This window comes from Mesocricetus auratus, unplaced genomic scaffold (genome assembly GCF_017639785.1).
Source record: "Mesocricetus auratus isolate SY011 unplaced genomic scaffold, BCM_Maur_2.0 Super-Scaffold_100691, whole genome shotgun sequence".
Lineage (NCBI taxonomy): Eukaryota > Metazoa > Chordata > Mammalia > Rodentia > Cricetidae > Mesocricetus > Mesocricetus auratus.
In genome coordinates, this window is record NW_024429267.1 from 5,137,512 (window position 1) to 5,250,161 (window position 112,650).

A 112,650-nucleotide genomic window follows, 5' to 3' on the forward strand; every position below is an offset into this window, starting at 1 on the left:
CTCCCTAAAGTACAGTCCAAAAGTACTCCCAAAATACAGTTGTAGTAAAGGCTAATCAGCAAGCATGAGCCAGAAACTAAATGATTCTAAGTCATGAACACCAATAAACACAAGAAATGGGAGACTGTAGCGTCTTTTATGTATATGTGTGTGTTTCCATGAATTTATATGCACCTTGTGTGTGCCAGCTCCCTCAGAGATCAGAAGAGGGCAGCAGGTCCATTGGAAGGGGAGTTACAGAAGGTCGTGAGCTGCCGTGTGGGTGCTGGGACCACAACCCAGGTCCTCTGGAAGAGCAATCAGCACTTCAACCACTGAGCCATCGCTCCAGCCTCGAATGTAGTGGGGTTTTGTTTGTTTGTCTGTTTTTCTTTGTTTTGTTTTTTCAAGACAGGGTTTCTCTGTATAAGAGTCCTGGCTGTCCTGAAACTTACCTTGTAAACCAGAATGGCCTACAAAGAGATCTGCCTGCCCCTACCTGTGTGGTGCTGGGATTAAAGGCGTGAACTACCACCACTCATGGGTTTTTTTGTTTTGTTTTGGTTTTTGGTTTTATGAGACAGGGTTTCTCTGTATTGTTTTCGAGGCTGTCGGTCCAGCCTGGCCTCGAACTCACAGAGATCCGCCTGCCTCTGCCTCCCGAGTGCTGGGATTAAAGGCGTGCGCCACCACCGCCCGGCTTTTTGTTTTGTTTTTTAAGGTTCATTTTTATTATTTCAAGTTGTATGTGATGTAATTGTGTATTTGCTAGCAGGTGCACATGCCACAGAAGCCAGGTATCTGACTCCCTCCCGAAGCTAGAGTTACAGGCTGAAGTGAGCTGCCTGAGTGTTTGCTGGAACCCAAACCTAGGTCCTCTGCAAAGGCAATAAACACTAGCCAGTGAGCCATCTCTGCAGTCTCAAATGTGGCATTTTAAGTAGCCATTTTGTGTTCATTCCTCTCCCCAGCCCAACCTGACGATTGATGTCCCAGCTTTAGACACTGAGGCAACCGACCTGGCAAACGTCGAGAAGAAGCAGTCCTGAAAATGAGAATCACACAATCAGGGAAAAGGTGGAGAGGACCCAACGCCACAGGCAGACCCTGCACCTGCTGCCCTAAACCTCTTGTCCTCGGAAAGCCCCTCCCGGTCCTAGTAGTAGGCAGGTGTGTGTAAAATGAGAGCAAGCAAGTCTTCATTGTCTCTCACAGAGACAAACACAGTACAGACTGGATTGGCAACTCAGGAGGAAGGAAGGAAGCCAAGAGAATCCCTCAGCTCGGGATGTCAGAGGTAGAGGGGACAAGGGACTGTGGTGTCCTCAGTGGGTCTGCTGGTATAGCCTGTGGAGAAGCGAAGCAGGATTCAGGTCAAGATGTGAGGTGGAAAAAGACAGGGTGCTCAATGAATTGGCTTCCACTGAGCCTGGGGCAGAGATGGAGGAGACCCTGAGTTAGGGTCATGACAAGGACAAGACCCAGGGGCTCAGGTAAAAGATGAACAGAAAGGAACCTGAGGTGACCAGGAGGGAGAGTGAAAGGCGCCGCAGGCAGAGTGAGGCGCAGGAGCAGATCCGTGGTGCCCAGGAGCAGGGTTCCCTGTGGGGCAGGGTGGCTACACTGGCGGGGCGCCCCCGCGTGGGCCGCTCGCCCAAGATGGCGATGGAGGGGCGGGCGAGCTGGCCGCGGCCCCGGCCCCCGCGCCGGCCCCTGCTCGGGCCCGGGCCCCGGAGGCCGCGCCCCCGCCCGCGGCGCCGCGCCTCCCGGAGCCACTGACGCCCGGCGCGCCCTCCCCCGGCGGCGGCCCAGGCGCCCGGACGCGGCGGCGGCGGCGGCGGCCCGAGCCCGGCCCCATGGCGCGGGCGGACACGGGCCGCGGGCTCCTGGCGCTGACCTTCTGCCTGCTGTCCGCGCGCGGTAAGGGCCCGGGTGGCCGCAGTCACGGGTGGGCGTCCCTAGCGCCCGCGATGTTTGCACGCCCGGGGTCTGCGGGGACTTGCCCTCAGGGGGTGTGTGTCCTTGCTGTGTCCGTGCGTGTCCCCCTGCGCGTGGACCTTGTGCGTGCGAGGTGTGCATTCGTGTGTGTCGGGGTGGGGGTGTCCTGCGGGAGAATGTGTCCACAGCGCGTGCCTAAGGTGCCGGGTGGCATCGCCAGCGCGCCAGTGGCTGCGGCGCTGGTAGCTCTAAGCGGGGCAGGCTTCTGCCCTGCCCGCACGCGTCTCGCGGTCGCGAGTGTTCCTGAGAGAGCAGGCGGGGCCGGAGTGTGCTCCTACACCTCCATTTGTGTCGGGTGCGATGTGGAACTGGATGGAGCTGAGCTAATATTTGGCCCTGGCTTTTGGGGAGTGTCCTTGCTCGTGGTGGGGGCGGCGGTGAGAAAAACCACACTCAACTTTGCCCAGTGGGTGTGGCCCCTGGGGCCAGCTAGGGCGGTAAGGGAATGTGGGGGTTTTGTGGACGCAAACCCGGGGTTCGGAGGGGGCTGGGGGAAGGGCAGGGAACCAGTTGCTTCAGTGAACGGACCCAACACTCGATCTCTGGATGGGACGCGTGTCACTCTTGCCCCACCCCAAAGGGCGGACCGGGCAAGCGTGGACGAGGTCAGCAAGGCCCCCTCCAGTCCCCCAGTCCTAGTGTGGGGCAGGGTCGGGGTAAGGATCGCAATTGTACACACCGGAAAAAGGGCAGGGAGGGGGTAGCGAAGTGTCCAAGTGTGTGTGCCAGAGCTGCTTGTGGCACCCCCGGGGCCCTCTGACTCTCACTGGGGTATGCGTTTGCGGGGCGGCCCAAGGGTGGTTAGGTGGTAGGGCCGCGAGGGGGATGGGCTGCCCGCTTTGTTCGATTACTTCTTGCCTTCCCTGCCGAGGGGGGAGTTGAGGATGTGTCCGGGGCGAGCCGGGGAGGGACTTGGCAGTGGGGGTGGGGAGGGGGATTTTTCTCCAGCTGCTGCGGCTTTCCAGAGAGACTGGGCCAGGCCACGTGGGAGGGAAGCAGGGAGGGGAGGGCGGCGGGGGGGGCGGGGGGGAAGGAGCCTCTGCCGGGCCAACCCCAGGCCCATCTCCAGGAAAACAGCGGGTGGGAGAGTGCTGAAAACAGCTCGGACCCTAGCTCGCCCGGCAAGACACGCCCCTTTCCCTGTGACCCAGCTGGAAGACAGTGGCAGCTCGGTGCGTGGGGCTGGGCCGCAGAACCTGGGGGCCCCCGGAGTTGTCAGGTGAATGCAGCGCCGGGAAATGTCAAAGAGGTGTCTTCCGGGAGCCCAAAGGATTAAGGAATAGTTGCTCCTCCCCTCCTCCTGTTCTTCCCAAAGCTCCAGGAACGCTGGCAACCGCACTCGCGCTTTATTAAATACTTCTGAGGCCTCTGGCCGGAGCACCGGGGAGAGAGCTGGGAGACCGGCTTCTCCCTGCTTCCCAGTGCACAGGCAGAGAGGAGCATGCATCGAGATTCTTCCTGGCTGCCACCTGAATGGCTACAGCAACTACTACTCTTGCCCTGGCTTAACCTCCTTTGAGTGTGTAACCCTCTGAAGTCTGCAGACACCCCAATGGAGTGGAGGTCATCCATTCTTTCACAGTATTTGTTGAAGCACTCTCTATAGGTTAACGTGTGCCTGGTGCCCAGAATGTTGCAAATAAGGTCCTAGCCCCAGACTGGCGTTTTAGGGTCAGGGTCTGAGGCCAGGACTAGCAAGGTACTGCAGAAGAGAGGCTCCTGAGCCTTACTGGGAAGCCCAAGAAAGGTTCTGAGGAAAATGATGGAGAGAGGAAGAGCCAGCCCTGCAGAGGGAGGAGTCTTCCAGATCAAGCAGGGGGTGCCAATACTGGGAGGTGATTTAGTTCCCATCATTGCATCAAGCTAAGTAAGTCTGGCTGCCGTTTAGAATATGGGTGGGAGTTGGGCAGGTGGGGGAGGGGTAGGCCGCAAGAGCTTCAAGAGAGGACGCTAAGATGGCAGCTAGTCCCAGCTGGCAAAGAGCAGTGTCAGTGCCACCAAGGTTTCTGGCCTGAGACCTTCCCACCCCACCATGGGCAGGTTTTCAGACTAGCTTTGCATCGGCTCATTGCAGCCAGCGTGGAGAATGGATGGTGCAGGGCCAGGCAAGAAGCTCCAACTCCTGGAGAGGAGGCGGTGATACTGGAGACACAGTGTTGGCAGCTAGTGGAACAGCATGGCCAGAGCGGCTGATTCTAGAGATATTAAGGAAACAGAACCAGAAGGGTGTGAGCATAGATCAGTGGGTTTATCTTTGTCTTCAGTTTTATTATATGCGTATGGGTGTTTTGCCTGCAAATATGTCAGGTGTGAAGCTTCTTTTAATAGTGACTGATGCAGGGAATTTACCTAGACCTTCAGGTGAGCCTGTATGTATTTTCATGGCCTCATTAATCACATATTTACATATGAATATTTTCCTGACTGTATCTCGTTCAAGCTAAGAGATCTCATGATCAGAGCATCATGTAGTATCAGCACTCAAAGAAATATAGAAAGCAGCCAGGCACCTTTAATCCTAGCACTCAGGAGGCAGAGGCAGGCAGATCTCTGTGAGTTCGAGACCAGCCTGGTCTACAAGAGCTAGTTCCAGGACAGCCTCCAAAGCCACAGAGAAACCCTGTCTCGAAAAACCAAAAAGAAAGAAAGATAGGAAGCTAGGCCTTGTGGTGCCTATCTGTAACTCCAGGGCTTGAAAGACTGACACAGAAGGAGGGAGAGGGAACTGGGACTGATATGTAAAATAATCTTGTTTCTAATTTAAATTTAAAAAATAGATGGAAAAAAAAAAAAGACTGAGACAGGAGGATTGCTGTGAAGTCAGTGCCAGCCTGGGCTACACAGTGACTCGACTTACTCCAGTCAAAAAGGAGAAAATAATAGAAACAATTTATTGAAAAAGAGCCTATTTTGCAGATGGGAAGCCTGAGTGTTATTCAATTAGGAACTGATCTGGGGCCAGACCAGTCTTCTGGCTCTTCCTTGTAAGGTGGCCCGGTCCCTCTTCCCAGGGAACTGGTATACACATAACAAGTTCACCCTCGCTACACTTCTTCCATAGAGAAGTTCACAGCTTTAGACCAGACTCTTCTCTCTGGTTGGTCCAAGGATATGGATTCCTTTCACCCACCTCCTGCTCACTCCAATGTCTCTGAGGTACAGCAACCAGACTTGGAATTCTAGATGCAGAACATATATGGCTGCCAGATAGACCTGGAGGTCCCAGGAAGGCAGGGGGAAGAAGAAGGGGATCTATGGAGAAATCAAGGGGAATGGAAAGTGGGGTTCAGGGAAGGAAAACCAGAAAGGATGTCCTGGGGTCCTGCATTCTCTCCTCTGGGCCAGGCTAGCTGTAGGATTCCTGTAGATGTAGAGGGACCATGGGGTCATTGGGGTTCAGGAAGCCAGGGGCCAATAAGCTTTCTCCCAGCTGCAGGTCAGGGTTCCTAATCACTTAATGAGGGGCCTCTTTCTTTACATGACCTTATTGTGTAGTTTTGAGGACAGAGCTCTGGCACCCATCAGCAGAATAAATGCAGAGACACAGGTGGGCGCAGAAGAAATTCCTTTAATCATATGAGCTGTATAGCAGAAACAGCAAGATAAAGGGCTCTCACCCTAATGATGTTCAGACAAAGTTTTACTATGAATTTGCTGTTCTGTTTCTGTGTGGTTTTTGTTAGCTTGTTTCAGACAGGTCCAATGTAGCCCAGGATGGCCTTGAATTTACTATGAAGCTTTGAGCTTCTGATTTTTCTGCCTCTACCCTCTGAGTGTTGGGATTACAGGCTCACTACCACATGCGGTTTATACAGTTCTGGAAACTAAACCCAGGGTTTCATGCATGCTAGGTATGCACTCTACCAACTGAGCATATCCCCAGCTCCCAGTCCAGGTGGTTATAAAGCATTTTATTAGTAGAGGCCACATAATATACCAGACAGTTTCTGTCTGTTTATTCAGATCGTCCCTAGCTCTGAAGGGAGTTACTATATTTTCACAGATTACAAAGCCAAGTCTTGGAAAGGCATAAGGGATTCTATGATATTATTTGAGAGGGCCCTGCATGTCTACACAGCCACTTGAGGAATATGTATTGAGTATCTACTCTACACAAGAAACTTGTTTTAGATGCTAAAGCCTAAAGGACAACTAGGATATAATCCTAAAAGATAATTAAGGACAAGTCAAAAACATGGCCAGGGATGTAGCTCAGTTGGTAGAGTGCTTTGCCCAGCATGCTGGTGGCCCTGACAGAGCCTAGCCTGTAATCCCAGCACTTGGGAGGTAGAGGCAAAGGGATCAGAAGTTCAAGGTCATCCTCAGCTGCATATAGATGGCCTGAGCTACATGAGATGGGTCTCAAAAAACAGCCTGGAGTGGTAAATGCAGCAATTCAGACTCCCCATTTCCTAGAGGCAGGAAGCAGTGTACTGTTCAAAGCCTTTCCAGGAAGAAGTAGCAAGGCAACCCACAAAGGCAACTCCCGGAGGCTTGGGGGTAGCTTATTCTGTATGACTTGGTGAGCAAGGATATCAGGGGGACCAGGTGGAGGAGGCCATGTTGAACGTGGCTTTGCTGTCACCCTAGATGACAGTGAGTCTCCCTCTCTGGACTGTAGACAGAGGGAGGCTGAGGCCTTCCTTGTGTCCTTGGCACCCATTCAGACTCTCCCTCCAGCTGTTGGAGGGAGGGGCTTAGTATGTGGTGAGGAAAGTGGCCAAGGTTCTGGAAGAAGCTGACTTGTGTCTCTTGGGAAAGAAGAGTGGCCTATGGTGTAGGGGGGATTGTCCTACATGTGAGAACAAGCTGTAAATCTGTGGAGGACAGCAAGGAAGCTCTGATGTTTGTGGCAAGTCATTGGCTTTACTCCCCTCCCCCACCTACATGCCCTGTCCTTCCAGAACATTCCCTGAAGAATGGAACTCAACTCAGGCTTCTGAGGACCTTGACAAATAGCTCCAATCAGACCCTGGAACTCTTGGCAAATTGCCTTTCTGATTAGGTTCTTACTGGCCTCATAAAACCTAATTTATCCTTTTAGGTGGCCAAAAGAGCTTCTCAGAGCCTAGCATGGTGGTGCAAACTTGTGTAAGAAGCATTTGGGAGGCAGAGGCAGACAGATCTCTGTGAGTTTGAGGCCAACCTGATCTACAAAGTGAGTTCCAGAATAGCTAGGGCTACACAGAGAAACCCTGTCTCAAAAAACCAGGGGTCCCAAGCTGGGGATGGGGTGGGGTGGGGAGGGGTGGGGGGTGGCAAAGAAGAAAAAGAAGCAGAGGCAGGAGGGACAGCCTGGGCTACATAGTGAGATCATGTTTGAAAAAAGAAACAAAAGGAGAGAGAGAGAGAGATCTGATTGAGGACAAGCTTTTAATCCTAGCACTCAGGAGGCACAGGCAGGGAGATCTCTGAGTTTGAGTCCAGCATGGTCTATATAATGAGTTCCAGGATAGACAGGGCTATTTTGAAAGACCCTGTCTCAAAAAGAAAAAACAGTAAGATTGAGAAATGGCTGGGGGAATCCCAAAAGCAGTCCTGTATCTTTGATAAGGTCTCACCAAAAGGGCTGATGAGGACTGAGGGGAACCCCTGAGGATGAAAGCCTGGTCCCAGCAAGTGTCTTCTGGTCCTGTGGCATGTAGAGAAGAGCAGAAGACGCTTGTGTGAAAGACTTAGGGAGTCAGCCATGCAGTGGTTTCGGGGAACAAGGTCCCTTGGACAAGTAAGTAAGGTCTACCCACTTTCCGTCATCACTATTATGAGCGTGGTGGCAGAGGAATCAGACTTCTTTTTTTTTTTTGTTTTTCAAGACAGGATTTCTCTGTGTATCCCTGACTGTCCTGGAACTAGCTCTGTAGACCAGGCTGGCCTCAAACTCACAGAGATCCACTGCCTCTGGTTTTGTTTTCTTGAAACAGGATTTTATGTAGCCCAGGCTGGACTTGAACTCCCTATATCATTGCGGATGACCTTGAACTTTATGTGTGTAGTGTTAGGAATTGAACTCGGGCTCAAACATACTAGGCAAGCAGTCTTATCGATGATCTATATTCCTAGCTGGCTCTTGAACTTCTGATCCTCCTGCCCCCACCTCCCTAGTGTTGACATTTCCTATTTCAGGTGTGTGCCACTAAGCCCTAATTATCCAGAGCTAGGGATCAAACCCAGGGCCTCCAGCATGCTAGGCCTGAGCCACTGCCACAGCTCAAGTTTGTTGCAAATGTTTGAGTTTGGAGATTGCCCTTAGACAAGGCTGGGAAACGGAGAAAAGGAACTAACCCAAGATTGTGCAAGAAATGACTGGACTTAGAGTCCTGGAGGAGGAGACCAGACCATGGGGATGAAGCACTAAGCTTGTTTCACCTCTAATAGAAACGAAAAATGCTCAGGAGACTTGCAAATGACATTTGAAAAACTTCCCTAGAGGAAGGCAAAGAAGTCTCCTGGGGGGAGGCTGGCATCTGGGCAGAGCTCCCTGGGAAACCTCTTTTTCAGGAGTGTCCTTCCTAGTTGCAGATTCATCTCCTAAAAGTCCAAGGACAGATTGCTCAGATCTCCCCACCGCACCCCTGTCTCTGGTCCTTAGTTTCCTCACCCGTGGAATGGACCTTGGACTTCGGGAAGCTGCCACTGAAATGGGTCCGCTAAGGCTTGTGGTACAGGCCTGCTGCTCTCTAAGGCGGACTCCTCTTTCTGTGTCTTCATCCCTGTGGGTTTCCTTGATTCCGCCTTGCTGGGCTCCTCTGAGGTAGCAAAGCTAGACATCTGCTGATCCATGAATATTCAGGAAGGGAACTGGAGCTCCTGGGGGCCCCCTGCCAGCCACCAGCCCCTCTGGCGGCTGTCCTGCCCGCCAGAGCCCGGGCTGCTGACATACTCAGCAGCTGCTCGGGCCCCAACTGTTCACATTGTTTGTTCAGCACGGCAGGGGATTTTCCAAGCCCCGGACATGCTTTAGGGGGTGGGGAGGCTGCCAGAGGGCTCGAGGATTCGTGTTTGTGGGGGCTTTTTCTCCTCTGAAACCCAAGCCTACAGTTCTGCCACTGGACCAGAGCATTTGAAGCTGCTGGGCTGAGAGCCCATGCTTGCCTTCCACAACTCCAAGTTTGAATCATGGAATCTAGGGCTTTAGAAGAAAAGAAAGGGCTGGATGCGAAGAGGAGCAAAGAGCGTTTGTGTAGCTCCTTGACCGGTGCCCCGGGTCCTAAAGAATGCGGGTCTGGGGCTCCGAGTGCAGCTGTGTGGTGAGCTTTTGCCTAACTTCAGAAAACCATTGGTTCTATCCCCAGCACCCACCAAAAAAAGAATGAGCTCCCCTGCTTCTTGAGCGATGTCCATCAGGCTCTGGAGTGAACCCCTGACACGCAGCACTTGGTTGATTCCCACAGGCTCAGTAGCATCTGCATTTTAACTGTGTGGAAACTGAGACCCAGAGAGGACACAAAATGTCAAAGCTGGTAGAGGAAGCAGCAAGACTGGGACCTTGATCTTTTTGTCTCTGGCTGTCTGCGCGCGCGCGCGCGCGCGCGCGTGTGTGTGTGTGTGTGTGTGTGTGTGTGTGTGTGTGTGAATGCAGAGGACATCGTCTTTTTTAAGTGAGGGCATGGATGAGATGGGGTTCACTGAGGATAACAGCAGCATGAACCACCTAGTGTCCTGAAGTACCGAGATGCTACAGTTGAGGAGGGAGAGTTCGAGAAGGAAGTGGCCTAGAGCTGTCTCAGCAGTTAAAGCGTGTGGGATCAAAGTGAACCTTCTATTCACTCACAAGCCTGTTTGCTAGTCGTGTCCTGACATCACTTGTACAGATACCACCATTAAAGCAATTTCATAGTGAGAATTAATTAATTAATTAAAGTTTAGATGTATTTATTTTATTTGATATATATGAGTGTTTTGCGTGTGTATGTGTGTGTTCAGGTACATGAACCTCAGGTCCCTTAGAACTGGAGTTACAAATGGCTGTGAGCCACCATGTGGATACTGGCCATTGAACCCTGGTCCTCTGCAAGAGTAACAAATGACATTAATGGCTGAACCATCTATCCAGTCCCTACCTTACTTTTTTGAGACAGGGCTCTCACTGAACTTGGAGCTCATTGGCTAAACTGGCTTCAGGAATCCACCACTGGGATTACAGATGTAAGTGCTAGGGATCCAAATTCAGATCCCCACAACTGTGTGGAAAACACTTTTCCAACTGGGCCGTCTCCCCAGCCTGGGGAAGCTGGATTGTATGCCCAGAGTGGGACTGCCTTCTCCCCTAACACCTGCTGTATCTATCACTCGGTCCAGCCTTGCAGCCAGATCTGTCTCGTAGAGCCTTGCTGATGGAGTGGGAGGGCAGTGGTCTGGTGAAGTTCTTTCTGGTCCTCAATCCTTCACATTTCTTCCCTGTCCCCTTGCCTCAGCCAGTTAGGACTGTCTCTCACCCTTTATTATTGTTACTACTATCATCATCAGTTTTATGTGTATAGGCATTTTGCCTGCATATGTGCCTTGTGTCTGCCTGCTGTTTGCAGAAGAGGGAATCCGAGTCCCTAGAACTGGAGTTACAAATGGTTGTGAGTTGACGGGGGTACTGAGCCTAAATCCCAGTCCTCTGAACAAATAGCCAGTGCTCTTAACTACTGAACCATCTCTCCAGTCCCTGGACTATCTCCCCATCTCCCAAGACAGGGTTTTTCTGTGTAGCCCTGGATATCTTGGAACTTGCTCTGTAAACCAGACTGGCCTCCCCGGGCTGTGGTGGCGCATGCCTGTAATCCCAGCACTCGGGAGGCAGAGGCAGGCGGATCTCTGTGAGTTCGAGGCCGGGCTGGACCGATAGCCTCCGAAACAATACAGAGAAACCCTGTCTCGTAAAACCAAAAAAAACAAAAAACAAAAAACAAAAAAAACCAGACAGGCCTGCCTCAGACTCACACAGATCTGCCTGCCTCTGTCTCCCAAGTGTAATGAGCATTCTTCCCACCAGCCTGGTCCCAGAGTCATGTCAGTCCCAAATGAACACACAGGACACTATATTAATTATGAAGCTGTTGGCCATTTTCTTGGTTTCTTATTGCCTAGCTCTGACTTAATTGTTAACCCATAACTGCTAATCTGAGTATTTCCACGTGGTCTTCTCTTACCAGAGAAAAGGGTCCAGATCTCTTCTCCCACATCCTATATCATGACTGACTGTGCCTCTGTTTCCCAGAATCCTTCTTGACTCCTAGTCCCACCTATCTTGCTTCCCTATTGGCCTACAGTGCTTTATTTGATCAACCAATAAGACAACATATACACAGAAGGACTTTCCCTATCACCTAAGTGCAGGGATTAAGGGTGTGCGCTACCACCACCCAGCCCCTGGACTATCTTATTCTTCTTTGAATGCTATGGGGAGAAAACATGAGGACACAGAGGAATTGTCGACTGCTGTGGCAGACAGAGGAACATGTATGTAGGGAAACACAGATGGAACAGTGTGGGGTGTTCGTGGGATGGTGCTGTGTTTGCTCCGTAACAGATAATCTCTGTGTCAATGAATAAACTGAGACCGGAAGAAGTGTTTAGCCCAATCCATACATCTTCTTTTTTTTTGTTGTTTTTTGTTTTTTGTTTTTTGTTTTTCCAGACAGGGTTTCTCTGTATTGTTTTGGAGACTGTCCTGGAACTAGCTCTGTAGACCAGGCTGGCCTCGAACTCACAGAGATCCGCCTGCCATACATCTTCTTGATTGCCTTCCTGCTTTGTGTGGCTCTGACGCTCCAGACTTACCTGATGATGAGGATGTCACTTCCATCCTTGGTCTGCTTTCAGATGTGTCATTCTGCCTTGCAGTGAGGAGTCAGGCCAGAGACTAAGAGGAGACCTTGGGCTACTGAGTTTTTATGGGACAGGGAGACAGCAGTTCAGCTGTGAGGAAGGACTCACATGGGGAACCAAAGATCCATGATAATGATGGGCAGGCCCTGTTGAAGCATTAATTATGATAAGAAATATTTCCCTCTGTGATTTTGTCTTGATTCGGGATAGAATGCATTCTATTATAATCCTTCTCCTCTTCCCTTTGTGGCAGGGCCAGTGTTAGGATCTACAGGCAGCATGTACACACACACACACACACACACACACACACTCATACTTGCTTTACACTCATAGTACATTTCTCAGAGTTTTCCACCTACAACATTTTTCTGGCTGTGGTGTGTATTTAGATGGGTAATAGTTGTGGAGCTATCCATCGGATTCCAGAGGGAATAAAACCACTGAGCCACCACACAGTGCCAGGCAATGCTACATCTTCTGTATATCATCCCAGTGGGCACTCATGACAGCCCTAAAAGGAATGCTATGTATTTTTTTTCGATGCAAAAGCAAAAAGTCTTTTATTGTAGTTGCTTAACAAGCTAACCCCATCAGCTGGGGCCCTATCATCCATACACCATGGTGGATGATTGGAGGAAAGAACTTGCTATGTGTTTTTGTTTGTTTGTTTGTTTTTGTTTTTTGAGACAGGGTTTCTCTGTATTGTTTTGGAGGATGTCCTGGAACTCACTCTGTAGACCAGGCTGGCCTCAAACTCACAGATATCTGCCTGCCTCTGCCTCCTGAGTGCTGGGATTAAAGGCATGTGTCACCAACGTCTGGCCTGCTATGTGTTTTTTAAACCAAGATACAACTCACAATTTACATAGAATTTACCACACCACATGTACAAGTATGCTTTTTTGAGACAGAATTTCCTGTAGCCCAAGCTGGCATCCAAGTTGCTACTTAGCTGCAGATGGGGATGACCCTGAAATATTGATCCTCCCTGTCTCCGTCCCTGGAATTTGGGGGCTATAGGTGTGACCCCCCAAGTGCTGGGGGTCAAACACAGGCCTCTTGCATGCTATGCAAGCAGTCCACCAGCTGAGCTACATCCCCTGCCCTGCACCCTCCACCCTGTGGTTTTTAATATACTGATAAAGTGGTGTCCCTCAACCACTGTCTAATTCTAGAACATTTTTATCATAAAGAAACCTCATGCTCCTTAGCAGTCGCTCTCCATTCCTCTCTCCTCAAAATTCTTGGTAGCCATTAATCCACTTCTCTGTCTGTGGACATCTCACGGAAATGAGACCACCGAGTTTGTGGCATCTGGTGACTGGTGTCTCTCGCTTGGCGTGAAGTTCCCAGGGCTCCTCCATGTGCTCTCATGCTGAGTACTTCATCCCTTCTGCTGACTGAGCAAAAATATTCATCACTAGTGAAAAGCAAACACTTGGGTCGGTTCTGCTTTCTGGCTGTTGTGATAAACTGCTGTGAGCTGGGTTTTTTGGATGGGTACAGAAGTCAAACTATGGGAAGATGGGACCCAAGAAGAAAGGAGCTTCTGGCAAATGGAGAACTGGGTCTTTCCACATGGCACTGGGTGATGAGCCAGTGACCGGGAGGCCACACAACCACAGCCCTGGTGCCTCTTTGTCCTCACAGGAGAGCTGCTGTTACCCCAGGAGACAACTGTCAAGCTGAGCTGTGACGTGGGACCACTGCAAGTGGTCCTAGGCCCCAAGCAGGCTGCAGTTCTGGACTGTAGTTTAGGAACTACTGCTGCTGGACCACCGGCCAGGGTGACATGGAGCAAGGATGGGGACACTGTGCTGGAGCATGACCACCTGCACCTGCTACCCAATGGCTCCCTGTGGCTGTCCTCACCTCTAGAACCAGAAGACAGTGCTGATGAGGAAGATTTTAGGACGTGGAAGGTCATCGAGGGCAGCTATTCCTGTCTGGCCCATGGCCCACTGGGAGTAGTGGCCAGTCAGGTTGCTGTGGTCAAGCTTGCCAGTAAGTGCTTGCATCTGGGGTGAGGGTTGGGATTTGGAGACCAAAGGGAAGGGATGGAGGGCGGGGAGTAGGAACTACAGTTAGTTGTCTGCACCAGAACCAGGAGCCCAGCACAGGTTCCCTGCCTCCTCTCCTGTCTTGCCCACTGGATACCCTCCTGCTCTTATCTGCCCTTACTGCTCAGTAAGCTCCTTCAACTGTGTCTTCACCTCTTACTGTCCTTCCCCGCCCTAGTGTATAGGGGTGGCTTGTCCACCAGGAAGGGATCAAGGCCCCAAAGCTGTTTCTTCGTGTTCCCCACCTAAATAGTACCATGCACAGAGATATAACCAACTCCATCCCCCTGACACTGGCCCCTCAGGGCTCTCTAGAACATAGGCTACCAAGAAAAGAACCTGTCCTATAGTGTGACCATGATGAGACCTTGAATTCATTCAGCAACATCTAAGCAGTAATCTTTTTTTTTTTGCGTCCTCTCTCTGCTCCCCAACTGTGTCTCCCTTGGCCACCTGTCTCCCCTCCCCAACTGTGTCTCCCTTGTTCTGGATTGTTTGGCTCTGTGCTTCCGTGACTCTGTGTTCTGTGTCACCATGCACACTGCGTTCCCTCTCTCACACGCTCTCTCCTCACTGTGCTTCTCCCCAGCACTGGCAGACTTCTCTCTGCACCCAGAGTCCCAGACGGTGGAGGAGAATGGGACAGCACGCTTTGAATGCCACACTGAGGGACTACCAGCCCCCATCATTACTTGGGAAAAAAACCAGGTGACAGTTCCTGAGGAGCCTCGGTGAGTGATCTGTAAGGGAGTCTGCCACGCTGTGCAGGGCAGAGGGTTCTGGACACGCTTAGAAATGTAGAGCCAGGATTCTTAGATTTGAAGTGGCTCCAATCACCTAAAATCACCCAGGAACCAACTGCTAGCCTGACTTCTACCCTGGTTAGAAGGTTTCCTCTCTGGACAAAAAGCCACCCACCAGGTTGGGGTACGTAGAACTGGAGGACAGTCTAGAGCCCTTCAAGCCCTCGTAGTCCACCACTTGCTTTATTGGGGACACTAAGAGCCAGAGAGTGGCTGTGATCTATTTACAACCACACCAGGAGCCACTGGCAGAAAGCTGGCTTCTGCCCAGATTGCTCTCTCCAAGGTTCCTCTGGAGTTTCTCCCTGAACTTCTGTACCCTGACGGTCAGGCACAGGCATCTGATCCGCATCCACAGGGTCTGTCTTGTTTCATTCTTCTCTCTTCCTATGAAGATAGTGGCTTGGTGGGACAATCCAGGGGAAGTTCCAGGTTGGAAGCAAAGTAGAGGACAACCAGGACGTTTGCCCTGCTGTGGCCTCCTGGCAAGTCCATATGCACACACAGCAGGTCAGAACCTAAAGGCTTCCTGCCTCTGCGGTCTCTGGGTTGGCTTCAAGTCTTGGTCCTCACCCCTTGAATCCTTACACATCTTTGGGGGAATGTGGCTCCAAAGGTCCGTGTCAGCCATTCCACAGCCCTCTCCTGTATCTGTCAGCTGCCTCTTTCGCCTCTGCTACATGGAAGTGGGATCCCCACCCCTGACTTCCAAATCACTCCCAAGCACCACCCCCAACTCACTGACTGCTGGGCTGCCCTGCCCCTAGTCTTGTTGAGTCATGGGAGTGAGGGGCGTAGAAAACTCACAGGGCACCTGTGACCAGATAAAGTCAACAGATGGGACCCTTGTTGACCTAGTGTAGCTTGGCCTCCAGGACTTCTTATTCAGCTCTACCTGTATTTGTGAAATGAAATGGGAAGGACATTCAATCAAGTTGGGATTTCTCAAATGTGGTCCTTTAATTTTATTTCATTTTTGAGACAGGGTTTCTCTGTGTAAAACAGTCTTGGCTGTCCTGGAACTTGCTTTGTAGACCAAGGTGGCCTCAGACTCACAGAGATCTGTCTGCCTCTGCCTTCTGAGTGCAGGAATTAAAGGTGTGTGCCACCCACTGTCCGACAATCCAAATGTAGTCTTTATAGTATGTTAATTTTTTCAGGCTTTTTTTTTTTGAGACCTGGGTTCATTGTAGTTCAGGCTTACCTCAAACTCAACATTAGCCAAGGATGACACTGAACTCTTGATCTTCCTCTATGCTGAGTTTTGGAATAACAGTTTATGTGGTACTGGGGATGGAACCCAGGGCTTTGGGCATGCTAGGCAAGTACTCTTAGCAACTGAGCTACACCCCCAGCCCGAAGATACATTTTTTTAAGTTCATATAAACAAAACAGAAAGAAAAATTATCTCATTGCCCAACTACTGTTATTTAGGGGGAGGTCAGTTGTGTTTTTTTTTTTTCCAACATAGGATCTTGCTAGGTAGCCCAGGCTAGCCTCAGACTTAGGACCTTTCTGCCTCAGCTTCTGCAATCTTGGAGTTATAGTCCACCATGCTTGGCCCCATTTTTTAATTTAATTTTATTTTATTTTTTTTGGTTTTTGGAGACAGGGTTTCTCTGTGGCTTGGAGGCTGTCCTGGAACTCGCTTGGTAGTTCAGGCTGGTCTCGAACTCACAGAGATCCGCCTGCCTCTGCCTCCCGAGTGCTGGGATTAAAGGCATGCGCCACCAACGCCCGGCTATTTTTTTTTAATTTTTGTTTTTTTCTGATTGTTTGGTTTCTGTTTTGCTTTAAACGGGGTCTCGCTGTGTATCCCAGACTTGTCTAGATCTCACTGTGTAGACCAGGCTGGCCTCACTAGAAGAGTGGGGGTCAGACTTTCCCTCCCAGCATCTAATTCAGGCACCATCCCATGGAGCTACAGGCGTCACCCACGAGGTGAGGCTGCCAGCTCCTGGCTCCAGCAGTGCTCGCCACCAAGTCCTCTGAAAACTGATCCTGGTCTATAAATAGCCAAGGCTCACATGCCCCAGCACATTGTGTCAGGGAATAAAGAAATGTCTAAAACAGCAACTTGACTTTGGTCAAGGTATGTATTTCTACATGTGTCCAGATATACAAAATGATAGTTGTAAACTCAGCCCAGTGGTTATAGGAGATCTGTGAGCATTTATAGTACAACTACTCTGTCAGGGGAAAGGCACATATTTTCTAACTAATGATAACAGCTAAACCCAAGGCAATTCCCTGGTATTTACTCTTATTTGGTTGTTTATTTCAAGGCAATCCCATGTAGCCTAGGTTGGTCTTGAGCTCCCAGTTCTACTGCTTCTACTTCCCCAGTGCTGGGATTGCAGGCGTGACCCAGCATAGCCTGTTCATGAGGTGTCGAGGATAAAACCCAGGATTTTGTGTATGTCTACTCTACCAACTGATCTATACCCCAGCCCCTCTCACACTAATTTCTACTAATCGGGTGGTATACTTTGTCTTCCACAGGCGCCAGTCATGAATGAGACTAGAAATTGAATTTATGTTAAGATTTATGCCAAAAATGCCGGTGGTGGTGGCTCACACCTTTAATCCCAGCACTGGGGAGGCAGAGGCAGGAGGATCTCTGTGAGTTCGAGGCTGGGCTGGACCGATAGCCCCCAAGACAATACAGAGAAACCCTGTAAAAACCAAAAAAAAAAAAAAAAGATTTATGCCAAAAATACAACTTTATAGAATGAGAAGGTAGATCACCTACCAACTAAACGCAGTTACTAACATTTTGAGTATTCCACCCAGCCCCTTTGAAATACTCGTGAGGTTCATATCTGTATAGATGTGTTTGGAGCTTGTAACTTACAATGTTTATGTCTCCTATGGAACATGAGGTCATGGGAAGAGTCAGGGCTGTGAAGCTTGCAGGACAGGATCACTGTACTCTTTTCTGGATGAAAAAACTGTTGCCCAGACACGTCATGTCACTTGCCACAGCCACACACGTGAGAAATGGTTCTCTTGCCCCCTCTGCGTTGCTGTTTCTTCTGTGTTGAAGCCCACCATTACAAAACAAGATGGGGAAAGGCATCCTTTTTGTTTGTTTCTTTTTCGAGACAGGATTTTGTAGGCTGCCCTGGAACTCGCTCTGTACACCAGACTGGTCTCGAACTCACAGAGATCTGCCTGCCTCTGTGAATGTTGGGATTAAAGGCAACACCCTTCTGGAAAGGCATACTTTTAAGTTTCACATTTGAAAATGCCCTATCCTGGGTCTGGAAAGATGGCTCAGAGGCTAAGAACATTGTCTGCTCTTCCAGAGGTCCTGAGTTCAATTCCCAGCAACAACACGGTGGCTTACAACCGTCTATAATGAGATGTGGTGCCCTCTTCTGGTGTGCAGGCATTCAGCAGGCAGAACACTGTATATATAATAAATAAACAATAAACAAATAATCTTAACGAAAGGGCTGGAGAGATTGCTCAGAGGTTAAGTGTACTGACTGTTGTTCCAGAGGTCCTGATTCAATTCCCAGCAACCAAATGATGGTTCACAACCATCTACAATTCAGTCTGGTGCCCTCTTCTGGTATGTAGGCAGAACATTATATATGTAGTAAAAAATAAATCTTTTTTTTTCTTTTGGTTTTTCGAGACAGGGTTTCTCTGTATTGTTTTGGAGGCTGTCCTGGAACTCACTCTGTAGACCAGGCTGGCCTCCAACTCACAGAGACCCACCTGCCTCTGCCTCCCAAGTGCTGGGATTAAAGGCGTGCGCCACCAACACCCAACATAAATAATAAATCTTAAAAAAAAAACTTAAAGAAAAGAAAATGAGTCGGGTGTTGGTGGTGCATGCCTTTAATCCCAGCACTTGAGAGGCAGAGGCAGGCGGATCTTTATGAGTTCAAGGCCAGCCTAGTCTACAGAACAAGTTCCAGGACAGGTTCTCAAACAATACAGAGAAACCATGTCTCAAAAAACAAAACAAACAAACAAATAAATAAAAAGAAAAGAAAATGTCCTATCCCAGTATTCAGAAGGGTTGAAGCAGGAGGATCTGAAGTTCAGACTCATCCTCAACTGTATAGAGTGAGTTCCAGGCCACCTTGTGGTAACCTATCTCAAATAATTATTTGTTTCATTTTGTAAGGCTCAGCAAATAAGAGTCCCCAGTAATCCCCATGCAGAGAAAACCCCATGTACTACCCAAGCTTTGCTAGCCTTGGCTTTTTCTGCGTGTATCCCAACCTATCATATATCTGTTTTCCAAAACCAGAATTTCTTCCTCAGCAATATTTTGTGACTTCTCCCCTACTAACCAAGACATCCCAGATCTCTTCCCAAAATCAGAGCTTCCAAAACCACATTGTAACAAAAGCAGAAGTGGTTTAGGCAGCCCTGAGCAGACAGGGTCCCACCTTGTCTCTGGCTGCAGCTACAGCTCTGTGCCCAAGGAAGGAGCCTGTCCATGCACACACACAAGTTAAGTTACACTCAAGGAATGGGTTTGCTCTTGGCACTTGGTGCATCATTGTCCTGGCAAGACTAGAGACCCTTGGGGTTAGAAAGCGGAGGCAGTTAGCTGAGACACTGTCTGGCTGGAGGATGGAGGGAAGAGGAAAAGCTTCAGAGTGCGGCTTGTTAGGTAGACTCTGGCATGAGGGGGTCTCGGGAGGGCCCGCTTGTTCTTTCTCAATTAATTTCTCATGGCAGTGGTTTGGGTGCTGGCCCAGATATTTATTTCCTTGCATCCCCTCCTGTTCCAACACCTCCACCTCTGTATCTTAGCACATGTGTGAGTGGGTCTGGAGCTGAGGTCAAAGGTCGCCTGGGGCTTCCAAGCACCTGTCTAGAATGTCTCCCAAGACCCTTTCTTAGTCCCTTGTCCGTTCCACCTCTCCAACAGTCAGGTTTTCTCAGCCCTTACTTCTCCAGGAGCAAACGGTCCTCCTCCAACACACCTGCCCTGTCCCCCTCTGGCTTTGGCCCAGTTTGTACACCTAAGATTTTCACCGCTTGGAGCTGACCTCATCACCTCCTGCTTGGTTGAGAATACTCAGTGCCCATCATCCCAATCTTCCTGCCCCCAAATTTCTCAAGCAAGGTCTCCTGGCCTCCTCAACCTTCTACCCAGGAAACCAGGTGACAATGCCCTCATCCCACCTGGCCCTCTAAACTGCTGTGTAGATTGCTGGGGGGACCTACTAGAAACCACACCCATTCCTTCCCACAAGCCTTCTTGGCTCTGTGAATAGTGGGCTGAACATAGCATTGAGGGCCAGGAGACCTGGGTTCAAGATGTTTTATTTTGTAGCACGGTGGCCTCAAACTCACTATGTAGCACAGGACGACCTTGAACTTCCGATCCTCCTGCCTCTACCTCCCTAGTGCTGTAACTGCAGGCGTGGAGCATCACTGGTTTATGCAATGCTGAAGATGGAAGCTAGGGCCTGGTGTACACTAGATAAACACTCTTCTAATGGAGCCACAGCCCAAGACCCTAGTTTCAGGTCTCAACTGCTCCAGCTTAAAGACCCTAAGAGAACACCCTCCTCTGAGATGTGTCACCATAAAATGCAGGTTGTGATTCTCCTCTGTCTCTTGGGAGTCTTTTGAGGGTCAAATGAGATAAGGGAATTTTTCTTAAGAAGAAAAGGAAACACTGGTAAGAGGTTAATGGAGCAGGGGGCAGAGAGATGGCTCGGGAAGCAGTTAGACGTGTACTGCTACTCCAGAGGACTTGGCTGTAGCTTCCAGCATCCATATCCGGCCGCACATCTGTCATTCCAGCCCTCCTCTGGTCTCAGCAGACACCTGCACTAACACTGCACGCACCTACACATCGTTTTTTTTTTTTAATCCTCAGAAGGAAAAAAAAGAGGTTAAAAAAGCCAAATTGTTAAAAGGGTATGTATGCATAATAAAAAGTAAGTTTCTACCAGGCTGTGGTGGCACACGGCACATACCTCTCATCCCAGCACTCAGGAGGCAGAGGCAGGAGGATCTCTGTGAGTCTGAGGCCAGCCTGGTCTACAGAGTGAGTTCCAGGACAGCCAGGGCTATCCAGTGAAACCCTGTCTTGAAAAACAAACAAACAAAAAAAATAAGTTCCTTTATACCCCAGCTTCAGGCTTCCAGGACCCCTCCTCAGAGACAACCCCATTTATGGGGACATTCTGTACATATACAAACTTGTAAGAATTTTAGTCTCCGCTCATGTTATTCTGTGGCACCAAGCACACTGTGCAGACGGCTCCTGAAACTACAGCATTCCATTTCAGGAAGTTCCCAAACCTGTGAACTCAGGCCAGACCCAACTGTTTCCAGCCTCTGGCTTTGCGGACAGGGCTGCAGTAAAGTTTGCTGCACATGTCTGAGATTCACTGGGTTAGAGTCCAAGAAGTGCCAGATCCAAACCTCCTTGATGTTGAACTGTGTGAGCTTGCCCAGGAAACAGGATATGTTAGGTGACAGCTGTAAGACAATTGTGCCTTCCTCAGTTCCCTCGCTGACCTAAGCTGTTACTAAATCTTTTGGTTTTTGCCAGTCTGTTAGGTGAGGTTGGATCTTCTAGTTTGGATTTGCATTTCTGTCACTGTGGGTTGCTACCTCCTATATGTCCTTCCCCCACCTCACAGGCTCCCTCTGCTCCTTCTCAAGGCTCATCACTCTTCCCAATGGCGTCCTCCAGATCCTGGATGTCCAGGACAGTGACACAGGATCCTACCGCTGCGTGGCCACCAATGCAGCTCGCCAACGCTTCAGCCACGAGGCTTCACTCAGTGTGGCCCTCAGAGGTAAGGGGACAGGCAAACTGGAAACCTGGTGATTTCCGGGGACAGCCATCTTGGAAATGAAAGGAACCAGGCCAGATCTTCAGACAAATGATTGGGTAGTAGTTCTACATGAGTCTAGAACTGGGGTTGGGGACCCGAGATCCCAACTTCCTGTGGAGGGTGTCTTCCTTCTTATGGGGTATCTATATCTACTAGGATTGGGCAGGGACTGGTGAGCAGGCAAGGTTATCAAAAGAGGGTTGTCAATGCCCTCCAGCCTACGGAGCCTTCTGCCCCTCAGGGCCCTAAGGGCTCTGGGCAGCTGGGGGCCCCATCCCACTCTCCATTTCATACACTGCCCGTCTGGCTCAGTGCCACCTGTGTGCTGGTCCTTTTCGGCCTTTCTTCTTCTTCTTCTTCTTCTTCTTCTTCTTCTTCTTCTTCTTCTTCTTCTTCTTCTTCTTCTTCTCCTCCTCCTCCTCCTCCTCCTCCTCCTTCTTCATTTTTTTTTACATCTGTTTTTGTGTGTTTGTGCACACGTCCATGACACTCACTGACAGAACAATTTGTTTAAGTCGTTTGTCTCCTTCCACTAAGTGGGTTCCTGGGATCCCACTTGTGTCTTGGCGGCAAACATCGTGAACTGTTGAGCCATTTTGTAAGTCCCTTTTCTGCCTTTATTTGAAAAGCTCCTACCAGAATAAGCTAGTGGCAAGGGCACTGGTTTTGGGGGTCACAAAGACCTGATTTGTCTCTCCTCACCCATCTGTGTGGCCTTGGTCTGGCGATGGAATGTCCAGCTCAGAGAGGTTAGAATAATGGCCGAGATGGAAATGGAAACTGGCACTCCGCAGATCCACTTCGAGCCTCCCCCGAGGTCCCTCCCTTTGCTGGTCCCATCCTCTTGTCCTCCGGCTTCTCTGGGCTGCGGCTCTGGGAAGACTTTGCGCTCTCTTCTGCACTGGGTCTCTGCCTCCCCCTGCTGGGCAAACAAAGTGTTCACCATTCTGCGGGCACGGAGAGAGTACTGGATACAGAAAACACAGCGCGAAGCTTCCGGGCTAAAAACTGGAGCTCACCCCTTGCTTTTGCACTTAGGACCCCCAGGCCTAAGTCACACAACGCCTTATAGTTATATAGATCTGCCTATAAAGATCTAGGCAGTGCTAGACCTGGAACTGAGTGCTGCGTCCAAAGTAGAGTCCGGGTGTGATGGATGTGGGAGGGTGGGGTTCATTTGTGTCGGAGAGCGTTCTTCTGGCTCCAAGAGACAGAGCCCTGCGGCCCAGGCTAGCCCTATTGAACTTGGTAGCTGCTTTCCCCTTCTGACAGAAGGAATCCCGATGCCCCCTGCTCCCCTGCCTCAGTCATTACAGGAGCAGCAGGTGTAGGCAGACCCTGTCCTTGTCTCTCTAGGGTCCTTGGAGGCTACCAGGGGCCAGGATGTGGTCATTGTGGCGGCCCCAGAGAACACCACAGTAGTGTCTGGACAGAGTGTAGTGATGGAGTGTGTGGCCTCGGCTGACCCCACACCTTTTGTGTCCTGGGTTCGACAGGGTGAGTGCAGAGGGAAGAGGAGGAGGAGGAGACTGGGGGAGTGGGTACTGTGTCTCAGGGGCTCCAAGTCAGTAGCTTTGGGAAGATGGAAGGAGAGAACTGACCCACAAAGTTGCTCTCTACCTCCATAAGCACTTTCTAGCATGCTCAACATGTACACGCATTCATGCAGCAATAAAGTGTAAAGAACGTTGTATTAAAGTCCAGCAATGGTGGCACATGTCTTTAATCCCAGCCCAGAGGCAGACAGATCTCTGAGTTCAAGGACAGCTTGGTCTACAGAGTGAGTGCCAGAACAGCCAGGGCTACACGAAGAAACCCTGTCTCAAAAACAAAAAATAAAAACAGCAAAAAAGGTTGTATTCAATGTCTGCCCCACTCTCCAGAGGCCATCTAACCAGACACACTGCCCATCTCTCATCTCCCATCTACCTAGGGGCCAGAGGAACTGGGATCAAGTCAGCCGCTGTGATGCTGCTCTTCGGGGTGGGGGGTATAGAGGGAGCCCCTTAGTTGGAGAGGGAGTGGAGGGACAGCCCCAGCGTCTCCATCCAGCCTGCTCCTTCTCTGTCCCCAGATGGGAAACCTATCTCCACGGATGTCATCGTTCTGGGCCGCACCAACCTGCTCATTGCCAGTGCACAGCCCAGGCACTCTGGTGTTTATGTCTGCCGGGCCAACAAGCCCCGCACCCGCGACTTCGCCACGGCCGCGGCTGAGCTCCGAGTGCTGGGTGAGGGCTGGAGCTGTGGGTCACTAGTGGACGGGTGGGTGGGAGGAGAGGGGTTCCTAGAAGATGGAACGTGGAAAGGGGTAACATGGAAGGGGTCTTTATTTACTAATGGTGACTGTTGGAGGACTGGACTCTAGCTGGAGGATAGAGTAGCGAGAGAGTTGAGACAGGGATGGAGAGAGGTATGTCAGGCCTGGCTTGGGTGATGGAGATTGAAGAGAGTGGGTGAGCTGGAGTGGAGTGAGGTTATGGGAAAAGACAGTGGAATGGTCTGGATGGTGTGAAGCCTAGGAGCCAGAATCGGGACATGATAGCACTTACCTGTTGTCCCATCACTTGGAAGGCTACAGCAGGAGTCTGAGTTCGATGCAGGACGCTCATAGAGAGGAGGGCTAGCCCAGGAAGGGCCAGGGCGAGTGGGCAGGCCAGTGGAGTCGAGCTTGGTTTAGATGATTAGGGGAGAGGACCTCAGGGAGAGGCTGGGGGAGCGGTGTTAGGACCTCTTGTCAGAGTCTCCCTCCTGCCACCAGGGGCTCCTGCAATTTCTCAAGCTCCGGAGGCGTTGTCACGGACGCGGGCTAGCACCGCGCGTTTTGTGTGCCGCGCATCGGGGGAGCCACGGCCCGCGCTACGCTGGCTGCACGACGGGGTGCCACTGCGACCCAACGGGCGCGTCAAGGTGCAGGGCGGTGGCGGTAGCTTGGTCATCACGCAGATTGGCCTGCAGGACGCCGGCTACTACCAGTGCTTAGCGGAGAACAGCGCGGGAACCGCGTGTGCCGCTGCGCCCCTGGCGGTGGTGGTGCGCGAGGGACTGCCCAGCGCCCCCACTCGGGTCACGGCCACACCGCTGAGCAGCTCTGCTGTGCTGGTGGCCTGGGAGCGGCCTGAGCTGCACAGCGAGCAAATCATTGGCTTCTCCCTTCACTACCAAAAGGCAAGGGGTATGTTTACTCAAGACCAAGTGGTCCTACTTAGGGCATCCAAGGATTAGATGTGGGTGGGGTGAGGGGATGGGAGGCAGTGACCTTCAGTCTAGTATTAGAGTTCAGAGTGTGCACACGCTCCTTCCCCAGAGAGGATACCTGTCTTTACAGGGTTAATGGAGTCATCTTCTACCCCTGCTAATTAACTGCAGTACTGTGGTAGCTTCTTTAATTAGACAGCACAAGGAACTTCCTAACCCGTTCTGGAATTAATACGATGGCAAGAGCATTTATGCCCTTCAGCCTAGATTGCCTTTGACGATTTAGCTATATAGGCTATTAGGATCCCCAAACCAACTCCAGCTGGTCAAATGTGGAATGGGCTGTGACAGTCCCCTTGTCCCCTGTGCCACTACCTCAGGAGTGGACAACGTGGAGTACCAGTTTGCAGTGAACAATGACACCACAGAGCTGCAGGTTCGCGACCTAGAACCCAACACGGATTATGAATTCTACGTGGTGGCCTACTCTCAGCTAGGGGCCAGCCGCACCTCCAGCCCAGCCCTGGTGCATACACTGGATGATGGTAGGACCTCTGAACCTGCAGTGGCCTGGAACCCAGAGACATCCCCACTCAGAGACAGTGTACCCTAAGGACCTCGTCCTTGCCTTGGGATGTCTTTTGTGCCCTGCGAAGGAATGGGCAGGGTTTCTTCTTCCCAGTGTAAAATGGGGAAACTGAGGATCAGAACATGAAAGTGACTTGCCCAAGGTCAGTAGGACAGCTGGGACTTGAGCCCAGCTCTTGTGAGTCCTTGTATCATGCAGCCCTCCTTCCTTACACCCATGTCCCATCCAACCATTGGATATAAGAGCTTCTGGCCCACTCTGCCGTTAGCCTTGGGGTAGGAAGGACGTCTCCTCATTCTCCAGCGTGGGGCCACCCTGAGAGGCTCCATTCCCTCCCTCAGATCCCGGGCCTGGGCCTGCTTCTGACTTGCCGTGTGACCTGGGCAAGTCTCTGACCACTTCTGACCTCGCCCTCCCCATCCTCGGAGCGGAGCTCACACCATTGTTCTTCTGTCCTCAGTCCCCAGCGCGGCACCCCAGCTCGCCCTGTCCAGCCCCAACCCCTCAGACATCAGGGTGGCGTGGCTGCCCCTGCCCTCTGGCCTGAGCAACGGACAGGTGCTGAAGTACAAGATAGAGTACGGCTTGGGAAAGGAAGGTGAGCGGGGCTAGGGTGATGGGAAGTTGTCGGTGGGAATGGGGGTTCTCCACCAGATGTGGGAGTGGGTCCAGCAGGGGCTGGAGGAAGCTCTGGGAAAGAGCAATGGGTAGGCTAGAGAGATGACTCGATGCATAAAGTACTTGTGCAAGCCCAAGGACCTGAGTTCAATCCCAGCCTGGCATGGTAGTGATGCCTGCTTGTAATCCCAGTGCATGGAAGATGGAGACAGGAGGGTCCCTAGCACTCACTGGGCTAAACCGGTGAGTTCCAGGCCAGTGAGAGACCCTGTTGCAAAAGGTGGACAACACCAGAGAAATGGCAGCAGATGTCGTCATGACGTGTGCCGGCATACATGTGAGCACACACACTCACGTTGGGGGCAGTGGAGGAAAAGGGAAGGCAAAGAGGGCCATAGCTCAGGCAAGGTAAGGAGGTGCCATGTGTGTAGTTAGTGCACCTTCTGACTCAGTTTCCTTGCTGTGAAGTGTGCAGTCCACCTAGCTGACCTTTGGAGCCCCTCTAGCTAAAGCACCAGAGGAGAGATGGGATCCTACAGCTGTGCATGTGGGGCATGGGATGGCCCTGCTTGGGAGATGGTAGTGGTCCGGGGGAGGTGATGTGGTTCTAAAGGGAATGGAGAATGTGGAGAGAAAACTGGCTGCAGTGAGGTAAAGCTAAAGAGAGAAACAGGAGGCTGACCCAGGCAGCCATCAGGGCTCAGGTATTGTCGAGCACCCTTAGCTGGTCCTCAAGCCCGTACAAGGGTGTGTACTGGTCCTCAAGCTTACTTACAGTAAGTAAGTACTGCTTACTGTGGCGGTGCACAGGGAGATCGTGCCTTGGTCTTTCTATGCTGAACCATGCTAAACCAGGGGCTTCAGCAGTTGGGGCTAGAGGTCCCGGGGTAACCTGGAGGCATGGAGGGGTCAAACCTGCCTCCATGCTGAGGGGTCAGTGCCCAGAGATCCTCAGGACCTGAAGTGAAAGTCGGTGTGGTAAGTTTAGAGATCATGGTCCCCAGAAGAAGGACACCGGGCAGCCCATCTCTTTTGTCCTAGAAGATCAAGTTTTCTCCACGGAGGTCCCCGGAAATGAGACACAACTTACGTTAAACTCACTTCAGCCGAACAAGGTGTACCGAGTCCGGATTTCAGCTGGCACGGGGGCCGGCTACGGAGTCCCTTCCCAGTGGATGCAGCACCGGACACCCAGTGTGCACAACCAGAGCCATGGTACGGAGCTGCGGGGGCAGACTGGACAGTGGGTATGAGTGTCCTGAGCCTTGGAACCCCAGACCACCCCCAACACAGACCTGTCACTGCCCCACCCCCTCCCCACCCCCACCCCACCTGCTGCACACACACTCGATGCAACAGGGAGACCTGGGTGTGGGAGAGCAGGGTTCAAGTATCTCTCCGTTCACTTTGTGACCTTTGACACGTCACTCAGGCTGAGGATATGGCTCTCTTGGTAGAGTGCTTGCCTAGCATGCACAAAGCCCTAGGTTCCATCCCGAGCACTGCATAAGCCCAGCGTGGTGGCACATGCCTGTGATCCCAGCAGAAGGATCCGAAGTTCAAGATCTGCCTCACCTACCAGCCTGGGATGCACGAAACTCTGTTTCAAAGGAAGGAACCCATTACACAGTAGCTAGTTTTGCCGAGAGGCCCAGTAGTAGACTGATTAAATGCCTACAAAGTCTGCCACCATTTTTAGACTACTGGCAAGTAACTTGAGTTTCTGAGCTCAGTTTCTATCTATAAGATATAGATAATAGCTTTTTTAAAAACTAGGTTATAGAGTTACAAGAATGAACTAAAATAAATATACAAAGAATACCATGATGGCCCAGCTAGCAAAGGGGCTTGCTGCTTTTTTTCTGGGGATCAGACTCCCATTGTCTCCCCAGAATCTATACGGTGGCAGGAAAGAAATGAGTCCACGACTTGTCCTCAGACCTCCACATGTACACACAGACAGACAGACAGACAAACAGATGCTTAAAATTTAAAAATACATATACAGTGTCTTTTTGGTTTTGTTTTGTTTTTGTTTTCGAGACAGGGTTTCTCTGTGGCTTTGGAGGCTGTCCTGGAACTTGCTCTGTAGACCAGGCTGGTCTCGAACTCACAGAGATCCACCTGCCTCTGCCTACCGAGTGCTGGGATTAGGACCCCTCACTCTAGTGGTTCCAGATCCCGTTTCTTACCTCAGCAGTCCCTTGTCTGTATTTATCCCTTCAAGAGACTAGCAGAAGCCTCTGTTTCCCACATGGGGCCTTCACAGCTAGCATGCAGTGCTCCAGGCCACCGGGAGGTGGCAGAGTGGAGCAGTAGAGAAAGGCCTGGGACAACTCGCTATGCCGTGCCCCGCCTCTGCCCTGCATCTGCTCAGGTCCCTGACCTCACTCATTCTCTTCCCTTTGTCCCCATCATCTTCCTCTGCCCCCAGTCCCTTTTGCCCCTGCAGAATTGAAGGTGAGGGCAAAGATGGAATCCCTGGTGGTGTCATGGCAGCCGCCTCCTCACCCCACCCAGATTTCCGGATACAAACTCTACTGGCGTGAGGTGGGGGCCGAGGAAGAGGCAGACGGTGACCGCCCCGCAGGGGGCCGTGAAGACCAGGTTTGGGACGTGGGGCCTGTGAGGCTCAAGAAGAAAGTGAAGCAGTATGAGCTGACCCAGCTAGGTGAGCAGGCCTGGCCTCGGGAGGGTCACGTAAGCCGGGCAAACTGGGTGCGGAGAGCGTGACCCCAGTGGCCTTCCCCAGTCCCTGGCAGGCTGTACGAGGTGAAGCTCGTAGCTTTCAACAAACACGAGGACGGCTATGCAGCTGTATGGAAAGGCAAGACGGAGAAAGCGCCCACGCCAGGTGAGGGGCGGGGGGGGGGGTCTGAGAGCCCTTTTCTTTTTTCCCGGACCAGCCAGCAGGCAGTGTGCACGCCACGCCCACCCCAGCCCACGCTCCTGGGCAGGAGTCCTGGTGCTGTCAGGCATGCCCCTCGTTCTCAAGCTAAGCAGAACAAATGGGGGAGAGTTGGAAGAGGCTGAGGGACCCCATGCTTGATGCGTGACTCCTGGCTCCAGCATTCAATCTTTAGCTGTTTCAGACGCATCCACCTACACCGCATGATCCGTCGGATCATCCCATAATTCTTTTTTTTAAAGATTTATTTATTACTGTGTATACAGCTTTTCTGCCTGCATGTATTCATGTAAGCCAGGAGAGGGCACCAGATCTCATTACAGATGGTTGTGAGCCACCATGTGGTTGCTGGGAATTGAACTCAGGACCTCTGGAAGAGCAACCAGTGCTCTTAACCTCTGAGCCATCTCTCCAGCCCCCCATCCCATAATTGTTAAGCGGGAGAACATCTTTATGGTTTACCTAAGAAGAAATGAGTTTTGTGGTTATGGGTGTTTTGCTTGCGTGTGTCTGTGCACCACCTGAGTTCTTGGTGTCCCTCGAAGCCAAAAAAGGGTTCCAAATCTCCTGGGACTGGAATTACAGACCCATGGGAGCCACCATGTGGGTGCTGGGAATCGAACCCAGATTCTTTGGGAGAGCAGTACGTGCTCTTAACTGCTGAGCCGTCTCCCGTTCTTGGTGTATTGCTTCTGCCCAGCCCTCTGCTCAGCGCAAACCATAAACTTAAAACATTTTAAGATTTGCTTGAGTATAATCTTAAATTTTTAAATTATTTTTACATTTTTATTACATTGTTAAAAATTTGCATGTGTTAGTGCACTTGCAGGGGTGAGAGGAATCTGATTCTCTTCCATTACTGGGTCCCGGGGATCAAACTCAAGTCCTCAGGGCTGGCAATAGGTGCCATCTCACTGCTCAGTGTTGGCAAGTGGGGGGTGTGGTCTGATTTGGTTTTGTTGTTGTTGCTGTCTTTTCTTAATGCAGGGTCTCACTATGTACCTCTGACTGTCCTGAAACTATATAGACCTTGAACTCACAGAAACCCACCTGCCTCTGCCTCCCTAGTGCTGGGACTAAAGGCGTGTGCTACTATGCCTAGCAATTTCACAGCTCTTTGCTTTGCTTTTGTTTTTTTGAGACAGGGTTTCTCTGTGTATCCCCGATTGTCCTGGAACTCACTTTGTACCCCAGGCTGTCCTTGAACTCACATCCGCCTATGTTTGCCTCTCAAGTGCTGATATTCAAGGCACGCACCCCCCACACCAGGATAATTTCAGTTTTTGAGAGTGAACTTTACAAGTGATGGTATCCTGTCACAGTGTCACAAGGGTCAAAGAAGCCAAGGGATTCACCTAAGGCCACTCAAAGCCTAGACTAACTAGGACCAAGACCCCTGGCTCCCAAGCTGTGCTGCCCTTTGGCCCTGCTTTGTCACCTTGAAGAGCCATCCTGACACTCAGTCAAAAGCAAAGAAACCTGGGTTCTAATTCCAGATAGCTCTTTTTTTTTATTCAACAACTATTTGACTAAGTATCTACCACGTGCCAGCTCTGTTCTGGATGTTTAGTGTTGAATAAGGTATCTGCTCTCTTGGAGTTTCTTTTATGCTATCTAATAAACATTTGTCGGCAAATAGTATGCATTATATCAGACAGTTTCCTACCTGCATTGTAAGTATTAACGAATTGAACTTCAAAAGAACCCCCATGAGGGAGCCAGTGTGATGATTCATCAGGTGAAGGGCTTGCTGCAAGCCAGAGGACCTGAGTTTGGTTCCCAGGCTCCCCCAGGTTGTCCTCTGACCTCCGCAGGCACAGTGCGGTATGCTCACCCCCTTTCCTCCACACAGCAAACACATGTGTGCCTGAGATGGCTCAGTGGTCAAGAATATTTACTGCTTTTCCAGAGGACCCGAGTTTGGTTCTCAGCAACTATTTCTGTTGTCTCACAACCACCTGTGACTTCAGCTTCAGCGGATCTGAAGTCCTCTTCTGGCTGCAGGCACCCACACATAATCATTAATAAAAAATAAAATGAACACATTTAAAGAAAAAAACTCAAGGCCTAGATATTGTCATAGGTATATGAATAGGAAACAGAGACACAGAGAGGTTATGCAACGTCTCTAAAGTCACACAGCTAGTAAGTGGTAGAAATGGAATCTCATTTTGTTTTTGTTTTTTTGGGGGGGCAAGATAGTGTTTGGAGGCTGTCCTGGAACTCACTCTGTAGACCAAGCTGGCCTCAAACTCACAGAGATCCGCCTGCCTCTGCCGCCCAAGTACTGGGATTAAAGGCGTGCGCCATCACTGCCTGCAGAAATGGACTTTCAACCGAGCCTGGCTCCAGAGACAAGGCATGCCTTCTTTGTCACATTCTCACTGGGGATGATTCATAGTCGCTCTGTGTGTGACCTTAGCAAAAGTCACTTCAATTCTTGGGAGGTTCATCTGCAGTGGGGATAATGCCACCCAACTCACGGGATCAAAAGCGAGGGCCAGTGTCAGTCCTGGTAGCACACAGCTATAACCCCTGCACTAGAGAGGCAGAGGCAGGAGGATGGAGAGTTAGAGGCCAGCCTGGGTTACTATGTAATGAGACCCTGTCTCAAAAATAAAGAGGGGGGAAAGGCCAAATAAGCCTAGTGGGACTATGAGTGCCCGTCCCCTCCCCTACACTTGGCCTTTCCATTCTAGACCTGCCTGTCCAGAGGGGGCCGCCCTTGCCTCCTGCCCATGTCCACGCAGAGTCAAACAGCTCCACTTCCATCTGGCTCCGGTGGAAGAAGCCAGACTTCACCACCGTCAAGATTGTCAACTACACTGTGCGCTTCGGTCCCTGGGGGCTCAGGAATGCCTCCCTGGTCACCTACTATACCAGGTATCAGCAAGGGGAGGCAGCGGGAGAGCTAGGAGAGACACTTCAGGGCTCAGCTGTGGCAAGGGCACACCCAGGATCTACACAGGTGTCTCTTCCCTGGGGTGCAGCAGTGAGACAGAGCTCTCTGGTCCCATCCCCTGCTGGCAGAGCCTGTGGTCACCGGTCGGTGAGAGTGAGGCTTCCATTTACTGAGGCCCTGCCCTCCCGTCATGCAGAAGATAGCTCTAGGAGCTGCTAATTGGTTGAGAAAATACCCTGTGAACAGCAACAGAGGCATAAACTAAGACAAGAAAAGATGCCTCAGAAGTGACAGGCCCCCAAGTGAAGAATAACTTAATTCAGGAAGGCTTCCTGCAGGCCAGGAAGGTCTGGTTTGGAGGTTAAACATGAAGTAGCATACATCCAATTATCTGTGGGTCACCTGGGTGTGTTGGGGGGAGAGGTTAGTGGTCCCAAGGAGCAGCTCCCTCCAGGGTAGGGCCTGGCTGGAGACAGGGGCTTACGTTTGGGGTTCTACGTGGCTTGAAGCCTGTCTGAGGACACTAGCCGTATCTATCCCTTCCTCCACTCCCAAGCTCTGGAGAAGACATCCTCATTGGCGGACTGAAGCCATTCACCAAGTATGAGTTTGCGGTACAGTCCCATGGTGTGGATATGGATGGGCCTTTTGGCTCCGTAGTAGAGCGCTCCACCCTGCCTGACCGTAAGTATCCACCACCCTCTCCCCATACGTGCCACCATTTGCTGGGTCCAGCGAAGGAGAAAGACGGGGAGACTGTGCCCTCTCCCCCTCACCTCCCGCCATCCTTAGCTGGGGCTGTGTCTCTGACCCTTCACTCCCTCGCTGCGCTGCGCTGCAGGGCCTTCCACACCCCCGTCTGACCTGCGCCTGAGCCCTCTGACGCCATCCACTGTTCGGCTACACTGGTGCCCCCCCACAGAGCCCAACGGCGAGATCGTGGAGTATCTAATTCTCTACAGCAACAACCACTCCCAGCCTGAGCACCAGTGGACACTGCTCACCACAGAGGGTAAGGGTGCCCTGCCACCCTCTCGGGGGACCAAGTTAGTCGTGAGAACGTCTGGAAGCTTCTGGGGCTGGGGCAGCTTCCTGCCCACCCCCTTCTAACTGCCCCCCACTTAAACCACAGGAAACATCTTCAGTGCAGAGGTACATGGCCTGGAGAGTGACACTCGGTACTTCTTCAAGATGGGGGCCCGCACAGAGGTGGGGCCTGGGCCTTTCTCCCGATTGCAGGATGTGATCACTCTCCAGGAGACATTCTCAGGTACCAGGGAGGAGGGAGGAGGCCTTTGGGGCAACCTGGGCCCCAAGACCCCTGGATTGGTTCCCAAGATCCTGCTTTTGGAAACTGCTCTCTCTTGACTTTGGGGGAGGGTGACAGCTTGTTCAAGGGACTGTCCTAGCTTTGAGATGTTCTTTTATTATTTTATAGTGGAGTGTGTGTGTGTGTGTGTGTGTGTGTGTGTGTGTGAGTGTGTGTGTAGCACAGTGCGCATGTGAAGGTCAGAGGTCATCAGAGAGCTGGTTTCTTGGGGAGCTTGCTTTGCTTAGAGGATTGGCTTGGTGAGCTCGTGAGCTCTGTAAAGGGGAAGTGGACAGCAGGCTGGATAGACACCCTCAGGGTTCAATTAAGATAAAAATGAGAACCCAGGGCCCTTATTGAAAATTATTACAGACGCAAAGATGGGGCCAACAGAGCATTAAGCATACATAGGACTGAGGAGATGTCTGTTTGGTATAATGCTGCCATACAAGCATCAGGACCTGAGTTCAAACACCCAGCACCCACGTAAAAGCCTGATGTGGCAGCTTACACTGTGATCCCGGTGCTGAGGAAGCAGAGACTTGATGACCTCTGGGGCTGAGAGTGATGGAGGAGATCATGTGATGTGGACCTCTGACCTCCACGGGTCACACGCATGCGGCTGTGCCCCTCCCCTACATGAGCGTGTGCATACATCACAGGAACACGGGTGTACACACCATGAAAGCAGGCGGGAGAAGGCCTCACTGGAAAGTCGACTCTGTGAAGTCTGATGTGGGGAGGGACAGGTGGTGTAGAGCAGGGAAGACCATGGTGGGCTCAGTTCGGGGCCAGTGAGGTCCTGTGGCCTTCTACACTCCAGTCAGAAGAATGGGGACTTCCAGGCTTGGTGTGGTGGCACATGCCTTGATCCCAGGAGGCAGAGGCAGGCGGATCTCTGAGTTCAAGACCAGCCTGGTCTACACAGTGAGTTCCAGGACAGCCAGAGCTACGCAGAGAAACCCTGTCTCAGGAAAACAAAACAAAAAACAAAAGAGAAGAGAGGTGGCATCTCCAAAGCGAGAGACTGAGGCTAGCAGTCCTCTGCAGAAGGCCCCGCCCCTCTGGATCTGTGATCGCTGCACCCTTCTGTTCCTGAACCGTTCTGTCCTCCCCCCCACAGACTCCTTGGATGTGCACTCTGTCACAGGCATCATCGTGGGCGTCTGCCTGGGCCTTCTCTGCCTCCTGGCCTGCATGTGTGCCGGCCTACGACGGAGCTCCCGCAGGTGAACCAGGGAACGGTGGGGACCGAGGGCTTCCAGGAAGGCTGCAAAGTGGACCCAGGAGCGTACACATCCCTGCTGCACGTGGAGTTCTGTTAAAGTTAGGGCTGTGGAGGTGGGGTGGGTCCAGAGCTACATTCGCCCAGCCTATGTGAAGCCCTGGGCTCCACCCTCAGCAGAACAAAAACAGGTCCATAATTTATTAGCATTCTGAGATGAAGGATTGGGGCGTTGTTCTCGTGAGAATGTAGGATGAGCTTAGGGGAGCCCCAGTCTCCCCACCTCAGCCAGAGCAGGCAGTCACCCTGTGTGCTGTCTTCACAGCTTCCAGCAACGTGGATGGAGAAGCCCCGCCTCTCCACACGAGGAAGGGTGTCATTTGAGGGTCAGGCTGTGCGGACAGTAGTCCTCCCTTTCTTGTTGCACATGCCACACCAGGAAACCAAGTCCACTCTTGCCTGACCCATTGCTTTGCTCCTGTTGCAGGGAAGCCCTCCCAGGGCTGTCCTCCACAGCCACCTCTGGGAACCCAGCCCTGTACTCCAGAGCTCGGCTTGGGCCCCCCACTATCCCTGCTGCCCATGAATTGGAGTCCCTCGTGCACCCCCGCCCCCAAGACTGGTCCCCACCGCCCTCGGATGTGGAAGACAAGGCTGAAGTGCACAGCCTTATGGGTGGCAGTGTTTCGGATTGCCGGGGCCACTCCAAGAGAAAGGTGAGGGACCGTCTCAGTAGGTCAGAGGCACACGCGGACTCATTCCCAAACTAAACACCAGGGGGCGACAGAGCACAACTTTTGACCGTAAGACAGACACCAGGCCCAGAGCCAAGTAGAGAAGCCTATGTCCCTTTCCTTAAGGATCCTTTGGGAGTAGCCAGCCTTGTCTGCACCTGGGAGGGCCTCAGAGCTGTATTTGCTGAGAGCACCCAGATCTCCCCTCACTTCCCTGATCACTTTGACTGTGGCAGAGTAGGGCTGGGCCCAGGATAAGGTAAGACCCCGTAGGCGTGGTCCCCCTGGGGCTGAAGTGGTGGCACACCCTGACCAAGAGTCTTTTTTTTTTTTTTTTTTTTTTTTTTTTGGTTTTTCGAGACAGGGTTTCTCTGTGGCTTTGGAGGCTGTCCTGGAACTCACTTTGTAGACCAGGCTGGCCTCGAACTCACAGAGATTCACCTGCCTCTGCCTCCTGAGTGTTGGGATTAAAGGCATGCACCACCAACGCCCGGCCCTGACCAAGAGTCTTGATGGTCACTTCTCCCGTCCCGCCCCCTTCCTCTGCGATGAGGAAGAGCCCACCAGACTTGGGAGCCCCGGGCTGTATGTGTCAAGTGTTGTTGGGGTTATGACTGCCTGCCTCGGTTCCCACCCCTGCCTAGGGAAGGTGCTTCAGTGTGGAACCTGTCTGCCACAGGCCTGGACCCTGCATACATCTTCTTCCTTTGCAGATCTCCTGGGCACAACCAAGTGGGCTAAGCTGGACAGGCTCCTGGGCAGGCTGTGAGCTGCCCCAGGGTGGTGGTCCTAGGCCCGCTCTGACCCGTGCCCTGCTGCCTCCAGCCGGAACTGGGCAGACACTGTTGCTGCAGGCTCTGGTGTATGATGCCATAAAGGTCTGTGTCCTGATCGGAAGGGCAGGCAGGAGGGAAGGGCCCCCTAAGCTTTCCAGGGATAGAAGTATATTCAGCAGGCCTTGTAGCTTCCAAAGGGGAGTGGGTGACAGGAAGTCCAGTTTGGGAACAATTCCTTCTTTACCTGAAACTAAGTGGCCCACAGTAGAATTACAGAGTAACTGAGGGTAGCCTAACCCCTGATATACTGGGTCCTTCCTGCTCTTCATGGAGGTCCTGTGTCTAGTACTTTCTGGAAGCCTGAGTCTGGGCAAGCAGGTGACATTCTCTACTAGCTGCCTTTGCCGGTCTGAGCACCCCCTCCGGCGAGACAGTGCTCGGTACATCCTCTAGTGGAGGGGCCTCCTTTCTCCACCCCACATCTGCTGATCGTTCTTCTGATACCCACACTCAGTGGTGCTCACCTGGCCTTTTGTTCTCTGCTCTGCCAGAGCAATGGGAGAAAGAAGCCGCCCCCAGCCTGCAGGAATCAGGTAGAGGCCGAGGTCATTGTCCACTCCGACTTCGGTGCATCCAAAGGAAGTCCTGACTTCCACCTCCAAGACCTGGAGCCGGAGGAATCCCTGCCGACAGAGGCTCCGCCTTCCACCTCAGGGGTTGTGGATCTGTCTCAAGGAGCAGACTGGCTGGGCAGGGAGCTGGAAGAGTGCGAAGAGGCAACCACAGGGCCAGAGAGGCTCACCTGCTTACCAGAGGCAGCCAGTGCCTCCTGCTCCTGTCCAGACCTCCAGCCCAGCACTGCTCCAGAGGGAGCCCCTGCGGAAAGCGGCCAGCCCAAAGCCCTGTGCCCTTTAGCCGTCAGCCCAAGCCTCCCCAGGCCTCCTGTCTCCTCTGCTCAGCTTCCCTGAGCAAAAGGCTGATATGGCTCAGGAACATGTCAGGCATGGCCACACACGTGTGTGCTAGAGATGTCAACAAGCCTTTTGGAGCCTCCTAGGACCCTTTGGCTGGGATGGGGGAGTCCCCATACTCTGCACCACGGCTGTGATACTGGAGGGACTTGAGACCCAGCTCCATGTGATGGACATATGTGAAGTCATGTGTGTGTGCTGGTTGAGCTGGGAAACCTCACCGTATGTAGCAGTCACTGCGGCCTGACGGATCCTCCGTGGCAGGATGGTGTAACAGTGATCAGTGCCAGCTCTTTGAGCCGTAGCTTTGTCACCCAGCCTTTTATTACACTCTGAGAGTGTCTTCAATGCCGTGTCTACGAAGACGGCCCCAGCCCCTCTGCTGTCAGCTGGGCTGAGTTGAGTGCCAGTCAACTCTGCAGGCCTACGTCGCAGCCTGCCTGCCTGAGGCTGCAGTTGTCAGCCTCGTGGCCTCCTAAGGCCTGGAAGGCTGGGTGAGCCCAGCTTAGCTCCCCTGTCCTTTGAGCGACTCTGCACCTGATTTTGTAACGTGGGAAGTGCCTGGCTTGGGGAATCTTCTTTCTCTCCCTGTCCCCTCTTCTGTGCCCCTTCTTTGTTCTCGGGGTCTGTGTCGTGCTGCCCTGCTCCCCTACCCTGGGGCCCTTCTCTTTCCTGTGATGCCTCCCACTGACTCACCGCTGTTTCCCTTCCTCCGTGTCTCCCATGCTCGCCATTGTGTCCTGTGTTTCTTGTCCCTAGGTTCAACCTATGCACCCTTCCCTAACAACATGACTACCTCATGTCTGCTTCAGACCATAGTGTGACCCCTGGGTCCCCATGAGCCCCTGCGAGCCCCGCTGTGAGCCCCCTTTCTGGGCAAACGACCCACTCCAGGTAGATTTGGGAAAGACCTTTTGGCTTCCTGGCCTCCTTCTCCTTGAGATTGAGAAGGATAGGTTTTCTACGGAAGACATGAACCTAGGCTGCACCAGGGAAGCCATGAGAAGGGGTAGGGACTGAAACCAGAGGCTGAATAAAACGGCTGCCACCCATCTGCACAGAAAAATGGGTTCGTGCTTTTGCCTTGCAGTCTTCAGTCCCTGCTGAAGCTGAAGGGATGTGGGGGGCGGGGCAAGAGAGCTACAGTGGCTCAGCTCCCTAACCTGCCTGGATTGAGGGTGGGAAAGGAGTTCCCTCCAAGATGCTAGAAGGGAAGTCTGTGCACAGGAAGGGGTGGCTAGCTCTTTTTTTTTAAATTTTTTTTAATTTTTTTTATTTTTCCTTAAATTGAATCCTGAGGTCATCTTATCACGCAGGGACAAGCCTGACTTGTACTTCCTGTATCGTGAAAGCCATGCTATCTTTTGATGTCTTACCTTAGTCATCTTCCAGCAGTGTAGAATTGGGGGGGGTTGCTCTCTGACTGCACATCTTTTTATTTTAACTGGCCAGCATATCAAGTGTTAACTCTGGCTTCTGGGCCAAATTAGAAATAACCAGTGTATCTTTCCTTTTTTTTTATTCTTTCAGCAGAGTTGCAGCCCCTGAGAGCGTCTGTGTCACTCACATTTGACACCTCACCTACATTTCCTCCTCCTCCCCTCTTCAGCCTATGATAACACTAAAGATTATTAATGTTGCTTTCGTGTCTGGTTAAAGACAGGATTGTCACTTGAACTACTTCTACAGCATTCAGAGTGGCCACAGCCAACACCACAGTGTGTTTCTTCATTGCTTTGAAGGTCAAAAGCCTCATTTTATTTTGCTGGTTAGATTTTTTTACTTGCCTTGAATGAAATAGCCTTTTTAACAGTGGGCTCTTAGCATTACACCACACAGTCATTGCTCATGTTCTTGTTTAACAGGCACTGAGGCTCTGGTTTAAATTAAATGGCTGCAAATGAGACAATTTATAACCCATTAGGCTGGGTGGAAGATTGTTTCTCAAAAGCAAATAAGTAATAAATCTGGTATCTGCCTATAACTCACAGTTGATAAGAAAGTAGCCGTTACTCACAAGCATTATATATGATTTGGGTTCTGAGTAACTGGGGAGTGTTCGATTTGTGTCTTTGTAGCAGCAGGTTTTATTAGAAAAGAGTCTATTGGCCTTTTACAGGGTATTAATTCCTTTGTCGCTTGCCATGGATGCCTTAAATTCTTTTGAGTCTCATTTACAAATCTTCCTTTTCTTGAAGCATGACAAGTGTACTCGATACTTACATGCTCACTTATTTACTCATCCTTAGTTTATGCTGTATCATTTAATTACATTTCCCAGCATCATGTTTCCTCCTTACAAATATGATACTCTTTAGTGTTACCCTAAGGCATTGATCATGTATCTGTCCCTATAATGAATTAATAAACTATTTTCCAGACAGGTTGCTCTTTTTTTTTAACTTTCTCTTAAAGATTGTGTGTTTGCGTGCACTCAGGACACACATGCATAATTTTATGTGTACCACACATATGCAGGTGCTCACAGAGGCCGGAGCACTTCAGATCCCTTGGAATTGGACTTGCCAGTCATTGTCATCCAGTATGGAGGCTGAGAACCTAGCAAGGTTCCTTTGCAAGAGCAGTGAGTGAGCACTCTTAACCACTGAGCCATCCCTCAGCCTCGGGATGTCTTCTGTTTGTTTGTTTGAGATAGGGTTTCTCTGTGTAGCTTTAGGCCTGTCTGGCCTAGAATTCACTGAGATCCACCTGCCTCAGCCTTCCGAGTGCTGGGATTAAAGGCTTGTGCCACCACTGCCTGGCAGAATATGTTCTTTATGGAACCAAATGGCTACATGCTCCTCAGTCTTCCTGGCCTAGGAAGTTTATTTCCTGCCAGGATGGGAAATTCCCCTCCACCCCCACAGGGGGCAGGGTTTGAGACAGGGTTTCTCTATGGAGCTTTGGAACCTGTCCTGGAACTTTTTTGTAGACCAAGTTGTTCTCAAACTCACAGAGATCCTCCTGCCTCTGCCTCCTGAGTGCTTGGATTAAAGGCATGGGCCACCACCACCCAGGGGAAATGGTAAATTTTAAGAGGAAAGATGGGCCCAAGAAAAAAAACTAGAGCCTCTTTCCCACTCAGTAGACGCTTAGGAAACATACACACACATACACACTCTTTCATAGACATATACATACATGATTTTTTCAAACTTCAAGACAAGGGGGCTGAAAATGTCATTGTGTGGTTGAAAAAGCACACCTAGCATGTGCCAAGCATGTTGGCCTGCATGTACACGTGTGTACCTCATGCGTGCCTGTGCAGAGAGAGTTTGGAAGAGTGTATCTGATTCCTTGCCAACTTTTTGAAATGGTGACATACATTGTGGCCCACAGATGTGTTGAGCCGTATTCCCAACTCCTGGATGCACCTGCTCTCGATGCAGTCTTAGATCAATGCACTCATAGGGTCACACCTTAGATCAATGCACTCTTACTTAGAATCACACCTTAGATCAATGCACTCTTAGAGTCACACCTTAGATCAATGCACTCTTAGGGTCACACCTTAGATCAATGCACTCTTACTTAGGGTCACACCTTAGATCAATGCACTCTTACTTAGGGTCACACCTTAGATCAATGCACTCTTAGGGTCACACCTTAGATCAATGAATGCACTCTTACTTAGGGTCACACCTTAGATCAATGCACTCTTACTTAGAGTCACACCTTAGATCAATGCACTCTTAGGGTCACACCTTAGATCAATGCACTCTTAGAGTCACACCTTAGATCAATGCACTCTTACTTAGGGTCACACCTTAGATCAATGCACTCATAGAGTCACACCTTAGATCAATGCACTCTTAGAGTCACACCTTAGATCAATGCACTCTTAGAGTCACACCTTAGATCAATGCACTCTTACTTAGGGTCACACCTAGATCAATGCAATCTTAGGGTCACACCTTAGATCAATGCACTCTTAGGGTCACACCTTAGATCAATGCACTCTTTTTTTTTGTTTTGTTTTTACGAGACAGGGTTTCTCTGTATTGTTTTGGAGGCTATCGGTCCAGCCCGGCCTCGAACTCACAGAGATCCGCCTGCCTCTGCCTCCCGAGTGCTGGGATTAAAGGCGTGCGCCACCACCGCCCGGCTCAGATCAATGCACTCTTAGGGTCACACCTTAGATCAATGCACTCTCATAGGGTCACACCTTAGATCAATGCACTCTCATAGGGTCACACCTTAGATCAATGCACTCATAGGGTCACACCTTAGATCAATGCACTCTTAGGGTCACACCTTAGATCAATGCACTCTCATAGGGTCACACCTTAGATCAATGCACTCTTAGGGTCACACCTACATGCTCGTCTTCCCAAATGTCTTGCTTTGTATGCAAGAACTCAAATGTATACAAGGTCACCAATGGTACTTCACACATCACAGGATCACTGTGCCTTTTACCGGAAGGAATCACGAGCCAGCAGAGGCTGTCATGTCCAGGACCACCCCAAAGTGGCTGGTGGGCCAGGCTCGGAATTAACTGGCAGATCACACAGAGAGGCTGCAATTTTGCATGCAGCAGAATAGCCATTATTTGCGTATCCCTCTCAGACCAGGGGTTGTAATAAAGAAAAATTAAACACTTGTCAAGATGAATTTAAAATGACAGCAATTCAGGACACCAATTTGACCTCTCTGGAGTTCCGAACATGCCAAGAAGGGGTGGTTGATGATTCAAGGCCTGCAGGAGGGCATTCCAGGACTTCAGGCCCCAAAGAGGCCCCTCTGTCAGTGCTACCTTCTCTGTTGTCTGTAGAGGCCTCACTCCAGCCCTTCCTCAATGAATCCTTTTGAGGCAATGGCAGACCCGGGTCCATGCTCTTGAATCTCTCCATTGCTCACATGACTTCAGACTATCCTCTTTGGCTTATATTAATGCAGATCTGTCTGTGTACAAGCACCTGATTCCTAGAGGCCTGAAGGGGTTTTTATTTATTTAGGTTGATTTTTAAATTTTTGTTTGTTTATTTGTTTAGCCAGGGTTTCACTATGTAGCTCTGGCTGTCTTGGAAACCATTATGTAGACCAGACTGACCTCAAACTCACAGAAATCCAACTGCCTCTGCCGCCAAGTTCTGGGATTAAAGATGTATACCACTATGCCTGGCCCTTCTGAAAAGAGCATTTTTGTTTGTTTGGTTGGTTGGTTTGGTTTTTTGAGACAGGGTTTCTCTGTGTAGCCCTGGCTGTCCTGGAACTCACTCTGTAGATCAGGATGGCTTTGAACTCACTGAGAAAAATGCCTGCCTCTGCCCCCCCGAGTGCTGGGATTAAAGGTGTGCACCACCATCACTCAGCCTTTTAGTACATTTTATTTATGGTGTGTGTGTGAGTGTGAGTGTGTGTGTGTGAGTGTGTGTGTGTGTGTGTATGTGTGTGTGTGCGCGCGCGCGCGCGCGCGCGCGCGCCATGGAGCAAGTGCAGCTGGCTGTCAGAGGACAATTTGCTGTGGATGTCATTTTCTCCATGCCTCATGTAGGTCCCAGGGATGAAACTCAGCCGGTCAGTCAGGTTGGCCACTGGTGTCTTTCCTCTAGAGTTGTCTTCCCGTGTGTGAAACATCAGACACAGCAGAGACGATCCCTGGCGAGTGGAACTTCCAGTGTGCTTACCCAGCTACCAGGTCATTTGCCCGGACCTTTGCTTTTAGCGATCTGCAAAGTTGAGGGGAGAAACTATTGTCTTCAGGTTTTAGACCAACTCAGTGAGCATGACTGGGCTGGACAGTAGGCAGAACCGGGTGGGGTCTCGGGTTTCTATTGGGGCTCTTAATGTAGTGTTAGGGCTACTCTTCCCAGAGGGAGGGAGTGCCCTAACTCCTCAGTCTACAGAGTAGCGACATGACCCATTCCTTGAACAGAAGGGCCGGGAACCTAGGGAATACTGAATTTCTAGCAACTTTGAGCAGTTTTAAGGGAATTGTCTTTAAAACAGAGATTTGCACATTGTGGAAGAGGGCACCGTAGAGAAAGTGGGGAAGAGCAAACCCCTCAGGTTTGCTTTTTTTTTTTTTTCCGCAGCCGGGACCCTCTTTCACAGTCTTCACTTTCCCAGATCCTGAAGTCCGGACGGACCACGAGGAGCGGATACCCGGCTGCAGCCCGGGTCGGCGCCGGCTACTCCCGCTGCAGTTCAAAGCGCAGGGGGCGCGTCCGCCGCGCAGCCGGGAATGTCCGGCAGCTTAAAGCGCTCGCCGGCTCTTTTGTTCCCCAGACCCGGCCTCCGGGGAGAGGGGGCTGGGGGGAGGGGAGAAGAGGGGGGGCGGCGGGCAGAGGAGGAGGGCGGTGCGGGCGCGGGCGGAGAGCGGAGCGCGCACCCCGGGCGCGGCTGACAGATCGCCGCGGTGGGTGCAAGATGGCGCAAGCGGCGCTCTCCCTAATCCCCGCTCCCCGCTAAGGCCAGCATGCGGCCCCAGCCTCCCGCCGCCCGGGCTCGGCCCCGGCCCGAGCCCCGGCCCCGGCCCCGGCGCCGGCCCCGCGGGACGCTGTGAGCCCGCGAGAGGCCCCCACCCCGGGTAGCGCCGCGCGTCGCCGAGCCCAGCGGACCGAGAGCCCCATGGCTGCGCCGCGCACCGCGTCCCCGCGCCGCCCGCCCGAGCTGCGCCGGCCCCGGCTCCTGCCGCCACTGCTGCCGCTGCTGCTGCTGCTGTTGCCGCTGTCCGCGCCAAGCCGGGGTGAGCCGGGGCTCAGAAGCCAGGCGAGAGGGGCGGACCCCGGGACACCGCGCGGACCTGCGCTAGGAGCGCGTGCTGGAGAGACCAGGCGGGACAGCGCTCTGCGGGCACAGGGAGAGCCACTCTGGCAAGGCTACCTGTGGTTGGAAGGACTGCGGGGGGACAGAATCTCGGGAGAGGGGTCTAGGGGACTAGGGTTAAGTTCAGGCTGGACCCTGATTTTGGACGGAGGAGCTAGGAGCGCGGCAAAGCGGGAGTTGGGGAGGCAGGCTTGCGTTGGGGACCAAAAGAAACAAGCCATAGGAAAACGAGCGGACGAGTCCCAACCGACGAGGGCGAGCTAGGGTGCTCAGAGCTGGGCTGGGGGACCCTGAGTAGCCCAAGGCGACTGAAGCCGGAAGCGGCCGATCGGGGTCCCGGGATGGGGGCGCGCCAGCACGGAACTGAGAAGGCATCATTCCCACCCCACACACCCCAGCAGTGTTTAGAGCTAGGACTGCGTCCGGAGGTTTACGAGGAAGAGGGAAGAAAGACTCCCGGTGGGCTGAGAGGGCGACCCTGCCAAGAACTGGGAGAGCCGGAGGAGAGACGATGTCTCCCAGGGCCAGTGCCTGCCAGCCGCACTGCCCAGGGCCCCGCCCTTCCCCGAGGGAGCTCTCTAGGAGTCTCTGCCCTGGGTTTGTGGGGCCATCCGTAGTTTCCTCGGTGGCTGTAAAAGACTCATTTCACCCAAAAAGGGTGTGGATCTAGGTCGTCCTCTTTCTCAAATCATTTGCAGACACACGTTTGAACTACTCTCTTTCCTTTCCTTCTCAAAAATCAAAATACTGCATCTGCACCCAGGAGAAACTTCATCCCTGTGGCTTCAGCGGGGGGTTGACTCAAACTTAGGGTGTGTGGAGGATTCGAGGGATCTGACCGAGTGTGAGCGTCAAATGTCTTAAACTGTCCTTATCCTAGAGTGGAGGCAATGCCTAGACAACCCCCCCCCCGCAACTAGGGCCCCCGCTCAGCAGGGAAGGCCTTGGGTCTATGAGGAAGAACCCAAGGTCCAGGACCTCAAGGCCCCGAAAATGTGAGGAGGGGGCTCTATGCCCAGCCTTTTAGACGAGGAGGGCTCATTGCTCTTGGAGGGAAGTCATAACTGATCTGATAAATTGCTTGAGGGAGAGAGACTGGCTGTCACCCGTGGGATATGAGTGCTTATTTCTCTTGCCTGGTCCCTGATTCCTGGGCACCATCACACACACACAGCACACACACACAGCACACATACACACTCACGCTCATTTTTATCCTGCTGGAGCAATGAAGTTACCTGAGAGTGAAGGTTATAGACACAGCGCGCGCGCGCGCACACACACACACACACACACACACACACACACACACACACACACACACACTTTCTGCTAAATTTAGGAAATCTAAATTGATATTTACTATTTCCGATCTCTCCATATAACAAAGGTCAAAGGACCAACACCCAGAGCCTGGGGTAAGAGGTACAGCGTAGGCCATACACAGCCTTGTCTGTACCCTGAGTGCTGGGCTCATACCTGCTGCTCCCAATTGTGCATTGGACCAGGTCTCTGACGGTTTGCCAGCAAATGGAAACCTGATTTATTACTATCTCACACCACTTTTGTTTTGTTTTGTTTTTCTTGAGACAGGGTTTCTCTGTATTGTTATGGAGTCTGTCCTGGAACTCGCTCTGTAGACCAGGCTGGCCTCGAACTCACAGAGATCTGCCTGCCTCTGCCTCCCGAGTGCTGGGATTAAAGGCGTGTGCTACCAATGCCCAGCTCACACCACTTTTTTGGTTTGGTTTTTTGAGGTAGGGCTTCTCTGTGTAGCCCTGGCTGACATAGAAATCACTTTGTAGACCAGGCTGGCCTCGAACTCAGAGACCCACTGGCTTCTGCCTCCCAAGTGCTGCGCCACCACACCAGGCTTAATTCTATTTCCTTCCTTCCTTCCTTCCTTTTATCCTTCCTTTCTTTCTTTCCTCCTCTTCCTCTTCCTCCTTCTCCTCCTCTTCCCCTTCCTTCCTTTTTTATTCACAGTGAGGAGCATCTCTGTCACTCTTGTATGGGGATGACCAAAATGCCTCCCTGCATAATTGATTCTAATGCCTCCACCTCACTAGTGCTGGGATCACAGGCAACCACGTTGGGTTTTAGTGCTGGCAAACAGCACTTTATGCATGCTAAGCAAACACTCTACCAACTGAGCTACATCCCTAGCCCTTTGCATTGCTCTAGCAACTTTAGTTTTCCACAGCACTCTCTTGTAAATCATGTTACAAGCCACATTTAAATAGCTGGTGGCGGGCACCCTGAGATTTTTAAGGTTACACCCTGAAAGTCTGTGAGGCTTCAGTGCTTGTCAGGGTGATGGCCGAAGTGGCAGCAGAGTACTGGGATCAGCCTTGCTTTTGAGACTCTAATCTGGGCTGGGAGAGGGGGGCAGGGCTTCTCTGTGTAGCCCTGGCTGTCCTGGAACTCACTCTGTAGACCAGGCTGGCCTCAAACTCAGAGATCCCCCTGCCTCTGCCTCCCGAGTGCTGGGATTAAAGACATGAGCTACCACCACCGCCCAGCTGAGACTCTGGTGTTTTATTTTTCATTTAGCTTTAGTTTTAGTTTATTTTATGTGTGTGGGTGTTTTGCTCACTGTGCATCTCTTCCATGCCTGGTTCACATGGAGGCCAGAAGAGGGCATTAGATCCCTAGGTCTGGATACAGGTGCTTTTTGTGTCCTCATGTGGGTGAAGGAAATCGAACCTAAGTCCTCTGGAAGAGAAGCCAGTGCCTTTAGTCACTGAGCCATCTCTCCAGCCCTCCAAGACTCAGATTTGTAACGACCAATTGTGAGGCCCTGACATCTCGAGGTTTCAGTTTTCTTATCTACGAAAGGAGTGGTACAAATGGCATTCATTTTTCTGCTGTGGTTGGAGTTAAGTAAAATAATGCATAGGATGGCATTCTGTAATACATAATAGTTCTGTGTTTAATAGGGATTCCTATGAAGTCTACAGACTTAGGGTTGTGATGGGTACATAGAACCATGGAACTTGAAATCTCTGTGTATGGAATCCTTTCTGGCTGTATGTAAATTCTATGCTAACATCTCCTTTCCTTCCTGATGCAGGTCTGGGCCACTCTGCTGAACTAGCATTTGCTGTGGAGCCAAATGACGATATTGCTGTCCCTGGACAACCCATAGTGCTGGGCTGCAAAGTGGAGGGGACCCCTCCAGTGCAAGTCTCCTGGAGGAAGAATGGAGCAGAGCTTCCTGAGGGCACCCGCTCCACCCTGCTGGCCAATGGGTCCTTGCTGATCCACCACTTCAGGCTGGAGCAGGGAGTTGGCCCTTCAGACGAGGGTGACTACGAATGTGTGGCTCAGAACCGCTTTGGGCTGCTGGTCAGTCGGAAGGCTCGTATCCAGGCTGCAAGTAAGTAGATGTCCCTTTTTTCCTTTTACATTAACCAGACTGGTGACCGGGGTCAGTCTATATCATGAGAACGGGGAAGAGGCCCATTTCGTGAAGCTCAGAAGAACAAAGTTTCTAGCTTGGATCAGTGACAGGTGGCACAGTGGTGACTTTGCATGGCAAAGTTATGTCATGTGCTCTTTTTAGTGACTGGGGTGTGAACTGACAAGTAGCCAAAGACTCATAGGCTGGAGGAACGGCCTCATCCATGTCTTCATTCTGCTTATCAAGGTTTTACCTGCAATGCCATACCACGAGCATCCTGGTCCACTGAATGTGCTCTGGTGTCTAAACATAGAAAAACTTGCCTTATTTTGTGTGGGCACTTTACATTTTTGAAGATTTATTTTAACAACATGAACTTTTTGATTATAGGTTAATTTTTGGAAACATTTTGAGTAGGATAAGATTTCACGATGTCAGTAATAGAGATCTCAAAGCTGTCAACAATCCTTTGAAAACAAAACAACAACAGCCACATATGGTAGGTGGTGCTGGGCAAACAGCTGAGTTGACGAAGTTCTTGCTGCATTAGCATGAGGGCCTGAGTTTGGTCCCCAGAGACCTGGTAAAAAGCTGGGTGTGGTAGCAGCAGCCTGCATCCTAGTATTGGGCAGTGGAGACAGGAGGATCCCTGAAGCTCACTGTCCAGCCACCTCCGTTGAATTGGCAAGCCCTAGGGACCATTGAGAGACCTTGTCTCAAAATACAAAGTGGACAGTGTTGCTGAGGAAGATACTTGAGGTTGACCTCTGCCCTACCCCCTATGCATGCCCCACTTGAGCACAAACACAAACAAACAAACAATAAATAAACAAACAGATGTTAGAAAGAGAAGAGTTTGCCAGGTAGTGGTGGAGCATGCCTTTAATACCAGCACTCTGAAGGCAGAGGCATGTGGATCTCTGAGTTCAAGGCTAGCCTGGTCTACAAATTGAGTTCCAGGATGGCCAGGGCTCTTACACAGAGAAACACTGTCACAAAAAACCCAAAAAAATAAAGAGAGGAGGCTTATTGGAGGAGGAGGAGGAAAAGGAAGGAAGGAAGGAAGGAAGGAAGGAAGGAAGGAAGGAAGGACACTCCTCTTGAGAAATGGCAAGAGTTGAGAGGTCAGTGAACAGAGCTCTACATCCTAAATCTCTGTACTTCAGGGAAGCAGCTGTTCCTTAAAACTGCTGCTTTAACTTGGCGCCAATGCTAGCCGGCATTTATTTAGTGCTTGCTGCATGCTGAGCATCCAAAATACTTCATGAAACTTACTCCACTGAACTGTCACAACAACTGAGGGAGACATTCACTAACATTCCCCTTTTGAAGATGAGAAATCTGGCCTGGAGGAGGGTGGGATTCAGTAGTGACATTCTGGGAGGCAGAAGAGCCAGGCTGCAGCCTGGGCAACCTGAACTCTGTACCCTCCCACTTAACTCCTATGGCATGCTGCCTCCTTCCCTGTGAAGGCTGACAAGTTCCTTCCTGGCTCAAAGGACATTTGCGCTGTGCCTGTGAACGGGCTGGTGAGTGATGAGTTGTTCCAGGCAGGAGCCCTCGTGCTGGGCTGAAGATGCCCCTTTGTTCTGAGGAAGGCTGATCCAGGCCCCCATATGGAGCTTGCTGGGAAGCAGCCCTGGACTTTGAGATGGGAATCACTTCTGGCTCAGCTACCCCTGGCCCTGGCCCTCTCCACCAGGCAAGAGAGACTGGTACAGCCTCTGAGCAGATGGCCGGGTGTGTGAGTGGAGGGTGGGAACCAGACCTGGAGTCTGGGGATGGAGAAAGAAGGGTTGGAGGTACTTCCCAGGAATACACTGCCTACCTCCATGGTCTGTTTTATTTTACTTTATTGATTCTGGTAGGTGCAGTGAACTTTATTGGTGGTGTTGAAGAGAGTAGTGCTCCCTAAGCCCCTCCCCTTCTTCTGTGGTGCTGGGATGGAAATTATGAAGGGAGATACAAGTGTTTCAGGGCTGAGTTGGAACAGGGACTCCTCAGTGGCTGAGGGCCTCTCTCTTCCTCTCTGTTCTTTTCAGGGTAGATGGTCCAAGGCTTCTTACTCCTTGGAGGCCACGTAAGCCACTAACCACCCTGTTGCTGTAGCCATATTCATTGTCAGAGCAGGAAATGAGCTTTACAGAGTTGCCATTGAGAGCAGTGCCAGCCCCAGCATCAAAGGTGGAAGGGTTGGCATCACTTTTAAAAACTTAAGAGACAACTTGGTCCTCAGTGTAGCCCAGAATGCCCTTGAGTGAGCTCTCCAAAGCCTGTTTCACCACCTTCTGGATGTCGTTGTACCTGGCAGCTTCCTCCACGTGCCCCGTCAGAGCCGCAACAGACACCCTGGGGGCAGGAACATGGAAGGCCATGGCAGTGAGCATCTCCTTCAGCTCTTGGATGACCTTGCCCACATCCTTGGCAGTGCCAGTGGGTACAGGGATAATGTTCTGGGAAGTTCCACAGCCAGGACGTCACGGCTTCCCAGGGGGACCACCCACAGTCATCTGGGTGGCAGTGATAGCAAGGCCTATGGACATGAGTCCTTCAGCAAAACCATGGCCCGTCATAGCGCAGAGAGACAGAGGCCTGCTGGGTCTTTGCATAACCAGCAAAGGATCCTGGGAGGTAAAATCCCAGAAGGGGAGAGAGGAGCTGTGAGAGGGGAAAAATGGTAGATGTGTTTTTCTTTTCTTTTTTTCATGCTGAAAACCAAACCCAGGAACTTAAACATACTAAGCATTCTATCTCTCAGTCCCATTGTATGTGTGTTCACGTGTGTGCACATACGGGGGATGCACATCCATGTGTGGAGGACAGAAGTTGACATCCTTAATCACTGTCGACCTAATTTTTTAAATAGTGTTTCTCATTGAACTCAGAGCTCACTCATTTAAGCTAGACCAGCTGGGCAGCAAGCCCCTGGGATCCTGCTGTTCCTACCTCCCCAGCCCTGGGATCATATGCCCAGCTTTTTACATTGGTCCCGGAGATCTGAACCCGGGTCTTCAGAGGTGTGCTGCTGGTTACCAAACAAACATAGCATATCAAGTTGCAGTGAGACTAGGCACCTCTCCTTGTATTAAGGTTGGATGGAGCAGCCCAGTATGAGGAGTAGAGTCCCAAAAGCCAGCAAAAGAGTCAGAGACAGCACCTGCTCCCCTATTATGAGTCCCATAAGAAGATGAAGCTACACAACTGTAACATATATGCAGATGACCTAGGTCAGTCCCATGAAGGCTTCCTGGTTGTCAGTGTAATCTCTGTGAGTCCCTATGAGCCCATGTTAGTTGATTCTGTGGGTTTCCTTGTGGAAAACTGGCTCCTACAATCTTTCCTCTCCTTCTTCCACACAATTCTCTGAGCTCCTCCTAATGCTACTAAATGTGTTTTTCTGTATGTGATGATAATATCAGGATATTTGGGTTGAACTGGGTGTGGTGCTCGCATCTTCCAGGCAGACTTTTGTGAGTTCAAGACCAGACCGATCTATATAGTAAGACCAGACTGGTTTATATAGTGGATTCAAGAACTGCCAAGGCTATATAGAGAAAACATGTCTCCAAAAACAAACAAAACAACTCATGCCTTTAATCCCAGAACAGAGGAAGGAGGATCTCTGTGAGTTTGAGGTCAGCCTGGTCTACAGAGTGAGTTCCAGGACAGCCAGGATTGTTATATAGAGAAACTTTGTGTGTGTGTGGGGGGTTGTTACTTTCAACTCCAGCAATATGATGAATTGAGCTGTGGGTGGAGTTGGCCTGGTTGATTCTTTGGGGTTCCAGGAACAGCTAAGGGAGTTGTCTCTGCGTGGTACTCTGATATAAACTTCCCCTCCCCTCCTTAAAGCTGTGCCCCATGGGGACTTGCTTTGGCCCCAAGCAACTGTGATTTCATCCTTTTATTTCACGGGCTAACATCCCTGGAAAGCCTCAAAGCTAATGATCAGCCTTGGGTCCCTCCTTGGGTAGTCACCCCCTGGCCTTGCCTGCTGGCCCTGCAGATGTTGTGGGACATGGGAGGGTCGCCTTATGAAAAGGTGTAGGAGCTACCGGGCCCTGCTTCTCCTGTGAGATTCACGGGGACAGTGAGCTTGGCCCTGCTCACAGGACAGAGGCCACTCGTCCATGCCAGATCTTGTCCTTGAACCACATTCTTCCCAAGGTGGGCTGTGCTGCAGACTGACCTGTCCTTGGAACTTCAGTTGGGGATACAGCAACTTGGGGTTTTAAGATCTAGTCATGGCCTCAGGATCCTTGGCCTCTGCGTTGCCGTCTCCCAGGCTAATGGTGTGAGGGTTGGAAACTGAGACTCGCTGACTTGGTGTGTTCCTGCTCGCTTGGTGAGTCTCCTGGCCCATGGCACAGGACCAGTGCATGCTCAGCTGCCTGACAAACAGGGATCACTCAGGCACACATGTCTGTTTAAAGTCAGCTTGGCAGACAAAAGACTGTAAACATGATCTCCGGCTGAAGCCTGACTCTTGCCCAGCCTGGGCTTTCTCACTTGTTGGACTTCATCTAGAGAAAGCTCCATGGAAATCTACCAGGACAAGATCTGTGGGCTCCATGCTGTGTTATAGCCCTTCCTGGTGGCCTAACTACCGTTGACTCCCTGCTATCCCTCTGGAGGGATGGAGGCATTCATGGCTCCCTCTCCCTCTTGCTGAGTGAGATTTTTGTGCCTGGTTTATTTCAAGAAGGGATGGTTTTAGGGCTAGAGAGATGGCTCAGTGGTTAAGACTACCTGCTGCTCTTTCAGAGGACCCAGGTTTAATTCTCAGCACTCACGTGGCACCTTACAACTGTCAGTAACTCCAGTCCTAGAGTCTAATGCTCTCTTCTGGCTTTCTTGGGCACCAGGCACAGATGTGATATGCACAGACATACATGCAGGCAAAACACCCATGCACATAAAATAAAAGGTTTTTGTTTTTATTTTTTTCAAGGAGGGAATGGCTTAGGCTCAAGTAGTAGAGATGCATAAGGGACCCGCTCCTAGTTCTCTGTTCTCTGGTAGACGCTCTCCATCCTGCCTCTTGATTCTTCTTGGTCCCGTGCTTCTTGGGGGAATGGAAGAGAAACACCCTATGATCAAGTACAGGATTCCCCAACTTGAACCCATCCTGACAACCCCCCAGGGTGGGGGATCTTCATAAGATACAATGTTGAATCTAAACATCTAGACAAGGCCCAGATTTCTGCATCAAATGAGAGCCCAGGTAAAGTCAATGCTGCCGAACCACAGCTGACTCTGAGTGGCCACCCACTGTCATAATCTAATATCATAACCCATAGTTCGGGAAACTGTGGGTGGCCTAGTGAAGTCCATGGAGCAAAGGGGCAGCTCCGGATCCCCTTTCCCAGGACTGGTGGTCATGTGGGGCTAGGAGAACCCGATTTGGGTGGGGCCAGGACAAGTAGAGCTGCTGGGAGCTGCACTTGGTGGCAGGCCCAGAGTCTCTACAAGACCCTGAGCAAGGGGATGGGTGGTGGGGAGGTGGGTCCTGGCATTGTGGCCTCTGTCACCTGAGAGTTGATTGTTCAGGCTAAGTGTGTAGAACTAAGGCTTTCCTCCTGTCCTCAAAGGGCAGCCAAGGAAATGTCCCCCGCTGCTACTTTTCAAACACATATCTGGTTACTGTCAGGGCAGGAAGCAGGCATGGCAGCTAAAGTGACAGCTGGTGGGTGAGTGTCCACACACAGACATACTTCCTGCTGGAAGTTCTCCTGTCACGATGTGATAAATGGGTGAGGGTCAGCCCCTTTTACCTGCCAGTCATGCCTCACAAGTGACGTGCGTGTCTGTTCATGTGTGTGCATGTGAGCGTGGAAGCCAAAGGACAGTCCTGGGTGTCATCTGTAGATGCCATCCCCTTGGGTCTTTTGTTTTGCTTTTGTTTTTTAAGACAGAGTCTCATTGTGTGTCCTTGACTGGTCTGGAACTCACTGTATAAATCAGACTAGACTTGAACTCATAGAAATCCACCTGCCTCTGTTTCCCTAGTGTTGGGATTAAAGGCATGGCCCAACATACCCAGTGCAGTTTATTTTAGTAAGACAGTCTCTCCACAGCCTGGAGCTCTCAGAATAGACTTGGATGGTGAGGGAGCTCCAGGGATATGCCTGTATCTACTTCCCTAGCACTAGAACTGATGCCTCTTTTTTGTTTGTTTATTTGTTTGTTTGTTTTTCTGGGACAGGGTTTCTCTGTTGTAGCTTTGTAGCCTTTTCTGGAACTCTCTCTGTAGACCACGCTGGCCTGGAACTCACAGAGATCCGACTGCCTCTGCCTCCAGGGTGCTGGGATTAAAGGCGTGCACCACCACCTGGCCAATGGCTCTTTTTTGTTTTGTTTTTCTATAAGCAGGTTCTGGAGAGTGAACTCATGTTCTCACGCTTGCAAAGCAAGCACTTTACTGACTAGACTGTCTCCTAAACCCACGTGTAGACTGTCATCTGGCACTCTTGAGACCCTTTGAAGGGTGATAAAAAGGGAAGGAGGGGCTGGAGAGATGGCTCAGAGGTTAAGAGCACTGCATGTTCTTCCAAAGGTCCTGAGTTCAATTCTCAGCAACCACATGGTGGCTTACAACCATCTGTAATGAGATCTGGCACCTCCTTCAGGCCTGCAGGTATATATGAAGACAGAATAGTATATACATATAAATAAATCTTTAAAAAAGAAAGGGAAGGGAAGGGCAATGGAAAGGCCCTTTTGGGACCCAGGAGTCCTATGTGCCTGAACAAACAAGTCACTGAGATGTGGTCCAGGCCTATCTCTGCTGTAAGGTCCCCAGGACAGATCTGCCTTTGCTGGAACTTTACCCAGACCATTCTTGCTCCTCTTCCATTATCCAGTTCTTCCCTAGTCATCTAACTTACAGTCATTTCTTTTTCTTCTCCTATGGTGGGAACAATTGTGGTTTGTGGCATTCAGATTAGAGCCCTTCCCCTGGGTGATGGCTGCTTGCATTGTTAAGTAACTGGTTTATAGCTACACACTCCATCTGTCTCTTCAGCTAGATTTTAAGCTCCTGGGGGCCTTCTCATTTTTTTGTATTTCTCACACTCCCTGCCTGAGGAGCTTAGTAAAAACTAAATGAACATGTGGCCTTCTCGGCCCAAAGTACATGTCTCTCCTCTTCTCTCTCTCAATCTCTCTCTCTCTCCCCTCCATTTCCTAAATTGACAGATATGCTGATAACGTAATTCCAAGGAACAGAGACCAGGAGCATGGAGATTGGGCCAGGATGTACACTGTGTTCACATGGGCAGGATCGCGGGTGTCTGCTCTTCCCTCGAGGAGTGAAGCTCTGACTGCCCCACCAGATGGGGTGTGACTTGTACTCAATTGCCTGATTCTCCCTGTAGGGCCTTGGATCTCCTGCCTTGAACCTTCCTCTATGGCAGGATGGGTCCTGCAGCCCCAGGCACTTTGGCCTGAAGGGAGGGAGGCCTCCAGCTCTGTGCAGGGCTCAGGGCGGCCCCTCACCCCACCCGCAGAACTCGAGTGTGGAAGTTGAGTGCTTCTGGTTCCCACACCTTGGCTTCACTGCCGCAGGCAGCCAGCTGGCCCCTTAAACACAATGTGCAAATCTTCTCTGTTCCTGTCCCTGCATTGTCAGTGGCCGGGCGCCTGGGCTGGGAATGTGGGCCCGTGAATAGGAGAGGCATTTGCAGCCTGCAAATGAAACAGGCCCCCAGCCCCCCTTAACCCTCTGCCCCCGGACTTTTTCACTCCTGGCCTACTTGTATCGCCTTTCTCTTTCCTCTCCAGAGCCCCTGCAGGCTGGTGTGTGTGTGTGTGTGTGCGTGTGTGTGGTGTCTGTCTGTCTGTCTGTCTGTCTGGAAGAGAGACTTTTGCACAGTAGCTTGAAGGTTAGTTTACATTCCCTTAATAAAAGTGAATGGAACAGGAAGGTACCTAGAATGGCAAACCAAACAGCTCCCTCTGTCTTTGTTTAAGCCGTACTGAGCAATTCCATCCAAAGTGTCTACCCTGTGTGCAGCTAACCCATGACACCCTGAATTTCTCGAGCTGTAGCCGTGTGGGGTGAGCAGCTAGGTTCATCTCTCCACCCTCCTAGTGTGAGCAGCATAGCCTGGCTATGGCTGCGGAGCTGGTGCAGCCCCATAAAGGGTTGATGGTTTCCTGCCCTAATGGACTGAAGTGCGGAGGAAGCAGGTGAACCATGGGTCGTTGCTTGGAGGGTGAGGACTGAACTGTAAGCCTGTGGACATGGCCACAGCTCCCCAGTCATCCAGCTCCTAGTTTTCATTCAGTAGGTGGGTCCCCAAATCTGCCTGCCATCCTAAGTGAGCCAACGGACATGTGCTCCCCCAACCTCTCCCTCATTTCCCAGCTTGCAGTCCTGTCCCAAGGCTTGCTAAAACTCTGATATTTGCTGCTCTCAAAGAGCAGGAGGGGGGATGCCTGTGCACTTCACAAGGAGGGGCTCCTGGACCTGATGTCCCGTGCTGAGAGGGTGGACAAAGGCCTGAAGAAGGCTCAGAGGGGCGTGTGGGTTGAACCTAGGCCGCGTCCAGCCTGGTTCCGGCAGAGGAGTTTGCTGTAGGGACTTGCACCTGCCACCACTTTGGTCTCTTGGCTGCTGCTTCCACACACTGCCCACCTCTGCCTTCCTCCGAGGCAGCTTTTGGTGTGCTTGCCTTAGTAACAGGACATGTTCCTTCTGCTCTGCTCTCCCTATCTTCTCCGCATCCCTTCTCTCTTTCCCCATTTACCGGCCGGCCTTTTCTCCTACCTTCCTCCACAGGGTACCCTCTAACCTGCTGTGTTCCCAGGGAACCCTCTGCTGTGGGGGCACATGGTCTCTGTAGAGATCCAAAGAGAGGGAGGTTCAAAGAGGACCCCAAAAGAAGGGCTCCATGGGCTCCCCTCACAGCTAAGGGCCTCCCCAGAGGCCTGCCTTTGCTGGGAGGAATCTGAGACGCTAGCTGCCTCCTAGCTGGACACTGACCCTGACTGTGGGCTGGGGCAGCCCTAGGCTGCTCTCTGGAATGCCGGTGTTGGGTTGCAGAGAGATGCTGGCAATTGATAATGGGCAGAAACTGGACTTTCTGGTCTCGCTGCTGCCCCCAAGGCCACTGGAATGTGAGGGAGTGGAGACTATCAAGAGGCCCTGGGGACTTGGGGTGGGCAGATGGAGACCAGACCACCTAAACGGAGAGGAGGGGCAGACCACCATGAGAGAGAACCAAGCTGTAGCTCTTTCACAAACAGAGTGCTGCAGAGAAGGATCCTAAAATGTCAGGTACACTGGGACCCGAGCGGTCTTACCAGTCTCCAAGAGAAACCAGAAGACACCTGAGAGGGAATCTAGCTCCATTTTTTTTTTTTTTTGGTTTTTCGAGACAGGGTTTCTCTGTAGTTTTGGAGGCTATCTGCTCCATTTTATTTTTGAGACAGCATCTTCCAATGTCGCCCAGGCTGACCTTGACCTCAAAGCAGTCTTCTTTGTCTTCCTAGCGCTAGGATTACGAGCATGCTCCACCACACTTGGTTTTAGAGACTTAGTAACTGAGGCTTCAGGGCTGGAAAGATGACTTGGAGATTAAGAGCATTTGCTGCTCTTGCAAAGGACCTGAGTTTGGTTCCCAGCGCCCATGTCCAGCTGCTCACACCTATCTATCATAATCCTACTTCCAGGAGGTCCAATACTCTCTTCCGACCTCTGTGGGCCACCTGCACACGTGTGGCATACACTCACTCGGATGCACAAATTTTATACAGACACATGAAATTTAAAAAACATTAAAAACTGAGGACTCAAGGACCTCTCAGTCCTTCCACCTGGGCAGCAAACTCCCCCTCTCCCTGCCTGCCCCAGGGCAGCCTGGACCTAGGTCCCCTCAGCCCCGTCTCTTTGTCCTATTCTTCAGGCCTTGGCCCAGCCATTTCCATGTCAGATATTTCAGAAACCTGGTTTGTCACCTCTCTGAATTTTGGCCTTTGCCAAGAACCTTATTGTCCCCTACTTCAGAAAGAGGGTAGGGGATAACCCCTTGTGCCCCTCCCCTAGGACAAACCGGGATGTGCATGTCTCTATTTTCCCTGTTTTGTTTTTGTCATGGTTGGAGTTCTGATGAGGATTGCTGACACACCCGTGGCAGATTTCAGAGGACTTAATGAGTTCCCAAAGCACACTCAATACAGGGGACTGACCATGAGTTGGCACTCAAGTGAATCGGCTAATAATAATAAAAGATGTAGTTGTGGTCATAAGGGGCTGCTCTGTGATAAAGCCTTTCTGGGCTCATTCAGTTTCCACAACAGTGCCATTAGTATTTCTAGTGCTGTTTTGCAGATGAGAAAATGGGGATCCAGAATGAATGATTAACTTTCTCAAGGGGACACAGGAAGTAGAGAAGCTGAGATTCAAACCCCGGTTAGCCTGCTGCAGTGCTCACTGAAACACACCAGATACCCAAGCCGCATGGGGTGAGGAAGAGACCAGCTTAGAACCCTGGTCTAGGATGTTCCTCTTCCCCTACCCTGGGTCCCTGCAAGAACTCCCAGGAAGGCTTGGGCTCTGCTCACAGTCCTGGAGGGGCAGCGCAGAGCAATGTACTAGGGAAGGAAGTTGGGGGTTTTGCAGGGACTGCGGGAGGTAGAGGTGGGAGTTGCCTGCTCCTGAGGATCGAAGACAAATTCCCCTCCCCCTACAGGGTCCCTAGGCTCCCTTTCACTTTCTTGTTCCTCACGCATAATGATGCTGATTGCTCCACATCTGTCATAATTACTCTTTGTTTGAAAATTCAGAACAAATCACAGGAGAGGAACTGGCTTGGTTTGTGATGGCTCCTTCTCCCCAGGGGTCCTGGCAGGAGGGGGAGGGGAGGAGGGTGTCAGGGAAGAGCCTTAATCAGCCTGGAGGAAGGAGCTTTGCTGCTGATTGTCCTTGCGCTGTCCCCTGGCCAAGGCGGTAGCTACAGTCCCCGGGCTTGATGGTCCAATCTTCCAGGAGTTATCTCCCCACTTCTGCCCGAGGTTATAGTCTCCCGGGCCTGCTGTGGAAGCCGGGTGAACACCTCCTCCCGCTAATCTCGAGAGAAGTCCGTGGTGGTGTCTTTGTCCCCTTGGCCTCATTGGACAATTCAGCAGCCTGCCCAGTCGGGAAGGGCAGAAGGTATCTGGAAGGGCACAGGGCAGAGACCCTTACCAGTGAGGGATAGATGAGGCTGAGTCCCCGAAACAGATCGGTCATTGTATCTCTTAGAACTCAGAGGATAGCCATGGGACTCAAGGCTTCAGTCTTCCCCAGTTCCTTTTGACTCTGCTCGGAGCTCAACCTGAAGTCACTTGAATTTGGAGTTTCATGATTGCACTGGCCCAGAATGGGGAGGACATAGCCCTTCTGGCATTACAGGCTCACACTGCCCCACCCTTCCTCTTAGTTCTCATACCACTGCCCTGGAAACAGAAAACCTTGTCCCAAGTCCTGTGTAGAGCTGTGACAAGACAGCAAGGGACCAGATGCTCTTTCACGTGGGCTGATTGGCCAAATGGGATTTGAGTTTTAATTTCAGAGCCAGAGTTGAATAGGACCTTAGAGAATTGGAACCCAGAGATAAACAACAATTCCTGGATCTTTTTCTGCCATTTTCAATTCTGGCTTATTTTTTCCTTTCCTTTTGAAATATTTTTTTATCATGTCTCATCTTATATAGAATGTCACACTCTTTCTGCAACAGTCCTCTTCACCCTGATTTTCTTGAGATCCCTGATAATTATGTCACACTCCTCTATCACCCTAGAGAAGTCCTGTCTAATGCAGTGTCACCTGCAGGTTGCATTAGGATATGCTGTTTCTGTTACTTCAGATCACCAATAATGGTATTATACAGAATTAGTCCAGCATCTTGCATTCCTGTTCCCTCCTTTGCTTCTGACTTCGCTCTCTAAGTCAGTCATCTTCCCATCAAACTGTGCTAAAATTAAGATCACAGTGAGCAACCTGGTGTGATGCTTCTGGGATTAAGACTTTTTTTTTTTTTTTTTTTTTTGGTGTTTGGTTTTTCGAGACAGGGTTTCTCTGTGGCTTTGGAGGCTGTCCTGGAACTAGCTCTTGTAGACCAGGCTGGCCTCGAACTCACAGAGATCCGCCTGCCTCTGCCTCCCGAGTGCTGGGATTAAAGGCGTGCGCCGCCAACGCCCGGCTTGGGATTAAGACTTTATGAGATAAAATAATACTGCTTTTTGTTGAATGTATTATTTTATTTTAATTTTTCCGGAGAGGGTCTCATGTATCCTTGAACCCATTATGCAGCCAATGATAACGATGAACTTCTGATCCCAGAGTGCTGGAATTATAGATATGTGCCACTATACCTGGTTTATATAGTGCTGGGGATCAAGCCCAGGACTCCCTGCCTGCTGGCAGTCTGCCAACCGAGCCACAGCCCAGCCCAGTTGCTTTTGAGACAATTCCAAGTGCTGAATTACAAGCCCGTACCACCAAGCAGGGAAAGCTGCTGCTTTCATCACGCCATCCTGAGGAGGATCCACGGGCTGTGTAAACAGCTTTGCTCTTAGGGTGCTGAGAAGGCTCGGTCCTTCTGTGCCTGCCTCGGCTTTCACTCTGGACTGTGGACCAGACACAGGAGAGGATCCTTCCTTTTTGCAGCCTCAGAGTCTGGCCTGGGGTTGATAGCTGAGGACGGAATTGAGAGTCCGGTGTGAGGAGACAGGAGCCCTGCCTGCTGTGATTTGCCTGCCCTCTGGAGCGCCACAGATGGGGTGGGGTCGGCCAGTGAAGCTGCAGGAATGGCTTCCCCCAACCCACTCTAGTGCACCGCTAAGTCCCTGCACCTGAGTCCACAGTGGCTGCATCCGGCTGCTCTTAGCTCAAGGATGATAGGAGTTTTATCCAGTTCTCTTCCGCTGACTGTGCCCTATAGCCCCCCATTCTAGTCACTTATAGTCTTAGCAAGCTCCCACCCGTATGCCACCGTTCTGTCCAGGTCTCTCTGAAGGGCCTTTCCTCCAGGGTCACACGTGTCATTAGCAAGTGTCCAGTGAGAAGGGCTTGGCTTAGGGAATTCAGATCTCAGCCCTCCCCACCAAGAGAGGTACAGTCATCTCAGGGCAGGACTATCTCCTGGGAAAGCCAGACTGCTGATCTCAACCCAAAAAGCCTTAACAGGCCAGACTCTAAGATGAAAGTCTCCCTTTTCTCCGGTCTCTGTGCCTTCTCTTTGGAAGAACTGTGCATATACACGCCTGCCTTCCTGTCACATGTAAGCATGATAACCATAATGGCACGGAAGCATCCCACAGGTGGATGTTGCCATGGAAATGGAGAGGGTCTTTCTGTCTCCTGGAGTTCGTACCTGTGGAGTATTTTCTCAGAAGTTACTTATTTGGGTTGAGATAAGAGGTGAGATCAGCTCTAGTTAAAAATATAGAGTCTAATTGAGCTGGAGGTTCCTTTTGCTTTCAAATCGTGAACCATCTTCCAAATTCTAATGTATCTGAGGATTTAGCATTCAGCGCCGATGCTGAAATCTGGTCAAACTACAAAGGCACATATGTGCAAGCACACATGTGTCATTTCTGTTTGAGTGAGTATTTAAATCTTATAAAATAAAGGTAGTAGGCTGGGAAGATGACTTGCTCCATAATGTGATTGCCATACAAGCATAAAGACCCCAGTTCTGATCCCTAGCACCCATATAAAAGTCTGACACAGCAGAGCATACCCAGTCCCAGTGCTGGGTAGGCAGAGACAGGAGGACCCTGGGGCTTTCTGGGCAATTATTCAGTCTAGCCAAATTGATGAGCTCCAGGTAAGCCTATCTCAAAAATGAAGGTGCTGGGGTCAGCCATTAAGAGCACTTGCTGTTCTTCCAGGGGACCCCAGTTCAATTCCTAGCACCCACTTCCAGTGGCCAGGTTGCTCACAACAGCCTGTAACTCTAGTTCCAGGGAATCTGACACACTCCAATGGCATGCGCTATGTGCCTGCACGCACATGCACACAGATAAATAGAAATCTTTAAAAAAATTTAAAAAAAAAAGAATGAGTGAGAACCTGACATTCAAGCTCTAGCCTCTGCATGCATGTGCACACATGAACACGTGTATACACATGCCTTCACATACATACACACAAAGTGAAGGTAGTGGACGCTATCAAATTAAAAATTATCTTTGATCTGCTACTAATAGCTGTTTCCTTGGATAAAGCCTTTTTCTCTGTAGAAAAGCAAACACTAAACGTCATTTCCTAGAGTCTTGTGGTTCTGCCGAAGGGGCTCAGGAACGGGAGGTGGAGGAGGAAGGAGGAGGGAGTGGGTCTGGGGTGGGGGCAGCCCCAGACTGCCTGTCTCCCCCCCAAACACAGCAACTCCGCTTTTATCTCTTTGTTTTGTTCTGGTGTTCTCTAAATTGACTAACTAGGCAGATCTTTCAAATGTAAGTAGTTCACAGCAGCAGGTGTTGTGAAGCCAAGCAGGCTTAAAAGGTCCCATACAGCCTTAGGCAGAAGAAATAAGAGTCTATGACAAAGATTTACTTAGAGTTATGAAGGAAAACACTGTGATCACATCTAGGGCTGGGACCAGGGTTCCACTAAACCTTGTTTCGAAATTGGTTAAGGAAAACAATGAGCTAGACTTAAATTTTGAAAGCATGCTTTTCACCAGTGATTACAACCAGTACTCGGTAATGTTAAACACATTTGCTTACAGCAAGGAACTGGTTGGTGGCTGCTCATTCATTCATTCATTCATTCATTCATTCATTCCCTCCCTCCAGTGTCATTCTATACAGCCCAGAGTGGCCTGGGACTCACGATGTAGCAGAGGATAAATAACCTTTAACTTCTGATTCCCTGCCTCCTGGGTGCTGGGATTATGCAGTACTGGGGACAGAACTGGGCTGTGTGTGTGTGTGTGTGTGTGTGTGTGTGTGTGTGTGTGTGTGTGTGTGTGTGTTACTATCCAAGCTGCATCCCTAACCTTGTATTCTTTAGTGCTAGTTCTCAAAAACTAAGGGGTTGGCTGCGGTTGCCTGTGGCTGCCTGCAAAGGGATTTTAATGTTGTTGTAATGACAGGGACATTACAAAATTCTCAGGTGCAGGGAGAATTTTTTGGTATGTGTCAAAAAGATAATGCTCACTAAAACCAGGCATGGTGGCTCACACCTAGAACCCTGGGCAGAACAGAGGGCAGAGGGAAGGCACTCCTCACATGAAAGGATGCACTGTCTGTGCTACCCTAAGGCCCATGTCTTTTTTGGTAGTGATGAAGCAAAGACAACAGCGGCCGCCCCGCCGATGCAGCATCTTACACAGGACCATCACCTTGCCCATCTGTATCCGTTTCCTGTAGTTCTGATCGATTTCTTAGCTGAGCTAACTATCCTAATAGATGAAGAAATGCCTCAGGCTTGACTGGTTTCTGATGAGGAGTCATTTTCACCTTTGTTGCCACCTATCAGCCCACCACCCTGCTATCAAAACCCAACGTTTGTCTCGGAACTTCGGCCTCGGTGCTTCTGAGTTAAATCCTGGCCTCGCAGCTTCCCCCCTGCCGTTTTTTTTTTTCTTTCTTTCTTGTTTGTTTTTGTTTTTTTTTTTTTTTCCTATTTCTTCTAAGCTTTCCTGAGTCATTTTACTCCTTCTCTAAACTTTTCGGTTGCTTTCAGTTGGTGACCTACAGGTGGGCACCAAAGTGGACAGTTCCCCCCACTCTACCGCCAATGGTTTCGTGTGTTCTCACGAAATCTAATTAGGTCCTGGTGAATGCAGGCCTTTCCTGGCTTTCAGAGTCAAGCATGGAGCGGGAGACGAGAGGAGGTGATTGCGAATGGAGAAGGCAGGCTGAGGAGCCAGGAGTCGTTCGGAGCGGGAGGGGTGCTCCAGTCACGTCCATCATCTCTTTGGGGGGACAGGAACTGCTGCCTCAGTTTCCCCTTACCAGAGCAGGGGGCCAGGCACAGCTCGGGAATTCGAAACCCTGGGGAGGGAGGGGGTGGCGGGAAATGGTGCTTTGCTCGCCCCAGCGACATCAAACCCTCGTTTGGCGTGCAAGGACAATGGCTGTCTTATTTTCTCCATTCGCCGCGCACAATGTCGGATTCTCTCATTCACCCGCGGTGGTGCGAGCGAGGTAATTAGCCAGTGCCATTCAGCGCGGACACTATTGCTATGCGGGGGGGGGACGAGGACGCCCGCGTCGGCCCGGATTAGCCGCGGGGCGGGGTGTGCAGCTGCGGCCACTTCAAAGGGGCCCGGCGGGCCGGGCGGGCTGTGGGAACCCGGCCTGCCTCCTGCGGGAGCGCCCGCCGCCGGCGCCTGCACCGCGCACTGAGATCGCGCATCGCGCGTCTTGCGCTCGGGCTGCGGAGATTCCGGGCCCGGGCTGTGCGGTGCCGCAGAGGCTGGTGTCGCTCCGCATCACCCTCCCACTTTCATCTGGACCTCAAGTGCTTTTCTCCCTTTGAGTCTCGGGAGTCAAAGGCCAAAGGGGAAGAAAGGAGGGAAGGGAGCGAGGGGGATGGGGAGCTTGACACAAAGCAATGACCTCCGAGGAGTGGAGCAGATGGTCCCACTTACTCCTGCCGCTGAGCGAGCGAGACTCTCAGGGCCCCCGGCTCGGGCCCTGACCTCGCTCGCCCGCCCCCCGAATGCCTCTACCGGGCCCCGCGGGGGCTGAGCTCTGAAGGCTCCCCCACCGCCTGCTGCCCTCTGCGCCTTGCCTTGCCTAGGGCGCTGGAGTTGGGATACTAGGACCAGCAGGCCTTCAGGAAGAGGTGGGGGGCTGGGCTGAGAATCTGCCCTTGTGGCTGTTCTCAAGAACCTGCATCGTGCCAGAGGTGCCCAAAACTAGCTAAGTATGTAAGTCCTGTAGCTTTGGTAGAAACGGATTCTTGACGCCTTCATCCACCCAGGCCAAGGAACCTCTGACAGTGGAATACTGCTGTCTGCAGTGTTAGGCAGAACTCTGGGTCGCTGGGATCCATAAGCAAGTTTGGGAACACCGGTCTGTCCAACTTTTAAAATTTCACTGAAGAAGCTTAGGCTAAAGTAGAGGGAATTGTGCAAAGATGGGGACTCGAGTGGGGACAGCTCTCATTTTGTAGAGTGCCTGTCTAGCACGCATGAAGCCAGTACTTCACAAACTGGATGCCATAGCCCACATGTGTAATTCCAGCACCTGGGGGGTGGAAGCAGAAGGATCACAAGTTCAAGGTCGACCTCCGCTACATCAGGTTGCAGACCTGACTGCTATACAGGAGACACTGTCTCAAAATAAGATGATGAAGAATGACTGACCTCCTAGACCATTCAGAGTAGACTACAGTTTATGAGGACTTACTATTTATTGTTTTATTGTGTATGTTCTCAGTGCTACAAAGAGGAGGGCAAGTTAATCTGTTCTCTGTTCTCATGGGACTCATAGTCCACAGATATGTAGAAAGATATGTAGGCACTTGACTCTACTAATACAGTTTTGGTGAGGACTGGGTGGGAGCTGTAGGTAATACTGTTTCTTTTGGGAGATGTGGAAGATGGAAATATTTGCAGGGGAAAGTATAAAATAGTTTCAGGCCAAATGAAGAGGAAAAGCAAAAAAAAAAAAAAAATGAGAATAAGCTTCTGTGGTATAGTCCCGTGCGCTGTTCTACACCTTTAATACCAGCAGCACTCAGGAGGCAGAGGAAGGCAGATCTCTGTGAGTTTGAGGCCAGCCTCAAACATAGGTCTACATAGAAAGACCATGTCTTTTTTTTTGGGGGGGGCAGTAGGTTGCTAGGGAGATGGCTCAGTGTTTAAGAGCACTTGCTGTTCTTGCAGAGGATCTGGGTTGGGTTCCCTGTACCTTTTTTTGTTTGGTTGGTTTTTTGTTTTTTGGGACAGGGTTTCTCTGTATTGCTTTGGAGGCTGTCCTGGCACTTACTCTGTAGACCAGGCTGGCCTGGAACTCACAGAGATTCACCTGCCTCTGACTCCCGAGTGCTGGGATTAAAGGCAAAGGCGTGCACCACCAACGCCCAGCTTGGGTTCCCTGTACCTTATAACCATCCTTAATTCTAGTTCCAAGGGATCTGGTGTCCTCTTCTGGCCTCTGAGGTCACTTATTCATGCAGGCAAAATACCCATACATATAAAATAAAACAACTCTCTTTTAAAAATCAAAACAACCATGGAATATTCAGGGAAGGAAAACTTACCTTATATGACTGCAGAATTGCTGTCTTTTGAGTGTAGAGAGCTGAAATCCCCTAGTATTGAAGACCATGAATGCCAATCTAAGTAGAGTCCTCGTATAAACGGCAACGGAAAGACACTAACCACACTTTAAGAACATCATGGCTTTGGGACGTTTGGGAGGAGAGACACAAGACTGAAAGAGAGACAGGTGGAGGGGGTGTGCTGTTACAGCAATAGTCGCAAGTTACAGACCCTAAGCCAAGGCAGTAGGGAAGAAACGGGAGGATGAGTCTGTATCAGTTAGCCATGGGAGGGAGGGCAGTGCGTCCATGACTCCTTTCCCTACAACCTGGGCCCCTGGCACACGGTGGGGCTATTAATAAAGTATACAGGAAGAAGAGAGTCTCCTCTTGAGTAGGTCTGATGATGCCTGTGAGTTCATGGGAAAAACGTTTGGAACTCTCTGCAGATGTTTCCTAAGGAGTTAGGACACCTCCAACCACTGTCCCACTCCACAGTCCTCCCAGGCTTAGGGACCTCCTACCTCCCGAAAATAGACTTGTTCTAGAGAGCTGCAGGTCTCCATCTGTTGGGTTTGGTGTTGAGGCACCAGACATTCTAGGAAACAACAGCATGCCTTGAGATATAATGCAGAAGTTCCCTTTGCTGGATGAGGAGGGGACATTGCCTAGTGTTGTCCTAGAATCTTTTTGAGTTTTTAATTGTGTGTGTGTGTGTTCATGAATGCAGATGCTCCTGTGTGTTTGTGTGTGTGTGTGTGTGTTCATGAATGCAGATGCTCCTGTGTGTGTGTTCATGAATGCAGATGCTCCTCAGTGTGTGTGTGTGTGTGTGTGTGTGTGTGTGTGTGTGTGTGTTCATGAATGCAGTTGCTCCTGGAGATCGGAGTTCTCCTTTGAGCTGTAGTTATGTGATTGTAAGCTTCCCAACGTGGAGATGGGAAATGAACTCAAGGGCCTCTGCAAGAACAGTATATGCTCTTAACCACTAAACCACCTCTCTAGTCTTTAAGGAAACAACAATGGCAACAACAAACATCCCCAAGGTCTCATGTAGCCCAGGCTGGTCCCAAACTCAATATGTAGCCAAGAATGACCTTGAACTTCTGATCTTCCTGCTTTTCTTGAGTTCTGAGAGCACATGTATGTGGTGCTGGGGGTGGAACCCAGGGCTTGGTGCATGCCAGGCAAGCACTCTACTGAGGGAGTTGCATCTGCAACCCCATTTTAGAATCTTAAGTAATCTCTTTTCCATTTTTAGGTCCAGTAATACCTTTTCTATCCTCCTCCACATCCATTTTACAGACGAGTAAAACCAAGGTTGGAATTGAAAAGGCTGCATAGCCTGATGGGAGCAGTGCCTGATCCAGCTTGCCTCTCTGTTACCTAACCCCTACTCCATCAATCCCTACAAATACTAATATATGGCGGTGGAAATTTGGGGGAAGTGTCTGTTTTTGTTGAGTTGTCCTGGTGGTCATGTGAAAGCAATTTACTTAATGGCTCCAGCCTGGGCCCCCTAACCAGACTCCCTTCCGGGAGGTGCGAGAGATCCGGTGTCCGGACCAGAACAACGGAAGTTAGGGATATGGTGGGACCCGGCAGGTTTACATAAAGAAGATTGGTGACCCTGACACTAGCAGAGACACACAGTCTGCATAGAGAGGCTCTGCTGGACCTGGGCATTTTCAAATCCAAAGCAGAGATTCATTCCTAGGTCCACCCCCACCCCCTGACCTGCACCACAGGCAGCACTCGGTGCCTTGAAGTTTGCATCTGGGTAACACTTTGTAATTTAGCAGCCTTAACTCCCCAGTTGTACAGGGGGAAAAACAAAACAAAAACTGAGGCCCAGAGAAGGACTTTGACTTTACCATGATTGCATAGCAGTTACTTGAAGCGTTGGGTGGGGCCTCCCTCTCCCCCCAAAGAAGCCAATGCCAATTCACCATGCTTTGCCCTCCCAACCTGAAGAAAAAAAAATACTTCTCCATTTGTATATCCCACTGGGGTATCCTCCCCACTCTGGAAAGATCGGTACCTCAGATTTTCTGATTGGAAGTGCCGGACTGCTTAGAAAAGAGCCACTTGGAACAAGCACATCTTGGCTATTTATTTACCTGTGTTAATAGAAGCTAGGGGCCATTAGTGTGGTGATAACACCACCTCATCACTGTGCTTTTCTGCATTAGTCACACTCTATAAAACCACCAAACCCTGGGGCAATTAAACTAAAGTGAAGCTTGCTGTGTGTGGGTATCTGTGACCCTGATCAGGAGCGATGGCTGCAGGGTCTAAGATGTAGGACATCCGTGTGTCTTCCTGTGGGCATACCAGCTATATTTGAGCACTGTGTGAATGTGTAGTTTCTTACGGAGGGCAGCTGTGATGCTGGGAAACAGCTCTCAATTTGAAGTCAACCCACCTTGAGTTCAAACACCTGCTTTAATTCCAGGGATTGTCTGTGTGATCTTTATCAAATTCTTTTTTTTTTTTTAATGTGCATTGGTAGTTTGCCATGGGTGTAGGGTCTCCTGGAACTGGGGTTACAGACAGTGGTGAGCTGCCGTGTGGGTGCTGAGAATCAACCTTGGGTCCTCTGGAAGAGAAATTAGTGCTCTTAACCCTTGAACTATCTCTCCAGTTGCTTTATCAAATTCTTAACTTCCCTGAGCCCTAGAAAAACTGGCAATCCTTACCACACATGGTTGTTGTGCTAATATAAGTATTATGGGCCTGGCTTTTTTTGTTTGTTGGTTTGTTTGTTTGTTTTCTTTCAAGACACAGTTTCCCTCTGTAGATCTGGCTGTTCTGGAACTCACCTTGTAGACCAGGCTGGCCTTGAACTCAAAGATCCACCTGCCTCTGCCTCCCAAGTGCTGTAATTAAAGGCATACACCTGGTTCCCAGGACCTGTTTTCAGAGCCATGTTTTAAAAATCTTTGTTTTATGTGTGTGGGTGTTTTGCCGATATGTATGTCTGCATACTACATGTGTGTCTGGTACTCTTAGAGGCCAGAAGGGGGCATTGGATCCCCTGCGACTACAGACTTTTGTGAGCCACAATATGGGTGCTGGACACCAAACCTGGGTTCTCTGGAAGAGCAGCCATTGCTCTTAACTGCTGAGCCATCTCTCCAGTCGTGACAGCACATGAGAGCCTAGTAATGATTTCACTAGTTTTTTTTTCTTCAGAGTGTGATGGGAACGTCACACACTGACGTTGGGTGCGGCAGCTTTGTTCCTGGGATGCCAGAGCTGATGTTGGCACTCCCATTCAGTATGTGTGTGTTGAATGATTGCTCACAGTGGGCTCAGCAGGTTTGTTGTGTGGCTGGGACAGGTGACTGCACTTCCTGAAGCAAATACCAGGATGTATGTTCACCTGATATGTGGCGTGAAAACAGGACGAAATACTTGGAATTCGGTCTGCCTTTGAAACCCCAGCCTCGGTGGAAGGGCCACACAGACTGGAGTTGGGGTGGGGGCTTTCTTACATTTCTCTGTCCCCCTTTGCCCCACCCCCCCAATGCTCCAGAGGCCACCACCATGTGGTGTCACATCTACCCTTAGGCACACATACTTAATAGGCAAGCACACACTCTCCAGGCATACTTCACACCCTCCATGGGAGGCTGGAAGTGGAGGAGGAGGTACCCAGGGAAGAGCTAGAGCCTCCAAACTTCCAGGCTAAGTGATTAAAAGTAGGGCTTTGCAGAGTTTTAGTCTCCTTGGCCCCGACCCTGGGTTCTCCTGCTGTCCTGCCTTTGACCTACTGTGGTATCCAAGTTTGGAGGTTTCCCAGCCTTGCCGAGGTCAGTAGTTGGAAGCACAGACTTTCCTAAGGAGAGTGCAACCCCCTCCACACGCCATCGCGCACCACCACTCCCCCTTCCAGGGCCTCCATTTGTCAGAGGTGGCTGCAGAGGGGTGAGCTGTGGATTTATGGCTGGGGACTTGAAAGACAAAGTTGCCTTTTGTGTTAGAATTGGGGCCAGGGTAGGGGAGATTGGTGAGCTGGTGGTGGAGTCAGAGGGTGGGAGAGAAAGCCTGGGGTTCAGAGACCCAAGAAGGGGTCAGCAGCTCCAGGGATGTAGAGGTTTCTCAGCAGGATCACCTGGTAAAATCTGGCCAGCAAAGACCAGCAAGCTTCTGAGTCAACCACAGTCTTATGAAGCTGTCTGTAGGTCCATCTGCCCTCCTCTGCGATTCCAACATCCACATGGCCCTTCCCACTTCCTAGTGCACATTTGGATTCAGAACCCCAGTTCTATCCACGGGCAAGTCCACAGGACTACTGAGTTGTGCTTTTGACCATCTTGATGACCACAGCTGGCCAGGGTGTCTTGCTCCTTAACAGAGCTAAAGTCAAGGGCTAGGAGAGGTCTGGATGATAGGGAAATGCGAACAGTGTTAGGAGGATAGAGCCTGGGCCAGGTAACTGTGTCTAAAGGCCGGTGTTTCCTACCCTGGGGTAAGGGCAGCAGGAGCAATACAGGGTCCCTCACCATCTCCGCCCTCCTTCCCCTAGTCTTTTTGGAATGGGGCATTTACAGAGGTGTCCCTGGGATTAAAGAGTATGTGAGGTGGGGTACAGCCCCTTGCCCTCCAAAGCCTCACTGCTGGTTCTGCTGAATGGGTCTGGACGGAGGCCAGAGTCGCCATCGGTGCCTAGTTCAGCAGGTGTTTTAACTATGCCTCAGAGAGCCACATCCAACACTGGGAATGAGCCTGGCCAATAAAGACAGAGTTTATGGGCTTCATAAACATTTTACTAGAGAAATCAAGGCCTCGATTAGCCAGCGGCCTCTTCCAACTGACAGCTTGTCTCTATGAAACCTCCAAGCAGAAGTCAGATAGAAGCGACCACCCTCTGGTTAAAACCCTGTTGTCCCCAACCCCCACGAACTCCCTCCCCATTCACCATCCTCTTGGGAATTCTCTTCAGTGGCAGATCCAGGGGGCTTGAGGTGCCCACCTCTGCTTTGTCCTCTCCTCGGAAAGATTGCTCGACCCTTGACGGAGTCCTCCATCTCCAGCCTTGCTCGTTCATCTCCTCGTAGCTCTCTTTAAGCTCAGTTTCCCTGATCCCCTCCAACAGTAGACAGCAGCAGGCCCAGTGAGGAAAGTACGCCTGTACTTTATAAATGAAAACAACAGAAGTTCTGAGGACCAGCTGAAATGTCAAGCACATGGCTCTCACCCCAGAGGCAGAGGCAGGTGGGTCTCGGAGTTTTGAGGCCAGGACTTCCCACCCCTGGGAAGTAAGTTCCAAGCCAGCCAGAGCTGCACAGTGAGGCTCTGTCCCAAAACAAAAAGCCAACGACAACAGCAAAGAAGCTCTCAGAGTTCATAATAGTGAGCTGAAGTTGGGATGAGCTGTAGTGTTGAACTTTGAACTCGGTTTTGTGTGATTCCAGAGTCTTCCGTGACATCTGTACCACTAGTCCCAAAAAGTTCTTAGCAAATACTTCCCAACTTGGGACAGGACAGAATCTTGCCATGTGAAGTCACCTGGCTCACAGGTCAGCATACCAAATGTGGGCCTTGTCCTCTTTTTGTGTTCATGTGGCCAAGAGGAGGGCGAGCTGTGAGCGGCGGGGGGACAGGAATGAAGATGGACAGAAGGGGTCCTTTTTGATGGGCAGCAGTGAGAAAGAGGAAGAGAGAAGCAGTTAGGGCTCTGAAGCCTTCAGCTGAGCACTTTCGACAGAGCTTTGTGATGACTGAAATTCTGCTGGGTCTGCCCCACAGCCAATAGCCGACTTATGCCTGTGAGCATTTGAAAGGTGCCAGGAAGCCTAAGTGACTTAGACAAAAAAATTTACATCTTTTTTATTATTTTATTGGTTTTCTGAGACAGTGTTTCTCTATGTAGCCCTGGCCTTCCTGAAATTCATTTTGTAGACCAGGCTGGCCTTGAACTCAGAGATCTGCCTGCCTCTGCCTCTCAAGTGCTGGGATCAAAGGCGTGTGCCACCAACGCCCGGCGAGAATTTATATATTTTTTAAAGATTTATTTATTACATATACAGTGTTCTGCCTACATGCCAGAAGAGGACACCAGATTGAATTGTAGATAGTTGTGAGCCACCATGTGGTTGCTGGGAATTGAACTCAGGACCCCTGGAAGAGCAGTCAGTGCTCTTAACCTCTGAGCCATCCCTCCAGCCCCCGAGAATTTATATTTTTAAATTGAATTTATTTCATTATTTTCAGTACATTTATTTTTAAGGGAGTGAGGACTCACATGCTATGGGCTATGTGTGGAAGTCAGAGAACGACTTGCAGGAGTCAGTTCTCTCCTGCACTGTGGTCTCAGTGATGGGATTTAGTCCTCGGGCTTAGCGGCAAGCACCCTCATGTGCTAAGCCATCTTGCCAACCCTAATTCTAGTAGAAATGTATAGACACTAGATGGCCAGAGCTTCCTTTAGAAGATGTGTGTCCAGACAACCGCCATCTCAGAAGTTAGGAGGACTGTTGTGCAGAAACAAGTTGAGGTTTTCAGATCCTCATTTGCTAGTGAGAGTATTTTAGTGCCATAGGCAATTAAATCCTCTAGTAGTCACATTTACAAGAAAGTAAAAACAAAACACAAGTATAGTTTACTTTATTTATTTATTTATTTGTTTATTTGTTGTGTTTTTGAGATAGGATCTCACTCTGTAGCCCTGGCTAACCTGGAACTTGATATGTAGACCAGGCTAGTCTCAAACTCAGAGATCTGCCTGCCTCCTGAGTGCTGGGATTAAAGGCACACACCACCATGCCCAGCTCCCTTTTACTTTTCTTAGGTGCTAACCTAGTGTGTATATTATTTCTATAGGACATCTCAGTTTTACATAGGTACATATCAAGTACCTCATAGCTTCCCACCATACTGTCAGTCCTGTAGCAGTGGGCTTCAGCTTCCCAAATTTGAATCAATTATAAACTGTAGATTGAATATACATATATTTGTTTGTGGGTGGTTGGGGAATGTGCACATGTTTGCACATTCTTTTTTTTTAAAGATTTATTTATTTATTATGTAGACAGTATTCTGTCTGCATGCATGCTTGCATGCCAGAAGAGGGCGCCAGATCTCATTACAGATGGTTGTGAGCCACCATGTGGTTGCTGGGAATTGAACTCGGAACCTCTGGAAGAGAAGTCAGTGCTCTTAACCTCTGAGCCATCTCTCCAACCCATATTTGCACATTCTTATGCAAAATATTTTTTAAAAAGACTTGCATCCAGACTGATCATGTACATGCATTTCCTGTCATTATTCCCTAATGTTTAAGGCCTAAACAGTACAATGTAACACTATCAGCATTTATATTTTATTAATTATTATAAGGAGTAACTCAGGGCTGGGCGTTGGTGGCACACACCTTGAATCCCAGCACTTGGGAGGCAGAGGCAAGTGGATCTCTGAGTTTGAGGCCAGCCTGGTGTACAGAGCAAGCTTCAGGACAGCCTCCAAAACAATACAGAGAAACCCTGTCTTAAAAAAAAAAAAAGAAGTAACTCAGGGACTGAAGAGATGGCTCAGCAGTTAAGAGCACTTGCTGCTCTTCCAGAGGACCAGAGTTCAGTTCCCCGCATTCAGGCCAGGCAACTCATGACTGCCTATAAATACAGCTTCCAACACCCTCTTCTGGACTCCCCAAGCAACTACATGCAAGCACCCCTACCCTCACTCCCACATATAATTAAAAATTAGGTAACTTGGATGATTTAAAGCACATGGGAGGTTTGCCTATTTTATGTAAGGAACAAGAACTTTCACAGATGCTTGTTATCTGCAGAGGGCTCTGGAACTAATCCTTCATGGGTACACAGACATGACAACTTACTGAAGTTCTAGGGGAAAGTTTGAAGCAATTGGTAGCCTTGTCTGGGGTGCAGGCCTGTGCTTGGTGTAAGAAGAAAATGTTACAAGTATCCATGTTGGCTGAGGAGGAGCTGGGTTTCCAGGATGCTATGTGCTTCAGTCCTTGACAGTGATAGATGGATAGATGGGTAGGTAGATGATGTGCATGTGTGCATGTGTGCACATGTGTGTGTACCTAAGTGTGTGTGTGTGTGTGTGCGTGTTTAGCTTCCAGGATCTTTGGATAAGTCTTCTCAGTGAACCCCCCTTGAATGAGTGTATGGGAATGAGGCAGTCAGCTCCCAGAAACCCTTCACCCAGTACCTACTAACTTTGGCTAAGTCTAAGTTTTTCAACTATGTCCACAGCTCCTTTTTGTCATCACACACCGGATAGTAATCTAGCTGCAGCCAAAGGTGGGAGAGCTGCTTCCTTCCCAGGGCTCTGCCTTAACCTTTCACTGCCCCCCCGAGGCCCCCTGGAGCCTGTCTAATCAAATCCAGGCCTGACCTCTGCAAAGGCCCTGGACCAGGCAATAAAATAAGCTCCCCTCCCTGAACTGCTGTAGATCCGGTTCTCAGGAGATCCCGTCCCTCTGGGTGATTTATAGGGGTGTCCAGGACCATTTCCTGTCGTTTCTATTCCCTTCCAAACAAGGATTGCTGCCCTCATTCTCAGCCCCTCTTGCCTCCCCATAACTGGCTGTACCCATGGTGGGCCACAGGGGAGCTGGAAGAGCCTTTTCAAAAGTACACAGGACACAGGCTTGTCACCTCCTTACCCTGCTGCTTCCTTTTGGCCCTCCCACCTGGCAGGGCTCCCACCTACTGCATTACCTGTCCTGTCACCCAGCTGGGAGTGAGGAACCCACAACCGTCCTCAGAGGACCGACGGGTTTCTGCAGAAGTGGCACGCACCAACAGCAAGGGTCACAGCACTGCTTCAACGTCCAGCAGCGAGCGCAGGCCACAGTCGTCAACCACTGTGGTGACTTGTTCAGTGAATTCAGAGTCCCTGCTGGCAACCCCGTGTTCCACATGTGCTTCAGGAACCCTTTCCCCACACAGATAATAACATAAAAGTACCCAGGAACCCAGAACTGCCGTCTCAAGCCCAATCATAAAGGGACCTTATTTTCATTTTCGATTTAGAATCCCACTGTGCAGCTCAAACTGGGCTTGAGTTCATGATCATCCTGCTTCAGCCTCCCTAATACCTGGATTGCACACGAACACTGTCACACTGGCTAAGAACAGATTTCTGTGGGGGTGTGGTAGCTCTCGTCTAGAATCCCAACTCCTGGGAGGCTACAGAAGGAGGATTGCATTGTTTGAGGTCAACCTGGGCTACATAGCAAAATTCTGTCTTAAAAAAACGGAACAAAAGCTAGGTGGTGGTGCACGCCTTTAATCCCAGAACTCGGGAGGCAGAGGCAGGCAGATCTCTGTGAGTTGGAAGCCAGCCTGGTCTACAGAGAGAGTTCCAGGCCAGCCAAGGTCACACAGAGCAACCCTGTCTCAAAAAAAACAAAAAACAAAAAACAAAACAAGCAAACAAACAAAAAAACCAGAACAGAACAAACACCATTCACATACACACACACACACACACACACACACACACACACACACACACACACACAACTTGTGAACCAGATATGCTCTAACTTGACACTAGAGGAGTCCAAAAGCCTGTTTGCATGCAATGAGTGTTTCTCTGTTCCTCCAGCCAGCTCCCCAATAATGACATAGGGACTTATTATGAAAACTCAGCCTATAGCTTAGATTTGTTCCTATCTAGCTCTTATGACTTAAGTTAACTCATTTATATTAATCTACGTTATATCACCTTATATATCCTTCTTGTACCTCCTGTTTCCTCTCCATGTCTCCTGGCATTACTTGCAGGCCTAGATTCATCTCCTACTTCCTCTCTCTCTCCCTGGAAGTCCTGCCTATCTCTCCTGCCTAGCTGTTGGCCATTCAGCTCTTTATTAAACCAATCATAGCAATGTATCTTTACATAGTGTGCAAATATCCCACAGCAAACAAACACACACACACACACACACACACACTACCAGGACACTAGCAGAGCCCTAAGCCTGTTTGAGAGCTGGGAGAACCTTGAAGGTTCTGAGACTCCAGCCTAGCTGGGTAGGCTCTATGGCCTGGAGACTGTGGCAAAGGTTAGCTCAGAATCTGAGGGTCTGGAGGGCACCTACCCCTCCATTTATCCTGCATAAACTAGGTTACTCAGTAAGCCCCAGGCTGACCAAAGAGTAAGTGAAGGACTGGAAGAGGCCAGGGAAGCAGAAGACTTTGTGACAAGAGCACACCTGACAGGCCAGCTGCACTCCTCAGGTGAAGTTGAGGCAACAACTCTATCTTCTATCTATGCTCTTGACTTTCCCTCAGCCTTAAGACAAGGCTGGCTGGGGCTGGAGAAATGATCCAGTTGAGAGCACTGGCTGCTCTTCCAGAGGACACAGGTTCGATTCCAGCACCCACCTGGCAGCTCACGATTGTCTATAACTCCAGTTCCAGGGGATATGACACCCTCTTCTGGTCTATTTAAACAATAGGTACACACATTATAATAGACATAAATGCAGGCAAAATACCCATACACGTAAGATAAATAGTATTTATTTTTGTTTGATTTTTCCAGACAGGGTTTTGAAACCCAGATGTTTTGGAACTCCGTAGACCAGGCTGGTCTCAAACTTACAGAAAACCACTTGCCTCTGCCTCCTGAGTGCTGGGATTAAAGGTGTGTGCTACCACCACCCAGCCTAAATAACATCCTCTTTAAAAAAAGAAGAAAAAGTAGAAGAGTAGCCTGGTTTAACATACAGTCTGCTGCAGGGTTTCCTGGCCTTGGAGGGAGAAGAAACCTGCTGGGGTACTAAGGTGTACCCCACACACACAGAAAGCCTTGGCTTCAGTGCCCCCTTTTACAAGACAAAAGGATTCGCTTCAAAATAGTTTTCAAGCATTTTTGGACAAGCAAAGCAACCCTTCAGCATAAGTGTGCCCACAAGACAGCACCCAGGGCCCTCCGGGTCTGCTCCAATGAGGGCAGTGAGGGCAGGACAGGCCCAGGGGGCCTTCAGGAGTCCAGTGACCTTACGGGTTGAGGACTGACTCCTTGCCCACCCCCTTCCAGCGCTGGCATCCTTCCCAGCAGCTTCATACTCAAGCTCACTGTGCTGATGGTTTTCTTCTGAGGCTGGGGGTTGGAGGGAGGGCTGCTCTGTAAAGGCCAGACCCCGCCATCCCAGCACCTAGACCTGCAAAGCAGCTTCTTCTGTCTCTCCTCAGACCAGTTCTAGGGTCTCCAGGGAGTCCAGCCAGGGGACCTAGGGGCACAAAAGGCTTGATTCTGAAATGAGGAGGCATCCGCAGAGCCATCAGTCCATACCCCAGGTCTGGGATGGGGGTTAGGGAGATACAGCTCCTCCCCAGTGTAGTGAAGAAGGGACATCAGCTCCTACTCAAGCAGGGTCTGGGTGAGGAAGCAAGAGAGCAGACTCTGGAGCCTGGGTGCCCCCCTCCCAAATCTGACTCCAGCCCTGCCTTCCTGGAGGTTGCGCTGGACAGAGCCCCAGAGACTTTTCAACCTCCAACCCTGAACCCTGGGTTGACCCACAGGCCTTTAGCCAAGCACAGCCTTTGGCCTGAGGCAGGGCAGGCTGACCTCTGGGTGCTCCCTGGGGAGCCTCTCATGGAGCCCCAGCTGGACCACTTGCCCTTCCCTCCCAAACCCAGGTTCCAAAGTCCTGTCCACAAGAGCTTTACCCAGTGAGAGACACTCGAGATTAAGCCCCTACACAACACCAGAAACACATGTCTGCCATGGTAGCTGGAAGATTCAAACCCCTACTGTTGTCCAATGGGGACAGTCGGGCCAGATACAGGAGACGGAGCCAGGCTTCCCCGCAAACACCTAGCCTGGAACACGTGTACAAGGAGCTGTGCACACCCATCCACCACACTCCCAGGAGGCCATCAGAGAGGAGGAGGCTGGGCCGGGGATTTTTATGCATGTTTATATTTAATGAACCACATGCAAATGAGATGGGGAATAGCCACAAAGGAGCCAGCCCCCAGAGACTCTCAGGGGAAGGCACAGAGCTCCTCATCCTCATCCTTTCGAGCTGCTGCGATGCTGGAGAGTCCAGAACGGGACTGCGGGTTGAGGGACCCTGAGAAGGGACACTGGGGCCACGAGGAAGGCTGTCCAGGCATGCGGGGGAGTCTAGAGCAGGGACAGCCAGCAACAAGCTCCAGGGTCCCTGCTGCTGTGGGGGGGTGCCCTGTGGGAGGGAGGGAGCCACTGCCCCAATTGATGGAGTGCCAGAGGGGAGGGGCTGCAGCTTGGACAGATGGTGTACCGCCTTCCTGCACTTGAAGCAAAGTGGATTTTAATGAAATCTCAGTCCGGGTGCTGAAGCTGGGAGCTTGTGTGGGAGGGGCCTTTCTCCAGGTTTGCAGTGTGGGGCCTGAGCCAGGGTGGGAACAGGGTGGGAGGAACACTTAACCAGCTGGGGGTACAAGGGGCCACCATGGCCCCCTCTGTGGATCAGAGTTTAAGTGTGAATCTGATCCCCGAAAGGTGGGGAGGGGCCCTTGAATATTTATGACACATTGAAATGTAGATTGGTAGGTTTGACAGTCTTCTGAGAGGCCTGTCACCTTGCATGGATTCACTACCCTCACGGGGCGCTTGTGGAAACTGCAGAAGAACTAACGTGTGTAGGGGGAGAGGACAAGGGAGGAAGAAAACGGTGAAAGCCACTGGGCCCTGGTAAGGAAGAGGCTGGCAAAGCTGCTATTGACAGTGTTCCTACTAGGTAACAGTGGTGAACCAGTCCCCCTCTGGGCCTCAGTTTCCAGTCCTGTAGAATGTGGCACATACTGCTCAGGTCACAGCCGATAAAGAGATGGCAGACAATTTGGGAAAAGTGCCTTTCTCTAGGTGGCCTTCATAAGTGAGGTCCTGGAGACCCTTCCCTCCGAGGGAAGCCTCCACAGCTCCCACATGCCTTGTTAGAGCTTCATCATTCTGGAATTGGTCTGCTCTCCATGTCCACCCTACAGCCAAGGGAAACCGTAAATACAGCCATTACGGTGTTGTAAATATATTCAAAACTTTATGATTTTTTCCTTTTCTCCCTTTTTTGGTAACACGATTGCATGGTTCTCAGTTGTGAACTATGTGTATGACAATGTCTTGTCTCAGCGTCTCCTCCCCAGGTCTCTTAAAGATTATGCCATGTCTGGGATCAGGGTGCCTACCCATGGTGGGGAGGGCCGAGGGGAGGGCTGGTGTGTTTCTTAAGCTACTGTACTGCCTCAAGCAGACAGTACCTCAGTGGGGGCCCCTCACCTCTCCCTCTGCACCTCCACAGTTCACCTTATCTGTCCCCCCTCTTCTGTCTCCCTAGCCATGTCAGACTTCCATGTGCATCCCCAGGCCACCATGGGTGAAGAAGGTGGTGTGGCCCGCTTCCAGTGCCAAATCCATGGGCTTCCCAAGCCCCTGATCACGTGGGAGAAGAACAGAGTTCCCATTGACACAGACAATGAGAGGTGAGTCTCTAGTGTGAAAGACTGAGAGGATGACTGGGTACTGACTTTGGATGCCTTCAGCCTGGGACAGTGCTATTTATGCAAGCTGCAGTTACATGGCTTACTGGGCCCTGATTCTAGGCTCACAAAAGTGTGTGTGAGGATTGCGTGTGGTTGTTATCAAGGTTAGGAGGGTATATCCACCTGAGGGGGGATCCCAGTGAGCGTCTGTGATCACAACACTATGGTTGAGTTAGTGTCCACATCTCAGTTTAATTCCCCGTGGTTTGGGGTCGCAATGACTGTGCTGGTAGTCAGCTGTGCTCTCCCCTAACAGGTACACATTACTGCCCAAGGGGGTCTTGCAGATAACAGGACTTCGGGCAGAGGACAGCGGTGTCTTCCATTGTGTGGCCTCAAACACTGCCAGTGTGCGTGTCAGCCATGGGGCGAGGCTCACTGTGTCAGGTGAGCTCCTTCGGCCCGTCCAGTTCTCTCAGCCACCCCCGCTGGTTTACTGCCGGATAGACCCATTTCCCCAGGGTGACCAAGTATATATGGAGACCCTGTGAGCACAAGCTGAAGGCAGCTAAGCCTGGTCTTTAGTCCTGTCTTCCTGAGAAGCGAGTCTTCCCAATGATCCCTGGGCTCTCCCAGTGCTGGAGGCCTGGCTGGGAGAGGAAGGATGGTTGTCAGGACCCTCAGGTTCCCCAGCCTCTCCCTGTCCTCCGTACTTGGTTTGGGGCTGGTGTGTGTATCCAGGGTCATGAGTGGGAGCGAGGAGGTGAAAAAGCCTCCAGCTGAAATAAGGACGTGTGGTCTTCTCCTCCCAGGCTCAGGCTCTGGGGCCTACAAGGAGCCCACCATCCTTGTGGGGCCTGAGAACCTCACCCTGACAGTGCACCAGACTGCAGTGCTGGAGTGTGTCGCCACGGGCAACCCGCGCCCCATTGTGTCCTGGAGCCGCCTGGGTGAGCCTTATCCGTAGCTCAGCTCTCTGGCCAGCCTACCCCCTGGGAGTGCTGGCCTCATGGTCTCATCACCCAGCTCTGGGGGGACTTAAATTGTGTTTGTTCTCCACAAGGGTCGATCCCCTCCCTCCCTATGGCCTGGGGAGGGGCTGCGTTTCTCTGGAGGTCAGCCTGCTGCTGCATTCTCTCTCACTGCAGGGCTGGCTTAGTTCCCTGGGTTACAGAGTATAGACACTTCTCCCTCAGTGTCTCTCTAGGCCCCAGAACTCTCTCTCTGCAGCCCTCAGCACCCAGTCCCTCCCACCCCACCCTCTGTGCCCTGGCCACACCCCCAGCCATGCAATCCTCAGCCTTCAAAATCCTAGCAAGCATCCCACCCTGGCTCTGCTCCCCCACTCCCAGGCTTGCCTGCTCCCAGGTCGCCCCAGCCCGAATCCCCAGGCAGCAGAAGAAAGTAGTGAAAGGGTGCAGATGGGCCACTAGTCTGAGCCGAAAGGTCACTGGGGGAAGGAGCCTCTAGAGGGTGGGGTGGGGTGGCATTCACAAGGAGACTATGCCACACTAGCAGCTGAGTGATGGGGGAAGGAGGGGCTGTGTGGGATAATGGAGTAGATTTCACCACTTCAGGGTCTGAATGGGGAGCTGTCTCCTTGTGTTCTGGCTGTGCTAATCTGATCCCTGGGGTGGGGGGAGGGCCTGAGTCCCAGGGAGAGGCTGGAAACTGTATGCTACCATCAGGAGCCCCTAGCACTCCAGGGGCCATCTGCTCCATCATTTCCCAAAGTATGGCCTAACGGGAGAAAAAGAACGGCTCAGGGGCCTAACAAGTGTGGGAATCAGAGTTACCCAGGGTTCTTTACTGAGGAACTTCTTGGAGCCTTTGTATTCATGGGCATGTAGTGTGCCTCAGCGTCCTGGAGTAGAACAGAAAATCAGCCATGGCGTTTACAACTGCTGGACAATCCCAAGTCCTCTATGGATTCAAGGAGAAGGGACTAGAAGTACCTACGGGCTGAAGCAGGATGATGTCACTCTAGGCGATGCAGTGAGATGCTGTCTAAAACAAAAACAGTAACAGCAAAAGCAGCCAGCAGTTATCACACTAGAATCAGAACACTAGCCCCTGCCGTTGGGCTCAAGTACTATGTTTCTCTGCTACTTCCAGAGCTCTGCGGAGGGACTGTGCCAAAGCCGTAGGCCAGGGCTTTCTGAAAGAGTGGTAAAGGGATAAGCCTTCTGGAATGGCCTCATCCTTCCCATCCTTTACACTCCTGCCACAGCTCATTCTCCCTCTGCTTCCATTGCAGATGGCCGCCCCATCGGGGTGGAGGGCATCCAGGTGCTGGGCACAGGAAACCTCATCATCTCAGATGTGACCGTCCAGCACTCGGGTGTCTATGTCTGTGCAGCCAACAGGCCTGGCACCCGGGTGCGGAGGACAGCCCAGGGCCGGCTGGTGGTACAAGGTACAGAGCAGCCAAACCCTTTCCATGCCCCCTCAGCATCTGCCTGTGCCAGAGACCAGTACCTTCTGTTGCTGCCGCTGTCTGTCCTCACCCTAGCCCTGACCCTCACCCCTCTTAGGTCTCTGGCCAGGTCACAGGCAGCAGGTCTCCCCCAGAACAGGACTACCAGCGCCAAGAGGGATGTGCGTTCTCTGGCCTGCAACCCATGTGCCCTGCACCCGTGTGTGCCTCCCCTCCACCTTGGAAGGCACTGCCACTTTCTGATATCAGCAGGCCGCTCCCCTGGCTCACCCATGGCCCTTCTTCCCGTGGAGCCGTCTCATTCGCACGTGTGGCACTTCCACGCTCACACCTGCCTGCTGTGCGTGCCAGTGCGCCTGTCAGCCCCCTCCCGCTCAGCAGCTCCCGCCCTGCTCACATGGTGTGGGGCCTGCAGCCAGCCTCAGTTCCCACATCCAGGCCTTTCCCTGGCTGTATCTCCTCCCACGGCATGGGCATGGAGATGGGAAACAGGGGATTAGGAACTTAAATGCCGTTTGTTTAGCATGTTATATGCTGTTAATCTGTCCACAAGAAAGTGATGGAGTATTCCATTCCTGGATGTTAATAGAGGCTCCAGGCGGGGGATTGGAGGGAAGTGGAACTGGGTTGTGAAGGGGGGGCTCATCCATCTCTTGTCATTACAGCCTTGGAGGTGCAGCCAGCCCTATTAGCACATTTATTTATTTAACAATTTCCGGAGCAGGGAGCTCCGCTTGATTGCTTTCAGACACAGATGTCAGTCTCTTAAATAGTCCTTAAGATGGAGTCCTAGTCCTAGATGCTGGGGTGAAGAAGGAAGAGAGGGAGCCCCTCCTGGCCCACCTAGCGTAGGCTTCTCTGACATGCTACCCTTCCTCCTCACCCGTGGCTGTCCCTGTTCCTCTCTACATGACCCCTCTGTGCCCACTCAGCCCCAGCAGAGTTTGTCCAGCATCCTCAGTCCATCGCCAGGCCGGCTGGGACCACAGCCATGTTCACCTGCCAAGCTCAAGGTGAGCCACCCCCTCATGTCACGTGGTTGAAGAATGGACAAGTGCTGGGTCCAGGAGGCCACGTCAGGCTCAAGAACAATAACAGGTGTGTGTGTGTGTGTGTACGTGCACACGCGTGTGCGCACAAGCGCTCCAGCTCATGCTCATGCATGCTTCATGCGGAGGTGCCATCATGGAAAGAAACAGTGGTCTGAAATAAGTGACCCAAATACACTGTGTGTCTCTAGCCAGAGGAGGGTGGTAAGACGGGACTGAAATCTTGCACCTGCCACCCTTGTGCTCATGAGTCTCGCTCAGACAAGAAGGGGCTCGGTCTCTCAGGTGGGAGGTATGGTCCCCCTCTGAGGCTCTCCCTCCCCCTGCAGCACACTGAGCATTTCTGGAGTTGGTCCTGAAGATGAGGCCATCTACCAGTGTGTGGCTGAAAACATTGCTGGCTCCTCCCAAGCCAGTGCCAGGCTGACCGTGCTGTGGGCCGAGGGGTTGCCAGGCCCTCCACGCAACGTTCGCGCTGTCTCCGTGTCCTCCACCGAGGTTCGAGTGTCTTGGAGCGAGCCTCTAGCCCACACCAAGGAGATCATTGGCTACGTCTTGCACATCAGGAAGGCTGCCGGTGGGTAGTGATCATCAGGAGAGCTCTGTCACCCCCACACACACACTCACTGTAGCTAACCCTCTGAACCACACACATCCTGACCCAACACCTTCCTTTTCTTCCACACCCCGCTCCCTGACCACCTCATTTCACCGAAGCTCCCAAGATGCCCTCCTGTCCCTTAACACTCCCTTTGTCTCCCAGACTCACCCAAGCTGGAGTATCAGGAAGCCGTTAGCAAGAGCACCTTCCAGCACCTGGTCAGAGACCTTGAGCCTTCCACTGCCTACAGCTTCTACATCAAGGCCTACACTCCAAGGGGGGCCAGTTTAGCCTCTGTCCCCACCCTGGCCAGCACCCTGGGTGAAGGTAAGGATGTAAAACCGTAGACACTCAGGCTGTGGGAGTGGAGCCATCGCACACACCTGTTCAGGTTGTGCGAGCATAGGCGCCGGGCCCTGAGGACTGCTGTGCTGGGAGGAGGGGGTGGCTTTTTCTGATTCATGGAAAGGTGCTGTCTGAGTGAGACCCACGCCCCGGGCCTGAGGCCAGAGGGTTGTCAGGTTCTTGGGTTCTAGATCGAAGCCAGACAGCTAGAGCTGCATCTGACCGCTCGCATCTTGGCCCTCTAGCCCCCGCCCCACCCCCACTATCAGTGCGGTTGCTGGGCAGCTCCTCTCTGCAACTGCTGTGGAAACCCTGGCCATGGCTGGCACAACACAGTGGGGGCTTCAAGTTGTTTTACCGCCCAGCCAGCGCAGCCTCCTTCACCGGCCCCATCTTGCTCCCTGGGACCGTCTCCTCCTACAACCTCAGCCAGCTCGGTAAGACCTGCAGGGCAAGGGGCTGGGTGCCAGGGGTGGCATCCCTTCCCCTCCGGGACAAAGCTGCCTGGTAGGGAAGGGGAAGTTGCTCAGTAGCCCTGCTTCCTGCAGACCCCAGCACTGTGTATGAGGTGAAACTCCTTGCCTACAACCAGCACGGGGAAGGAAACGCCACAATTCGCTTCGTGTCTTTGAAGGGAGCCTCTGAGAGGACAGGTGAGGGCTAAGGGTAGGCCATGGGCTGCATCCTGGCCTGAAGGGAGGGAAATGGGTGACTAGAAGGCTAGGTAGGAGGGAGGACAGTGTTTGTGGCCCTCGTGCATACAGCGTAGATGGAAGCATAAAGCTTAACTGTTCAGCTTTCCAGCTGTGTGGCCGTGGGCAAGCTGCTAAACGTCTCTCAATTTTCCCAGTACGAAACAGGGCTAACTATACATACTTTATAAACTATGGCAAGGATGGAACAGTCTGTAAAAACAAAACAAAATGTAGCTGGTCCTCGCTGGGAATACAGCTTAGTTGATAGAATGCTTACCTAGTGCTGGGCAGTGGTGACGCATACCTTTAATCCCAGCACTTGGGAGGCAGAGGCAGGTGGATCTCCGTGAGTTTCAGTCCAGCCTGATCTACAGAGTGAGTGCCAGGAGAGACTCCAAAGCTACACAGAGAAAACCTGTCTTGAAAAACAAAAACAAAACAAAACAAAAGAATGCTTGCCTAGTATTTACAAAGCCCTGGGTTCCATCCCCAGTGCCACAGAAACTAGGCATAGCATCCCTAATCACAGCACTCAGGAGGTAGAAAGTGGAGGATGAGAAGTTCAAGGCCATCCTCAGCTCCCTATCTTGGTATCTGGTATCTGGTACAGAACTGGTACTTGGAATTCAGAAAGTACTGAAAGATTGAGCTGGGGTCCCAAAGGAAAAATGAAAGGGGTCAAGCAGAGGAAGAGGGCTGAGGGATCTTGCTTCAGACCAGGCAAGCTATGCCCCAACCCGCCCTGCCCTCTAGCCTTGAGTCCCCCATGTGACTGCCGGAAGGAAGATGTCACCAACCATACATCCACCACAGGCATTGTTATCGGCATCCACATCGGAGTCACCTGCATCGTCTTCTGTGTCCTCTTCCTCCTGTTTGGCCAAAGGGGCAGGTGGGTCCTGAGTCTGGGAAGGAACTGTTGCAGGGGAAGGAGGCACCTCAGCCTCTGTCCCTGATGCTATTCCCCTAACATGTGGCTCATCTCTTAGGGCCCTCCTGTGTAAGGGTGTGGAAAACCAGCTCTCCCCTCCCCAGGGTCCCCGGAGCCAGAGGGACCCTGGTATCCTGTCCCTGAATGGAGTGAGCCGAGGAGAGGGAGGCCAGCTAGGCCGAGACGAGAAGCATGTCGACACCAAGGAGTTGGAGCAGCTGTTCCCCGCAACTGGGTCAGCTAGGCAGCCCGGCTCCAGGTCTACTGTGAGTGCTCGTGCCTCCCACCATCGCCCCCAGTCTCTGACTCCCTCATGCCCCTCCCTTCATCTGGGCCTGAGGGCAAGATCTTCCTGGGGCACCTAACTCCTACTCAGGAATGCTCCTTGGGTCCTGAGTCAGGCTGGGAGGCCTAGGGACAGCCAGTCATGACCAGCTTGCAGGCCACAAGCTTCTGTGCTTGGCAGTACAGCTATGAATGTGGCCCAATGCAAAATCGTAAATTTACTTAGAATGAACTGACCAGGCATAGTGGCATACACCTTTAATCCCAGCACTCAGGAGACAGGGGAAGGTGGATCTCTGTGAGTTCAAGGCCAGCCTGTTCTACAGAGTGAGTTCCAGGACAGCCAGGGTTACACAGAGAAACCCTCTCTCCAAAACCAAAAACCAAAACAAAACAAAAAACTCCAGGGTGAACTGGGGGTGGTGGTATATACCTGTAATCCCAGCAGCACTTAGGATATGAGGGCATGAAGACCAGAATTCCAGGATTAGCCTTGGCGACATAGAGAGTAAGCCTGAGCTACATGGTATCCTCTTTAAAAAAATTATGATTCAAGCCTCGGCGGCGGTGCACATCTTTAATCCCAGCACTCAGGAGGCAAGGGCCAACCTAGTCTACATATCAAATTCCAGGCCATCCATGGCTACACAGTGAGACCTTGTCTCAAAATAAAAAGGGAAAGGATTTTTGCAGTTTTTTCTTTTTGTCTTTGTTTTTCTGAGACAGGGTTTCTTTGTGTAGCCTTGACTATCCTGGAACTGAACTCACAGAGATCCACCTGCAGCTGCCTCCTCAGTGCTGGGATTAAAGATGGGTGCCACCACGACTCAACCAGAAAAAAAGGATCTTTTTATGTGACTTGGTTGAATGGTCCTCCAGCATGGTCTTTTTGATGGCAATGTGAAGTGAAACTTCTAGACACATCTGCTGGACCCACACCCAGGGTAGGGTGGAGACTGACTCTTACCTCTCGCTCTGATACTGACTTCTATACCCAACCTTTCCTTCCTCAGGAAACTGAAGACCCTACTCCATGTGGGGAGACCCAGGTCTCCATGGTTCAGCTTCAAGGCTTCAACCTTGTGCCAGGAAGGACAACAGAGGCCAAGTCCTCCTTTGCAGGCCCTGGGCCTGCACCAGAACCCCAGGATGTAGGCCTCCTCAGTGAAGGACAGGCCACTCAGCCTCCAGCAGTCCCAGCTTCTCTATGAGCTTACTTGGGACAATAGCCGGCGTTGGTGTGTTCCGGAGGGGCAATGCCCCATTCTCAGGTCGAAGGCGAGGTTTTTCCTGTTCTGTGGGACTTGGATGGCTCTAGGAGCTCGCCAGTGCTTCTAGCTTGACTGCAGGACAGGGTTCTCAAACCACAGGAGCCAGAGGGTCCTACAGGAAGTCGTCTCCCCACTAGAGCTAATGTCCCCTCATCAATGCCTGCTGCCCACAGACTTCTAATGAAACAGAGTTTTCCTTTAAAAATCAAAATTTAAAAGTCAAAAAAGAGAGAAGAGAGAGAAAGTGAATTATACTTAAAAAAAAAAAGTCCCTACTATGGCTTGGCCCCGATGCCGTCGCCCTGCTCCGATCTTGTTTTCTCAGGATGGATTTTAGCTGTTTTGACTCTCAGCACCTACCTCAACCGGAATGAATGTCCTTGGGAGTAGCGGGGGGGCAGTAGCCTCAGCCCCCTGCCCCACAGAGCCCGAATGCACTCCTACCTCAAGCCCTCCTTTGGGGTACCCCTCCCGCCCCATATTCTTGCCCTGAGTAAGAGAAAAAGAAGAAAACTAAAAAAAAAAAGAAAGAAAGAAAAAACAAAACAAAACAAAAACATGGTCCCAACTCTAAGTGTGAAAGAAACTGTCTACCTCAAGCCTCAAGGCCCTCTGTGCGGGCCTGTGTCGTCACTGGACCCTCCTAAGCCCCCTTCGCCTCTCACCTTGCCTACCTCTCTCCCAACAGAGGAGGCTGTGACTAAGTAACCATGGGGCTTACGGAAATAGAGATGAAATTGGCCAGAGAGAAAATGTGAAGCAAGCCAAAAACAAGAGGAAGGTTGTTCCTTGAAGTATAAATTGTTGTCCCAAACTAGTCACCTCCCTGCATCCCCCCCCCCTCCCCCGTCCTCCATCCCCTGTGTCTATCCACCCCTGTCCTGACCTTCTCAGACAAGCCACTGGGCCTGGGGAAGGTAGGACATGACCTGGAGGCTTGTCTCTTGCCCTGCCCAGACATGGGGCCCAATCCCTGGAATGTACTGCATTATTTGGAGTGGGTGACCCCCACAGAGGCACCCCAGCTTTCTGTGTCACGGGACCCAGGTAACCTGACCTACCCAGTCAGCAGGGGTGGCCAGGAGTTATTTTTATATGAGGTGTGTTTACGTTTTATTTCTCTGTTCTGTTATATTGTTCTTTGAACTACTTAGGTTAAAAAGAAGAAAAAAAAAAGAATACCTATTTTTGGTTATACTCAGAAACATTTTTTTAAAATAGCAGAAGGAAAACTTTTTTAAAAGAAAAAAGGAGGATAAGTGTATTCCTTAAAAACAAGGTTAGAACTTAAAGTCCCTGACCCCAAATCCTCTAGGGACTGCTCATCCTGAACTTTAGATAATTAGCTGATAAAGTTAGAATTTGTGGTGTTTTATTAGAAAACAAGAGTCTTGTCCAAGTGGACGTGGGAAGGGCAGTTTGTCCCTTCTCCCAAATGGTAGGTGAACTCCAGGGCTCTTCCCGCTCTGAGACTGTGCCCTCTGTCCCATTCTCTTTGGTGCGGAGAGGGGCCTGACAGCCTCCTTGGCCTGGCTCCGGTTTGTTACTGAATAAAAGTACTGTTGCCAAAGTGAGCATTGAGTTTGATACTGTGTCAGGTTCTGGACCATGGAGGGCAGGGGGATGGGGGAGGCATTTTGGGGAAAGGATCCTCACAGTGTCAGGGTCTGGGATAAACACACCCAGGCCTCCAGAACTATGTGAGGTACACAGGTGGGCAGAGTGGGCAGGTCACACGTCTACGCATGGCCTCGTGAAGTAGCTGTGCTAGTCATCGTCTCCATTATTAGTCACAAAACTCAAGAATGGGAGGAGCTGGGGTTGTAGCTCAGTTGGCGGAATCATCGCCTAGCATAAGGCCCTGGGTTACACCCCCAGCTCTGCATAAACCGGGTATGGTGGTATGCGGTTATAATCCCAGCACTCAGGAGGTGGAGGCAGGATGAGAAGAAGTTCGGGGCCATCCTCAGTTACATTGGTACCCCTCCCCTCCCACCAAACACCCCGTCTATTGTCTCAAGACAGATGGCACTAGCCAGGGCTTGAAACCCATTCTGACTGCCTGGTGCCCTGTAACGTATTTTAGTATGGCATCTACACAGCTTAAGAGCTGTGGTTCGGGCAGGCCTGGGAGTGGACAGCTATCTCTGTTCTACTCAGCTTCACTCACCCTTCCCTTTGGTGTAATCTATTCCCCCAAGTATGGCCAACCTTCATGACTTGCTTAAATAAACAATGTAGCAGTAAGTAGTATTATGTCACCAGAGCCAGGTTAGAAATAATTGTAGGACTGCTACATCGTTTATTAAAGCAAGCCGTGTAGGTTCAGTGAGAGATGATGTCTCAAAAATAAAATAAATAAATAACAAATAAAATAAAAATACACAAGCAAAACAAAAAAATCGGGCAAAAATCAATCAAGGCAACCCCCAGCCCCCACACATAGTTGTACACACATAGGTATGTAGCACACACAGAACCAGAGGCTGACCATGAGGCTCAGTCGGTAGTTTGGCTTGAAACCCTAGATTCAATCCCCAGAATCTGCATAAACCAGACATGGTGCTACATACCTGTAATCCCAGCATCTGGGTCGTAGAGGCAGGAGGATCAGAAATTCTGGGTCATCTTCACTATGTAGAGAATTTGAGGTCAACCTAAGCCCTAGAGACCCTGTCAAAAACAAACAGGAGGTGACATGTGAAATGGTTCATCATCAGGTAAGGGCATTTGCCACCAAACCTGATGCGCCTGGGACCTGCATGGTGGAAGGAGAGAATTGACTCTTGCAAGTTGTGCTCTGACCTGCACAGGCACACTATAGCATGCACAGTCACACAGATATAACCAACCAACCAAACAAGGCTTAAGTGGAGGGAGGGAAGCTGCAGCTGAGGTGGAAAGGAATCCTATTCTTGGCCTGACTTCCCTGAGCTCTCTGGAGCAAAAGGAGCCTCTGGCAGCCTGATAGCCCAGCTCTTCAGGAGCTGAGCTGCAACAAGCAGGCTTTGCTGCCACCTCGTGGAACAAATGAACACTACAGTCAATGGGACGGGTGTGCCACATTAAACACCAGTAGCAATCAAGATGTGCTTTGTCCTCTCTCTGCAAGAAAGGGGCAGAGACACCATCTATGAACTTTTTTTTTTTTTTGGTTTTTCGAGACAAGGTTTCTCTGTGGCTTTGGAGGCTGTCCTGGAACTCACTCTGTAGACCAGGCTGGCCTTGAACTCACAGAGATCCGCCTGCCTCTGCCTCCCGAGTGCTGGGATTAAAGGCATGTGCCACCACCGCCTGGCCATCTATGAACTTTTAATAGAAATAATCCCTAAGTATAAAAAGGCTGTCTTGGATGCATAGAACAACACGCTGTGGAAACAGAAGGCATGGGATTGCTGAAGTACTGAATTAAGGAAGGCTTTTTAGAGGGATAGAAAAGTCAGGGAGCAGCAAAGAAAGGTTGGAGGTGTGGACGTGAACCAGGAGGTCATCAGGCAGCCAGGACACTGTCATTTGCTGCATGGGTCATGGCACTTAGATACACAAATGGGAAACATTTAAATGGAATGACTACTAGATTCCCACAGCATATGCTTTTCAAATGTTTGGTTGGTTGGTTTTGGTTTTTCCAGACAGTGTTTCTCTGTGGCTTTGGAGGCTGTCCTGGAACTTGCTCTTGTAGACCAGGCTGGTCTCGAACTCACAGAGATCTGCCTGCCTCTGCCTCCCAAGTGCTGGGACTAAAGGCATGTGCCACCACCTCCCGGCCACATGTGTAGCCCAGGTTGGCCTTGAACTCGTGAGCCTCCTGCCTCTGCCTCCTTCAGCAAATCCTACCGGCATGTGCCACCACAACCGGCCCTTCATGTGTTTTGATGTTGCCTGGAATCATTGGAGGAAAGAAAGGGACTTCAGTGAAGTCTTGTGTCCCCAAAACAGTGATAACATCTGTAACTTCTTATTTTTATTTCGCATTAAAAATCTTTTATTACATTTGTTCATTTACTGTGGAGGGAGACGATATGTACATCATGGGGGGACATGTGAAGATCACAGGACAACTTATGGGAGTCTAATCTCTCCCACCATGTGAGTCCCAAGGACTGAGTTCAAACCACCAGATTTAAAAGCAGGTGCCTTACTTGACTGGGCAACACAGTAGAGCTGGCCCTGAGGGTACAGTTGTGGGTGAGCCAGCCCAGATGTGTGACAGCAGGAGAACAGGCCCTACCCCTTGCTGCTTGCTGCCTTGGGAGAGCTAGCAGAAGCAGCTGATGGTGTGAATGAAGGGGAACTGGCGGGCTACCAACCCAGCAACCACCCACACCCAGCCCAGGGCTTTGAGTTGGCCCACCCCAACATCCACCCCATCTATGATCTGCTGGAGCACGAAGGGACTGGTTGGTCCTGAAGACGCAAAGCTACAGGATCCCCATGACACAGGATAACCCAGAGGAGTCCCATTGTGAGGGCCCAGTGTTGGTGGTATAGCAGAAACCAGAGGCCTAGAACCAGACTCACTGCAATGAACACTTGCAAGTAATGGTATAAGAACTAAAGAGTACGCTGTGCAACTCACTGTGTGACACCACAGCTTCCACGATGAGATTTGTTTTTCCTTTACATTTTATTCATTTATTCTTTGAGGGTGTTTTTTGAGACAGGGTTTCTCTGTATTGTTTTGGAAGCTGTCCTGGAACTAGCTCTTGTAGACCATGCTGGCCTCAAACTCACAGAGATCCGCCTGCCTCTGCCTCCCAAGTGCTGGAATTAAAGGGGTGCACCACCAATGCCCAGCAAATTTTATTTTGTTTCATCTTGGGGGAAGGATTGCAAAGGCAGAGAGACAGCAGATGTGAAGGGACAGGGAGATGAGTGAGATCGAGTTGCATGATGTGAAATCCACAAAGAATCAGTACAAAGGCCGGGCGTTGGTGGCACACGCCTTTAATCCCAGCACTCGGGAGGCAGAGGCAGGAGGATCTCTGTGAGTTCGAGGCCAGCCTGGTCTACCGAGCAAGTTCTAGGGCAGCCTCCAAAACAATATAGAGAAACTCTGTCTCGAAAAAACAACAAAAAAAAACAAAAAAAAAGAAAAGAAAAGAAAAAGGAAAAACAAAACAAAATAATTAGTAAAAAGTTAAAATGGAGGGAAAAAAGCAGATGCCTTAAGCAGATGAAGAAACTAAGGCCCAGAGAAGTGAAGAGTAGGTCAGGGCTTGACTCCCAGAGTCCTTGTCCTAACAGGCCATGACTTTCTCTGTGTTTCCTGGAGGAAGGAATAGAATCAAACTGAAATGGAGTTGTTTTGGTTTTGTTTATTATGATTCTTTTCCTTCCCCCAGCCTTTCCCATATGTTTCCTTTGCTCTCTCTCAAATTTGTGGTTGCTTTTTCTTTAAGAGAGAGAGAGAGAGAGAGAAAAAAGAGAGAGAGAGAGAGAGAAAGTGTGTGTGTGTGTGTGTGTGTGTAGCTACTTGGTCTGCATAATGTTACTTGTGTGTTGTTTGTTGTAAGAATGAGGAGATCTTGGGCTGTCAGACACACCTCTTGTCCAAAGGAGTGTTAAGTATATCATAAAACGAACAGGGACCCTGCCATAAACTCATTGCCCCAAAGCAGACCAAGGACTGTTGCTTTATGACCATCATTTTCAAGGTCTCCTCACAAGAGGCAGGGGTGCTTAAGAGTATAGGCTAAGGTTTATAACCCTGGCTGTGTCACCGTCCAGCTTCGCTAGCTGGTGGACACACTGGAATCTCTGTCCTAATTCCCTCCCTCCTGGGTTGCTGGAGGGAGTCAGAGCACAGGAAGCCCCTGGGATGGTGCACACTGTCATTATTATTAATGAGGGCTGGGGCTAACGTTTGATACCCATCACCAACCCCGGCTATCTAAAACATGGCCCTGGCTTCTCGAGGCCTGCTTCCTTGTGGGAATGCTGGGCCTCCCTGAGGCTGTGCCTTCCTTCAGTCTGTAACAACCACCACCTTGGTCTGGGGAGATTGTCCCCATTCTCTCCTGCTACAGCACCGCTTTCCACTGCCCCGGCTCTCATACTGAACCCTCTCCCCTGAAACACTACAGCACAGTGGGCTCATATTCAGCTGAGGGGCATTATGACCTGACTGAAGTAGCATTAAATGCTCAGTGAAAACTTGAGGAACAGTAGGGAATGTGCGAGGGAGGAAGGAATGGAAAAAACCAGAAGAACTAGAGACGATGCCAAGGCTGGCCATGTCAGTCCGTGCCCTTAGTCTCAGCGGCTGGGAGAATAGGCAGATGGATCTCTGTGAGTTTGAGGCCAACCTGGTCTACATAGCAAATCCCAGGCCAGCCAGGACTACACAGTGAGATCCTGTCTCATAAAACAAAACAAAAGATAAACCTTAGATGAAATGGTGGTGCACCCCTGTAATTTCAACCCTGGGCTACATAGCAAGACCACGTGTCCAAATAATAACAACGAAATAATATATATTATATGTAATAGTGCTATGTTGCAACATTATATATTTATAGACTACATATTATTATAGAGGGCTGGAGAGGTGACTCAGTGGGTGGAGTGCTTGCTGTGTAATCATCAGGACTAGAGTACAGACCCCAGATCCCCAGTAAGCAGGCGGGATCCCACATACCTGCATGCACACAGGAACGGAGGCGTATGCACACACATAAATAAATTCTTAAAAGTACACAAGTAAGCTTGCTCCTAAAGGTGCAGCACAGGTAGAACAGGCACTTAGCCTGTTCACAGTTCTCCAGCTACCTTCTAACTTCTTAAGGGAAATGAACAAAGAGCTTGGGGACACTGGTAGTTTAAGACACACACCCCGCTCCCTTTCATTCCTCCAGGGCATGAAAACAGACTTTGAGAATCTCAGTGCAGCCCCAGACTTGACCTTTGCCCCAAGGAGTACTTCCTTAACCAGTGGCGATCATAACCAGACTCAATGACTGCTTTGTGAAGAGATCAAATGAGGACCCAACTAGAAAATTCTTGGCACCTAGTGCAATGTAGGCACTCAGTAAACATTCCGTGTCATGATGGTGGTTGTTTGGTTAGTCTAGAGATTCTAGTTGAGATATAACTCAGGGGAAATGAGTATGCAAGAGGCCCTGGGTTTGACCCACACACACACACACCAGGAGGTGAAGCAGAGGAAGATATTTCAGACATATGACAAAGGACTGCACCCTGCTACTGCTCTCCAGCCCTGATTGTTCTTGAACACAGCCCAACAGTCTCACAAAGGTCACAAGGCTTTCCCCTGGCCTCCCCCTCTTCCTGCAAGACACACAATAAAGAGCCCCGATTGCCTGATTAGAGGAAGCGGATATACAATTAATTTTCATTTAGACCTAAAATCCTCCTCCTACCTTTCAAAAAGAACTGCACACCTATTCCAATTTACACACTGAACAAACATGGGATTTTCCATCAGGTTTTGTAGCCTTTGAAGTGACCAGACCAGACGATTGATTTATTTCCAGCTAACCTCTTTCTTTGAACCCAGAAGGGTCAAGGTTAATTATATAATAAAACACACTGTGCCCAGCTGCCCTTCTGAGGGTGCAGGGGGCCCCCACTCTGCTTCTGAGTCAGCCGAGGTGGATCGGATTTCTGATTCCTTCCCCCTTCAATTCATTTCCTTCATCAGGGCCCATTAAGAAGAAGAAGAAAAAAAAAATCTGACCTCTCATTTCCTCCCCGAGAGATAAATTTTAATTTGCTGAAAACCAACAAAGGGATGTGAGCCATGTGTCCACATTGTCCCCTTCAGTAGGGAAATCCTGCCGACACCCTTTCCTACAGGTGGCAGAGGTAGGTGGGACGGGCACTCAAGAGGTACAGGAGTCAGGAGTCTTCATCTCCTATGAAGTGGGACACTGTCCCCCAGAGGGACCCTGCTAGTGCTGCTACCACAGCCAAGGCTGCACTGAGGTTGGCGTGAGGCGAACTAACTGGCCATGGACTACTCACACACATGCTTAGGCTTCAGCAGCCACTGAGATGGGCAGCGTGACAACGCCTGCTTTCCCTATCAAGAGCAGTGGTACCAGCTAGGAACTATGAAGGCCTAGTTAGGAACCCAAGGGTTTTGTGTTGCTTTGCTTCTGCATCTTCCACTTGTAAAATAGTCTTCTAAGGCTAGGAAACGAGTCTGTGAAAGTGCAGACAGATATAACTTCATTTACCAGAACCCACATAAAAAAAAATGTAAAGCTGGCCATGGTTGGCAAATGCTTATAACCCCAGTGCCGAAGATGTGGAAATTGGTGGATGGTCCCTGCAGCTCACTTGCCAGCCAGCCTAGACTATTTGGTGAATTTCTGGCCAGTCAGATAGATGATAGATAGATAGATAGATAGATAGATAGATAGATAGATAGATAGATAGATAGATAGATGTGTGGGTGGATAAACAGACAGTGAAATAAAATAAAATCGATGCTGGGCATGGTGTTAGACAATTTGAATCCCAGCACTTTGGAGGCAGATGCAGGCAGATCTCTGCGTGTTCAAGGGCAGCTGATCTACATAGCAAATTCCAGGCCAGCCAATAGTGGGACCGTCTCATAAATAATTAAATACTTATCAGATAATTCAATTGGTAGAGCATTGGATTTTGCTGGTTGCTGGAGGACACTTGGTGTGGGGTGTTAGAGGATTGAGGTGATCAATGAAATTATCAAAGAAAACTTTTTTTTTTTTTTTGGTTTTTCAAGGCAGGTGTCTTTGTAGCTTTGTAGCTATTCTGGAACTCACTCTATAGATCAGGCTGGTCTCGAACTCACCGAGATCTGCCTGCCTCTGCCTCCCGAGTGCTAGGATTAAAGGAGTGTGCCACCACCTCCTGGCAAGAATGATTTTTTTGATAGCATTTTAAAAAAGATTTATTTATCATATCTAAAGTGTTCTGCTTGCACATATGCCTGAAGTCCAGAAGAGGGCACTAGATCTCATTATAGATGGTTGTGAGTCACCAGGTGGTTGCTAGGAATTGAATTCAGGACCTCTGGAAGATGCCAGTGCTCTTAATCTCATCTCTCCAGGCCAAGAATAAATTTAAAGAGTAAACAATAAAATAAAATTTAAAAGGCTGATGAGGTGGCTCAGAGTGTAAAAGCACTTGTCCACCTGAATTCAACCCCTAGAAGCCGTAGGGGAAGGAGAGAACTGCATTAGAAGGCTGGCCTCCAGCGTGCGCAGCTTGGAACATGCATACTCTCGCATACACAAGTGATAATGATAATGAACTAAATGTTTTCCAAGATGGACAGTGTTTGCGGAACAATACCTGAGGCTGACCCCTGGCCATTACATACACATTACATGCGCCACAGGTGCATACGCATCTTCACATACAAAGTTTGTACTTTTATCACCCATAGACTCCCACCCCCAAGGGAGAGAACTTTGTTACTGATGCATTTTACACCTGCGATGCTTTCCAAATGCCCAAATGCTGAAGCACAGGTGGAGGGCTACTGGGAAGAGAAAGGTCTTAGGAGGCGGAGCCTAGAGGAAGGACGTTGTATCTCAGGGGTGTGTCCCTCAGAAAACTGGTCTCTGGGTCACTGTCGGTTTACCTCCTCAGGGTTCCAGTGCAGCTCCCTTATGCTATCCTGGCCCTCCTTGGGTCTGAGTTCATGTAGTGACCCAGTGACCTTGGAGGCCTGAGCCAGAAGCAACCCTGCCACTGTCACAGCACAGAAAGCTGACTGCCAACAAGGCTCTTTTTCTTCCCGTTGTTTAAAAGCAAAGCCGACCAATCAGTCCTGGACCGCCTGGCAGGCGCCACCAACGCCCGGCGGGGATACAGGTTCTTAAGATGGCCCCAGATTGTCCACTCCGCTCCGAGTCAGCGCAGGCCGCCCTGCCATGGACACACTGTGCTGTCTGTCTCCTCCCTGTCACCCTTAGGAAACCGTGGACCAGGCACAAGATGTCCAGACACATGGGGACCATCAGCGGTGCCTTTGAAAGTGAATGAGACCCTTCTCTGGAAGAGGGAAGAAAACTTGAAGACTGGAAACTGAGCCTTGCTCGTCTCTGCTGGCTCCAGCAAGCCCTCTCTTTGCCCTCATGGACTGGCATCCAGGCGGGGCGGGACCGGGCGGGGCAACGGGCTGGGGTGGGGGGAGGCAGAGCGAAGTAAGGAGCAGTGTTCATGGCAAAAGAAAACGTTCTTCTTAGAAGAACTAAAGACTGACTGTCACGTGAACACTCCGGAGGCTGAGGCAGGCGGCTGAGTCAAGCCAGACTTAATCCACAGTAAGATCATATCTCAAACGGAAGTCTAAAGCCACTAGTCTAAAAGTTGCTACTGCCGGGCGTTGGTGGCGCAAGCCTTTAATCCCAGCACTCGGGAGGCAGAGGCAGGCGGATCACTGTGAGTTCGAGGCCAGCCTGGTCTACAGAGTGAGTTCCAGGACAGCCTCCAAAGCCACAGGAAATCCTGTCTCAAAAAACAAAAAACAAACAAACAAAAAAGTTGCTACTGCTCACAGAGGCCATTCTAAAGGAAAAGAGCAATTCTTCTGGCCGCCCTGTTTTTCCAAAATGTATGATTCATGGTGTGAATGTGAGTTTTTGTTTTTTTAGACAGATTCTCGTATTGCAGCCCAGGCTGGCCTAGAGTTTACTACGTCGACCTGACTGGCACTGAACTCACAGAGAGCTGGGATTAAAGGTAAGATTGAACTCACAGAGAGAGAGCTGGCTGTCTGCCTCCCCAGTGCTGAGATTAAAGGTGAGCGCCCCCATGCCCAGCACTCAGAGAGAGCTGAGGTTAAAGGTGAGATTGAACTCACAGAGAGAGAGCTGGCTGTGCCTCCCCAGTGCTGAGATTAAAGGTGAGCGCCCCCGTGCCCAGCATTGAACTCACAGAGAGCTGAGATTAAAGGTGAGATTGAACTCACAGAGGGCTGAGATTAAAGGTGAGCGCCACCATGCCCAGCATCCTTCTGCCCTCCCTACTTCACACTGAGGTTTTTATTCTTAGCAATCATAACTCAGAGCCTTGTGCACACTTGGCCACACAGTCTTCAACTGAACTACATCTCCCCAGCCTAGCTTATTTACTTCATAAAATGGTTTCATGAAGGACAAACCACTCTTCATGTAGGAGTCCTAATGTCTCTGATTAACAGTACTGTGTAGATCTGTTCCATTCTGATAGTCTTTTGGCAGGACTGAATTACATCTCACAGGCGGTTTATAAAGATGGAGAAGTGTTGGCCTGGAGAGACGGCTCAGTGGTTAAGAACACGTGTTGCTCTTGCAGAGGATCCAGGTTCAGTTCCCAGCACCCACAGGGTGGCTCAGAACCACCCATAACTCCAGTTTCTGGGGCTGCAATGCCCCCTGCTGTGATCCGAGGGCACTAGACACATAATGCAGGCAAAACACTCATACACATAAAAATCTAAAAAAAATTGCTGGAGAATATAACCGTGTAAAATTAATAACACTTGGCTTTGATACAATAATTTTAACTTTTTAAAAGATTTGTTTCGCTGGGTTCAAAGCACATACCTTTAATCCTAAGGCTTGGGAGGCAGATCTCTGTGAGTTCAAGGCCATCCTGGTCTACATAGAGTCCCAGGCCAGCTAGGACTACATAGTGGAACCATGTCTCACAAAGAAAGAAAGAAAGAAAGAAAGAAAGAAAGAAAGAAAGAAAGAAAGAAAGAAAGGAAGGAAGGAAGGAAGGAAGGAAGGAAGGAAGGAAGGAAGGAAGGAAGGAAGGAAGGAAGGAAGAAAGGAAGGAAGGAAGGAAGGAAGGAAGAAAAAGAAAAGTTGCTATAGCTTTACCATCTCTACAGGTGGGAAAGAACATCGAGACCTCTGGAGACTATGTGACCACTACCTGCTAGTGCTCTAGTTAACAGTGCCACTCAAATTCTGTCCAGCAGGCTCCCTCTGTGCTTGCTCTCGTGACAAATGTGAGGACGTTTTCAGATGGAGTATGTCTCTGTGGGCAGCCGTCTTTGAAGAGCAGAACCTGATGTTCATTACTGTTAGTGAATCATAATCCTTTATATGTGTGTCTTCTGTCACCCCAGTGGTGTCTTTGTTAGTGGTCACTGATCCACGTCAGGTTAAAACTTGCCCTCTCTAGCTGGCCACAGCTGTGCCCCCTTGGTTCCAGAACTTTGCTTGTTCTCCAGGACCTCGGTGTTTTGGATGGTACTGGGTCTGCCATCTCCCAGAGTGAGCCTACTGTGCTTGTGCCTCCCAACTGAGCAGGGTCAGAAGCCATGCTACATCCTCCTTGATGGGCCACATGTGGAGCACCCTGGTGGCAGCTTGTCTTAAGTTAGGAACCTAGGATCCACAGCCAAAGGCTTGCTTTCCCTTCTGGACTCTTCACCAGCCCAAAGTGGGGAAGAGATAGGTGGGAATTAGCTTCTTCCAATGGGACTTAGCGTGAGTCCCTGGGACTCTGACACAAAGGGTGAGCTTGGGAGGGAGGCTACTCGTTCTGGCCTGACATGTGTGTGTCTGCCAACCCTTTTGGGGACATTCCGGGTTTATCTCAAAGCCTGGCACCCACACCTCTGCATCCACAGGACCTTTATGACTCTCGGAGCAGAGTCAGTTTCTACTACCCTTCACTTCATGGCTTTCCCTAGGTCCATTGCTGTAGAGTTCCAGGGCCCAGGCCAGGGCTCAACATGGCCAGTTCTCCATGGGCAGCAAATATAACTCAGTGATGGACACTTGCCTGCCAGCATGCCTGAGGTGTAGTCAAGCAAGCTACGCATGCCAGAAGTTCCACTTCCGGGTATGTATGTGAATATGCATGTGAGTGTAAGTGAATACATGTGTGTGTGTATGAGTGTATGCAGGCAAGTGCATGAGGGTATGAGTAACTGCATGCTATTTATGAGAGTGTATGTATGCAAGTGTGTATGTGGTCTGTGACATGGGTATATGACTGTGTGCATATAGATATGCACGTATGAATGCATGCATGGGCATACACATGTATCGTGTGCCTGTTTCTATGAATGCGCATGAGCATGCAACAGCACATATAGCCTGTCAATCTTGGCTTGACTTTGCAGTATGGTTGTCTTTCATCCCCGCAGGCAGCCTGTCCGAGTCAGGTCCCATAGGATGGACAGCCTTGTAGTAACTAAAGGCAGGGGCGGTTCTCATAGACTGTGTGCACTTTGGTTCTGTCATTCTCTTGTCTGTACTCCCTGGGGCCCAGGGCTTAACATCATGAAATGTCAGAGCCTGGGAGACAGGGGTTAGAGATTATCTGATTCACCTGACAAATAGGGGAGACCAGGCCCTAGACAGGTCCCTGAATCAGGACTAGAAGTCACACAGCATTTAGCCCCTAAGCCAGCTGAGAACGACATCTCCCCAGGCTCTTTTCTCTATTGCAACAACAACCTTGAGTCTTTTGTCAGCCGCAGAGTCTGCAGTCTGCAAAGCTGACCTCTCTGGCACCCCCAGTCCTAATCATCAGGCTGGGATTAAAGGGCCCTGAGTGGCTGGAAAAGGGGGTCAATCGGGGAGCCATTGCAATCTGACAGACTGTGCCCTGTCATGTGGGGTTTCGCTTTTTTTTTTTTCTCTCTCTGTGTTGTTTTGGAGGCTGTCCTGGAGCTCACTCTGTAGACCAGGTTGGCCTCGAACTCACAGAGATCCGCCTGCCTCTGCCTCCCGAGCACTGGGATTAAAGGCGTGCGCCACCAACGCCGGTCCACATGGGTTTCACATTGCATTTGCCTTAAACTCTCTCTTCAAGAGAGTGCTGGTCTCCTGGCGCTGAGCACAATTCTAGCTGTTTTATTTGTTTCTGAGTCTATGTAGTCTTGGGACTTGCTGTATAGACCAGGCAGGCCTTGAACTCACAGAGATCTGCCTACCTTTGTCTCCCAGGTGCTGGGATCAAAGGTATGTGCCACTATGCCTGGCAGATACATTATTATTGTTTTTTCAAGACAGAGTTTCTCTGTCTCAGAATTGGGTAAGACAGCTTTCAGAACTTCTATCTAGGTGAGAGGGATAAGGCTTAGGAAAGATAGCATCCTCAACAGATAGGACACTAGTTGTGGTTTATATCACTGTCAAGTGAGTTTAGCAAAGACTCTCTCAGTCCTTTCCTTCTCCAGATGGATTTCTTGTTACTGGGTATGTTGACTCACATCTGTAACGCTAGCACTATGTAGCTGAGATAGAAGGGCTGCTGCTGAGTTCATAGGCCAGCCTGGGATACATAAAAAACATCCCTTCCATCTGAAAGACAGGTAGCCAATTATGCCATGACCCAAGTTCTATATTTTAGACAGCATTAATGTAGCCCTGCCGAAAGCAAGGCCTCAAAAAATTAGTTTAAGACTCAGAGTTGTTCCTCTCCACGGAAATCTTTAGTAAAAGGCGAAAGATTTATACGATCTGAAGAGAAACCAGAGTATGCCTACCCTGACCTGTCACTCACCACTCGGGTAACAGCAACTCCTAACACAGCGATGGTGTCTACTTGTCTCAAGACTACACTATCTAAAAACAACCATTCTTTTTGTATTATAAAGTAAAGCCCTATTTCACAAAGACATTCTTAGAACAATACGTTAATTTTTCATTTTGTCTTTGTTTTGTGTGCTATGTTCTGTGGGTATGCAAATTATAGTGAGTGGCCCCGCCCTGTAGACGAGAGCGGGAGCGGGAGGCTCCACGCAGTGCCTGGCCAGACCACCAGAGGGCGACGCCTAGAGATGGCTGGTAATGGATCTGCGCTCAGTCCAGGACCAAGACTCAGGTTTTGTTTCGTGTTTTGTACATCTACGTTTAACTAACTTTAAAGACTGTATTTTTTTCTTTTTACTTTTGTAGTTGTAAGGGTTGGGCTTAAACCTTCACATGTATCGAACAAGCGCTCTACCAACGAGCTGAACAAGAAAATAGCTATCAAATGTGGGGACGCTAAATTCAGGATGCTGGCACCTCGCGAGAACCAGGAGTGGATATAAACAAAGCGCTAGTTTCCTCTTTCTTGCTGTGCACGGCGGGCATCTGAGTAGTTTATCGTAGTAGTGGATGTTAGCTGCGCACTCAGCATTTCACTTGTGAATATTCTGCTTTGTCTGTTATTGGAGAATCTCTAGCAATGCTTACTTTAAAATTGGAGCAGCCAGGTGTAGTGATGTGTGCCTTTAATCCCAGCACTCGGGAGGCAGAGACAGAGATTGTGAATTGAGACCAGCTTGGTCTACAGAGAAACCCTGTCTCGAAAAACAGAAACAAAACAATTTGTTTACTTTTGTTTTATGTGTGTGAATGTTTGGCTGCATGTGTACCACGTGTGTGTAGACTCCAGAAAAGGGCATCAGATCCCTTGGAACTGCAGCTAGAGACTATTGTGAGCCACCATGTGGGTGCCAGGAACCACACTGAGTTATCTTTCTAGCCTCGGTTCCTGGATTTTATGTTTTATTGTTTTAATTAATTACATTAAATGGATAGAATGGGCAATGGTTACTATGTGTACAGTGTTTACTCAGCCATGTTTTGGGCTTTGTTTTCTACTTGAGAATGGGGCTGGAATGTCGGCTTTTTTCTCTCATAGGGAAGAGGAGATGGACATCAAGTACCTCTTTTCTGCAGTTAGGTCTGAAGAGCAGGGGTATGACACTGAGGCACAAGATTTGTTTTGAGCCAAAGACCTTTGGGGGGGCAGGACACGACACCACAAAAAAAAAAAAAAAAAAACAAGGGTTGGAAAGATGACTCAGAATACTGACTTCTCTCCCAGAGGTTCTGAGTTCAATTCCCAGGAATTGCACAGTACCTCACAACAATCTATAATGAGATCTCATGGTATCTCACAACAATCTATAATGAGATCTGGTGTCTTCTGGCATGCAAGCAGAACACCGTATACATAACAAATAATAAATAAATAAATCTTAAAAAAAAACAAACAGTAAACAAAACAACAACACGAGCCAGCTGAACCGTGGTGGTGCACGACTTCAACCCCAGCGCTTAGGAGGTAGAGGCAGGTGAATTTCTAGCCCAGCCTGGTCTAGAGTGAATTTCAGGACAACCAGGGCTACACAGTGAAACCCTGTATCAAAAAAGAAAAACAAAACAGAGCAAAGCAGCTCGCACGTGAATGGCACTCTGACCTCACCTCCTCTTTCCGAGAGCAGGAAAAGATAGGCTAGCTCCCTGTAAAAGATTCCCTCTGCACAGTAGGAGAAAAGAACATCCTGATCATCACAGAAGGGCTTCCAGCTGAGGGAAATTTGTGCAAACAAGCCTTGATAAAAATGCCTCCAAGCTTCCTTCAGTCTTATTCTAGTTAGGTTTCTATTGCTACGGTAAAAACACCATGACCAAAAGCAGCTGGAGGAGGAAAGGGCTTACTTAATCTTGTTTGTTCCTTTGCTTTCCCAGACAGGGTTTCTCTGTGTGTCAGCCCAGCTCTCTAGCCCCTGCCCTCTTTAATGTTTTATAAGCCGTGGGGCCAGGGTGTGTACATGCCATCGTGCATATGTGGAAGTCAGAGGCCAACTTTTGGGAGTCAACTCTGTCCTTCTACCATGTGGGTTCCAGGAACCAAACTCAGGTCATCAGCCTTGGCAGTGACTGTTTTTGATGTCATTTAGAGGTGCAGGAATGGGTTCTTTTTTTTTTTTCTGATTAAAGAAAGGCAGGAATGAAATTTATCAAAAATCTTGAGGCATTCCAGCAGAGCCATTCTATGTCAGGGAACTTGGTGTCCCCTCTTGGGGTTCTTAGTCTCATTAGTAATAGAATTTAAGAGCAGGAGTTTAAAAGAAAAACGCTAGGGCAGGCAAGCCGCAAGTCTTGTGGCTGTCTAGAGGAGGAGATGGAGACGGTAAGCTGGCCTGGCAGCTCCATGGCCAGAAGGGGAGCTTTGAGGAAGCCGCAAACACCAGCTAAAGAGTTTAGGGCCGCCGGGCGTTGGTGGCACACGCCTTTAATCCCAGCACTCGGGAGGCAGAGGCAGGCGGATCACTGTGAGTTCAAGACCAGCCTGGAATACCGAACGAGTTCCAGGACAGCCTCCAAAGCCACAGAGAAACCCTGTCTCGAAAAACCAAAAAAAAAAAAAAAAAAAAAAAAAAGAGTTTAGGGCATACTTAGGCTCTAGTCAGCAACAGAAAGAAAACAAAAGTCACATCTCTGAAAGGTAGGTGGACCCAGCCAAACCTCCCAGCGGGGTCTGCACTAGGGCCTGGGGTTCAGGGAAAGAAAAGTTGTAGCACAAATTCTAACTGTTCTTAATAGTAAAAATCGGAGTCAGCTATCCAGGGGTGAAAGCTGAAGGATCAGGGAAGTAAAGGAGCCAGCCACAAGAGAGACCCTAACCTCTACTGAATCCTCAGGCCAGTGGGGCATCCTGTCCTTGGGCTGGCTCCTCAGACTGCCCTGAGCTGTCTCCTCCACCACCCAGCCATTCCCTCCTCTCTCCAACTCCCTAGTGCTGGGACTCAGGGTGTGTGATCCCAAATGCTGGGATCAAAGGTGTGAGCTCTGTATTCTCTCTTAGACCGATTCACTCTCGTCTAGCCCAGGGTGGCTTTGAACTCACAGAGATCCATCTGCCTCTGTCTCCTGAGTCCTGGGATTAAAGGTGTGTGCCACCACGGCCTGGCCTCTATGGCTAACAAATGTGGCTAGCTTTGCACTCTGATCTTGAGGCAAGTTTGTTTTTTTTTTTGTTTTTTTTGTTTTTTTTGTTTGTTTGTTTGTTTTTGGTTTTACGAGACAGGGTTTCTCTGTATTGTTTTGGAGGCTGTGGGTCAAGCCCGGCCTCGTGGTGGCGCACACCTTTAATCCCAGCACTCGGGAGGCTCGGATCTCTGTGAGTTGAGGCAATTTGTTGAAGAATAAACAAAGTATCACCACAAAAAGTGTCTAATTGTAAACTCTTCTTCCTAGAGGTGGTCCCCTAGCCAGACCCCTGGCCTGCCCCACGGAGTTAAACCGTAAGAGAAGAGACAGGGCGGAGCTCTACCTAATGCTGATCCCATTCTCCCCAGCTTTCCAGGCAATGGCTCCAGCCCTCGGTTCCCTCCCTTTATTCAGCAGTGCATAAACAATGTCAGAGCTCACTTTTCTGTGGGGTGCTTGTGTATGTAAAAAACTTGTATGCTTTTCTTCTATTAATCTTTTTTTTTTTTTTTTCGAGACAGGGTTTCTCTGTATTGTTTTGGAGGCTGTCCTGGAACTCGCTTTGTAGACCAGGCTGGCCTCAAACTCACAGAGATCTGCCTGCCTCTGCCTCCCGAGTGCTGGGATTAAAGGCGAGTGCCACCAACGCCCGGCTCTATTAATCTTTTTATTAAAAGATTTATGCATTTTATGTGCATGAATGTTTTGCCTGAATGTGTGTGTGCACACCATTGTGTGCCTGGTACCTTTGGATGTCAGAAGATGATGTTGGATTCTTTGGAACTGAAGTTATGCATGGTTATGAGTTGCCATGGGTGCTGGGAACCAAACCCAGATCCTCTGGGAGAGAGCAGTCAGTGCTCTTAACTGCTGAGCCATCTCTCCAGTTTCCAGCTCTTCTTTCTTATGGCAATTGATTTTTTGTTTATTTGGTTTGGTTTTGATGTTTTTTTGAGACAGGGTTTCTCTGTGTAGCCCTGGTTGTCCTGGAACTCTCTCTGTTGACCAGGCTGACTCTGAACTCAGAGACCCACCACCACTCCTCACAGCCAATTTAATTCTTAGGCTGGAAGAGATTTTATTTATTGATTTTTTTTGAGACAGCTCTGGCTGTCTTGGGACTTATGTAGGTCATGCTGGTCTTGAACTTACAGAGATCTGCCTGCCTCTGCCCCAACCCTCCCAGTGTTGGGTTTAGAGGTGGTGCCACTGTGCACAACTAGCTGACAGGTTCTAAAGGAGTAGTAATAACGTTTGTTCTTGAATGCCAGGCAGTGGTAGTACACACTTTTAATCCCAGCATTCGGGAGATAGAGGCAGGCGGATCTCTGTGAGTCTAAGGCCAGCCTGCTCTACAGAGAGAGTTCCCACCTCCCCCACCCCCCAGTGCTAGGGCCTCGTATATTCCAGGCAACACTCTGCATTGAGCTATGTTCTCAGCACCAGTCTGTCGGGCACCGATGACACTCCATCTGGGGTTCATTCTCTCCTCCGCTACTGGCCTCTTGGCAAAGAACTGCCCCCACCTCGGCCGCGGGCCTTGGACTTGCTGTCCTCACTGGGCTTGCAGGAGATAAACTTAAAAAAGAGGACTGCTGAACCTTGCCAAGTCAGGGTAAGACAGTTTTTCAATTTTCCTGCTTCTGAGATGGTCTGTCTGATACTTTAGGTCTTAGCCAAAGTTGGTTGCCCCGATGTTGCTGAGAGACCTTGGGTGACCATCCAGGCAGCCTGCTATTTCTGTCTTTTCTTGTCCCTTTAGGAAGTCGCACGCTTGTACTTCCTGCCTACCCTAGTACTGTTATTTTCCTTCTCAGGTTTTTTATGAGGTTGAATACTAGACCGTCATAGCCATATCCCTTCTTATCTTAGACAAGATTTAGACTTTCCAGATTAGCACTGCCTGGTTCTCACGGAACTCTGGGCTGGCCAGAGTGTTGCCTGAGCGCATCCTGCCAGGTAACAGGGCAGGCCAGAGTAATGCCTGAACCTTTCACAGACTCCCCTCATTCCAAAGGACAAAAGCAGGTCGGGGTGCTCTGGGCCATGCGTGACGACGAGAGCGAGTCTCAACAGGTGGTGGTGTGCGTATGAAACAGGGAAGGTGGCGCAGGCCCTGGTAGGTCCTAGGAAGACACGTCACCCCGGTCCGGCGTGAATACTGCAGGGAATGGAAATGCCAGGACACACACAGGTGCCGGCGTGTGAATAACACCACACCCGACAGCAACCGCTACAGAAGGAAGGATCCATCAAGGCAGCAGCCACGGCTGCAGCAACGAGAGGCAGCCACGTCCCAGAAGAGGCATCAGATCCCGCCATGCCACGTCCCAGAAGAGGCATCAGATCCCGCCATGCCACGTCCCAGAAGAGGCATCAGATCCCGCCATGACACGTCCCAGAAGAGGCATCAGATCCACCCGTGTCCCAGAAGAGGCACCAGATCCTGCCATGCCACGTCCCAGAAGAGGCATCAGATCCCGCCATGACACGTCCCAGAAGAGGCATCAGATCCACCCGTGTCCCAGAAGAGGCACCAGATCCTGCCATGCCACGTCCCAGAAGAGGCATCAGATCCCGCCATGCCACGTCCCAGAAGAGGCACCAGATCCAGCCATGCCGGGAACTGAACTCAGGACCTCTGCAAGAGCAGCCGGCCGATTTCCTCCCAAGACGCTCCCCGAGGTTGTTAGTTTGTGTGTATGTGTGTTTCTCGGCACACACAACAGTTCGAGTCCTTCCACTTTTAAAGAATACCAAAAAAAGATACATAGGCGTTGGTGTGGCACACAACTTTAACCCCAGCACTCGGGAGGGGGAGGCAGAGGCAGGCAGATCTCTGTGAGTTCGAGACCAGCCTGGTCTACAGAGCGAGTTCCAGCACAGCCTCCAAAACAATACAGAGAAACCACAAAATGAAAAAAAACTAAAAACCTTTTTAGTGAAATCAAGCATACCGATTCATATTGTTTTCTTCTAACATCTAGCTTTTGTTGGAGATATCGGGTTTAAACATTAACACATACTGGAGAAACAGCAAGATGAGCCAAAGACATCATGCAAACAAAACAAAAGTCTATTATTAGAGCACCATTGTGGAGCCTTGATTAAACAAGGCCTCAAAAAATTGGTTTCAGACTCAGAGTTGTTCCTCTCCACGGAAATCTTTAGTAAAAGGCGAAAGATTTATACGATCTGAAGAGAAACCAGAGTATGACTAGGGAAGCGCTTAGCGCATTTCAAAGGTAACTGAACCTCCTAACACGCTGATGGTGAAGAGGGTGACTGTACGTTTAAAGAGTCATTACCTACAAGAACATTTTTCTGATTGCCTTAAATAATCTATATGTTTTTATTTTTAATACCTCTAGTAATAATAAATATATTTCCACGAAAACATGTGGTATTAGTTGCAGAGTATTATGGGTATGCAAATGAACCGAGCGATCGGCCTAGAGACTGGCCCTGTTCCCGGGGGCGGGGCGAAGGCTTCGCCTCCAGCTCCCAGTGACCGGGTCTGTGCCTCCTTACACTGGAATTCGCACTTGGTTTCTTTTAAATAAAGTTTTCCCGTGGTTTTAGGCATGGAGGAGCTGAAAAGGACCAAGAAATGACTGGCAGATTTCCCGTTCTGAGGGATTGGGACAGGCGCAGAGAAGGCTTCAAAGGTGTTGGCAATGTGTTTTCTCTGTTCTCACCGAGAACGTTAGTTTCTGTAGCGAAACCAAGGTAGATAAGGTCTCACTCTTGCAAATTCCACGCAGTGCATTACCTCTGTACAAATGGAGAAAGAAAAAAAAAGTGAAGTTCAACACTTTCTAAACCATTGTGGCTTTCATTTCTGTACCGGGCTCTCTCAACATAGCAAAAGAGGATAGTTTTCCGCTGTTGATATATGTATATTTGGGAGGGTGTGTCTCTATGTGTGTATACGTTTTTATTCGTGTACAAAGACCAAAAATTGCAGCATGCTCTGCGTCAATAGCAGCAGCTTTTCCAGGTTCTGCAGTCGCGGGGAAAGAAAATGTAGAGACATCCAGCACACTCCATTAAAATACAAAGTCAAAAATAAAGTCCTGAAAAACACATTTCCGTTAATGTTCTCGTCCCTAACACCTTTTCCTTTCTTCTCAGTAATCTTTTTTCTTAAGTAAAATTTACTTTTCTCAGTAAAGTTTTTTTTTCTTTTCTTCTTTTGTTTGGTTTCTCTGTGTAGCTCTGGTTGTCCTGGAACTCACTTTGTAGACCATGCTGACCTCAGACTCAGAGATCTGATTGCCTCTGCCTTCTGAGTGCTGGGATTAAAGGCATCTTTCACCACTGCCTTGATTAGAAATACTTTTTTTTTTTTTCGAGACAGGGTTTCTCTGTATTGTTCTGGAGGCTGGCATGGAACTCACTCTAGACCAGGCTGTCCTCGAACTCACAAAGATCCGCCTGCCTCTGCCTCCCGAGTGCTGGGATTAAAGGCGTGCGCCACCAACGCCCGGCTAGAAATACTTTTTTTACACTTATTTATTTTTATGTGCATTGGTGATTTGCCTACATTTATGTTTGTGTGATGGTGTTAGATTGTGGAATTACAGGCGGTGTGAGCTGCCATATGGGTGCTGGGAATTGAACCCAGATCCTTTGGAAGAGCAGTCGGTGCTCTTAACCACTGAGCCATCTCTCCAGCCCCCAGAAATAATTTTTTAAGATTTATTTATTTATTATGTGTACTCTGTTCTGCCTACATGTATACCCTCACACCAGAAGAGGGTACCAGATTTCATTATAGATGGTTGTGAGCCACCATACCATTGCTGGGAATTGAACTCAGGACCTCTGGAAGAGCATCCCACACTCTTAACCTCTGAGCCATTTCTCCAGCCCCCTAGGAATATTTTTTTAATGTGTTGGTTTACTCATGTATTCTAAAGAATTTTGTTTTGTGGGCTAGGGACATAGCTCAGTTGGTAAAGTGTCTAACATGTACAAAGTCCTGAGTTCAGTTGCTAGTGTTTCATAAAACTGGGCTTAGTGGCAGATGCTTATAATCCCAGCCTGGGAAGTACAGGCAGAAAAGTCACAAGTTCAAGGGCATCCTAAGCTACATAGGGAATTGGAGATGATCCTGGGTGGGACATATAAGACCCTGTCTCCAAAAAAAGGTGAGGGAAGGCTGGGAAAGGGCACTTACCACCACGCCTGATAAACTGAGTTCAGTCTCCAGGACCCGCATGATGGAAAGAGAGAACAGACTCCCAAGACTCCCAGGAATTGTTCTCTGACTTCCACATGTGCACACACACACACACACACACACACACACACGTAAATGTTGGTTTTTTTTGTTTGTTTGTTTGTTTTGTTTTGTTTTTTTCAAGGCAGGGTTTCTCTGTGTAGCTTTGGAGCCTGTTCTGAAACTAGCTCTTGTAGACTAGAGTTGGTCTTGAACTCGCAGAGATCCGCCTGCCTCTGCCTCCTGAGTGCTGGGATTAAAGGTGCTCGCCACCACCACCCGGCTTAATGAATGTAGTTTTAAAGAGACCTTTTTCTGTAAGTTTAAAATTTAATGGGCTTATGAGGTCTACGGTTGAGAATTGGAGATGAGAAACCGCTGATAAGCTCAGAGGCTGCCCAGCCCGTGTCAAACAGCCATGGCCCGTTTCCTGTTTGACACCTGTTGAGCAATCCCGAGGGATCAGGACTGTTGTCTTAGCGGGCAATCCCTCCCAACACCCTCCCACACACACACATTTTGTTAGCTCTATTGAAGCTCTTGATCCTCAGCCAGCAGGAAATGTTAACCAGCTCCTGGAGTGAGTGACTTCCTTCCTTTCCATGCACCCGGAACTTCCCCTGTCTTTTTATCCTGCCTTGTGTATATTATCTACTTTTCCTTGTTGTACTTTTCCTCACTTGAATAGTCACTGTTAAGTGCCAAATTTTCAGTTGACCACTCAGGTTTTGCTGGCAGGGTGTCCGAGCAGCTCTGTAGGGTCTAATGAGTACTCAGCCCCACACTGCTGCTGCCTTCACGATGCTCTTACAGAAACTTATTTACTCAGCACCAGGAATTGAACCAGAGCCCTGTGACTAATAAGCAAGTGCTCTCTCTGTGCTGAACTACAGCCCAACCCTTCCTAGTGAGTCTTGAATGTCCCTGCACTTTTATCCTGCTCCAAGCTTTGCAAGGTTTCTGGTAGGAATTGTTTTGTTGTTATTTGTTTTTCAAGAGAGGGTTTCTCTGTGTAACAGCCCTGGCTGTCCCGGAATTTCCTTTATAGGCCAGGCTGGCCTCGAACTCAGAGAGCTCCACCTGCCTCAGCCTCCCACATACTGGGAATAAAGGCGGGCACCACCACTGTCCAGTAGGAATTGTTTTGATGAAGCCTCTTTTACTCTATTTCTAGTTTTCTGGAAAATGATCATGGGCTTTCTATTCTTTCTTTCCTTTTTTTTTTTGTTTTGTTTTTTGTTTTTTCGTGACAGGGTTTCTCTGTGGCTTTGGAGGCTGTCCTGGAACTAGCTCTTGTAGACCAGGCTGGCCTCGAACTCACAGAGATCTGCCTGCCTCTGCCTCCCAAGTGCTGGGATTAAAGGCATGCACCACCAACGCCCCGCTCTTTCTTTCTTTCCTTCTTTCTTTCTTTCTTTCTTTCTTTCTTTCTTTCTTTCTTTTTTTTTTTTTGCTCAGGATCTCACTATGTAGCCCTTACTGTCCTAGAACTCTCCATATAGACAAGGATGGCCTTGAATGCATAGAAATCCACCTGTCTCTCTGCCTCCCTTGTGCTGGGGTTAAAGTCATTCATCACCACCCTGGCTTTTTGGGGGGGGTCTTTTTTAATAGATAGTCTCCTCCTCCTTGTCTTTTGACCTTTGTTTGTTTGTGTTGTTATTGGCTTTTTTTTTTGAGATAGATAGGCCCGCTGGGCGTTGGTGGCGCACGCCTTTAATCCCAGCACTCGGGAGGCAGAGGCAGGCGGATCTCTGTGAGTTCGAGGCCAGCCTGGTCTACAGAGTGAGTTCCAGGACAGCCTCCAAAACCACAGAGAAACCCTGTCTCGAAAAACCAAAAAAAAAAAAAAAAAAAAAAAAAGAGAGAGAGAGATAGATAGGCCCTGGCTATCCTAGAACTCACTGTGTAAACCAAGCTGGCTTTGTAAAGGCGTGGATATTAGGATTCACCAGACCAGTATAATTGAAGTGTAGTTTATTAATAAATAACTTACATGGAAAACAATAAGTAGCTGCCTCAGTGTTCCTGTTCCCTGATGCTCTCCGAGACCCAAAGGGACTTCCTACTCGAACCTTTTCCTTTTAACCAGTCACATCCCCTCCTGTAACCATGCCCAAAAGTTGTGGTCAGTGCTACAGGTGTGGAGGCAGATCTATCACTACAGCTTTGAACTCACAGAGATCTGCCTGTTTCTGCTTCCAGAGAACCTTTTATTTATTTATTTATTTATTTATTTTTTGGTTTTTCGAGACAGGGTTTCTCTGTATTGTTTTGGAGGCTATCGGTCCAGCCCAGCCTCGAACTCACAGAGATCCACCTGCCTCTGCCTCCCGAGTGCTGGGATTAAAGGCGTGCGCCACTACCTCCCGGCTATTTATTTATTTTTTAAGATTTACATTTGTGTGTGTGTGTGTGTGTGTGTGTGTGTGTGTGTGTGTGTGTGTTCTCAAGCCCACAAAGACCCCATCAGAGCCCCTGGAGCTGGAGTTTCAGGCAGCTGTGAGCCACCTGGTATGGTGCTGGGAACTGAAGTCAGGTCTGGAGGAGCAGCCAGGGCTCTTGATGCCCGGCTGTCTCTCCAGCGACGCTTTTATACTCCTTTAGGCCATGCTTCATGTCTGTACTCTATTTTCTGATCTTATTTTTATTTAATTCCTTAGGTTGGCTTTCTTGTGTTTCTTGAGATTGAGGCAGAAGGATTGCTTTCAATTCCAGGTCTCCCTGGCCTAGCATTGAGTTGTAGCAAGCCGAGGTTAGGCTGTTGTTCCCGCGTCCTTTCACTAGCGTGCTTAACAGTATTTTATATTCTGTTTTTAAGTGTGTGTGAGTGTGGGTGTGCATGTGAATTAATAAAACGGGCATGCTTTAAAAAGTCATGTCTTTATTTGTGTCTGTGCATGCGTAGAGGACAGAACAGGGCACCAGATCCCTCTGGGATGGAGTTACCAATATTTGAGGGGTCTCAGCTTGTTATTTGGGTGCTGGTATCTGAATTCTCATGTTTTTTTTTTAATATTTTTGTTTATTATATATACAATCTTCTGCCTCCATGCCAGCAGAGGGCATCAGAGCTCATTCAAGGTGGGTATGAGCCACTACGTGGTTGCTGGGAATTGAACTCAGGACCTTTGGAAGAACAGTCAGTGCTCCTAACCTCTGAGCCATCTCTCCAGCCCCTGAATTCTCATCTTCTTGATTGCACATCAAGTACTCTAACCACTGAGAAATCCCTCCAGCTCCTCTACTAACATCTTTCTTTCTTTCCTTCCCTTCCCTTCTCCCTTCTCCTCTTCCTCCTCCTCTTCCTCCTCCTCCTCCTCTTCTTCTTCTTCTTCATTTATTTTTGGTTTTTCAAGACAAGGTTTCTCTGTAGTCCTAACTGTACTGGAACTCACTCTGTAGACTAGGATGTTCTCGAACTCACAGAGATCCTTCTGCCTCTGCCTCCCAAGTGCTGGGATTAAAGTGCCACTCAGAAAGGAGCTTCTCATTGTCCCTACCCCATCTCCATAGTCCTGGGCTAGAGACTTTGCCTACAGGGAAAAGACTGATGGTTTCCAAAGCCTCCTGCAAACAGATTGGGATGTTG

At 50.2% G+C, this 112,650-nt stretch overlaps 2 protein-coding genes and 2 non-coding genes across 7 annotated transcripts; 2 read left to right on the top strand and 2 right to left on the bottom strand.

Moving 5' to 3' along the window:
- Positions 1 to 1,807: 1,807 nt before the first annotated feature.
- Igdcc4 (immunoglobulin superfamily DCC subclass member 4) lies at positions 1,808 to 39,096 on the top strand. 3 transcript variants are annotated; one of them, XM_005075545.4, is made up of 20 exons: positions 1,808 to 1,899; positions 13,447 to 13,800; positions 14,446 to 14,587; positions 21,311 to 21,447; positions 22,843 to 22,983; positions 23,561 to 23,716; positions 24,247 to 24,660; positions 25,064 to 25,228; positions 25,733 to 25,870; positions 26,932 to 27,105; positions 28,325 to 28,561; positions 28,643 to 28,744; positions 31,498 to 31,681; positions 32,257 to 32,384; positions 32,542 to 32,712; positions 32,833 to 32,970; positions 34,133 to 34,238; positions 34,722 to 34,950; positions 35,682 to 35,846; positions 36,296 to 39,096. In XM_005075545.4, the coding sequence occupies exons 1-20, from the start codon at positions 1,836 to 1,838 to the stop codon at positions 36,710 to 36,712; spliced, it is 3,762 nt and encodes a 1,253-aa protein (XP_005075602.1). In that variant the 5' UTR covers positions 1,808 to 1,835; the 3' UTR covers positions 36,713 to 39,096. The 3 variants fall into 3 exon arrangements, with proteins under 3 accessions (XP_005075602.1, XP_005075603.1, XP_012972909.1); XM_005075546.4 differs by having other exon boundaries at positions 26,935 to 27,105; XM_013117455.3 differs by lacking the exon at positions 22,843 to 22,983.
- A 4,192-nt stretch (positions 39,097 to 43,288) lies between these two features.
- Positions 43,289 to 87,736, top strand: Igdcc3 (immunoglobulin superfamily DCC subclass member 3). 2 transcript variants are annotated; one of them, XM_040740171.1, is made up of 14 exons: positions 43,289 to 43,406; positions 46,560 to 46,865; positions 78,404 to 78,548; positions 78,865 to 78,995; positions 79,361 to 79,498; positions 80,806 to 80,964; positions 81,918 to 82,083; positions 82,364 to 82,611; positions 82,798 to 82,962; positions 83,226 to 83,417; positions 83,529 to 83,633; positions 84,429 to 84,567; positions 84,665 to 84,872; positions 85,905 to 87,736. In XM_040740171.1, exons 1-14 carry the CDS (start codon positions 43,289 to 43,291, stop codon positions 86,100 to 86,102), a joined length of 2,418 nt encoding a protein of 805 aa, XP_040596105.1. In that variant the 3' UTR covers positions 86,103 to 87,736. The 2 variants fall into 2 exon arrangements, with proteins under 2 accessions (XP_040596105.1, XP_040596106.1); XM_040740172.1 differs by having other exon boundaries at positions 84,489 to 84,567.
- Positions 87,737 to 100,488: 12,752 nt separating this feature from the next.
- LOC121137714 lies at positions 100,489 to 100,605 on the bottom strand. The gene has a single exon (XR_005875021.1). It is a non-coding gene; the product is annotated as a U5 spliceosomal RNA (small nuclear RNA).
- A 6,328-nt stretch (positions 100,606 to 106,933) lies between these two features.
- Positions 106,934 to 107,049, bottom strand: LOC121137713. The gene has a single exon (XR_005875020.1). It is a non-coding gene; the product is annotated as a U5 spliceosomal RNA (small nuclear RNA).
- Positions 107,050 to 112,650: the final 5,601 nt, after the last annotated feature.

Bases quoted from the DNA above. Each gene is read 5' to 3' on its own strand.
- Igdcc4 (XM_005075545.4), top strand. From the start codon at position 1,836: ATGGCGCGGGCGGACACGGGCCGCGGGCTCCTGGCGCTGACCTTCTGC. The intron at 32,713-32,832 runs GTAAGGGTGCCC...CTTAAACCACAG, and splicing joins GACACTGCTCACCACAGAGG to GAAACATCTTCAGTGCAGAG. The intron at 34,951-35,681 runs GTGAGGGACCGT...CTTCCTTTGCAG, and splicing joins GGGGCCACTCCAAGAGAAAG to ATCTCCTGGGCACAACCAAG.
- Igdcc3 (XM_040740171.1), top strand. From the start codon at position 43,289: ATGGCTGCGCCGCGCACCGCGTCCCCGCGCCGCCCGCCCGAGCTGCGC. The intron at 43,407-46,559 runs GTGAGCCGGGGC...TTCCTGATGCAG, and splicing joins GCTGTCCGCGCCAAGCCGGG to GTCTGGGCCACTCTGCTGAA. The intron at 83,418-83,528 runs GTAAGACCTGCA...TGCTTCCTGCAG, and splicing joins CTACAACCTCAGCCAGCTCG to ACCCCAGCACTGTGTATGAG.